The sequence below is a fragment of the Triturus cristatus genome, chromosome 9, assembly GCF_964204655.1.
Source record: "Triturus cristatus chromosome 9, aTriCri1.1, whole genome shotgun sequence".
Lineage (NCBI taxonomy): Eukaryota > Metazoa > Chordata > Amphibia > Caudata > Salamandridae > Triturus > Triturus cristatus.
The window spans coordinates 1,283,385,115-1,283,529,293 of NC_140592.1; the positions used below are offsets into that span (position 1 = coordinate 1,283,385,115).

The 144,179-nt window shown below is 50.3% G+C and overlaps 1 protein-coding gene across 1 annotated transcript; it reads right to left on the reverse strand.

Annotated features, from left to right (window-relative positions):
* Positions 1 to 16,856: 16,856 nt before the first annotated feature.
* On the reverse strand, positions 16,857 to 100,913 carry FOXA1 (forkhead box A1). Its single transcript, XM_085627464.1, has 2 exons — positions 100,364 to 100,913; positions 16,857 to 22,369 (listed from the first exon to the last, which is right to left on the reverse strand). The coding sequence occupies exons 1-2, from the start codon at positions 100,436 to 100,438 to the stop codon at positions 21,128 to 21,130; spliced, it is 1,317 nt and encodes a 438-aa protein (XP_085483590.1). The 5' UTR covers positions 100,439 to 100,913; the 3' UTR covers positions 16,857 to 21,127.
* Between the last annotated feature and the right edge of the window lie 43,266 nt (positions 100,914 to 144,179).

The following is a 144,179-nucleotide window of genomic DNA, read 5'->3' on the forward strand; positions in this document are numbered from 1 at the left end:
GCATTCCAGATACCCGCATTCTACTCACTCCCTCATTCATTGTCACTACACCAGACACCAGCATTCTACTCACTCCTTCATTCACTGTCAGCATTCCACACACCAGCATTCTATTCACTCGCTCGCTCACTCACTGTCAGCATTCCAGACACCAGCATTCTTCTCATTCCCTCAATCACTGTCAGTACTCCATACACCAGCATTCTACTAACTCACTCATTTACTCTTTGCACGCCAGGCACCAGCATTCTACTCACTCACTCACTCATTCACGGTCAGCACTCCAGACACCAATCTACATATTGGCCCAGAGGCTCTAAAATAGACCCACAACCTGAGACAATAGGGCAGCCAGGATGGTCTATCCAGATTTTTGTACACTTTGGGCAAGGTGTAAATCACTGTGGTCCGTGCTGATTTGATATTGAGATAACAATGTTCGTGTTTGCTAAGGAAGCCCTGCTCTGGGCCAACATTGGTAACCTGCAGAGTCAAAGTTTGGAGCTCTTTAGTGGGGTTGGTAGGTAATTTGCAATAATGGTCTGTATTAGCCAATTGGTGGTTGATTTCCTCCCTATATGTGGTAATCTCTTGGAGTACTATGCCGCCACCCTTGTCGGCCGGTTTAATCACAAGGGGGCATATCATCAAGGACCGGCGATAATTATCGCTAAGCGCACTTACCGCTAGGGTAATTATTGCCGGCTAATGTGGATTTTTATCGCTGAGATAGCGTGCTATTAGCAACGCTTATCTCAAAAGCGATAAAAATCCTAGCGCTAACTTGCAAACATGAGATTATCGCTGGAAACCCAGCGATAATCTCAAGAAGTTTGGCGTTAGCTTGATGATAGGGCAAGGCAAACTTAGCTATGATATCCACCTTCCATAGGATATCATGGCTAAGTCAGTCCTGAAGCAGACTTAAGGAAAGTAGCGATAACAGGAGTTATCGCTACTTTTCTTGCCGCTATGCTTCATAGCGTGGGGCTTGATGATAGGAGAAATGTCGCTAAGCGACATATCTCCAGTCATGTCAGGGCAGGAACGCCCACTTTGCATCTCATTAGAGATGCAAAGCTGGGCGTTCAGAATTCAGGTGCTAATGCAAGGTTTCACGCGATAGCGTGACCTTGCTGATTAGGCGATAAAATTATCGTCCCTTTTCGCCCGAAAACAGACGCAAAAGCGGCGATAATCTTTTATCGCCTCGTTGCAGATATGCCCCAAGGTTTTCATTCTGGCATAGGGTAGTGATGGCAGTCTTTTCTGCTCTAGTGAGGTTGTAGGGAATGTGTTGGTATGTATTTTCAAGCTCCCCAACCTTTTTAAGGACCAGTTTCTCAAAAGTGATGATCTCACTGGGGATCATATTAGAGGAAGGTGAGAAGGTGGATGGACGGCGTAATGGTGTGTTAGAGGTATTAGTGGGGCAAGGGTTCTGTAAAAAATAACTGTGTAATCTTATCTTGCGGAAGAAGCGTAGTAGTTCCGTTTGTAAATCAAGAAAATTGGGGTAGGAAGTGGGGACAAAAGAGAGTCCTTTACTCAATATTGACAATTCATGTTCGGATAGTAGGTGTGTGGAGAGATTGAAAATGGGAAAGGTAAGGTTGTTGTTAGGGTTGTTGGTTTCCATTATTGATGTTACAACTGGTAGAATTTCTTGCGTGTCTGGCATTCCCCCAGGGGGTTCTGCCATCGCGGTTGTAGTTTGACACGCCCTCGCTTTGGTGGTTCTGATTGGCCTCGCCCTAAAAAATGGGTGTTGGGGTTTCTTAAGTTGGTACTGGTGCCCTCTCTTACGTCAGAGCTGTCTGAGGACGGAAGTGACACAATAGCGGCGTAAAGTCGGTGCAAGTGCTTGTAAATCTGCCCCAAAGAGTGGGGATTTGATCAGGGTGAACAGCCTCCTAATCCCCCATAAGTGGAATTATCCACAGACTTCTGCACTAGAGAGATCAGCGCTCACTATCATTGGTTTTCTATGGCTATATATCTTAATTAAGGCAGTATTTACAAATACGAATTTACAATACAAAGCTATTTATTCAAAGTAGTTCATGTCCACATCAAACCTTCAACTCGAGAGATGGTGCACCGATGCCAGCATACTGACAGGTTCGGCTGCCAAAATGGGCCAGAATTTACCGTTGGTGAACACGACTGCTCTTTAGGAACAGCAACCATCAGCCAAATAACTAAGGTCAATACTCATCTCGGGAATCTGTATACATACAAGTGACATGAGAATATAAGTACACAAGGACTAAGCCCTGAAGAAGTCTTGAGAAAGGGACGAAACACGCTGACTTCATTGGCATGAGCATTTTGTACTAATATGAATAAAGAATTTTGCAACCGACAACGCGCCTCTATACATTTGATTGGAAACTGTGTGATGTTGAATAAATAGCTTTGTATTGTAAATTGGGATTTGTAAATGCTGCTTAATTAAGTTACCTAGCCAGAGATAACCAATGATAGTGAGTGCTGATGTCTCTAGTGCAGGTGTCCAGTTGACTCTAGGGACTGGAGGGCTAGTCTGAAATCAAGACTGAAGGTCATATCTGGTGGTCTCTGCAGATAGGGTGTTCTGCATTAACAGTCATCCAATGCCCCTGTCTGTGTTTTGAGTCTGAACGCATTTTTAGAGCACTCTGTATGCCTAGGAACTGGTTTCAGGATGTGTCTTAATACTGTGACTCTGTTACATAAACTACAACTTTGGCTTAGCTCTACAAGGTTTGCTTTCCCACCCATTGACACAGGTGAACTTGGTTCAATGCACCAATGCTGAATGTGAGAGACAAGTTATTGTAGCCCTGCAGAACCCCACCCAATACATTGTTGAAGTGGATTCATTGCCTTTAGGTTACTAACAATCCTTAAACAGGGACTCGGTGCCCCGTGGTGCTGGAAACAAACCTATTTCGCTCTTCATAATATCACACACCCAAAAATGGGACTAAAAAGGATAGACAATTTTAACTAAAAAAAATTATTACAACAGGGTAAACCTGTTTCTCAGCTCATCTAAAATAACCACACTGAAGACCGTAAATTCAGTAATTAGGCATGTTGTGAACAAGAATAAAATGAACATTTCTATCATAGTTAAAATGTCCTTTAAAACCTAACACCTTAAAACCTACTTCTATGCGCTCCACTAAAAGAGCAGGCAAAGTACAACTTCCAATCTAGAGCTTCGTAGGGAAAAGCAATGTACTGCATGCCTTGTTGACAGCCAAAGCTATGGTTATCATAGAGGCGTGAAGGCAGTGTTCCCTGCTAAAGGAAAACACATGCCTTAGCAGCGTCCTTTCTCCTGGACGCGGCTCATTATCTGCATCAGGTGCGATGTAGCATCTTCTTGGTGTGCTGGCAGCAGACAGGACCGTCTCCGGCTGTATCTTGTGCGATAAACTGGACTAAGGACCAATCCTGACGAGTGGCCAAGTGGGAGCCCTTTTATGCTATCTCTAATCAAGGATTGGAATTTCTGATGTCAATTCAGGAATTTCTGACATAGAATATTTGCATTAAGGTGTGTGTCCCAGACATATCCTGATGATCATATAAGGTAAATGGATGGCAATTCAGGCAACACTGCTTTGACTATTTGTCTGTATTTGCTCTTATTTGAGCTTGACATTGTGATAATAAGAAACTTGTCCCAGACTGATGTTGCATCAGGTGTTTTATCCATGTCATTGTCTGAATAACTTGACAGTTTCACAGTTCTTGGAAAGATACAGTCAGGAAACATCGGCGACAAAGCACACATGACAATCATTCTGCAGAAATAGAGAAGAAGTAGACTTGGTTTGTCTAAAATGGGGTCACTCCTATCCAAGATGGAGTCGGGCCTATCCAAGATGGATTCAAGCCTATCCAAGATGGATTCAAGCCTATCCAAGATGGATTCAGGCCTATTCAAGATGGAGTCAGGCCTATTCAAGATGGATTCGGGCCTATCCAAGATGGATTCAGGCCTCTCCAAGATGGATTCAGGCCTATCCAAGATGGAGTCCGGCCTATCCAAGATGGTTTAGAGCCTATCCAAGATGGATTCAGGCCTTACCGACTTTATGTGAACTCCACCTGGTGCAGTTCATGGCTCAGTTAATGCAAGGCTTCATTCAACAAGCTATGCAAGCACTGGAGCTGAGCACAAAGGAGTCAGTGAAAGCCACTTCTTGCATGCAAAGCCTGTTGGGCACAGTGAATGGCCGTACCCTGTAGGTCTGTCAGTACGGAGGTCTCATGAGGTAGGGATGTGAATGACACTCAAAGTGTAGAGTAGGTGGACTCTATGAAAGAGGATGCTAGGTGTGAGACCCTGGACCCTAGCAGATGAGTGGGTGAGGAAAGAGGTGTGCAGGTCTAGCCGCCCCAGAACCTCTGCGGGCTTCACAGCAGTGACCGGAGAGTTCAATCACACAGGGGTTGAGTGTGTGTGAGGGGAAGATGTCTTCACACAGGGGGGAGTGTGTGTGTGACTGGAAAACATCTTCACATGGGGGTCAGTGTGTGTGAGTGGAAAATATCTTCACCCAGGGGTCAGTGTGCGCAAGTGCAGGATATCTTCACACAGGGGTAAGTATGTGTGAGTGGAAAATATCTTCTACCTGCCTGTAGGTAACACACAGGCATCAGTGTGTGAGAGGAAGATATATTCACACAGGGATCAGTTTGTGTGAGTGGAACATATATTCCTACTTGCCTGTAAAGAACACACAGCCATCAGTGTGTGTGAGTGGAAGATGTCTTCACACAGGGGTCTGTGTGTGTGAGCGGAAGATATCTTCACACAGGGGTCAGTGTGTGTGAGTGGAAGATATCTTCACACAGGGGTCAGTGTGTGTGAGCGGAAGATATCTTCACACGGGTCAGTGTGTGTGAGTGGAAGATATCTTCACACATGGGGTCAGTGTGTAAGTGGAAGATATCTCTACATAGGGGTCAGTGTGTGTAAGTGGAAGATATCTTCACACAGGGGTCAGTGTGTGTGAGTGGAAGATATCTTCACAGATGGGGTCAGTGTGTGTGAACAGAAGATATCTTCACACGGGTCAGTGTGTGTGAGTGGAAGATATCTTCACACATGGGGTCAGTGTGTAAGTGGAAGATATCTCTACATAGGGGTCAGTGTGTGTAAGTGGAAGATATCTTCACACAGGGGTCAGTGTGTGTGAGTGGAAGATATCTTCACAGATGGGGTCAGTGTGTGTGAACAGAAGATATCTTCACACGGGTCAGTGTGTGTGAGTGGAAGATATCTTCACACATGGGGTCAGTGTGTAAGTGGAAGATATCTCTACATAGGGGTCAGTGTGTGTAAGTGGAAGATATCTTCACACAGGGGTCAGTGTGTGTGAGTGGAAGATATCTTCACAGATGGGGTCAGTGTGTGTGAACAGAAGATATCTTTACACAGGGGTCAGTGTGTGTGAGCGGAAGATATCTCCACATATGGGGTCAGTGTGTTTAAGTGGAACTTTCACAAAGTTGCTCTTGATAAGACTACGTCCCATCAGATGAAGTGTCCAAAGGAGAGTCATTTGCTGATGCCGAGCGTCTCTGTGCCTTGAAGTCACTATTTATTGTTATGTTATTGTAATCGTATGGATGTTCTTCGGGTGGCCAAGGCTTACCCTCACACCTGAGCCAACACTATTACTGTGGATAAATTATCACTTAGAGACGTCATTCTGAGATCTGGGATACTACTAAAGTTGTCTAGTGATCAAGGAACTCACTTTTTCTCTCCCGAAGTGCAGGAAGTGCGTAAAACCCTAAGCATGAAGCAGTATTTCCATTTTACTTATCACTCCGACTCATCTGGGACAGTCGAGCATTACAATAGGATGTGCAAGAACAAACTGCCCAAATCTGCCCTGAGACTCACCTTAAGTGGCCTGGCGAACTGCCCGTAGCACGCTGATCCATCCAGCTCCACCTTCCAAGAAGACTGGAAGCCTGATTTAGAGTTTGGTGGACATATCTTTACTCTGTCAGGGTAATGGAGTGAGTACTTCGTCCCCCTCAGGGACTACCCACCCATCCAAGTTTGAGATGTCCGCCAGCCCAGCGGACAACTCTTGCAGCTAGATAAACCCTCTGCTCCTGTAAGTGCATTGAAAGTTCGAAAGACATCTCCATCACGATGGAGCCGTGTGGAAAAGTTTTATGTGATTTCATAGAAAAACGATTTAATGGAATACCATTGGTGAGAGACCATTTAATCTAAACAGTTTAATGGAATTTTCCTGAATGAATGGTATTTACTTTCATAGAAACCAATTCGTCGAATGTCTTTTGGGCCAAAACTGGCTTTTGAAAGCTTATATTGTAATTTTGCGATGGTTGCAGCTCTTACTTTCAACACCAGTTTTATCAGAGGTATTTATTTCAGTGCTTTACTCCAGGGGATATTATTTCATATTTATATCTTTACATTGTCAAAAAATTACTTTGAGTGCTTTTAATTAACCACCTGTAAACACCATCCATCGCTGGCCCCTCACAACCCCTAAAACCCATCACTTCCTACACCCCTCAATGCCCTCACCACACCTCAACTACACCCATTGCTGAACCCTAAAACTCCCTTTCTACTTCCAAACCCCACTCAACCCACACCTAGGGGTGGGAGGAATTTGCGAAGTTGCCTTTCGCAAAATTTCGCGAAACGGCAAAAAATCTCTGCGAACACGCGAAATTTCGCGTGCTCACGAATGTTTTGTGCTGATTAATGCGTTACTGAATTTGAGCTTCAACTCGGGCACCTGCTTTATTTATATCTGTAAGTGCTTCCTGTTGAGGTTTAATTTTTGTGACAGGAGCATTGTGCCCGAATGAATCCTGCCCTGCATATTTCCGTTCCGCCGCGGATCGCGGAAGTTTGGACATTTTCGCGTTCCGCGCGGAACATGAAAATGCCGAAATTTCGCAAGTTCCGCGAGCGGAATGGAATTTGCCGCCCCCCCTTACCCACACCCCGTAATACACCTCGGCACAACAAAAACTCCACCCATCCCTGAACCCTAAAAAACACTCCCGCCCTTAAACACCAGCCATCCATGACCCATAAGATCTCATCAACCTAAACTACTCATCTCTGAACCCTAAAAACCTCTTTCTACATCTAAAATCCACTCATCCCCACTTCCTTAAGACCCCACACCACCCTAAACTCCACCCCATCCTTAACCCTGAAAGCTCTTTACCACCCCAGCTGCTACCCATTATTGGACCTTGAAAACCCTCAACTCAACCTATCCATGACCCTTAAAACCCCTCAACACTCTTACGCTCCACCCATCCCTGAAACCTAAACACCACTCATCATGAACCCTAAAAACCCTCACCACCCCTACACTCCACCCATCTCTGTACCCTAAACCCACTTTCTATGCCCAGTTATTCCTGACTCCTGAAAACCCATCATCACCCTAAACATTGCACATCCCTAAACCCAAAAAGTCCACAGTAGTCCTAAACTCCACCCAAATTTAATGTAATTTTGTGGTTTTCCTTAAAATTGTCTTTCCTTTAATTTTCGATTTTTCTATATTTCCTTTCAATAATCTTTTCATGATTTAGTTTCCTCAAATGAGGTTTCTCGGCTTTCATTTTCCATTAATTCACACACATCTATGTGGCAAACTTTCAATTTTTTTTTATTTTCAAAAAGAAATTCCAAAGCTGGATTTCTATTTTGAAAATAAAAATAACCGATGACCCCCTTGCCAATGGAGTTTTTTCCCATGGCGCGGGGGTCATTTTACATGTCTCACTGTCCCTTACTGCCAGTGACGGACAGTTAAAACAGGCCTTTTGATCATCTGCTCTAAATAAAGTAGGCAGACAAATGCGAAACCTCAGAAGGGCCTAACTCTGTCGGAGGTTTATATTGGCAGCGGAGACAGAGAAATCTCTGCCATAGACATACTAAAGGAACGCACGACTCAAAATGAGGTGGGCGGACCTTCAGCTTGGCAGGGAGGGTACTCCGTCGCAATTGTAACGAAGTACCCTCTCTGCCAATTTGTAGATGGGGCCCAAAGTTAAATTCCTATGAAGTATGACCCACACCTGCTGTGCCTCATACTGCTTCTCTGCCTCTGCTCTCAGCCAATCACCATCAACAAAACCCATCCCAAGGCTGCTGGAAGGGCTCCTGCGGCTGTGTGGGTGCAGCCCCATCGCCGCAGGACGCGGCTTCTCCTGCTCGCTATTACCAGCTCTGCACAAAGTAGTGGGTCGGCCTACCGCTATCCAAATTCAATGAAGGTCTGGCCGCTCTGTTTGCCGTGAGCTTTGTTGTTTGGGCCAGAATGTGGTAGTTCATTGACACAAAAGGTGATGGGCACCACAAAACCAAGTGCACCCTACCCACTGCCCTTGTTGTGTAGTGAAACCACTTTTTAGAACCTCTTGGGAACACTCTGCCGGGATATCAACCTTTCCTCCTGCTTTTAGACCTGTTTTCCCAAAAGCCCAAGAGGGTCTGTCCTTTGCGTCTCTCTCCCCTTTGACGATGAAGCTACTCGCCTGATGTGTTCTTCCATGGGCACTGCCCAAATGAATGCAAGAACATCCTTGTCGCACTGCCTCTGGATCATGTTGGCTTCTGTTTGCCCAATCAGAGTGCCCTGCCTGGTGCCTTCCATCTTGATGACACTGCTCGTGGCAGACTCGCTAGTCCTGAAATGGCAGCGTCTTTGTGGGCACAGCGAATGTGACATCGTTCTCCCTGCTGTACCCGGCTCTGAAGAATGCTACTCGTTCTGGATCCCCTCTGGAGTCCAGTACTACTGCAGCCAACCCGATGAGAAGCAAAGAACTGTGCGAACAGGGCCTATGTCTGGCGGCCCAGAGACGGGCCAGGATCCAGTTACTACACATGTGTTGTCCCTGTCATGCCACACACTTCTGACAAACCTCTGCATCAAAGAGAACTATCTCAAAGAATTCCCACTTCTGTTCTGCCCTGTTTCCCATGTACTGAAGTGGACCTTCTGTAAAGTTCTAACTGCTGCTAAGAACTTTGGGACTCCTGTCACCACAGTTAGAAGCTCTCAGGAATGTTATATTGCAAAATAGGATGGTTTTGGATTTTGCCCTTGATGCTAAGGGTTTGATATGTGCGATCATGAGAGCAGAGTGTGTTGCTTGTAGTCCCTACTGAACAGATAGATCTCATTCGAAGTAGTGTTGAAGAAATACATAAAGTACCCCATGGGTTTGCTTAAGATGGAGTATCTTTGTTGAAGGGTATCCTTGTGGTCTGGGGAATGAAGATTCTTGAAATTGTGCTGGCCCTTTATATGTGCATACTCATACGGGGCTGCATGTTTGTTATTCATCGTCTGCCCACTAAGAAAGGCTCGGAGTACCCCTAAAGACGGTGTCAGCGATAAGAGTAGCTTTGATTCTGACAGTGAAAAGTGCCATGATGACTTTTTGAACGATGCAGTAAAGAGAATAATGTCGCTCATTGCAGTACAAATGGGAGCGACTGAGTGATTGACCAAAAGTATTCTTCTAATCACTGTTCCAAAAATATGCAAAAAAGTGATGGACAGAATGCTTGAATTAATCTCAGCAATTATTAATTAGTAATTACTCGGGCTGCCTGTCAGTCCATTGTTCTTTTGTTCACCATGCCACCTCAGTTTGGACCAGCCACGTGGCAATCAGCCTTGTCCCTGCTCCAATGGGGGTGGTCCAGCCGAACTGCCAGGCCAGGTGCTCCCCGAACCGGAACACAAGAACTCTAGGATCGTTTTTACCCCAGTAAGGGTTCGTCAACCGGGTACAGCCTGGTTCCACTGACAGTGTGCCTGGGACTCACATCGGGGCATACCCTTCCCTCTGAGGGCAGCACACTGAAATATACAAATGTCATGGACATGGTCACTGGTAATTACTCGGGCCACATCCCGGCCCATAGTTACTTTGCACACCATGCCACCCCTGCTTACACCCAAGTATGCACAGATCAGTCTTGACCCTGCTCCAATGGGAACAGTCCAGCCCGAGCTGCCACTGTTGCAGCCGATGCCTTATTGACGTAGTCACTGCAGTTTGCCTTTCTTATATGTGCCCGTCATACAGCGTGTAGTGCACGCTTGCTTCTGTCATGTTCAGCCGCAGTTTCATGCTTCGCACTATGAAGCATGGATCCAACAGTGAGTAGCTGAGTCTCTGGGACTTTACATTCTTGTCTCTTTTTCAAGGTCCTTGTGCGCTCTTCTCATGAGTAAACTGCGCACGTTCTTTTCGGAGCTTCAGTTTCTGCCACATGTATGTTCATTTGAAGCAATGTATGTGGAAAACCTCTAACAAGTCATGCAAATTGAGTAAGGGTTAGCATTAGACGCTCAATACCTGTGGGGGGCGTGCTCCGAATAGTAACCCTGCACCTTGCATGTTTTGTTAAATAAACCTCTGCTGATTTCCAAAAGTGGTTAGAGTGGTGTGTGATATCTCTGACTAAATGGGAAAAGGGGGTTGAGGGGAGGAACTCGTAGACGCGATGTAAGAGCTGTGCAGGGAGGAGGGGGTCAGTCGAAAGACGGGACATGGTGCAGGAAAGCTGCCAGGCGGGGCCTGGGTTCCCTGGTCTCCCCCGCATGGTCTCCGCTGGTTCCAACCATACGTCGATGGTTGCTGGTACCTAGAAGCCCCGGGAACAGTGATGTGCGATTCATTTTATTTGCACAAAGCTCTGAGGGAATGAATATGTTTTTTTCTGACCCGGGTTCATCACCTGGGTCATGACAATGAGCCGCAGAAAGGCTCAAAGCTGTTCGTAGTCACCAAGACCCGCCCCCATCTCACAGGGACGCACAGGGGTGGGCAGTGCCTTCCTGCAGACAGAGCCCATGGTTCACGTCTTGGAAATGAACACACTGTGCTCTAGGCACGTCGTACGGGGTTGATGAAAATATAAGATTGCCACAAGCAGGGCTTTGAGTGGGATGAAAAAACTGGGGGGGGCGAGAGTCTCTCAAAGGTGCGAGACCAATGTATTAAGGGCGTGGCTTAAAACACATAAGCTAAAAGTGCGTTTAGCAGAGGGTGCCACCCGATTTGTATTTTGCTGTTTCTGTCACTGCATCCAGATATATGATACAAGTAACATCATACCTACAACAAGTCAGGGCTATTGGCTTTGTCAGTGGTTGTTAGTTGCATAAGATAAATAAGCAGCAACCATGGCTTGTATTATTATTGAAAACACTTCCACTTACAGCCCTGGTGACACCAGACAATGCTGCTCCTCCTGAGTTTCAAAAAGAGAAGGGAAATCCAGAGAGAGAAGGTCTCTTTAAAGGATTTCCCTTTCCCTACAACGCTCCCTGGCATGACGTCATGCCGTAACTTCTCCACTAGTGAGAAGTGAGCAGTGTGAGCAGCGCACATCGATGTGCATGTTGTCACTGCAGTCCAACTGTGCCAGGGCACAAAACAGAGCCCGATAGAGACCCGTTTTGAGGCCCCCTTAAAAAACTGCCGCTGCTCAGACCCGGTGAGACCCGGCCCACTTAAAGCCCTGGCCACAAGTGCACTGGATACAGGTTGCAGAACTGATGATGTCCACAGGAATAGCTGGCCGCCTCCCTTAGAAGAAACAGAGATCTAATTAGTTTCAGAAAGGACCTAAAAACTTGGCTCTTTCCTGAAAAAATCTATGGCGGAGTCTGCATTATTCAAAAGAGCAAAACTGTTACCCCTCGCCTTGATCTTACTGATAGCGCCAAGACGCCTGCCAGGTGGACATTGCGCTTTACAAATGATATGAATAATAATAATGGCAGAGGCTTGCACGTTAACCTTACAAACACTTGTAACAATATTTGCTCCTGAAAAAGATGTCTTTTGAGCGGCAAACGGATTCGGATCGCTCTTAATGCAACGTCGTTTCCTAACCTCTCTGCGAACACCTTTTTAAAATGGGATTCATGCGAAAAGATTGCTTGATGCTGTGAGAAGGTGGCCTGATATATGCTATCCCTTAACACACAACTCTAAGTTCAGTAGAACGTACTGTAGCTAAACTTGATATTATATGTACCTCAGGTACCTTTAGTGGTTTTCAGTTGATCAATTCAATTTAGATTATCTGGTAAAACAATAGCAAGCTGGAATCCCACACGCAGCACACCAATGTGAGAAGTTGGCCTGGTATATGCTGTCCACTAGTTCTAGTGGGCACCTTGTATCAGTCCAAACAACCCCTTATGGTGATTAGGTTAAAGACAACCTTTATTGAAAGCTATCCTAGTGGTAGCTATGGAGAGCAGCCTTCAGGCTAAGTCTTGAAGGAATGTAAAGCAGCTTGTTTTACCAGTCTATAATCTCTTGAATGATCAAATGAAAAGACAACCACACCAGGTATATATTCAAAATATATGTATTTATTTCTAAACACTCTCTACTAACCTCTTTATGAAGTTCGAGAGCAAGGCACACAATAATACAGTTCTAAAACGACAGTAAATAGCACAATAATAAATGGGCCCTAGGGGCGGACCAAACCATATATTAAGAAAGTGGTATTAGAACCACGACTTGACTATACACTGTGCCTAGAGCACGTAGAATAGCTGGGACCCCAAGGTACTGACACAGGAGACCCACGGGGGACGTGTGCAGTGTGAGAACACAGGCGCGAGCCCCGTACTATTCTATGGGAAAGTCGCAGTTAGAATTTTAGAAGTGAAGGACACTTAGGAGAGGACTTTGAGCAAACCCCTTTAGACTTAGGGGGTTCTAGGACCATCACCCACGGGAGCACCTGAGTACTCAAGTTACCTCACCCAGGGATGCCGGGTGCATAGGTGTCAAATGGTGTCGGGAATTGTCGTTGATTTCAAAGGCGATCTGCTGCATAGTGCTGCTGCCGGGAAGAAGAAAAGTGTCCGTTGTGATCCCAGCCTGGATCGAAGATCAGAAGAACCTGAAAGCAGAGGGGACAGAGTCGGGGTCACTTGCCAGTGACCAGGAGCACGATAGACGAATGCCCACCGATGTCGGGTGTTTCACGTGGGAAGAGGTGAAGCTAGACTCTAAAGCCATGAGGACCAGGATGCATTGACGATGACCAGGAGCTGGACTCGAGCTGTCCCACGAAGGACGTCGAGTACTGCAGTGTAGGGGCTTGGATTAAACCCAACAAGCCTTGGCAACAGCAACCCACGCAGGAAGAGAAAAGATGCTTCAGTGCGGACCAGCAAGGTCCTGGGGACTCCCTAAGCAATGGAGAGTCAGGGAACATCTGGAGCAACCAGGTAAGCCCAATTAAAGTTAAAGTTGCCTTCACAGGGACCCACCAGTCCACGGACCAGGGATCGCGAAGGGACCTCGAGAGGAATCACACAATACCAGCCCACGGAACACTTGGTGAGTGTCGGCCAGTAATCTTTGGTGGAGACACTGCTCGGGGTGTGGACTACAAGTAGCCCAAAGCACAGCCTTAAGGATCGACGAGAAGCATATGCACTTGCAAATGTGCACGGTGTTCAGGGGTTCCAGTTCCACACTCCCCGAGGGCTATGGGTCTCAGCTTTGCTGGGAGCTCGGGTCGGCCTATGGGAAGTCTGAGAACCCACCTCCTGTGTTGCAAATTCTTCGGAGTCTTACGGGAGCTTTGGAGATGCAAACCGGTCAGATCCGTCTTAGGTGCCTGCCTTGCAGGGTAGTAACTTCTTTACTCCGAGGGAGATTCTTCAGTCATCTAGCACCTTGTAGATCATTGAAGTTCCATGATTATGTATCAGAGTTTCGTCCAGGTAAATCTAAAGTCCTGTATCCAGGGGTTCCTATCTTATACCCAAGGAAGGGGTGGGGCAACCTCTAGGGACCCACCTATGGGAGGGTCAGGAAAGAGGGGTGGCTACACCCATTTCCTTTGTCCAGTTTTGCACCAGAGCAGGGGCTGGTAGCTCCTGCAACCAAATGTGCCCCAGTGCAGACTTCAAAGCCCTCTTGGTGTGCACCCACCCAGCCCCAATACACTAAAGCCTGTCTAGGAGGTGGTGCCACCTCCCTGTGACAGGAAACCTATTGTCCAGGCCTCCCCTGCTGGAGTTTCGTCCAGCAGCAGGAGAGCAGACTCGTTTCTGTGGCTGGCAGCATCCATTGTGTGATGCCAGGGCTCTGTTAGCTGGTACCAGGTATACCGGCGCTGTCATGTCTCTTCCTCTAGAAGGATGGGATCATACTCCCACACCAGTTACTAGTGTGGGGGTATGATTCCAAGGTGTTTGACACCAAACACGCCATGTTTCCATGCAGCCATTCCAAAGTTAGCATTTACCACGAGGTTATAATGCACTTAAGAGTATATGGTTTGGCTGCATCACAAACAACCCCGGAATAAAGGTTCCGAAAGCTGCAGAGGGGCTCTGCTCATGCATGGGCACCCTCTCACATAAAACCCAGCACCCTGCCTTCAGGATTGTTAAGACCTGCCATAGGGGTGACTGAGAGGTTTACATGTGCAGTGATATGGAGAGATATAGGTAACCTATAATTCTGTAAGGGGTGCATACACCACCTTACGCAGGCTGCAGTAGCAGACCTGTGGTGTCATTATGAAAGGCTTCCCAGTGGTGGCACAATACATGCTGCAACCCCTGGTAGGTCTCTGGGGTACCTATGACCTGGGTACATAGTACACCATATACTAGGGACTTATAAGGGTACCCCAGAATCCAATCTGGAGTGCATCTAAAGTACTGGTAATCCATTTAGAGAGGACAGTAGATAGGCTGGCGGCCTGAATAGCAGGATCCCAGCCAAACTAAGTCAAAAACCAGCAAAACACCAGGAAAAACTGGGGGCAACCATGCAGTCAGATTCCACCTTCCTACAGATGCACTTATGTTACCTTTGAAAAGTGTGACCTGCTCTTGTGAAATGTATCACAAAACAGTTGAAGAATTGAAAGGAAATACAGCTTTGACTGTAACATCGACTACGACAAGGTCCATGTCCCAAACTGACGTATCATCCGTACCAATGTTCAAATATTTGTCTCTATTCAAGAATTGCACCTCAGAGGTCAAGAAACAGGCAAGGATGAAACAAAACTGTAAAAAGGGCCCATATGGGGGGCGGGGAACCGCTCCGGGAGGGGGATCACCCCAAAAATTCTCCTTTCCAGTTTAGCATGAATCTCCCATGGGCGTGCGCATGCTGGCAGAGAGCAGATGCTGCGACGCTTTAAGAGCACTGGCCTGCCCATGTTCCCCTTCAAGAGCCCAGCAGTATTGCTCTACCTGGTCCATTTGTCAAGCTCACAATATTGGAAAAGGTATTGAGACTACACCCGCTGCACCCCCCACTCCCATGCGGACCTTTTGTCCACCCTCAGATGACCTTCATCTAAATGCCTAATTGCTGTAAGTTTATGTATAGCGTAGAATGGGCATATTATCAACGGCCAGCGATAATTATCGCTGGCCGTGCTTAGTGATAATTTTGTTATCGCAGGCTATCTCTGGAATTTATCTCCCTAGTAGTGCGTTATTAACAACGCGTTTCTCCAGGGCGATAACAATTCCAGAGATAGCGAGGTTATCGCCGTTTTGCAGGGAACATCGCTGGTTTTCCAGCGATGTTCCCTGCAAAACGGCAATAACCTTGCTGATACGACCCACAGGGTCATAATAGCATTATCCACCCCAATGTTAGGGATAGGTAAGTCTGCATTTTAGCAGACGTTAGTTTTTGGAGAAAACCGCGGTTTTCTCCAAAAACTAACATCTGCTAAAATTCTGGAGCAGGTTTGTCTATATATTGCGATGTGAACATCAGCGATATTTACAAGGTTGTCCTGCCCAGTGACGCTCACTTTGCATCTCATTAGAGATGCAAAGGGAGGCGTTGGGTAAAAGGGTGCTAACATGCGCTAATGCATGTTAGCACCCTCTTGTTAATAGGGCGATAGTTTTATCTCCGCTTTTTTGGCTTTAAAAGCCAAAAAAGCGGAGATAAAGCCCTTGAAAATATGCCCCGAAATTATTTTAATTCTGGACATGGAGAAGATGTTGGCTGTACTAAAGCAGATGCTGTCCCAGTACCGAGGACAGTGGTTTCAGATTTTGTTAACAATTTGGAATTCGGTAATGGATTTCGTGTCATAAGCAGCACATGCAGTGCACCAAGCATTAGGAATCAAGTAGCATTTTCATTGTGCATACCACCCTGAATAAGAAAGGACGGTAGAGCGGGAGAAGAACACACGAAAGAACAAGGTCCTGATTTAGAGTTCAGCGGACAGGTTACTCCATCACAAACATGCTCTTTCAGTCCCCTGGCTCTATTCTGCATTGGGCGACCCACGGGCTCTGCCATCGCAGAACCTACTCCGATAGCCCAATGGAGGAGGGGCACTGTCTTTTTATAGCGAGCATAACATATTACGCCCCTCCATTTAGTGTAAATGTTCTGATGTCTTTCTTTTCCGCCCGTCACTGCCAAGAAAGTCTTCTAGTGTGCGAGGGATATTCGTGTTTTGTTTTTCAGAAACAACCCCCATTTTGGGAGACCACGGAGGAGACAAACCCCAAGTGTTTTATGCAAGTAATCTTGTTATTTGGCAAGCAGTAGTCCAGACGGTGGGGTGGACATCAGCATGACATCGCCAGGGTCAAAAGCAAGCCCTAATTTAGCTTAAATCCGCTACATTTGGTTTGGCACAGCGCCATGTTTTTTGGAAACCCCTCTTTGCTGCCTTGGTATAATCGCGCATGCGCAATGTTTCAAAAGTAGCCTCTAGACAGGCGTCCATGGCTCCCGGAACACCTTACCCTTCGTAAATCACTGAGAGGCAGCCATTGAAGTCTTTCTTTTATTTCACCTTTGAAATTAATGTTTCTTTCTCAATCACATTTACTTTTATAAAATTAACACATTTCAGCATGTGAGCCCCATTTATTTATTCGAACATCATTTAAAGCAATTTCATCAGAAAAGTAACAAAATAAGGTGTAAACCATGCAATAAGTTAAGGGTCTTCCAAAATAAAACAGCAATAAAATCTGAAAGCACTAAGACAAGGGAAATAAAAAAACTCCCCCCTATCAAATGTCTGGATAATGTGAACCCTAAGGACACTGTAGGGGTGGAGAAGAGAATGCACCCTGCTTCCTCACAGAGAGGGACCGGAGGCGGGAAGGCCCACGCCTCCCTGTACAAAGAGCAGTGCTTGATTTGTAAAAATATAAGTGCCAGGGCCCACGGAACTTCTTACGAGGCCACCGTGGTTGGTCCTACCCACTGTCCCCCCAAATACAAATGTGTAACATTTTGCAGAATTCCAGGTCCTCTCAAGCTGTTAGGATGATCAGCTAGTTTCATCTTTCTGAGTATATTGAACACCTTGTTGATGAGCTCTTCTCGATAATAGCGCCACCATGTGGTGGAGGGTCATAAATAAGTGTCAGTGTTTAGAATAAGTGTCAGGGCCAAGCTTGGCAAACACCAGCACAAATTAAGCACTGTTGAGAGGGCAGGAAAAGGAAAAGACCAAAACCACTGACATCAAGGGGCAGGATAAGGGAGCGACCCGCGCCTCCTTGTATGTGAGTACAAGGAATAAGGAAGTCACTGCCCCAATATAAGGGGCAGGGAAAGGGAAACCTTCTTCATTCAAAGGGAAGGAGGTGCTCTCGGCCACTCACATCGGAGAGGAGAATAGAGCGAACCACGTCACTTGTGCCTTGGGAAGAAAAGAAACTCACTGTCCCATAATAGGAACAAAAGAGGAAAGTCCTTCACTCTCTAAAACCATGGAGAAGGTGAGAGGACAATAGCCACACCCCCTACCACTAGGACAGGAAAAGGAGAAGCTCCACACACAATGATGAAGATGAAGAAAGCTACTGCCCCCTCATACCCTGTGGCAGGAAAAGAGAAAGACTGGTGCACCTGATGTGGAGGGGCAGGAGCAGGGAACACCCAGCACACCAAGGAGCAGGAGATTGGAAAGATCCCCTCACCCCCATTCAGGGGGCAGGAGCAGGGACATACATACACCCTCACATCAAGGGGCATGAGAAGAGAAAGTCTCACACACCTCACATCAAAAGGCAGAAGAGAGAGGCCCACACCCCTCCCATCAAGGGGCAGAAGAAGAGAAAGCCCAACAGCCCTCAAACAAGGGGCAGGAGAAGAGGAAGCCCACAGCCCTCACATCAAGGGGCAGGACAGGAGGAAGCCCGCAGCCCTCACATCAAGGGGCAGGAGGGGAGGAAGGCCCACAGCCCTCCCATCAAGGGGCAGGAGAAGAGGGCGCACCACAGCCCCTCACATCACGGGGCAGGAATAGAGAACTCCCCACACCTCCTCACATGAAGGAACAGGAGAAGAGAAAGCCCCACAGCCCCTCACATCAAAGGGCAGGAGGGGAGGAAGCCCCGCAGACCCTCACAACAAGGAGCAGGAGAAGAGGAAGCCCACAGCCCTCCCATCAAGGGACAGAAGAAGAGAAAGCCCCACAGCCCCTCACATCAAAGGGCAGGAGAAGAGAAAGCCCCACAGCCCCTCACATCAAAGGGCAGGAGAAGAGAAAGCCCCACAGCCCCTCCCATCAAAGGGCAGGAGGAGAAGGTGTTCCACAGCCTCTAATACCATTGTGAATGGGAAGCTCCCTGGCCCCCTCATTTAAAGGCACAAGAAAAATCCCCTCTTTTTAGGGGGAAAGGAACCATGCCCTGATTCTACTTGTCATGGGGCAGGAGAAGGGATAATCCCTTCACCTCCTACCACAGCACAGGAGAAGTTCTTTGTCGCATCATATCATAGTGCAGCAAGCTGGAGGGCCAGCCCCTCTACTCCCCCCCTCCCCCAAACCATGAGGAAAGGTTTGCACCCCTCATAGGATGAGAAGGGGGTGAAGGTCCCTGCCACCTCAGACCTTCTGGAAGGACAAGAGACGCTTCCGCATATGGAAGTAGAAGAGGGATCACGACCCCATCATAGTAAAGGAAATAGAAGCTACCTACCCCCTTGTAACTTGAGGACAGAGGGAAAGATGCCCTAAGCTCCCTCGGGTTCTTCCCTCTTCCTCCGAATAAGTGTAGGCCAACTTCCCTTGCCTCTACAGTGGCCAGTAGAGAAGCTCTGTATCCTGTTACAACCTCACAAACTCCCCCTCCCCTAAAACCTTACAGTACCAAAAGAAGGCTCTCCCAGGTCTCACCCCATAGCCCAGGAAAGGTTCTGAGGCCTCCTCACCCCATAATGGAAGAGACCCTCCCATGCCTCCTCAGGGGAGATACTCCCAGACCTTCTCACACCATGAAGGAGACACTCCAAGACCTCCCCAAACCATAGAGGAGAAGACACTCCAAGACCTCCCCAAACCATAGAGGAGGAGACACTCCCAGACCTCCTCACGCCATAGGGGAGGAGACACTCCAAGACCTCCCCAAACCATAGAGGAGGAGACACTCCCAGACCTCCTCACACCATAGAGGAGGAGACACACCAAGACCTCCCCAAACCATAGAGGAGGAGACACTCCAAGACCTCGTCACACCATAGAGGAGGAGACACTCCCAGACCTCCTCATACCATAGAGAAGGAGACACTCGCAAACTTGTTCACACCATAGAGGAAGAGACACTCCAAGACCGCCCCCCAACTATAGAGGAGGATACACTCCCAGAACTCCTCAAACTTTAGGGGAGGAGACACTTCCAGACTTCCTCACACCATAGGGGAGGAGACACTTCCAGACTTCCTCACACCATAGAGGAGGAGACACTCCCAGACGTCCTCAAACTATGGAGGAGGAGACACTCCCAGACCCCCTCAAACTATAGAGGAGACACTCCCAGACCTCCTCAAACTATAAAGGAGGAGACACTCCCAGACGTCCTCAAGGGAGACACTTCCAGGCCTCATCACACCATAGAGAAGGAGACATTCCCAGGCTTCCTGACATCATAGAGAAGCAGGCGCTGCCAGGCCTCATGGCCCTGGAGAAAGAAGCTCTGTGCCCTCACAGAAAGCTGAAGGATGCCCCCTAGGTTCTCTTGCACCATGGAACAAAGACATTCTCCATGGCCTTCACACTAAGAAGAAAAGGAGATGGTCCCCAGCCTCCTCGCACCATGAGTCAGGGACAAGGTCTTGGCCACGCAGACCATGGGTATCACATCAGCATTGACCTGGGTACATGAGTTTGAGACCCATCCCAGGCCTGTGACTCTACCATCACAGGCTGATCTCTGCATTTTGACCTATTTGTAGTTGGGTAACTGCGCAACTTTGGTACTTTAGTAAATAGCAAAGGAAAGAAATATGTCCGTCCTCCTGGGACCGGATCGGCCGCCTGCTACTTCAACATAGAATACTAAAAAAGGGCGCAATGTAAACCGGAGGGTGGGTCGATGGTCAGAGACCTAAGTTACTATCCAGCGACAAAAGGTAACATTTAGAGAGGAGCGTTTGTACATATATAATATATAACACATTCTGCGGACACAATGTACATTTCTGAATAGATGGGGCTGCACCTGCCGGCGCCCCACATCCAAGCAGTGTCTGTCAAAGGTTCCCCCTCAGAGAGGTTCCGGGGGGCGCCGCTTCTTCGGTGGTTTTGTGGGTGTGAATATGCAGAGGTGGGCAAATGTCCTGCCAGTAATATAAATAGCTGTGAACTCACTGGGGTCACACCGGGGAAGAGGAGGGGACGGAGAAGCACCTCCAACCCACTTTAGTGGTTTCGACAAGCCTTCAGGACCTGCTGCCCTCTGTCCAATAGACGGACAGCCGGACCTCCATTATGACTGCTCAGAGCCACCAGAGGAGAGACATCTTGTTTCATTCTTACCCCAGCCTGACCAGGTAGGGCAAAATCCAGACAAGTCAATGCCTCTGAAAGGCCTGTAGGGCTGGGCTATTGTCACTCATAAGTCAGGTAGTGTCTGAAATGTGATGGACTCTGTCCTAGCTCTACTAAACTTTCAGAACCAGCAGCCTCTCACTTAGCGCAACGCTGTGATGTAAGAGACCTCCTCTGGGTGAAGGCGAGCAGTGACGTACTGGGGCTAGCCCCCCTGGACAGGATGGGCTACACCAGGGTGGGAACGGGCAGGGCTTAAGACGTGTTGAGGAGTTGCCTAGAGTACAAGCCCTGGTAGTAGGAAGGCTCCAGGGCGGATGGCTCGATAGCCCCCCTTGCGGACATGGTGGTGCTGCCCAGGGGGATGGAGGGCAGGGCGGCCCCGTAGGATGAGTACTGCTGCAGAGCCTGCTCGTAGGCTTTGAAGTCTAGCTTGTGTTGCTGCTCCGAGGAGGACATGAGGTTGGTGATGGAGAATGGGTGGTTGAAGGAATAGTGTGGGTCTCCCTTCAGGTGGAGCTGGGACTCGTGTGCTAAGAGGTGGTGAGGATGAGAAGAGTGAGCGGGGTGAGATGCGTGAGGTATGGAGGACGACCCCCCAGAAGATCCAGACGCAGACTTCATCTCGTGGCTTGAGTTGTTATGGTCCTGGGTCCTGGGGCTGCTGGAAGCATTGGACACTGGAGACACAGAGTCCATCTGGTTGAGCCGACTGTGTCCCTGGTGCAGGGGTGACCCAGAGCTGGAGTTTGAGTTTCCCGAGGGGTCTTTCCTGCCCTCTGGGGCACCCTTGCAGCCCCCTGGCTGCCTGTCACACTTGAATCGTTTCTGCCTGCGAAGGTAGCAGCCATTTTCAAACATATTGCCCGAGTCGGGGTGCAGGGTCCAGTAGGAGCCTTTGCCAGGCTTGTCGGGGGAGCGGGCCACCTTGACGAAGCAGTCGTTGAAGGAGAGCGAGTGTCGGATGGAGTTCTGCCAGCGCTGCTGGTTCTGGCGGTAATACGGGAAGAGGTCCATGATCCACTGGTAGATCTCACTGAGCGTCAGCATCTTGCTGGGGGCCTGCTGGATGGCCATGGTGATGAGCGAGATGTACGAGTACGGGGGCTTGGCGTGGGGGTAGCTCCTCCGGAAGGTCTTGGTGTCTCGGCTCCGGTTCAGGTTGGACGGGGCGTAGCCAATGGGGCTGAGACTGGAGTAGGGGCTCAGCCCATTCATGGAGGCCTGCTGGCCAGACAGGGTGTTCATGCTGCTTGGGCTGACAGCGGTGCCCATGGTGGGCACTCCAGCAGACATGCCATTCATGGGCCCGGTGGATCCTGGGTGCAGTCCAGACATCCCGCCGGGGCTCAGGCCAGGATTGGCGTAGGACATGTTGAAGGAGTTGGAGGCCATGTTGCCGCTGGGGTTCATGGACGTCATCGTCATGTAGGTGTTCATGGTGTTCATGGGCCCCAGGCCGGGGTTCATGCTGTTCACTGGGACCGAGGAGTAAACCTAAAGGAGAAGACGAGGAGACATTGGTGAGCTCAGAGACCCAAAAGAAACTTCGCACACAGTGTTTGGATGACAACAAGTTCAATGACAAGGATTCAACAGAGCTCCAGAAACCAAAGCAACAGCATATCCAATGACTGGAGCATAAGTGTGTATGTAACTCAGAGGTGACACAAACCATGGATGGATCCAAGCTCCCAGAGACCCCGGGGGACGCCACAGCCACTGACTATGGGGTCAACGTGATTGATACCGGGGGGGGGGGCGGGGGGCTTCACAGACTCAGGGGGTGGGGGGGCTGTAGTGAGCACAGATGATACATTCAGGGAATGTGTGATAACATGTTCATATAACCCAGAGGTGACACAAACCATGGATGGATCCAAGCTCCCAGAGACCCCGGGGGACGCCACTGACTATGGGGTCAACGTGATTGATACCTGGGGGGGGGGGGCGGGGGGCTTCACAGACTCAGGGGGTGGGGGGGCTGTAGTAAGCAGACATGATACATTCAGGGAATGTGTGATAACATCTTCATATAACCCAGAGGTGACACAAACCATGGATGGATTCAAGGTCCCAGAGACACCTGGGGACACCACAGCCACTGACTATGAGGTCAACGTGATTGATACCTGGAGGGGGGGCGGGGGGCTTCACAGACTCAGCGAGTGGGGGTGGGGAGGCTGAAGTGAGCAGAGATGATACATGATACATTCAGGGAATGTGTGATAACATGTTCATATAACCCAGATTTGACACAGACCCATGGATGGATTCAAGGTCCCAGAGACCCCGGGGGACGTCATATTCACTTACCAAGAGGCCAACATGTTTAATTCCGGAGGGGGGTTCAACCCTCAGATATTGGGGCGCTCAGGGCTGAAGCAGAGATGATAATACATCTATGTATTGGAGGATAACAAGTTTATAAACATGAGAGGTGATACATATGCAGAGATCCAAGGATGCCTAGCCCGGGGGATACCACATCCACTGACTATGGGGTCCCCATGCTTGATACCTGGGGGGGGGGGCACACACTCAGAGTCTGGGAGTGGGCGAGCTAAAGTAATCTGAGATGAAAATACATCCAGGGATTGCGTGATAACATGCTCACATAACTGGGAGGTGATACACACCCCGGGATCCAAGGACCTAGAATAACAGTGAGCTGACCAATAGATGAAGAGGGGTGACCCAAAAAGGCCTCTGTATATGAATATATGGTTCGTTTTTATTTAAGGATTTTTATGACACAAGGCTGCCGAGACCTAAAAATAGCATCGAAGGAAGAAACAGGTTCCAAGAACAGGAGGCTGCACAGAACCAGAGACCGAAAGATACACAGAACCAGAGACCAGGGGATGCACAGAACCAGAGACCAGAGGGTACACAGCACCAGACACCAGAAAATACACAGAACCAGAGGCTAGAGGATACACAGAGAGCAGAGACTAGAGTATACACAGAACCTAAGACCAGAGAATACACAGAACCAGCGACCAGAGGATACACAGAACCAGAGACCGAAAGATACACAGAACCTGAGACCAGGGGATGCACAGAACCAGAGACCAGAGGGTACACAGCACCAGACACCAGAAAATACAGAGAACCAGATACCAGAGGACACACAGAACCAGAGGCTAGAGGATACACAGAGAGCATAGACTAGAGTATACACAGACACAAGAGAATACACAGAACCTAAGACCAGAGAATACACAGAACCAGAGACCAGAGGATACACATAACCAGCGACCAGAGGATATACAGAATCAGAGACCAGAGGATACACATAACCAGCGACCAGAGGATACACAGAACCAGAGACCAGAGAATACACAGAACCCGCGACCAGAGGATACACAGAACCAGCGACTAGAGGATACACAGAGACCAGAGAATACACAGAACCAGGGACCAGAGGATACACAGAACTAGAGACCAGAGGATACACAGAACCAGCGACCAGAGGATACACAGAACCAGAGACCAGAGAGTACACAGAACCTGAGACCAGAGGATACACAGAACCAGAGACCAGAGGATACACAGAACCAGCGACCAGAGAATACACAGAACCAGAGACCAGAGGATACACATAACCAGCGACCAGAGGATACACAGAACCAGAGACCAGAGAATACACAGAACCCGCGACCAGAGGATACACAGAACCAGCGACTAGAGGATACACAGAGACCAGAGAATACACAGAACCAGGGACCAGAGGATACACAGAACTAGAGACCAGAGGATATACAGAACCAACAAAAGAGGATACACAGAACCAGAGACCAGAGAGTACACAGAACCTGAGACCAGAGGATACACAGAACCTGAGACCAGAGAATACACAGAACCAGAGACCAGAGGATACACAGAACCAGAGACCAGAGGATACACAGAACCAGCGACCAGAGAATACACAGAACCAGAGACCAGAGGATACACAGAACCAGAGACCAGAGGATACACAGAACCAGCGACCAGAGAATACACAGAACCAGAGACCAGAGGATACACATAACCAGCGACCAGAGGATACACAGAACCAGAGACCAGAGAATACACAGAACCCGCGACCAGAGGATACACAGAACCAGCGACTAGAGGATACACAGAGACCAGAGAATACACAGAACCAGGGACCAGAGGATACACAGAACTAGAGACCAGAGGATATACAGAACCAACAAAAGAGGATACACAGAACCAGAGACCAGAGAGTACACAGAACCTGAGACCAGAGGATACACAGAACCTGAGACCAGAGAATACACAGAACCAGAGACCAGAGGATACACAGAACCAGAGACCAGAGGATACACAGAACCAGCGACCAGAGAATACACAGAACCAGAGACCAGAGGATACACAGAACCAGAGACCAGAGGATACACAGAACCAGCGACCAGAGAATACACAGAACCAGAGACCAGAGGATACACAGAACCAGCGACCAGAGAATACACAGAACCAGAGACCAGAGGATACACAGAACCAGAGACCAGAGGATACACAGAACCAGCGACCAGAGAATACACAGAACCAGAGACCAGAGGATACATTCATTTCTTTTCAGCCATCTGTATTTACTCATTCAAGCCTCTCTTTTGCATCTCCATCTCACTAGTAGGTGAAGTACACAGTTCTCCCCGGCACATGTTCCACCTGCCCCATTTTGTATCCCATTTCTTGGGACATCCTCTGGATTCTAATACCTCTTTTTCCGCAATCATGCATTTATCTAGTTCTCTTGCCCAGCTCCCGGGAGATGGCACCCCAGTTGCACCCCAGTTCATTGCTATTGTGCGTTTCACCAGTGTGTAGCCCAATGTGACCCATTGTTGTTCCACCCCCGTAAGGTCTGTTGCCTCGTATATGTTAAGGAGCCCCAGTTGTGATGTCATTTTAATCTCGGTACCTACGGCTCTTTGCATGTGGCGTGTGGCTGTTTCCCATAAGGTCCGTATACCTGCCGCTGACCGCGGCCCCCGCAGGGGGCCACTCGGCGGTCGGCGCCTTAGTGGCCCCGGGGCCCCGGTCACCCCTCCCCACTCCCTCCTTCGGGGGGGGGCGGGGGCAGGGATCCTGATTGTGCCCCCCTCCGTGTCGGGGGCCGGAAGTGACGCGCAAGGCGCGTCACTTCCGGGCCCAGGTGTGAGGGGAAGGCTATTTAGCCTTCCCCCACCCTCACTGGCGACCTCTTTGTCCGCTTGCGTCTAACACTCCCATTACCTTGGGGTTATCTCGACGCTACATAGGAGGTGCCTTTGCGGCGGGGGCAGCATGATAGAGGTGGGCACCGCTGCATCTGGCCGGTGGGGCGATGGCTAAATGGGCAACCTAAACTTCAGTGGTGTGGCGCAGGTGCGCACCGGTTGCCGTGGTTGGGGTGGGGGTCGGGGCGAGCGAGGTGGGCATTGTAAGAAGTGATATGTATGACCACCCGTTGGGCTCTCGCTCTGTGCTCCAGATCCCCCCCCCCCCCCAAGGGGAGGGCTGCGAGCCGCGGGTCGCATCGCAGTCCTGGACAAAGCATTTATTCCCCGTGTGTATGCAATATGTAATGTAAAGTGTGCCAATAATTGTGTAGGCACGCTACGATAAAGGCAATGAACGCAGATTTGGTCGTGTTCGTTCACGCGAGACTGTGATTTTGGGGCAAATCGGCGCCAGGAAGGTAGTATGGGGGGAGGGCGCAAGCGAGCACCATGCTGCTTGCCAGGTTCAGGGTGGGGATGAGGGCAGACGCGAACAGGGTGTGCATGGTTAACGTGATGTATGAGCACCTGTGTCCTCTCTCCCCCCCCCCCCACTCTCCCCCCCCCTTTTTTCTTGCGGTACAGCCACGCCTTTTCGTGTATGCATATTTCTTGCGCTTATGCTGGTTTCTTTTGCAGTACATTCGTCCGCTTTCACTGACTGGAGGATTATTAATTGGCGACAGAGAGACGCGAGACAAACACCATCCGTATTCGGGGCTCAGACGGGAGTAAGTACGGGAAGTTGGGGGATGGGGGTACCTCTCGGAGTAGCATGTGGCACTCAGGAGCGAAGAACTAACCTCAAAGGGGGTGAACAGGCGGTTAACTTTCTCTCTTTCCCAATTGCAGATAAGAGAGAACAACCGATAAGTGATGGACAGCCAAGGATTATCCCCCCCCCTTTTCACACCAGGGACACAGGTTGAGGAGTCTGTGCCGGACACTTCGGAGGAAGCACGGATTGCCGCTTTCCTGGAGCTGACGAGGGCCAAGGGTTTAGCTTGGGCGACGGAACTATTGAAAGCCAGTACCCCCCCAGACTCTGGGATAGCGATGGACGGTCCGGCTACGGATAAGGATGTAGGGGAGGTTGCGGGCCCGTCACGGTCGAAAAGAATCCGCCGCCCGACGAGCAAAGACTTTCCGGTAGAACAGCCACCGGCTCGGAATAGAGCGGCCCCTCCTCACAGGCCCCCAGCGCCCCCCCAGGCGGCGGTTAGCTTGGGGACGGGGGCGCACAACGGTCTGCCTGGCCCGCCCCAGGCGACATTTGCCTCAGCAGAGGATTTGGGTAAGCTTGCAGACACTTTAAAAGACTTCATGGCTGAGGTCAGATCCGGTCTGCTGCTTGCCAGGTCACCCCTAGGGGTTGGTCCGGCCGCCCCACCGCCGCCGACTGTTATCCCGGCGCCGGGGGGCTTCACGCAGGTGTGGTGTCAGCCGCCGGCTGCGTTGGAACCCCCTCCGCGGCCCACACCCCCAGCTGCTGCTGTGGCCGAGAGCGCGGCAAGTGCGGTTGATACTGCAGTAGTGGTTCCCCCAGTGGTACCGACGCCGGCACCAACGCTAGCCGTAGCACCTAAGCCTCTAGTTACCACGGCCCCGCTAGTATCGGGCCGCTGTTCACTCGCTTGGATGGTCCCTCTAGTGGCCAAAGAAGGGATTTGGCGCAGGGAATTTATTGATATCTTCACCCTTCTCATGCATGGGGCGGAGGGGGTAGATACCAGAAGGATGGGCAACAAGGAAGAGGACAAGCGGGTGCGGTATCATGTATATCCCACCAAAAATATTGTGACTTGGGGTCAGGCCTTTGCCATTTTTGCGGCAGTGATAGTGGAGAAATTCCCAGATGAAGGGCCTGGTCTCTTCCACTATGCAAGCGTGATTACTGAAGAGGCTGCTAAGGGTGGGGGCATGGGATGGTACCACTACGACTGTGACTTCCGCAGACAGAGAGCAATCTGCCCAGATCTTGAATGGGACCAGTTGGAGGTCCGTTTATGGGTAAAACACATGGGCAAGCATACTGAGGGGTCTACGACGAAGTCAGGTACAGAGAGCGGTGTAAAGAGCAAAGAGAAAGAGGATAAAAAGGAGAGGAAATGGGAGAGCAGGAAGTCCTTTCGGGGCGGGCGTGGGGGGGGTCGCAGGCCTGGCTTTCGGGCACGGTCTTCTGGAACTTGCAGGCTCTTCAATGCAGGGTTCTGCTCCTGGGACAAATCATGCCGTTTCTCCCACAACTGCAGCGTGTGCGGGGCCCCCCATGCCGCTACCGCATGCTCCAAGCGCGACACCCCCGACAAGCCTTCATCCAGCAAGTAGCCCGGGGGGCTCCCCCCCTCCTGCGCTTTGGCCCCCTGCGTACACAGCTGCCAGCGCGCATGACCTAGCCCCACACGACCATGTGAAAGGGCCCTCTCCCATCTGCGTAAAGAACCTCCTCAGCGCACTCCGCGGTTACACTGGCAAGGAAGGGTCCCTCATTTCTGAGGGTTTCTTAGACGGTTTCCGCATTCCTTATCAAGGCCCCTTAGTGAGCAGGGATGCGGAGAATCAGAAGTCAGCTAGGGAACACCCGGAGGTAGTGCGGGATAAAATAGCGAAGGAGGTGTCTTTGGGCAGGGTGGCGGGCCCATTTTCATCACCCCCTATGCCCCACTTTGTGATTTCTCCCCTGGGGGTGGTACCAAAAAAGGAGCCAGGGGCTTTCCGACTTATCCACAACCTATCACACCCAGAAGGGGACTCCGTGAATTCCTGGCTGGACGAAGGTAAATGCTCAGTGTCTTACTGCTCCCTAGACCTGGCAGTCGACATGATCAGGAGGGCAGGGAAGGGAGCCTGGTTGGCCAAGTCTGATATCGAATCGGCCTTCCGGCTCCTGCCAGTACACCCGGACAGCCAACACCTTCTGGGCTTCAAGTGGGGGGACCAGGTCTTTTATGATAGGTGTATGCCCATGGGATGCTCGGTGTCTTGTGCGTACTTTGAGGCGTTCAGCTCCTTCCTACAGTGGGCCTTAACAAACAGGTATGGCATTGAGGGAGTGACCCACTACCTGGATGATTTCCTGTTCATCGGGGGAGCTGACTCGCAAGATTGTGCACGGGCGCTGCAATGTTTCAAGGAATTGGCAGGACACTTGGGCGTACCTTTAGCTCCTGGTAAGACCGAGGGTCCGGCGCAGGTTTTGGTATTCTTGGGCATCGAGTTGGACACGGTAAAGGGCGTGTCCCGACTCCCTGCGGATAAGGTACAGGCCCTGCGTCAGGAGATCTGCGAACTACTGGGTAGGGACAAGGCTACTCTAGGTGAAATCCAATGCCTGCTAGGGACCCTGAATTTTGCGCTAAAGGTCATACCCATGGGGAGGGTCTTTGCACGCAGGCTAGCTAGGGCGACTGCTGGTATAAAGAAGAAACATCACTGGGTCAAGTTGGGGACAGGGCTGAAGCAGGATCTGGCGGTATGGAGCGAATTCCTCGCCTGCTTTAACGGGACGGTTATTTGGAAGCAGCCCTGGATTGATAGTCAGGAACTCTGTCTTTTCACAGATGCCTCAGGCAGGGAAGGTTTTGGGGCTATCCTGGGCGAAGAATGGTGCGCGCAGGGATGGCCCAATGTTTGGCGCAGGCGTAGGATCACCAAAAATGTTACTGTGTTGGAGCTCTTCCCGATTGTTGTTGCATTACACCTATGGCCGGCGGCATTGTCAGACAGAAAGGTGGTTTTCTGGTCTGACAACATGGCGGTCGTTCAGGCAATTAACAACCAGTCCGCCAGGTGCCGGCTGGTGCTGTGCCTACTAAGGGAGTTGGTCCGGGCTTGCCTGCGTATCAATGTGGAGTTTAAAGCCAGGCACATTGAGGGTATTCAAAATGTGGCAGCTGACGCTCTTTCTCGTTTTCAGTGGCTCCGATTCAGGGAGGCCTGGCCGCGGGCGAGAGCGCAGATGACCCCATTCCCGGACCATCTATGGAGGATCCTGCAGTGGGACTGAGCCTGAAAGCGATGGGAGAAAGAGCTCTGGCCCCAGGTACCAGAAAGCGTTACAGCGCCCACATGGCAACATTCAGAGCAACTTCTGGGGCACTGGGTACTTCAGGTGCTGCGTTGGTGTCCCAGGTCCGAGCATTCCTGGTGTGGGCTAGGGGACAAGGGAAGAGCCGCTCATGGGTGGGCAGTCACTTGGCAGCCGTAAGCCACGACACTAGGTTGTCTGGCGGGGCGGATCCCACTAACTCCTATCCCATCCGGGCCGCCTTGAAGGGTTGGGCTAGGGAGGAGCCCAGGGCCCCTGATAATCGAGCGCCCATTGATTTCGAAATCCTGAAAGGCATGCTAGGGGCTCTCGAGTTAGTCACCTACTCTCATTACGAGGCCACGCTGTTTTCAGCCACATTCTGCTTAGCATTCTTCGGGGCTTTCAGAGTCAGTGAGTTAGTGGCTAGGTCCAAGGTCGACTGTTCAGGGGATGCGCTGGCAATTTCAGACGTGTCCATTTCCGGGTCACTGACCATTCTTTTACGCAAGTCCAAGACTGATCAGTCGGGGCGGGGGATCAGGGTGGTTCTCCAGCCCCTAGGTGACCCCAGGTTCTGCCCAGTACAATGGGTAAAGGCGTTTTTGGAACACAGACCGCCTGGCCCTGGTTATCTCCTGTTGCATTCAAATGGTACCCCTGTAACTAGATACCAGTTCGAGCAGGTAATCAGGGCCAGTTTAGCCAGGGCGGGGCTCGCCCGGCCGGACAGAAGGTATTCCAGCCACTCCTTCCGCATTGGCGCTGCCACCGCCGCTCACCTGGCGGGTTTAGAGGCCGCTCAGGTGAAGAAACTGGGGCGTTGGGAATCTGATTGCTATAAGATATACGTTCGCCCGTGAGGCAGCGGTCAGTAATGTGTTTGTGATTTATGGTGTGTATCGTTGAAATCACCCTTTCTGATTAAATAACTTGTGTGTACACCATGTCTCCTCTTTATTAGGATGAGTGGTGTGGGTGATCGGGCATTCATTTGTCGCCCGGGCGGCCCAATGGGCATTGCACCGTAATTGGATGCGACACTTCCCGCAGACCGAAGTGGAATGGATGGGGGTGCCGGGGATGAGATGGTTCGAACTCAGGAATAAGATCGAGCAGAGACTAAGAGCACACGGGTCCACCTTGCCCCACCTGTTGGTGATACACCTGTGCGGTAACGACCTTGTTACCCTAGGGAGACGATTGCTGTTATTAGCCATGAAAAGAGACTTAGGGGAAATCTGCAAACGTCTGGGCGAGTGTGAGATCGTGTGGTCTGAGATTATTTCCCGCAGGTCTTGGCGGGGAGCTAAATCCTTGGAAGCGGTGGAGCACTCCAGGAGGCGCATTAATGGAGCAATGCGTAAGTTCACAGCCCAAAGGGGTTTGGGCTTTATTCGCCATGAGATGATTCGGGGGAATGTGAAGGGGTACTTCGACTTGGATGGAGTACACCTCTCCCAAATAGGCATGGACCTGTTTTTATTGGATTTAAGCGAAGCATTGGTGAATAGAGGGTGCAGGTAAAGAGCTAGGTTGGTGGGGGGCCCTGGCTGCGACGGTTAGCCGCCTCCAGGGCTGTGGCGGAGTTACAGGGCGATCTGGAAGCAGGCCGGTACAAAGGGTACCTCTGCGCGGCACCACGTGGTGCCTGAGCCAAAACGAGGAGCCTCCAGAGAGGTCCCGGAAGCCGGTCGGCGCCCCGCTAGGCCTGCGGGCGGTTGTGGGCCTGAACAACCGGGGGCTTGCTATGCGACGCTCCGCCCCGAGAGGGGGGGTGTGAGTAGAATTTCAACGGCACGTGATCGGAAAAAAAGAATCACTTGGGGGGCAGCACTTGCGGGTCGTTCCCGTGCTGCCCGGCTCATCAGGCGGGGCAGGTGAAGTAGATGGCCGCCTGCCCTTGGATCGCCCGTAAGATAACCCACCTATTACATATCCTGGAATTATGTAATAAATCCTGCAGCATTTGTTACCCATTTACAACTGTTTCTTGTGTCTTCTTTGGGTAACCTAAATTTGGGGGAAGGGGGTGAGCGGGGTGCCCCTGGGGGTACTATGCCGCTGACCGCGGCCCCCGCAGGGGGCCACTCGGCGGTCGGCGCCTTAGTGGCCCCGGGGCCCCGGTCACCCCTCCCCACTCCCTCCTTCGGGGGGGGGGCGGGGGCAGGGATCCTGATTGTGCCCCCCTCCGTGTCGGGGGCCGGAAGTGACGCGCAAGGCGCGTCACTTCCGGGCCCAGGTGTGAGGGGAAGGCTATTTAGCCTTCCCCCACCCTCACTGGCGACCTCTTTGTCGCCCACCTCGCCTTTTTACCCTCCCTACCGCTTACCCGGCGTGGTGTGGTGGGGTGGGGTTTTTGGCTGAACGTTTTAATGTTTTATTTTTCGTTGCAGGCGGAGTTACAGGGCGATCTGGAAGCAGGCCGGTACAAAGGGTACCTCTGCGCGGCACCACGTGGTGCCTGAGCCAAAACGAGGAGCCTCCAGAGAGGTCCCGGAAGCCGGTCGGCGCCCCGCTAGGCCTGCGGGCGGTTGTGGGCCTGAACAACCGGGGGCTTGCTATGCGACGCTCCGCCCCGAGAGGGGGGGTGTGAGTAGAATTTCAACGGCACGTGATCGGAAAAAAAGAATCACTTGGGGGGCAGCACTTGCGGGTCGTTCCCGTGCTGCCCGGCTCATCAGGCGGGGCAGGTGAAGTAGATGGCCGCCTGCCCTTGGATCGCCCGTAAGATAACCCACCTATTACATATCCTGGAATTATGTAATAAATCCTGCAGCATTTGTTACCCACTTACAACTGTTTCTTGTGTCTTCTTTGGGTAACCTAAATTTGGGGGAAGGTGGTGAGCGGGGTGCCCCTGGGGGTACTATGTGTAAAAAATATATGTAGTGCCTTGGGATGGATATGGACTTAGTTACATGTAGAAATAGTTTAGTTATTTCTATCAAAATACTTCATTTTAATCGAAAGAATCTGTATATATTTTTTTTTTTTTTTTTTTTTTTTTTTTTTTTTTTTTTTTTTTTTAAAAATCAATCCAGAATCCAATGAGCCACCACCCCCAAAAAAAACAATTTATAAACAAATGTATAGCAAAATAAAATGTATTTGTATGGTTTTTGTAGTGAGTTTCTCTTCACATTCTTTCAAAACATATATACATCTTAGTCTCTTGATCTCTCTTGTTAACAATATGCAATGATCTCCTTGCCCTACTAATCACACAGGATGTGTTGCAATAGTTTAAATCACATTCCTTAAATGAAAATCACTCTATTAAAGCAACATAATGGAATATTTTTTCACAAATACATTATTAAATGTTCTTTTTATCTGTTTCATCACAGTTAAATTTCATTTGAGTGTCTCCAAAATAAATGTCCAGACATGTTCTTTCAATCTTAATTAGAAATGAGCGTCTCTAGGACCCGGCCGTTATTGACTCACGCCGTCAGGACAGACTGGTATAACAGCAAAATACGGTCTTCGTGTTTCTCTACATAGGACCCAAATGCTCCGTTCTCAACTAAACCGCTCGCGTTGCTGAACTCGCGCGTGAAATTAATTATCCAATCCTGGGGGTACTATGGGCATTCCCATATAATCTGATCGGAGGTTGCCTCCTCGCGACATTGGCAGAGGCACAGCGCATCTCCTCCGCGCCCTATCTTCGCAAGAGTGACCCCTGTAAATAGGCTCCCTGAATAAGGCGACATTGAAGAGGGAGGGCCGCCTCTTCTGGGGACATTAAAGTTATCTGCCAATCAGCCTCCTCCATTGGTCTGACATCATTCTGCCACTTCTCTCGGAGGGTTTGTAATGGATCGGATAGGTTATTGCATAACTTCCGATATGTTAGTGACACGGCCTTTTCAGCAAGGGTTCAGAAGGTGTCCTGTCCTCCGGGGGATGACTCCGGTATACCTTTGTTTGCCGGGAGGGCCGCTTTGAGAGCACGAGGGATCTGTAAATACCGGAAGACCTCTCCCTGAGCCCGATCATAATCTTTTCTTAATTCTGCAAATGTTAGTATTCCCCCCTTTTATCATAGATGGCCTGCCGTAGAGATACCTCTGGCGTCCCGTCTATCAAACCCAGGTTGGTTTCACCGCGCTCCCAATTTTTGAGCCGACCACAGCGCAGTGCTCGAGTCAGGACTTCCAGCCAGCCGAGTCTCCCCTTTGCCGGACGCCAGACGTCCACAGTATGAGCTGTCGGGGCGAAGGCCGGCAGCTCTTGACGGGGACCATTAAAGGCCGGCCCCTTCCGCGCTCGCCCCTCGATCCGCGGCCTCCACCGAGCCGCCACCGGTGCTCCGAGGCCACCGGTCCAGGACCTGTGGAAGCCGCTTTTGGGGCACAGGTGTAGGGGGGCCAGGCTTGAAGCTGGGATGTTATTCTGCGGCCTGAAGACACAGGACACCACATGCCCGAGAGCGGCCTGGCAGGCGGCATGAGTCCACCTTGGTAAGAACCCCTGAAGGGGGCACAACTGGCATGGAACATGCAATGGCCTTTGATCCGAGTCCCAATAATAATCTTATATGTTCAGGTTGACTCATGTATGTATTTACCCTTGCACGTAGTGGAAAATCCACCCTTTTTAAATTGTATTTAGAAGAGACCAGTGACGGCCATCACGAACCAAAAGTGGTGGGATGGGTAGAGGAGGCACAGGGGAAGGGGGTGTAGCAGGGAGAGGGGGGGAGTTTAATAGTAATTAAATAAAAGAAAGGAAAAGTTACGTCCAGTTGCCGCCCGCCTCCCGCGCCGCACCTTCGTCTTCCTGGTCCTAGCAGACACTGGGACTATGCCACAGACTCCCTGTGCAATCCCCGCCCTGCAGCCCGGGATAGGCCGGAGCGGCTGGGAAGACGCCCTGCGCAGGACAGGGAGGCGGCGCAGTTTCACCAGCACGGCTGTTCAATGCAGCCGGGTGGGAGAAACCTAAGTTTGCATGTGTGTTTGGCCGACCTGAGACAGCTGCTCAAACATACATGTGCACGTAGAGAGTGCACATAGCACTCACATGGCCCTGGCCCCACCCCCCGCGACTGCACGCAGGCTCAGCTAGCATCTGAAAAATGAAACCATGAAGTATATCGTTTTATGTTGCAGGCGCTGGCTGCGAAACAGTCAGGCGACGCTCCGCTGCCATTGCGGAAGAGCCACCTTTGCAGAAAGCCTGCGCCGCCGGAGTGGCACTTTTATTCACACAAATAACCAACAGGAGAGGAAGGGAACAACACGACTAATCCCCTCAAGGAATTGTTCAAAAACAACAAAGTCAGTGTAAAATAAACAAGGCACCACTAATCAGAAGGGCACAGATCCACAAGTTCAGAACAAGCCGGTATGTTGTTGAGAAGAATGCAGACCTCCATGAATATTACCCAGTTGGTATAAAAGCCCTCACTCGCCAACCTGGTTGGTGACATGCTTCATCATCGGGCTCCACTGGGATGACCGAATGTCATCCCAGTGTGCTACAACGCCAGGTTGCTGCGGAGCGGGGTTCATGTGAGGTGGTAGTGAATTTAAAATTTACAATTGAGTCAAAAAATAAAGTTTAAATAATTTTGCTAATTGGAAGAAAGTAAAAAGGAGTGAAGGTCAAAAAATAGAAGACCTGTTTCACTCCGCGGCGGTCAACATGTTTCTGCCTCAGTGAGTGTTCAACAGGCTTTCATCAGGACCAGAGTGGGAGTGCGGAGCCCCGGTGGTATGAACGCGCTAAGGTTCACCCTGCCGTGGACTGCTGTGTGAAAAATATCTACAGTGAAAAAATCCGCCAAGAAATGTAATGGGGGAGAGAAACGAGTTTATTAAAGAGGCATATCCGTTTGAAGCCTCAAGGATCCCGGACCCGGCGTAACGAGAAGAAATATTTTTATTTCTCCTCGTTTTTACAACTAACCATGTGTGCTGCATACTGCAGGACACATAGAAGGTGGAAAACATCTCTTAGGATTGTTTTTGTGCAGGAAGGTGACAATTCCTGCACAAAAACAATCCTGCCTGCATCGGAGGCTCCCTTGCACCATGGTCCCTATGTTGGCACTAGGCAGCAAATGGTGCACCAGCACAGGGCGAAAGGGCAGGACTGCACCCTATTTTATAAATACAGCGCATTCCTGCCTTTCACATGGATGCAGGGCAGGGCTGCAAGAAGACTTGTGGCGCTGCCCTACGCCAATTCCTCATACATGAGGCCCTTTGTTTTTTTGTTATTCAACATGTAGACTGAAGCCAGGGAGTGGAGCCATGCAAGAATGAAATTTCGAGTGTGAAGTTCCCACTAGTAACTGTTCACTGGCAGGCATAGATCTTCACATCTGGGACGAAAACTCCATAAAGTAGGAAAAAATTATATCACAAAAAAAATAATGCCAAATAAAAATGTAAATTAACCTCATTATTATTAACCTGCAACTGCTAAGAAAAAATGGTACAGCACATTATCTCATTAAAGTTCATGTTCATTAAATAACTTAATTGAAAGATTCATGTAATGTATTAATAATTATTAAACATCATTTTAAAATCCCACCTCACTAGCATTTTTATATTAATTAATGTTTAGTAAATGTATCTAAAATACTTTTTTTTAATGAATTTAAAATAATGGTCATAAGTGACACAAACCAGCGCAAAATATAAAATTGGGATTTAACTTCCAGTTCTAAACTTAATTGCCCTTTAAAGTAGCCCTGGACAAACACGAAGTAAAATTATGCACTGCTTTCCATTATGTTACTTTGTGTCAACGAGGCGCACCATGGGTGGTACATGGGTACTGGCACGAACATCCCATCGTTTTTGATGCAAAGGCCTCCTACTAACATTTGTTGACAGAGCTTTTCACCCAAAACACTATGGGGCATATTTACAAGGGCGTATCGCCACCAGAACGTCACTTTTTGTAACGTTCTGATAGCGATAACCCCTTGGCCTTATTTACAAGCCAGTGTTAACTCACTTAACGTGGATTAACGCTGCCTCTTAAATAATGCCCCTTGTACGTAGCACTTAGCATTAAAGGGGGGCAATGAGCGTTGCGGTGGACGTTCTGCCGTAACACCCAATGCTTTTTGATTCTGGCTCCTATTTACAAGGGTGGCGTAAATATGGGGCAGCGCCAAAAAAAGACCAGGGGAAACCTGGTCTTAACCTGGAGCAATGAGGAGAAACGGTTAATGTCTCCTTGTTTTTGCTGTTTCTATGTGAAGAGGCATAGCCTGGAGGTACGGGGGGGGGGGCAGTGGGCCCCAGGTGTCTCATTGTTGGGGCCACGGTGAACCGCGAGTCTAAGGTAAGTTTTGTTTTTTCTTTACTCTCCTTCATCGTCATCGGTAAACACCCCCGCTTATTGTAGTCTGTCGCTCGCTCCCCCACCGCTCCTTGTGGTCTTTCACCAGCACCCCCCCCTCCCCCCTTCCCCTCTTTGCGGCACTGGAAGACAAACGAAGGGACCGCCCCGGGCCTCAAAAGCTCTAGCTACGCCACTGTCTGTGTGTGCAGCATTCTGCAGCACACATAGCAAAAGCAAATCGCCAGCAGTCATTGTTCATGTGCAGGAAGGTGTCCGTTCCTGCACATAAATAATCATTAGAAAATGTTGAGTTGGAACTTCTACATGTTCTGCAGCACACACAGAAGTTACAAATCGCCATCATTGAATGTTTATGTGCAGGAGGGTGGACTGTCAGGCACATAAAAAATCATTTCCTGCAAAGCAGACACCCTTGCACTATGGTGGAAGCGTGTCTACGCTGGCGCTAGGCAGCTACATTTAGTGCCAGCTCTAGGGGAAACACAGGGGTGCACCACATTTTTATAAATCTGGCACATGCCTGCGTATTGAAACTGTTGGAGCGCAGTGTTAGCAATTTTGGCATAACCAGCGCACTCCGACAGTTTCCTTGTAAATAGGCCTGTATGTCTCATTGAGGCTGGTGTTAACATTGAGAAATACGTTCATTTCCCTAAACTTTGTATGTGTGCTGTGTGCTGCACTGTACAGCGCACATACAAGATCGGAAAAGTGTTAAACTATGCCATGGGCTAACATTTTGTTCTGAAAGTGTCCCCATATACTATAGTACAAAACCTATGCCTGACATCACGCACACACCCTTGGCGTGGGTGTGTTGGCTCAGGCGTTGCTGGTAGTGTTTGCTCAGGCTCATGGGCCAGTGCAGCAAGAGCCGAGAACAGCACTGCTGTACTCTCTCCCTCTCACACAACCTGGACTGCTGCGTTGCATGAAAACGTAGTAAATCTGCCCCCGAGTGAGCGCTGCAACTGCTCATTTAAGACTCGGGACCGGATTGAAAACCCTTTTGTCTGGCGCTCGTTCACGCTCTTGGTGGGGAGGTAAGGCACAGTGGCATAACGATAACTGAGGGGGCCCCCTGCAAGGTACGTGGAGGGGCCCCTTTCGGACTCTATCAGGAGCTCCCCGGCTGAAGTGAGTGCTGAGGGCCCCCCCCCCCCCACTGTGGGGGATGCGGGGGCCTGTGTTACAACCCTGGTAAGGCAGCCGTCGTTGCACACGCTTTTCACCACCGTATTATGAAAACAGGATTCTAGAGCCTTTCATCTGTGGCAGGAATGTTTCTGTCTGCTTCTTGGGTAGCAGTTTGTTGTGATGTTTTGTGTTGTGTTTGGCGCTGCCCTGGTTCTATTGTGCATGATTGTAATGTGACTTTATTGTATGTGCTGTTGTTATTGTGTTGCGTTCTGTTTTGATGCGATATGTCATTTTGTTTTAATTGCATAACGTTGCTTTGTGTATGTTACTGTGTTATGTACTAGTGTTAACATTAGATGTGTCAACAAATGTTGCTACGTTTCCAGCAAAAAGCAGCGCATGACTTGAAGGTTTGTGCTCCAAGCTGTCCAATGTGGTGAAATCACACTGCTCCTGCTCGCCAACTACTTGAGACCTCAGTCATCCCAAGACTGTGGCAGAGACAGTCTTAACTCAGATCTCCCAGTGCTCGCTGTACGCGATGCGGCCCGTGTCTTAACTCAGATTTCCCAGTGCTCGCTTTACGCGATGCGTCCCGTGTCTTAACTCGGAGATCCCAGTGCTCGCTTTACGCGATGCGGCCCATGTCTTAACTCAGATCTCCCAGTGCTCGCTTTACGCGATGCGGCCCGTGTCTTAACTCAGATCTCCCAGTGCTCGCTTTACGCGATGCGGCCCGTGTTTTAACTCAGATCTCCCAGTGCTCGCTTTACATTATGCAGCCCGTCTCTTAACTCAGATCTCCCAGTGCTCGCTTTACGCGATGCGGCCCGTGTCTTAACTCCGAGATCCCAGTGCTCGCTTTACATTATGCGGCCCGTGTCTTAACTCAGATCTCCCAGTGCTCGCTTTACGCGATGTGGCCCGTGTCTTAACTCAGATCTCCCAGTGCTCGCTTTACATTATGCGGCCCGTCTCTTAACTCAGATCTCCCAGTGCTCGCTTCACGCGATGCGGCCCGTCTCTTAACTCAGATCTCCCAGTGCTCGCTTTACGTGATGCGGCCCGTGTCTTAACTCAGAGATCCCAGTGCTCGCTTTACGCGATGCGGCCCATGTCTTAACTCAGATCTCCCAGTGCTCGCTTTACGCAATGCGGCCCGTCTCTTAACTCAGATCTCCCAGTGCTCGCTTTACGTGATGCGGCCCGTGTCTTAACTCAGATCTCCCAGTGCTCGCTTTACGCGATGCGGCCCGTGTCTTAACTCGGAGATCCCAGTGCTCGCTTTACGCGATGCGGCCCGTGTCTTAACTCAGATCTCCCAGTGCTCGCTTTACGCGATGCGGCCCGTGTCTTAACTCGGAGATCCCAGTGCTCGCTTTACGCGATGCGGCCCGTGTCTTAACTCAGAGATCCCAGTGCTCGCTTTACGCGATGCGGCCCGTGTCTTAACTCAGAGATCCCAGTGCTCGCTTTACGTGATGCGGCCCGTGTCTTAACTCAGATCTCCCAGTGCTCGCTTTACGCGATGCGGCCCGTGTCTTAACTCAGATCTCCCAGTGCTCGCTTTACGCGATGCGGCCCGTGTCTTAACTCAGAGATCCCAGTGCTCGCTTTACGCGATGCGGCCCGTGTCTTAACTCAGAGATCCCAGTGCTCGCTTTACGTGATGCGGCCCGTGTCTTAACTCAGATCTCCCAGTGCTCGCTTTACGCGATGCGGCCCGTGTCTTAACTCAGATTTCCCAGTGCTCGCTTTACGCGATGCGGCCCGTGTCTTATCTCAGATCTCCCAGTGCTCGCTTTACGCGATGTGGCCCGTGTCTTAACTCAGAGATCCCAGTGCTCGCTTTACGCGATGCGGCCCGTGTCTTAACTCATAGATCCCAGTGCTCGCTTTACGCGATGCGGCCCGTGTCTTAACTCAGATCTCCCAGTGCTCGCTTTACGCGATGTGGCCCGTGTCTTAACTCAGATTTTCCAGTGCTCGCTTTACATTATGCGGCCCGTGTCTTAACTCAGATTTTCCAGTGCTCGCTTTACATTATGCGGCCCGTATCTTAACTCAGATCTCCCAGTGCTCGCTTTACGTGATGCGGCCCGTGTCTTAACTCAGATCTCCCAGTGCTCGCTTTACGCGATGCGGCCCGTGTCTTAACTCAGATTTCCCAGTGCTCGCTTTACGCGATGCGGCCCGTGTCTTAACTCAGAACTCCCAGTGCTCGCTTTACGCGATGTGGCCCGTGTCTTAACTCAGAGATCCCAGTGCTCGCTTTACGCGATGTGGCCCGTGTCTTAACTCAGAGATCCCAGTGCTCGCTTTACGCGATGCGGCCCGTGTCTTAACTCAGATCTCCCAGTGCTCGCTTTACATTATGCGGCCCGTGTCTTAACTCAGATTTTCCAGTGCTCGCTTTACATTATGCGGCCCGTATCTTAACTCAGATCTCCCAGTGCTCGCTTTTCGTGATGCGGCCCGTGTCTTAACTCAGATCTGGTGCACAGGCATGCACACATGCATATGCATGCACCCACACATGCATGCACGCACACAAATGCACGCATGCACACCCACACACATGCACACACACGCATGCACATAGACACACATCTATTTTGGATGCTATCTATATAATTTGTCTTACTTGATTTTTTTAAGTTCAGGGACGTAACAATAGCTCTGAATTGGAGTGTTTGTTATCTCAACGATTACCTGTAGTGTGTCTGTATTTTATCCCCAGTGTCTACCACTCTAATTCACACTCACTCACTCATTCATTCCCACTCACATTCTCTAACACTCCCTTACTCTGATTCATATTCATTCGCACTCACTCCCTTGCAGTCACTTATCTTCACTCATTATGGTTCACTCAGACTTACTGGCACTGAGCCCCTTACTTTACAAGGGCTTACGCCGCCGTTGCGTCACTTTTTGTGTGATGCTGCAGTGGCATGAAAAATGCGCCACATTTGCAAAGTGCCGCATCCAGGCAGATGCGTCACTTTGTAAACCCCTGTGCCACGTTATACGGTATAATGTATGCAGGGTTTGTGTTCGCCCGTATAAAAGGCTTTTAGGAGTGGCGCAGTGAATTCTATGAGATTTCACTGCACCACTTCTATGAGTTCACTGCGTCAAATCCTTACGCAGGCGTAAGAACTGACGCAGGCCCTTTTACATGGGACTCACCCATGTGAAATGACAAATCAATCAAGTTGCGTCTGTTTTGCGACACACTCCAGCAATGCATCATTACAGCGCCACCAGATACGTCAAGACATACCTGGTCAATCCTTGCGACATGAAGCGCTGTACAGTAAATACAGCGCATCCATGGTGTTGCAAGGAGGGCACAGTGAAAAGTGTTGCATCGATGTTTTCAACCAGCAATGCAACACTTTTCATAAATGAGGCCCTTAGTCTCAGACATTTTCACTCACTACCTGTCACTAAATCTCTCACACATGCGTTTACACATACATTCATACCTATCACACCTAAACACACCTTCTCACATAAACACAATCTCACACTTAAGAACACACACAACAGATATTTAAAAGCATGTTTTTACTCACCTTAGCTGCCACCAAGATCCCATTTCAGCTAATTGTGCTCCATTCTTTATTACACCAACAGTGAATAATGCACTATTATTCACTATCAGTATAGCGAAAAAACAGACAGAAAATAAAGAGTGGGGATTCACCCCTGTGTTCTTGATATTGACTGTACCAGCGCTGAGGCCAGGGGTCGCAAAGACATGCCAGGGGTCGCAAGGGGCAGGCCAGAGGTCGCAAAGGGCAGGCCAGGGGTGTAAATATGACCCCTGGCGAACCCTGAATGATGTCCATAGTGCAACGCCACTCCGCCCATTCCAACCACAGTGCAGCGAGCCACTCCACCCATTCCAACCACAGTGCAGCGAGTCACTCCACCCTTTCCAACCACAGTGAAGCGAGTCACTCCACCCTTTCCAACCACAGTGCTGCGAGCCACTCCACTCATTCCAACCACAGTGCAGCGAGCCACTCCACCCATTCCAACCACAGTGCAGCGAGCCACTCCACCCTTTCCAACCACAGTGCTGCGAGCAACTCCGCCCATTCCAACCACAGTGCAGCGAGCCACTCCACTCATTCCAACCACAGTGCAGCGAGCCACTCCACCCTTTCCAACCACAGTGCAGCGAGCCACTCCGCCCATTCCAACCACAGTGCAGCGAGCCACTCCACCCTTTCCAACCACAGTGCAGCGAGTCACTCCACCCTTTCCAACCACAGTGCTGCGAGCCACTCCACTCATTCCAACCACAGTGCAGCGAGCCACTCCACCCATTCCAACCACAGTGCAGCGAGCCACTCCACCCTTTCCAACCACAGTGCTGCGAGCAACTCCGCCCATTCCAACCACAGTGCAGCGAGCCACTCCACCCATTCCAACCACAGTGCAGCGAGCCACTCCACTCATTCCAACCACAGTGCTGCGAGCCACTCCACCCTTTCCAACCACAGTGCAGCGAGCCACTCTGCCCATTCCAACCACAGTGCAGCGAGTCACTCCACCCTTTCCAACCACAGTGCTGCGAGCCACTCCACTCATTCCAACCACAGTGCTGTGAGCCACTCCACTCATTCCAACCACAGTGCAGCGAGCCACTTCACCCTTTCCAACCACAGTGCAGCGAGCCACTCCACCCTTTCCAACCACAGTGCAGCGAGCCACTCCACTCATTCCAACCACAGTGCAGCGAGCCACTCCACCCTTTCCAACCACAGTGCTGTGAGCCACTCCACTCATTCCAACCACAGTGCAGCGAGCCACTCCACCCTTTCCAACCACAGTGCAGCAAGCCACTCTGCCCATTCCAACCACAGTGCAGCGAGCCACTCCACCCTTTCCAACCACAGTGCAGCGAGCCACTCCACCCATTCCAACCACAGTGCAGCGAGCCACTCCACTCATTCCAACCACAGTGCAGCGAGCCACTCCACCCTTTCCAACCACAGTGCAGCGAGCCACTCCGCCCATTCCAACCACAGTGCAGCGAGCCACTCCACCCTTTCCAACCACAGTGCAGCGAGCCACTCCACCCTTTCCAACCACAGTGCAGCGAGCCACTCCACTCATTCCAACCACAGTGCAGCGAGCCACTTCACCCTTTCCAACCACAGTGCAGCGAGCCACTCCACCCTTTCCAACCACAGTGCAGCGAGCCACTCCACTCATTCCAACCACAGTGCAGCGAGCCACTCCACCCTTTCCAACCACAGTGCTGTGAGCCACTCCACTCATTCCAACCACAGTGCAGCGAGCCACTCCACCCTTTCCAACCACAGTGCAGCATGCCACTCCGCCCATTCCAACCACAGTGCAGCGAGCCACTCCACCCTTTCGAACCACAGTGCAGCGAGCCACTCCACCCATTCCAACCACAGTGCAGCGAGCCACTCCACTCATTCCAACCACAGTGCAGCGAGCCACTCCACCCTTTCCAACCACAGTGCAGCGAGCCACTCCACTCATTCCAACCACAGTGCAGCGAGCCACTCCACCCTTTCCAACCACAGTGCAGCGAGCCACTCCGCCCATTCCAACCACAGTGCAGCGAGCCACTCCACCCTTTCCAACCACAGTGCAGCGAGCCACTCCACCCTTTCCAACCACAGTGCAGCGAGCCACTCCGCCCATTCCAACCACAGTGCAGCGAGCCACTCCACCCATTCCAACCACAGTGCAGCGAGCCACTCCACCCTTTCCAACCACAGTGCAGCGAGCCACTCTGCCCATTCCAACCACAGTGCAGCGAGCCACTCCACCCATTCCAACCACAGTGCAGCGAGTCACTCCACCCTTTCCAACCACAGTGCTGCGAGCCACTCCACCCTTTCCAACCACAGTGCAGCGAGCCACTCCACTCATTCCAACCACAGTGCAGCGAGCCACTCCACCCTTTCCAACCACAGTGCTGTGAGCCACTCCACTCATTCCAACCACAGTGCAGCGAGCCACTCCACCCTTTCCAACCACAGTGCAGCAAGCCACTCTGCCCATTCCAACCACAGTGCAGCGAGCCACTCCACCCTTTCCAACCACAGTGCAGCGAGCCACTCCACCCATTCCAACCACAGTGCAGCGAGCCACTCCACTCATTCCAACCACAGTGCAGCGAGCCACTCCACCCTTTCCAACCACAGTGCAGCGAGCCACTCCGCCCATTCCAACCACAGTGCAGCGAGCCACTCCACCCTTTCCAACCACAGTGCAGCGAGCCACTCCACCCTTTCCAACCACAGTGCAGCGAGCCACTCCACTCATTCCAACCACAGTGCAGCGAGCCACTTCACCCTTTCCAACCACAGTGCAGCGAGCCACTCCACCCTTTCCAACCACAGTGCAGCGAGCCACTCCACTCATTCCAACCACAGTGCAGCGAGCCACTCCACCCTTTCCAACCACAGTGCTGTGAGCCACTCCACTCATTCCAACCACAGTGCAGCGAGCCACTCCACCCTTTCCAACCACAGTGCAGCATGCCACTCCGCCCATTCCAACCACAGTGCAGCGAGCCACTCCACCCTTTCGAACCACAGTGCAGCGAGCCACTCCACCCATTCAAACCACAGTGCAGCGAGCCACTCCACTCATTCCAACCACAGTGCAGCGAGCCACTCCACCCTTTCCAACCACAGTGCAGCGAGCCACTCCACTCATTCCAACCACAGTGCAGCGAGCCACTCCACCCTTTCCAACCACAGTGCAGCGAGCCACTCCGCCCATTCCAACCACAGTGCAGCGAGCCACTCCACCCTTTCCAACCACAGTGCAGCGAGCCACTCCACCCTTTCCAACCACAGTGCAGCGAGCCACTCCGCCCATTCCAACCACAGTGCAGCGAGCCACTCCACCCATTCCAACCACAGTGCAGCGAGCCACTCCACCCTTTCCAACCACAGTGCAGCGAGCCACTCTGCCCATTCCAACCACAGTGCAGCGAGCCACTCCACCCATTCCAACCACAGTGCAGCGAGTCACTCCACCCTTTCCAACCACAGTGCTGCGAGCCACTCCACTCATTCCAACCACAGTGCAGCGAGCCACTCCACCCTTTCCAACCACAGTGCTGCGAGCCTCTCCACCCATTCCAACCACAGTGCAGCGAGCCACTCCACCCATTCCAACCACAGTGCAGCGAGTCACTCCACCCTTTCCAACCACAGTGCTGCGAGCCACTCCACTCATTCCAACCACAGTGCAGCGAGCCACTCCACCCATTCCAACCACAGTGCAGCGAGCCACTCCACCCTTTCCAACCACAGTGCTGCGAGCAACTCCGCCCATTCCAACCACAGTGCAGCGAGCCACTCCGCCCATTCCAACCACAGTGCAACGAGCCACTCCACCCTTTCCAACCACAGTGCTGCGAGCCACTCCACTCATTCCAACTATAGTGTAACTCCACCTACTTATAAAACACTAAAGTGCCAACATCCACCCACTGACACGAAATGACTGTATGTTACACTAAACACTGATAGGATACTAGTGCAGCGTCACTCCGCCCAGATATAGAACACTACTGCATGTCACTCCGCATACCTATATAACACTACAGCAGTGTCACTCCACCCACTTATAGAACACTAATGTGTCAACACTCCACCTACTGATAGGAATCTACTGCACATCACACTACCAACTTATAGGACACTAGTGCAGCGTCACTCCACCCAGATATAGAACACTACTGCATGTCACTCCATGCACTTATATAACACTACTACAGTGTCACTACACCCACTTATAAAACACTAAAGTGTCAACACTTCACCCACTGATAGGAAACAACTGCAGCTGCACTCGACCCAGTTATAGAACACTAGTGCTGCATCACTACGCCCAGCTATAGAACACTAGTGCAGTGTCACTCCACACTGATATAGATCACTAGTGTTGTGTCACTATGCCCAGATACAGAACGCTAGTGCAGTGTCACTCCACACAGATATAGGACACTAGTGCAGTGTCACTATGCCCAGATATAGAACACTAGTGCAGCGTCACTCCACACAGATATAGGACACTAGTGCAGTGTCACTTCACACTGATATAGAACACTAGTGCAGTGTCACTACACACAGATATAGGACACTAGTGCAGTGTCACTTCACACTGATATAGAACACTAGTGCAGCGTCACTCCACCCAGTTTTAGAACGCTACTGCGTGTCACTCCATGCACTTATATAACACTACTACAGTGTCACTACACCCACTTATAAAACACTAAAGTGTCAACACTTCACCCACTGATAGGAAACAACTGCAGCTGCACTCGACCCAGTTATAGAACACTAGTGCTGCATCACTACGCCCAGATATAGAACACTAGTGCAGTGTCACTCCACACTGATATAGGACACTAGTGCAGTGTCACTATGCTCAGATATAGAACACTAGTGCAGTGTCACTCCACACAGATATAGGACACTAGTGCAGTGTCACTTCACACTGATATAGAACACTAGTGTAGTGTCACTACACACAGATATAGGACACTAGTGCAGTGTCACTTCACACTGATATAGAACACTAGTGCAGCGTCACTCCACCCAGTTTTAGAACGCTACTGCGTGTCACTCCATGCACTTATATAACACTACTACAGTGTCACTACACCCACTTATAAAACACTAAAGTGTCAACACTTCACCCACTGATAGGAAACAACCGCAGCAGCACTCAACCCAGTTATAGAACACTAGTGCTGCATCACTATGCCCAGATATAGAACACTAGTGCAGTGTCACTCCACACTGAAATAGAACACTAGTGCTGTGTCACTATGCCCAGATATAGAACACTAGTGCAGTGTCACTCCACACAGGTATAGGACACTAGTGCAGTGTCACTATGCCCAGATATAGAACACTAGTGCAGTGTCACTCCACACAGATATAGGACACTAGTGCAGTGTCACTTCACACTGATATAGAACACTAGTGCAGTGTCACTACACACAGATATAGGACACTAGTGCAGTGTCACTTCACACTGATATAGAACACTAGTGCAGCATCACTCCACACTGATATAGAACACTAGTGCTGCGTCACTACGCCCAGATATAGAACACTAGTGCAGCGTCACTACGCTCAGATATACAACACTAGTGCAGCGTCACTGCACACAGATATAGAGCACTAGCACTGCGCCACTACGCCCAGATATAGAACACTAGTGCAGCATCACTTCACACTGATATAGAACACTAGTGCAGCATCACTTCACACTGATATGGAACACTAGTGCAGCATCACTACGCCCAGATATAGAACACTAGTGTAGCGTCACGCCTCACATATATCGAACACTGGTGCAGTGTCACTCCATACAGATATAGGACACTAGTGCATAGTCACTACGCCCAGATATAGGACACTAGTGCAGCATCACTGCACACAGATATAGAGCACTAGTGCATAGTCACTACGCCCAGATATAGAACACTAGTGTAGCGTCACGCCTCACATATATCGAACACTGGTGCAGTGTCACTCCATACAGATATAGGACACTAGTGCATAGTCACTACACCCAGATATAGAACACTAGTGCAGCGTCACTACGCTCAGATATACAACACTAGTGTAGCGTCACTCCACACTGATATAGGACACTAGTGCAGTGTCACTATGCTCAGATATAGAACACTAGTGCAGTGTCACTCCACACAGATATAGGACACTAGTGCAGTGTCACTTCACACTGATATAGAACACTAGTGTAGTGTCACTACACACAGATATAGGACACTAGTGCAGTGTCACTTCACACTGATATAGAACACTAGTGCAGCGTCACTCCACCCAGTTTTAGAACGCTACTGCGTGTCACTCCATGCACTTATATAACACTACTACAGTGTCACTACACCCACTTATAAAACACTAAAGTGTCAACACTTCACCCACTGATAGGAAACAACCGCAGCAGCACTCAACCCAGTTATAGAACACTAGTGCTGCATCACTATGCCCAGATATAGAACACTAGTGCAGTGTCACTCCACACTGAAATAGAACACTAGTGCTGTGTCACTATGCCCAGATATAGAACACTAGTGCAGTGTCACTCCACACAGGTATAGGACACTAGTGCAGTGTCACTATGCCCAGATATAGAACACTAGTGCAGTGTCACTCCACACAGATATAGGACACTAGTGCAGTGTCACTTCACACTGATATAGAACACTAGTGCAGTGTCACTACACACAGATATAGGACACTAGTGCAGTGTCACTTCACACTGATATAGAACACTAGTGCAGCATCACTCCACACTGATATAGAACACTAGTGCTGCGTCACTACGCCCAGATATAGAACACTAGTGCAGCGTCACTACGCTCAGATATACAACACTAGTGCAGCGTCACTGCACACAGATATAGAGCACTAGCACTGCGCCACTACGCCCAGATATAGAACACTAGTGCAGCATCACTTCACACTGATATAGAACACTAGTGCAGCATCACTTCACACTGATATGGAACACTAGTGCAGCATCACTACGCCCAGATATAGAACACTAGTGTAGCGTCACGCCTCACATATATCGAACACTGGTGCAGTGTCACTCCATACAGATATAGGACACTAGTGCATAGTCACTACGCCCAGATATAGGACACTAGTGCAGCATCACTGCACACAGATATAGAGCACTAGTGCATAGTCACTACGCCCAGATATAGAACACTAGTGTAGCGTCACGCCTCACATATATCGAACACTGGTGCAGTGTCACTCCATACAGATATAGGACACTAGTGCATAGTCACTACACCCAGATATAGAACACTAGTGCAGCGTCACTACGCTCAGATATACAACACTAGTGTAGCGTCACTCCACACAGATATAGGACACTAGTGCAGCGTCACTGCACACAGATATAGAGCACTAGTGCTGCGCCACTACGCCCAGATATAGAACACTAGTGCAGCATCACTTCACACTGATATAGAACACTAGTGCTGCATCACTACGCCCAGATATAGAACACTAGTGCAGTGTCACTCCACACTGAAAAAGAACACTAGTGCTGTGTCACTATGCCCAGATATAGAACACTAGTGCAGTGTCACTCCACACAGGTATAGGACACTAGTGCAGTGTCACTATGCCCAGATATAGAACACTAGTGCAGTGTCACTCCACACAGATATAGGACACTAGTGCAGTGTCACTTCACACTGATATAGGACACTAGTGCAGTGTCACTCCACACTGATATAGAACACTAGTGCTGCGTCACTACGCCCAGATATAGAACACTAGTGCAGCGTCACTACGCTCAGATATACAACACTAGTGCAGCGTCACTGCACACAGATATAGAGCACTAGCACTGCGCCACTACGCCCAGATATAGAACACTAGTGCAGCATCACTTCACACTGATATAGAACACTAGTGCTGCATCACTACGCTCAGATATACAACACTAGTGTAGCGTCACTCCACACAGATGTAGGACACTAGTGCAGCATCATTTCACACTGATATAGAACACTAGTGCAGCATCACTTCACACTGATATAGAACACTAGTGCAGCATCACTTCACACTGATATAGAACACTAGTGCAGCATCACTTCACACTGATATAGAACACTAGTGCTGCGTCACTACGCCCAGATATAGAACACTAGTGTAGCGTCACGCCTCACATATATCGAACACTGGTGCAGTGTCACTCCATACAGATATAGGACACTAGTGCATAGTCACTACGCCCAGATATAGGACACTAGTGCAGCATCACTGCACACAGATATAGAGCACTAGTGCATAGTCACTACGCCCAGATATAGAACACTAGTGTAGCGTCACGCCTCACATATATCGAACACTGGTGCAGTGTCACTCCATACAGATATAGGACACTAGTGCATAGTCACTACGCCCAGATATAGGACACTAGTGCAGCATCACTGCACACAGATATAGAGCACTAGTGCATAGTCACTACGCCCAGATATAGAACACTAGTGTAGCGTCATGCCTCACATATATCGAACACTGGTGCAGTGTCACTCCATACAGATATAGGACACTAGTGCATAGTCACTACACCCAGATATAGAACACTAGTGCAGCGTCACTACGCTCAGATATACAACACTAGTGTAGCGTCACTCCACACAGATATAGGACACTAGTGCAGCGTCACTGCACACAGATATAGAGCACTAGTGCAGCATCACTTCACACTGATATAGAACACTAGTGCTGCATCACTACGCTCAGATATACAACACTAGTGTAGCGTCACTCCACACAGATATAGGACACTAGTGCAGCATCATTTCACACTGATATAGAACACTAGTGCAGCATCACTAAACACTGATATAGAACACTAGTGCAGCATCACTTCACACTGATATAGAACACTAGTGCAGCATCACTTCACACTGATATAGAACACTAGTGCTGCATCACTACGCCCAGATATAGAACACTAGTGTAGCGTCACGCCTCACATATATCGAACACTGGTGCAGTGTCACTCCGTACAGATATAGGACACTAGTGCAGCGTCACTTCACACAGATATAGGACACTAGTGCAGCGTCACTGCACACAGATATAGAGCACTAGTGCATAGTCACTACGCCCAGATATAGAACACTAGTGTAGCGTCACGCCTCACATATATCGAACACTGGTGCAGTGTCACTCCATACAGATATAGGACACTAGTGCATAGTCACTACGCCCAGATATAGGACACTAGTGCAGCATCACTGCACACAGATATAGAGCACTAGTGCATAGTCACTACGCCCAGATATAGAACACTAGTGTAGCGTCACGCCTCACATATATCGAACACTGGTGCAGTGTCACTCCATACAGATATAGGACACTAGTGCATAGTCACTACACCCAGATATAGAACACTAGTGCAGCGTCACTACGCTCAGATATACAACACTAGTGTAGCGTCACTCCACACAGATATAGGACACTAGTGCAGCATCACTTCACACTGATATAGAACACTAGTGCTGCATCACTACGCTCAGATATACAACACTAGTGTAGCGTCACTCCACACAGATATAGGACACTAGTGCAGCATCATTTCACACTGATATAGAACACTAGTGCAGCATCACTAAACACTGATATAGAACACTAGTGCAGCATCACTTCACACTGATATAGAACACTAGTGCAGCATCACTTCACACTGATATAGAACACTAGTGCTGCGTCACTACGCCCAGATATAGAACACTAGTGTAGCGTCACGCCTCACATATATCGAACACTGGTGCAGTGTCACGCCTCACATATATCGAACACTGGTGCAGTGTCACTTCGTACAGATATAGGACACTAGTGCAGCGTCACTGCACACAGATATAGAGCACTAGTGCATAGTCACTACGCCCAGATATAGAACACTAGTGTAGCGTCACGCCTCACATATATCGAACACTGGTGCAGTGTCACTCCGTACAGATATAGGACACGAGTGCAGCGTCACTGTACACAGATATAGAGCACTAGGCCCAACAGGCTGAGTCTCTGCAGGCGGGGGCGGGGGGAGGCGTCCTGGGACACCGGGGTGCCACGAGGCTCAGCTTCAGCTTGAGGCGCTGTGTGACTCATGTGAAGCACTAGTCAGGTGGCCGCTGACGCCGGATGTGGTTTGTTGTGTTGTTACATTGCATGCGCCTCAGGAGTGCACACATCCGGGAGGCAGTTCACCCCCCCCCCACTCAAAACAACAAGGTACACAGTGTCCCATGGCAGCAGGTGGTGGGCGTGGGAAGCTTAGTCTGGGCCCCCCCCCAGCACCAAGGAGGGTCACACCCCTCTCCTCAAACATGCTCCCAGCCCTCAACCGCAAGGAAAAAACAAGCACTAGCAAAGCCAATGGACCGGGGTTTTTAAGTCCTAATGAGCAGAACCTTGAAATTGTGATCTGATTTCAGAGCAGGCCCTGATGCACTTTACACTATTGTGTTCTTCTTATGCAAATGTGTGTTAAAGTGCATCATTCCATAGTTAAAAGAGAAGCACTTTACTCCGGCTGACCCTGCCTTGTTGCACTTATAAATGCTTTTAGATCAGCGTTCCTGCTTTTATTGGGATGGTTTGTTGCTGGCGGCCACATAGAGGAACTCGAAGGATTGTTATGATGGTCTGTAGATTTTATTTTTGTAGATTAGTAATGTTTTAAGGAAAATGATTGTTTTATTGGTGTTTTTATTGATACTTGTATTTTATTGTTATCAAATCATTGTATCTTTTATAGCTTAAATAAAAAGACGAATAAAGAAAGTCGATGATGGTGAAGCTATATTTACAACTTTTTATTAAAGAAGAACGCGGCGGTGTAGAAACAAGAGGGGCGCAATGCTGTCTGGATGAGAATATGCAATGTCTGTTGCCTCAGAGGACTTTTGGGGGTCAAATAGTCCCTCGTGCATTGCAGCGGAAGCACTCCATGGCAGGCGGAGTGATAGGGGCCCCAAACCACCAATAGAGTGAGCTGAGAGAAAGCGGCCAGTGTGCGAGCGCGGTCCAGTCTGTGTGCGCTCTGAAGAACCGGCACCCATGGGCCGAAGAAAGCAGCGGGGTGAAGCCCGACCGAAGATGGGCAGCGCTGCATTTCGGCGACTGACACGGTCCCGTGAGAAGGGTTCTGCCACGAAAAGGCTCATTGCTTTCTAGAGGAGAGTGTGTCCACAAAGACTTAGGACAATCAAGTAATACACAAAAGCACACTGCTGGCAGACATTAGACACTGCTTGAAAACATATAAAAATGACTGATATATTTAAAGTCATAGACCGTCTGTGCTAAAACATCAAGCAATATTGAGGGACCGAACTAAATACAGACTGTGAACAATGTTTGTGACATATATATAAATGTGTGAGTGTGCCTCACAAATAACACCGGTGCTCTCACAATAAACAATCGAAGACAGTCAACACAATGAACATATATACACAGGTGACTTCTACAGAGAGGTGGGACCGAACGACCGAGCCCTGCTGACGTCGCAGCGCGCCGGCGGTACCTGAGATGCTCCTGGATCTTGGAGGCCATCGCAGAGGAAGCGCACACTTGGCTCCCTCATGAAGTCGAAGCGGATTTGAAGTTCTCATCCGCACATTAAGGTTTTTTACCAATGAGAGAGGATAACGCGCTCTCCTTCTTTCCTGAGAAGTTGGCATAACAGGCTGTGCACCACTGTGTCTCTAGGCCTGATGAAGACCCCACTGTGATGTTGCCCAACCTCACTCGCTTTCTGGGGGTCGAAACGTGTACGTTATATGAACAAAGTGTACCATGCTCAAATAGAAATGTACAGCACAGGATGAAAAACACATGTCTTTTTTTAGGACATCATCTACATTTTGGGCGCAAGAGCGAATTTCTGTGTGTATATGTTAATTGTGTTGACTGCCTTCGATTGTTTATTGTGATAGCACTGGTGTTATTTAGGAGGTGCACTCCCACACATGTACATATATGTCACAAACATTGTTCACAGTCTGTATTTAGTCTTGTTCCTCAATATTTGTTCATGTATTAGCACAGACCATACTTGTCTTTAAATATAACAGTAATTTATACATGTTTGCAAGCAAACAGTGTCGTTGTCATTTCTAATATCTGTCAGTAGTGCGGCTTTATATATCATTAATTGATTGTCCTAAATCTTTGTGGACATGCTCTACTCATAGAAAGCAATGACCCTTTTCGTGGCAGAACCCCTGCTTTTATGCAGCTGTAATTCCCCAGGTTCTGCATGTCACTGCGACACCCTATTATAATTTATGACCAGTCCAGTGACAGGCACAGCAGCCCGGGGAGAGGGAGGTCTGACAGGCAGCCCCTGTCGTCTGACCCCTGAGAGAGCACCCAAGAGGATTCATCCCTCTTAATCAAATCAGCGGAGAACCAAGATATTCCGCTGCTGTGACAGCGTGGCTGAGGGGCCAAGATATACAGCTGCCATGACAGCGTGGCTGAGGGGCCAAGATATACCGCTGCCGTGACAGCGTGGCTGAGGGGCCAAGATATACCGCTGCCATGACAGCGTGGCTGAGGGGCCAAGAAATACCGCTGCCGTGACAGCATGGCTGAGGGGCCAAGATATACCGCTGCCGTGACAGCGTGGCTGAGGGGCCAAGAGATACGGCTGCCGTGACAGCGTGGCTGAGGGGCCAAGATATACCGCTGCCATGACAGCGTGGCTGAGGGGCCAAGATATACCGCTGCCGTGACAGCGTGGCTGAGGGGCCAAGATATACCGCTGCCGTGACAGCGTGGCTGAGGGGCCAAGATATACCACTGCTGTGGCAGCGAGGCTGAGGGGCCAAGATATACCGCTGCAGTGACAGCGTGGCTGAGGGGCCAAGATATACCGCTGCCGTGACAGCGTGGCTGAGGGGCCAAGAAATACCGCTGCCATGACAGCGTGGCTGAGAGGCCAAGATAAACCGCTGCCGTGACAGTGTGGATGAGGGGCCAAGATATACTGCTGCCATGACAGCGTGGCTGAGGGGCCAAGATATACCACTGCTGTGACAGCGAGGGTGAGGGACCAAGATATACCACTGCCGTGACAGCGTGGCTGAGGGGCCAAGATATACCACTGCTGTGACAGCGAGGGTGAGGGGCCAAGATATATCGCTGCCGTGACAGCGTGGCTGAGGGGCCAAGATATACCACTGCTGTGATAGCGAGGCTGAGGGGCCAAGATATACCGCTGCCGTGACAACGTGGCTGAGGGGCCAAGATATACCGCTGCCGTGACAGCGTGGCTGAGGGGCCAAGATATACCACTGCTGTGACAGCGTGGCTGAGGGGCCAAGATATACCACTGCCGTGACAGCGTGGCTGAGGGGCCAAGATATACCACTGCCATGACAGCGTGGCTGAGGGGCCAAGATATACCACTGCCGTGACAGCGTGGCTGAGGGGCCAAGAAAAACCACTGCTGTGGCAGCGAGGCTGAGGGGCCAAGATATACCGCTGCCGTGACAGCGTGGCTGAGGGGCCAAGATATACCGCTGCCGTGACAGCGTGGCTGAGGGGCCAAGAAATACCGCTGCCATGACAGCGTGGCTGAGAGGCCAAGATAAACCGCTGCCGTGACAGTGTGGATGAGGGGCCAAGATATACTGCTGCCATGACAGCGTGGCTGAGGGGCCAAGATATACCACTGCTGTGACAGCGAGGGTGAGGGACCAAGATATACCACTGCCGTGACAGCGTGGCTGAGGGGCCAAGATATACCACTGCTGTGACAGCGAGGGTGAGGGGCCAAGATATATCGCTGCCGTGACAGCGTGGCTGAGGGGCCAAGATATACCACTGCTGTGATAGCGAGGCTGAGGGGCCAAGATATACCGCTGCCGTGACAACGTGGCTGAGGGGCCAAGATATACCGCTGCCGTGACAGCGTGGCTGAGGGGCCAAGATATACCACTGCTGTGACAGCGTGGCTGAGGGGCCAAGATATACCACTGCCGTGACAGCGTGGCTGAGGGGCCAAGATATACCGCTGCCATGACAGCGTGGCTGAGGGGCCAAGATATACCACTGCCGTGACAGCGTGGCTGAGGGGCCAAGAAAAACCACTGCTGTGGCAGCGAGGCTGAGGGGCCAAGATATACCGCTGCCGTGACAGCGTGGCTGAGGGGCCAAGATATACCGCTGCCGTGACAGCGTGGCTGAGGGGCCAAGAAATACCGCTGCCATGACAGCGTGGCTGAGAGGCCAAGATAAACCGCTGCCGTGACAGTGTGGCTGAGGGGCCAAGATATACCGCTGCCGTGACAACGTGGCTGAGGGGCCAAGATATACCGCTGCCGTGACAGCGTGGCTGAGGGGCCAAGATATACCACTGCTGTGACAGCGTGGCTGAGGGGCCAAGATATACCACTGCCGTGACAGTGTGGCTGAGGGGCCAAGATATACCACTGCCATGACAGCGTGGCTGAGGGGCCAAGATATACCACTGCATTGACAGCGTGGCTGAGGGGCCAAGAAAAACCGCTGCCGTGACAGTGTGGATGAGGGGCCAAGATATACCGCTGCCGTGACAGCGTGGCTAAGGGGCCAAGATATACCGCTGCCGTGACAGCGTGGCTGAGAGGCCTCACCAACAAATTTACAAGAGACTTTGGAAAATGACCTCAGTGACTCATTCTTTTTGATTATTACCGTAATGGACACTACAATAATACCAGGGCATTATCAGTATTGGACACTACAATAATACCAGGGCATTATCAGTAATTGACACTACAATAATACCAGGGCATTATCAGTAATTGACACTACAATAATACCAGGGCATTATCAGTATTGGACACTACAATAATACCAGGTCATTATCAGTATTGGACACTACAATAATACCAGGACATTATCAGTAATAGACACTGCATCAACACCAGGGCATTATCAATAAAAGACACTGCATTAACACCAGGGCATTATCAGTATTGGACACTGCAATAATACCAGGGCGTTATCAGTATTAAACACTGCAACAATCCCAGGGCATTATCAGTAACAAACACTGCATCAACACTAGGGCATTATCAGTAATGGACACTGCAATAATACCAGGGCATTATCAGTAATAAACACTGCATCAACGCCAGGGCATTATCAGTAGTGGACGCTGCATTAATACCAGGGCATTATCTCTAACGACTGGAACTGGCTGCTATCAGCCCTGCCCCACAGATACTCTGACTGAATCAATCCTACGGGGTCCCCATGCCCTGAGTCCATATCTTTATCCCCCTGCTCCTGGAACATCAACAGCTTCCCGCATAAATGTATGACACTCGATCTAATAGCCTTCTTGAATGACTTTGATATCATCGCCTTGCAGGAAACATGATCTAAGTCGACTTGTCCTATAATGGGCTTCATCGAGCACAGAAAGTTGTCCCTCCGAGAGCACAAGTACGCCAGAGAAAATGTGGTCTGTCCTTATATATCTCAGTAAAACTGCAAGGGAGCACTGACCCATCAACATTCCAAGAGAGCTGGCTGCAGGGAGTTAAAGGCAGCCATTGAAGATTTCAAGAGAGCTGGCCGCAGGGAGTCAAAGGCAGCCATTGAAGATTCCAAGAGAGCTGGCCGCAGGGAGTCAAAGGCAGCCTTTGAAGACTCCAAGAGAGCCGGCCGCAGGGACTCAAAGGCAGCCATTGAAGATTCCAAGAGAGCTGGCCGCAGGGAGTCAAAGGCAGCCATTGAAGATTCCAAGAGAGCCGGACGCAGGGAGTCAAAGGCAGCCAGTGAAGATTCCAAGAGAGGCGGCCGCAGGAAGTCAAAGGCAGCCATTGAAGATTCCAAGAGAGCTGGCTGCAGGGAGTCAAAGGCAGCCATTGAAGATTCCAAGAGAGGCGGCCGCAGGAAGTCAAAGGCAGCCTTTGACGATTCCAAGAGAGCTGGCCGTAGGGAGTCAAAGGCAGCCATTGAAGATTCCAAGAGACCTGCCGGCCGCAGGGAGTCAAAGGCAGCCATTGAAGATTCCAAGAGAGCTGGCCGCAGGGAGTCAAAGGCAGCCATTGAAGATTCCAAGAGAGCTGGCCGCAGGGAGTCAAAAGCAGCCATTGAAGATTCCAAGAGAGGCGGCCGCAGGAAGTCAAAGGCAGCCATTTAAGATTCCAAGAGACCTGCCGGCCGCAGGGAGTCAAAGGCAGCCATTGAAGATTCCAAGAGAGCTGGCCGCAGGGAGTCAAAGGCAGCCATTGAAAATCCAAGACAGCTGGCCACAGGGAGTCAAAGGCAGCCATTGAAGATTCCAAGAGAGCTGCCGTTCGCAGGGAGTCAAAGGTAGCCATTGAAAATCCAAGACAGCTGGCCACAGGGAGTCAAAGGCAGCCATTGAAGATTCCAAGAGAGCTGCCGTTCGCAGGGAGTCAAAGGTAGCCATTGAAGATTCCAAGAGAGCCGGACGCAGGGAGTCAAAGGCAGCCATTGAAGATTCCAAGAGAGCTGGCCGCAGGGAGTCAAAGGCAGCCATTGAAAATCCAAGACAGCTGGCGGCAGGGAGTCAAAGGCAGCCTTTGAAGACTCCAAGAGAGCCGGCCGCAGGGAGTCAAAGGCAGCCAGTGAAGATTCCAAGAGAGGCGGCCGCAGGAAGTCAAAGGTAGCCATTAAAAATTCCAAGAGAGCCGGCCGCAGGGAGTCAAAGGCAGCCATTGAAGATTCCAAGAGATACGGCCGCAGGGAGATGGGCCTGAAGTTTTTGAGGTCCGTCAGGTCTGTGGAGGGTTACTTCAGGAGGGGGTTGACTTCGGTGTGTTTCCAGTCATCATGAAATGTGGCGCTATTGAGGGAGCAGTTGATTGTTCGACGTAGTTCGGGTGCGATGGCCGTAGCGGCTCTGTGGAAGATATGGAGTGGGCAGGGGTCTGATGGTGCTACAGAATGAATGCTCTTCACGGTCTCTAGGGTGTCTTCTGTCGAGAGCGGGGTCCAGGTGAGCAGGGTCTGTTGGGTGGGGTCATTGGGGGTGGGATCTGGATTGGTGCGGAGGTCTTGGTTGTCAAAGTTGTCATAGATCATCTTATTCTTGAGGGGAACAAAGGTGCTGAGTCTGTTTTAGCGATCTTGGGAGGGAGGGACATCTGTTGTTTTGCTGTTGGCTTGCTTTCTTGATGTGTCATCCTGTGGCTTTCTTGAGGGGGTGAGTGTGTCGGCACAGTTTGTGATCCCGCGGTGGAGGTTGCGTGCCGCGGTGTTAGCGTCTGGAGTCTTTGGTGGTGGGGTGCGTATGAGGGAGGAGTTGAGCTGGTCTTTGGTGACTTTATTCTAGCTTTTGCGGGGCAGGTAGTGGGCGTGCTTGTGTATGGTGGGTGTTCCGAAGGAGAAGTGGATGAAATGGTGGTCTGTGCAGAGGAGTTCCGTGGTGTGGCTGTAGGTGACACTGTTTCCTTCTGCGAAGAGGGGACCGAGAGTGTGTTCCGCTGTGTATGTGGGGGCGGTGACCAGAAGGAAACAGAAGGAAATCGAAGCAAAAGCCCTGGCTCTCCATGTGACCTTATCCAAACTATCAAACTCATTGTTGGGGCCAAGCCCATCCCCTCTCTTGGAAGTTATGAGGGCAAAACTTTTTCCATAATTAAACTATGGAAGTGAAGTATTATTGGGTAAAGATAGCCGCTTGCTGAAGAAGCTTGTCACTTGGATATACAAATGTGTCCCTTGGCTGTCAAAGTCGTTCCCCACGGAGCAGATATGACTAGAATTGGGCCTCTCAGATCGGCGGGCAGTCAGCGCTGGTGCCTATCTCAAGTTGTGTCGCAAACTACAGGCGGCCAGGGGTGGCAGCCTAGAGGCACTATTATGGGCCGAAATCAACTCCAGCGGCCCAGCTTTTCAAGGACTACCAGCGTAACACAGACGCAAATTAACTTTGGGCCACACACCTTATCTAACCTGCCTTTAAACTAGGTATAAAAAAAATGTGTCCACCTCTGGTCTACACTAGACAAACGTAAGCACGCCTGGGCGGACATCAACATTTATCAGCCAGCATCTACTTCATCCTAGCTTGCCTGTACCGAGTCCAACCATCTTAAGGAAAGGTTTAAGGCTCTCAAGCTTGGGTAATGGCGGCTCTTGAAACACCTTGCCAGTTGGTGTTGACCCATGGAAGGAACAACCTGCAGAGACGGTTGCCAGTGCGAGGAATCACTCGAACTTGTGGTCAGCCTCTTCTGGATGAGCGAAAAGCCAGACTAAGGCGAGAGTGGAACAACCTAGGAATCTGCTCTGTCTGCAGTTACTGCCTCCCTGAACCTGGACAACACCTTGGTGAACATTGCACTGCCCAAATGTGTCTCCCTCGCTACTAATAGGCATAGAAATCCAAGGGTGTCATTGGGGGGTCCTGCCTGCTCCTCCAAGGATGAGAAAGCAAAAGACACACTGTTGGACCCGGCCTCGTGGCATGGTCCTTACCCCCGTGGATTGTGCCCGTTCCCCGCCCCGGCCTTCACGGGCCACCCTTCTGAACTGCACCGAGGCCCTTCATCCTGAGCTGCACGAGGTCGCATACCCCTCGTGGCTCCGCCATCTTGTTGGCACCCACGTGACTCTGTGCACCAGCCAGCGCGACCCCGCTCAACCCGGCCTCGACCCCAGCGAAGCCCCGACATCGAGGCACCACGAACTGGCCAGGGGGTGCCGCAGGAACCATTCATCGCCCCCGGCGGAGGACAGTATCGATGGGACCCCCAACTGTCCTCCCCTCTCGAGGTGTGATCGCCCTGCAACTCCCTTGGGCCTGGCGCCTCTCCTGCTGGGCGTCTGGCCACCTCCACCCGGCCTCTCCGCCCCCACCGGGCGCCTGGGTCCGGACATCAAAGGGCTCCAGACCTATATCTGGGGCGACCCCGCCACAGATCGGCAGTTGTATCCCGGAGTCGAGAGCCCTGCTGATTGAATCGCGGCCGACCCTACGGAGAAGAACTCTTGTCGGAACCATCACGAGCCCTGCTGACTGCGTCGCGGCTCCCTCTTGTGAACACTTTGAAGCCACCTGGAACATCGGAGCCCTGCTGACACTGTCGCGGCCCAACCTCGCTGAAACCTCCCTCGGAGCCCTGCTGACGACGTCGCGGCTCGAGCTGAGCAGAAACAATCTTGAGAGCCCTGCTGATTGGATCGCGGCTCTCCACGAACTGTACGCCGGAGCCCTGCTGACGCCGTCGCGGCTCGACCCCTCCGAGATCCGGAGGTCCTCCAGCTTGAGGATAAGAACTGGGCCCCAGGTACCCTCGTACCGCACTCCTGCCAAAGACTGTCCCGCTACCCCTACCCTTCCAAAGAGACACTGAGACTTTTGGTGGATCCCTCGATCCCTTCGTGTAAATATTGACCTCGTAACCTTTTTATTGCTGATAAAGAATTGCTTGTCTTGAGACAACCTCCTTGAGTCCTGTGTGGTGGTGTTACTGTGCTAGTACGTGATAGGAGAAGGATCTCTCAGGAGACTTCTCGGCAGCGCTCGGCTACTTCGTACCAGTGTGAGGGCCCCCCTTGGTGGTCTCGCCGACTCCTCGGGGTCCGCCTTCCAACATTTGGTGGCCAGCGACGGGATCCGAGCCGAACGCAGTACGTACCAGCCAGTACCCACTAGCTACCCATCCAAACGAACAGTAATCATGAGCAGCCAGGAAAACAACGCGACAATGGAGTTCCAGCCCGAACGGCTGGAAGAATATACGCACAAAGAGTTAAAACAGTTCTGCAAAGACAAAGGCATTGCAACCACCGGCCTAGGTACCAAAGAGGAGATGCAGAAAGCTCTGAGGACATGGCTGGAGGCCGGGGCAGGCCCCTCCCAGGAAGAAGGTCCCTTGCCCCTGACTGAGACCACATCAACCGCACTGACTCCGGCAACCGGAGGAAGAAAGAGCCTAGAAACCGGCCTCTCCGAAGAAGAAATACGAGAGCGGGAGAAGGTCCGGAACCACGAGCTAGAGCTCGCACGACTGCGGCTGGACGGCGAACTCCAGCTGGCGGAAAAGAAACTGGCCCTAGAGCAGCTACGGCTTCAAGAGGAGATAGAGGAGAAGAGACGACACCGGGAGTTGGAGGAAAAGAAACTGACCCTTGAGCACGAGCGCAGTCTCAAGGAGCTCGAAATCAAGGCCAAGAACGGAGGGACCAACGCCCCCAGTACTAGAGACACTCTACCGCCTGCCGAGACCAAGGTACATATCCCGAAAGAGGTCGTCAAGGAGTACTACAAGAATTACGACATCCAACAATGGTTCAAGGCCTACGAGGTGGCCATGACCTCTCATCGGGTGCCCCGAAAAGACTGGGACGCGGGCCTGTGGGGGCGGTTCCTGAGTGTGGGTCGAGACACACTGCTCCAGCTGCCGGAGGAAGTGATGACCTCCTACGATCACATGAAGGAGGCTCTGCTCACCCGCTACGGGCTAACCGCAGAAATGTACCGCCAGCGGTTCAGAGACTGCAAGAAAATCCCGGGTACCACCTGGGTGGAATATGTGGACTTTTTCAGTCGGGCCCTAGAAGGGTGGATCAAAGGTAGCAAAGTAACCACCTACGGGCAGCTGGTCGACCTCATCGTGTGGGAACATCTCTCCAACAATTGCTTCGTGGAACTGAGACAGCACCTCCTCGACAGCAAAATGACCGACCCGCGAAAACTCGCCGTCGAGGCCGATCGATGGGTCAACTCCCGGGTCCCCCGGAACTCAATGGGGGAGTACCAGAGGAACCCCACCGGACCCCCCCGCCAACGCGGTGGAGGGGGAGGGCCGAACAGGAACCGAGACCCTCCCGCCGGGGCCCCCAGGAGCCCACCTCGAGGGCCACCGCAGCAACAACTCTCCCCGAGCCTAGCCCGAAGGGGGGCGCCCCCGGCCAGACCCGGACCACGGCCACCAGTAACGTGCTACGGCTGCCAACAAACCGGACACTATGCCAGCGATCCGGTCTGCCCCCTGAACCGAAGAAACGGGGCCGGCGGGCCCCCGCCCCGACAGCTGGCGGCTGCCGCCCTGGGAGAAGGAGAAGAGGAAGAGGAGACCCTCGACCGAGGGACCACTGAATGGGAGCCGGCAGCCATGTCCCTGGTCCGCCTGGGTAGCCGAGAAATGGTACCCTGCACCCCCATCCCAAGCAACACCCAGAAGTACTGGCAGCAGGTCACGGTCAATGGACAACGGGCCGAAGCCCTTCGTGACACCGACGCCAGTGTCACCGCTGTCCGCTGCCACCTGGTGACCCCCGAACAGATCCTACCGAATGTGCTGTGTCCCGTCCGGACGGCCGACAACAGCGAAAGCCTGTGCCAGATGGCCCTGGTCCCCTTCGAGTGGGGAGGGGTGACGGGCCTGCTGAAGGTGACGGTACGCGACGACGCCCCCGTCGACTGCCTCCTGGGGAACGACTTGGAGAGTTCCCCCTGGGCTCAAGTAGAGCGACGAGAGCACCTCCGAATGCTGGGACTATCTGACTGGGCCTGTGCCATCACCCGGTCCATGACCGCCCGGGCCCCCTGCTCATCCTCGGCCTCCGGGGCCGCCCAGCCCGAGGGGCTCGCACCACCTCCCGCCAGCAGCGAGGGGGAGGCGGACACCGACCCTGGACCTAGTGAATCCTCCCCCGAAGAGATGGATTCCCCGTGCGCCCTACCAGAGCTGACACAATGGCGACACGAAGGGGGCCCCACCCGGGAGCAGTTCCAACAAGAGCAGCAGTCCTGCCCCACTCTCGAAGGGGTCCGCCAACAAGCGTCCGCCCAAACCAACGGGGACCAGACCGGCACCCACTGGGTCTACTGGACCGAGGGCCTGCTATACAGTGAGCAGAAAGTGGCAGAACTCGGGGCCAGCCGAGTGTTGGTGGTCCCCCTCCGCTTCCGGGAGTTCCTGCTCAACCTGGCACATGATGTGCCCCTCGCCGGACACTTGGGGCAAGACAAAACGTACAGCCGTCTGGTGACCCACTTCTACTGGCCCCGGATGCGGAGAGACGTGGACAGCCACTGCCGGTCCTGCCAGACCTGCCAAGCCAGCGGGAAGACGGGGGGTCGGGTCAAGGCCCCCCTCCAACCCTTTCCAGCCGTCAGCACCCCATTCGAACGGGTCGGAATCGATATCGTGGGGCCCCTGGACCCCCAGACCGCCCTGGGCCACCGCTTCATCCTGGTCCTCGTGGACCACGCCACCAGGTACCCGGAGGCGGTCCCGCTAAGAACTATAATGGCCCCCGTGGTAGGCCGGGCCTTAATGGGGGATCTTCTCCCGAGTGGGATTTCCCCGCGAAGTGGTGAGCGACAGAGGCACGAACTTTATTTCCAGATACATGCGGTCCCTGTGGCAGCAGAGCAGTGCGGGGTCACATACAAGTTCACGACCCCCTATCACCCTCAGGGGAACGGACTGGTTGAGCGGTTCAACAGAACATTAAAGGGAATGATCCGGGGCCTAGAAGAGCCCCTCAGGCAGAGATGGGATGTCCTGCTGCCGTGCCTCCTGTTTGCCTATCGGGAGGTCCCGCAGAAGTCCCTGGGGTTCAGCCCGTTTGAACTATTGTACGGACACCCGGTCCGCGGACCGCTCAGCCTGGTCAAAGAGAGCTGGGAGACGAAGCCCCAAGGCGCCCCTCCTGACGTCTACCGATACCTCCTGACCCTCCGAAACCAGACCCGCAAGTTCCGAGCCATGGCCGAAGCCAACCTCGAGGCCAGCCAAGAGGACATGAAGCGGTGGTACGATCGGAACTCCTCTACCATAGAATTCGAGCCAGGTCAGAAAGTATGGGTCATGGCCCCGGTTGAACCCGGCGCCCTCCAGGACAAGTGGACCGGGCCCTTCAAGGTAGTGGAGAAGAAAAGTCCCGTCACCTATCTGGTCGACCTGGAGTCCCCCCGGAACCCCCTCCGGGTCCTACATGCTAACAGGCTAAAACCCCACTTTGCCCGGACCGAACTGAGCCTGCTACTGGCGACCGACGAGGGGGGCGAGGACGACTCCGAGCCCCTGCCCGACCTCTTGCAGTCCAACGTCCATGATGGAACAATCGAGGGTGTCCAACTCGCCTCTTCCCTGACTCCGGAACAGCGCAACGACTGCCAGCAACTGCTGCAGGACTACGCAGCCCTCTTCTCCCTCACCCCGGGGGTGACCCACTGGTGCGTCCACGACGTCGACACCGGGGAGAGCCCCCCCGTGCGACACAGAGCCTACCGGGTACCCGACCGAGTGCGGGCATGCATCCAGGCCGAAGTAACGAAGATGCTTGCCCTGGGGGTCATCGAACCCTCCGACAGCCCGTGGGCCAGCCCTGTCGTCCTGGTGCCAAAGGCCGCAGCTCCCGGCCACCCCCCGGAGTTGCGATTCTGCGTGGACTACCGAGCCCTGAATGCAGTGACCAAGACGGACGCCCACCCTATACCCCGGGCCGACGAACTCATCGACCGCTTAGGGGCCGCTCGCTACTTGAGCACGCTGGACCTCACCGCCGGGTACTGGCAGATCCAGCTCACCCCCGGCGCCCAAGAAAGATCCGCCTTTTCGACCCTGGATGGGCATTACCACTTTCGGGTGATGCCCTTCGGAATGAAGAACGCCCCGGCCACTTTTCAAAGACTGGTGAACAAGGTTTTGGCCGGGCTTGAGGCCTTCAGCGCGGCCTACCTAGATGACATTGCCGTGTACAGCAACCACTGGGCAGAGCACCTCCTTCACATTAAAGCCATCCTGGCCGCCCTCCAGCGGGCCGGGCTCACAATCAAGGCCAGCAAATGCCAGATCGGCCACGGATCCGTGACCTAACTGGGCCATCAAGTGGGGACTGGGCAGGTGGCCCCTTTCCAACCGAAAATAGATGCCATCCAGGCCTGGGAACCCCCCACTACCCAGACCGCTGTCCGGGCCTTCCTGGGTCTCACCGGATACTACCAGCGGTTTATCCGGGACTATGGGAGCATTGTTGGCCCCCTCACAGAGCTAACATCCAAAAAGCAGCCCAAGAAGGTGCACTGGACACCCCGCTGCCAAGCAGCCTTCGACACCCTAAAGACCGCAATGTGTACTGCCCCGGTGCTACAGGCCCCTGACTACAATAAGGAGTTTGTGGTGCAGACGGACGCCTCCGAGTATGGGATTGGGGCCGTCCTGTCCCAGGCCGATGAAAAGGGGCTCGACCGACCAGTGGCCTTCATCAGCCGACAGCTACTGCCCCGGGAGCAACGATGGAGCACCATCGAGCGTGAGGCCTTCGCTGTGGTGTGGGCCCTCAAGAAACTCCGGCCCTACCTCTTCGGTACCCACTTCCGGGTCCAGACCGACCACCGGCCCCTGCGGTGGTTAATGCAAATGCGGGGCGAGAACCCCAAGCTGCTGCGGTGGTCCATCTCGCTACAAGGGATGGACTTTGACGTTGAACACCGGCCCGGCAATGACCACGCCAACGCCGACGGCCTGTCCCGCTTCTTCCGCCTTGACAAGGAGAATCCCCAAGGAGATGGGTGACTCTCGATGCCTTCGGCTGGGGGGGACGCCTGTTGGACCCGGCCTCGTGGCATGGTCCTTACCCCCGTGGATTGTGCCCGTTCCCCGCCCCGGCCTTCACGGGCCACCCTTCTGAACTGCACCGAGGCCCTTCATCCTGAGCTGCACGAGGTCGCATACCCCTCGTGGCTCCGCCATCTTGTTGGCACCCACGTGACTCTGTGCACCAGCCAGCGCGACCCCGCTCAACCCGGCCTCGACCCCAGCGAAGCCCCGACATCGAGGCACCACGAACTGGCCAGGGGGTGCCGCAGGAACCATTCATCGCCCCCGGCGGAGGACAGTATCGATGGGACCCCCAACTGTCCTCCCCTCTCGAGGTGTGATCGCCCTGCAACTCCCTTGGGCCTGGTGCCTCTCCTGCTGGGCGTCTGGCCACCTCCACCCGGCCTCTCCGCCCCCACCGGGTGCCTGGGTCCGGACATCAAAGGGCTCCAGACCTATATCTGGGGCGACCCTGCCACAGATCGGCAGTTGTATCCCGGAGTCGAGAGCCCTGCTGATTGAATCGCGGCTGACCCTACGGAGAAGAACTCTTGTCGGAACCATCACGAGCCCTGCTGACTGCGTCGCGGCTCCTTCTTGTGAACACTTTGAAGCCACCTGGAACATCGGAGCCCTGCTGACGCTGTCGCGGCCCAACCTCGCTGAAACCTCCCTCGGAGCCCTGCTGACGACGTCGCGGCTCGAGCTGAGCAGAAACCATCTTGAGAGCCCTGCTGATTGGATCGCGGCTCTCCACGAACTGTACGCCGGAGCCCTGCTGACGCCGTCGCGGCTCGACCCCTCCGAGATCCGGAGGTCCTCCAGCTTGAGGATAAGAACTGGGCCCCAGGTACCCTCGTACCGCACTCCTGCCAAAGACTGTCCCGCTACCCCTACCCTTCCAAAGAGACACTGAGACTTTTGGTGGATCCCTCGATCCCTTCGTGTAAATATTGACCTCGTAACCTTTTTATTGCTGATAAAGAATTGCTTGTCTTGAGACAACCTCCTTGAGTCCTGTGTGGTGGTGTTACTGTGCTAGTACGTGATAGGAGAAGGATCTCTCAGGAGACTTCTCGGCAGCGCTCGGCTACTTCGTACCAGTGTGAGGGCCCCCCTTGGTGGTCTCGCCGACTCCTCGGGGTCCGCCTTCCAACACACACAATTAATGGACGGAATGCAGAACAAATCAAAACATTCACCCCCAGTCAAGAGATCTGGGTTAAATCCATCATTCTTTTGCTCACCATGCCACCCCAGTTTAGACCTGGTCCTAGGATGCTTTTTTCCAGTCCAGGGAGGACCTGGCTTGGCAGTTCGGGCTGGACTGTTCCCATGAGGCACAGGGTCAAGACTGATTTGCATATGGCTGGGTTCAAGCTGGAATGGCATGGTGAGCAAAAAAACGACGGATTTAGGCCCAGATCTCTTTACTGGGATGAATGTATGACATTGTTCTGCATTCTGTCCATCAACTGTTGTTTTTGCATTTGCCCCTCCAAGGGTGTCATTGGGGGGTCCTGCCTGCCCCTCCAAGGGTGTTATTGGGGGGCCCTGCCTGACCCTTCAAGAGTGACATTGGGGGGCCGTGCCTGCCCCTTCAAGGGTGTCATTGGGAGGCCCTGCCTGACCCTTCAAGAGTGACATTGGGGGGCAGTACCTGCCCCTCCAAGGGTGTCATTGGGAGGCCCTGCCTGACCCTCCAAGGGTGTCATGGGGGGCCATGCCTGTCCCTCCAAGGTTGTCATTCAGGGGCCATGCCAGCCCCTCCAAGGGTGTCATTGGGTGCCCTGTCTGCCCCTTCAAGGGTGGCATTGGGGGGCCCTGCCTGCCCCTTCAAGGGAGTCGTTGGGGGGCCTGCCTGCCCCTTCAAGAGTGACATTGGGGGCAGTGCCTGCCCTTCAAGGGTGTCATTGGGGGGCCCTGCCTGCCCCTCCAAGGGTGTCATGGGGGGCGTGCCTGCCCCTCCAAGGGTGTCATTGGGGGCCATGCCTGTCCCTCCAAGGGTGTCATTGGGGGCATGCCTGTCCCTCCAAGGGTGTCATTCAGGCGCCGTGCCAGCCCCTCCAAGGGTGTCATTGGGTGCCCTGTCTGCCCCTTCAAGGGTGGCATTGGGGGGCCCTGCCTGCCCCTTCAAGGGAGTCGTTGGGGGGCCTGCCTGCCCCTTCAATGGTGTCATTGGGGGGCCTTGCCTGCCCCTTCAAGGGTGTCATTGGGGGGTCCTGCCTGCCCCTCCAAGGGTGTCATTGGGGGGCCCTGCCTGCCCCTTCAAGGGTGTCATTGGGGGGCCCTGCCTGCCCCTTTAAGGGCGTCATTGGGGGGCCGTGCCTGCCCCTCCAAGGGTGTCATTAGGGGGCTGTGCCTGCCCCTCCAAGGGTGTCATTGGTGGGCCCTTCCTGCCCCTTCAAAGGAGTCATTGAGGGGCCCTGCCTGCCCCTTCAAATGTGTCATTGGGGGGCCCTGCCTGCCCCTCCAAGAGTGGCATTGGGGGGCCGTGCCTTCCCCTTCAAGGGAGTCATTGGGGGACCCTGCCTGCCCCTTCAAAGGTGCCATTGGGGGGCCCTGCCTGCCCCTTCAAGGGTGTCATTGGGGGCCGTGCTGCCCCTTCAAGGGTGTCATTGGGGGGCCCTGCCTGCCCCTTCAAGGGTGTCATGGGGGACAGTGCCTGCCCCTCCAAGGGTGTCATTGGGGGGGCGTGCCTGCCCCTCCAAGGGTGTCATTGGGTGCCCTGTCTGCCCCTTCAAGGGTGGCATTGGGGGGCCCTGCCTGCCCCTTCAAGGGAGTCGTTGGGGGGCCTGCCTGCCCCTTCAAGAGTGGCATTGGGGGGGCGTGCCTGCCCCTCCAAGGGTGTCATTGGGGGCCATGCCTGTCCCTCCAAGGGTGTCATTGGGGGCCATGCCTGTCCCTCCAAGGGTGTCATTCAGGGGCCGTGCCAGCCCCTCCAAGGGTGTCATTGGGTGCCCTGTCTGCCCCTTCAAGGGTGGCATTGGGAGGCCCTGCCTGCCCCTTCAAGGGAGTCGTTGGGGGGCCTGCCTGCCCCTTCAATAGTGTCACTGGGGGGCCTTGCCTGCCCCTTCAAGGGTATCATTGGGGGGTCCCGCCTGCCCCTCCAAGAGTATGATTGGGGGGCCCTGCCTGCCCCTTCAACGGTGTCATTGGGGGGCCCTTCCTGCCCCTTCAAAGGTGTAATTGGGTGGCTCTGCCTGCCCCTCCAAGGGTGTCATTGGGGGGCCGTGCCTTCCCCTTCAAGGGAGTCATTGGGGGGCCCTGCCTGCCCCTTCAAAGGTGCCATTGGGGGGCCCTGCCTGCCCCTTCAAGAGTGTCATTGGGGGGCCGTGCTGCCCCTTCAAGGGTGTCATTGGGGGGCCCAGCTTGCCCCTTCAAGGGTGTCATGGGGGGCCCTGCCTGTCCCTTCAAGGGTGTCATTGGGGCCCCTGCCTGCCCCTCCAAGGGTGTCATTGGGGGCCCTGCCTGCCCCTCTGGCACCCCCCCAGGATGGCATGCAGAGTCACCTGTCTGCTCCTGCTTGTCCGGAGTTTCAGGGTGTCTAAGTCTCAACATGTATTTCGACGGTATTTTCTTTGCTCATTCTCACACTGCGCCCCTCGCCGGGCGGACACGGGCCCTTTCTCTCAGTCTTGAGTGTATTCACCAACACGAGTCTACGCCCCTTGCGTCGACGCCTGTGAGAGCCCATCTCTCTGCCCTGCTGGCATCATCTGTCCCTTTCCATGAACACTAGGGTTGGACTCGTCCGTCATCCAATGCTGCGAGATGATTCTCTCACTGAAGACTTGTTATCCACTACTGGACTCTGTGCATTCCCCAGTGTGTCAATGACGTCTGTGCGGTGTAAACCTGTTAGAGGGCACTTTTTAACCTCACCAATGGCTGCTCTCACTGGGATTTGCTGTAGTAATTGGGTTCGAAACGCCATCGACCACCCCACAACATGAGTTCCTTATAACTTTTTAAAATCATTTACAGAGTTCAACTCCTTTATTGTTGTCAATGCGATGCCTTAAATCCACGATCACTGTTTCACGCCACGCTTTCTTATGTGAGCACTCTACAATTGAATTTGTTTTGAATAAATACCTGTCATCCTTTGACTTACGTGACCCTTTACGTACTTTGTCTCTTGCTCCCTATTGAATTGATTTCACTTTTTAGAAAAAGCAGTGCCTCTCTTTGGGTCACCCCTCTTGCTTTGGGACCTTTTGGGCCATACTTGAACCATTGTTCTTAACTATTCCTTATCACCCCAGGTTCACATATCGGGGTACCCTTGTCTCCTAAAACCTAGTCTTTTACCCTGGCATCTTTTTGTTTATTTTATTTATTTTTTGAAGTTTTTATATAGCGCGAACTTGACCTGAATCGGGTATCAGAGCGCTTTACACGAGCACCAGTTTCGTTACAGACGGACACGTTCATTTTTGTTAGGCACGGGGAGATTCAGTGATTTGCCCAGAATCACAGGGTGTTCGGCGTCATTGCCGAGACTCGAACCCGGGTCCCCAGCTTCTGAGGTCGACCGCTCTAGCCGTTAGGGTACATCCTCTCCCCTTCCTCTCTGTCATTTCTTCCCTTTCATCAGATGATCGTCTCACTCATCTGAGATGCGCCCACACTGCCACGGTTGTCTTATCACAGCGGGGTGCCCGCTTCTGCTGATTGGACACGGCTGCTGTGTGGTCCTTCTGTGGCTCCTGGATAGAGTACCACAGCCGTGGAGACAGGCAGGACTTGGCACCGCTTGTGGCATGCTGCACTCACTGGCACTGGCCTACGAGTCACATGCCCAAAGGGCACAGACTCGGCCTTCCATCAGAGATGTCTGTTTTTACATTGCCCCCCCCCCAGACAATACATTTGCCGCCCCCAACAAATGGCCGGTGGGGGCGAAGCCTTTTATTTCGACGCAGGGTGGCACAATAAAACACCTGCCCTCTTTCCCACTGGGCTTTAATGCCATCCTGGGTTCCACACCCTGGCCCTCTGATGGTGCGTCAGGACAATCAACAGGACATTTTACGTTTATTGTGCATTTTGTGAGAAGTATTCAAAGCATTGTTGGTCTCTCTTTTAAAGAGACGAGGAGTTCGAGCTCTGAAAGGTGCACACAGCTGTTCTTCCGTCTGGGGGGTGCGGGCGCATCTCACCCCCCGGGCACCTCCTGAAAGCAGCCGAAGAGCCCATAGGTGGCTGGACGAGCTCGTATTCTATGCATTGTAACGTTTGTATGTTTAATGTATTGAAACAGGTTCTGCGCACACGTTTTAGGATGTAAGTAAATGGTGTAAAACCATTGTTTTGGATGAGTTGAGTTAGGGTCAACACCAGAAATGTCTTTTCAGTGAAAATTTATAATGCGATTCTTCAAATAGATTGATAGGAAAACAACCAGCCGACACGTGTTTCGTCAAACGGGAAACATCCCGTGACTCTTCAGGGCTGGGAAGGACACAAGAAACATCATAAAATATAGAGACAATAGGTCAAACAGGGGTCAGAGTGAGGACGACGAAAGGCACCCACTCTGACCCCTGTTTGACCTATTGTTTGTATATTTTATCACCATTTACTTACATCCTAAAACGTGTGCGCAGAACCTGTTTCAATTTTCTGGTGGGGGTCTCCTACCCTCAATCTCGCAGGAGTTCTTTCAGCCAGGGTTTGTTTCCCCTGATCTTGCAGCACCGTATTTACTTTTCAACTCGACCTTTTGTGTGATATGTTTGAGCGCCATTCTTCCTTTTCAAACTAAACCCCTCACCGAACCCATTGTATGTTTAATGTATGTTCGTTTTTAGCACTTTTGAACATTATGGAAAAAATGTATTTTATTGCACTTTTATGGCTACAAAATGTATACGTCAAACAAAGGAATTGATTGAGTGATAGTTCATTGTTTACATTGAGATTGTGATTTTATGTTTCTCGAACTGAAAATTTTGAAATGTGTGTACTGTTTGCTAAATAATTGTAATGTTTTTAATTAACCGCACGTAAAAAATTATTATTATTATCTTCAATAATACACACTACAATAATACCAAGGCACTGTCAGTAACAAAAACTGCACTAACACCAGGGCATTATGAGAAATAGACACTGCAATAATACGAGGGCATTATCAGAAATAAACACTGCAATAATACCAGGGCATTATCAGAAATAGACACTGCAATAATACGAGGGCATTATCAGAAATAAACACTGCAATAATACCAGGGCATTATCAGAAATAGACACTGCAATAATACGAGGGCATTATCAGAAATAAACACTGCAATAATACCAGGGCATTATCAGAAATAGACACTGCAATAATACGAGGGCATTATCAGAAATAAACACTGCAATAATACCAGGGCATTATCAGAAATAAACACTGCAATAATACGAGGGCATTATCAGAAATAAACACTGCAATAACACCAGGGCATTATCAGAAATAAACACTGCCATAATACCAGGGCACTATCAGTAACTAAAACTGCAATAACACCAGGGCATTATCAGAAATAGACACTGCATCAACACCAGAGAATTATCGGTATTTGACACTGCAGTAATACTAGGACATTATCAGAAACAGACACTGCAATAATACCAGGGTATTATCAGAAATAGACACTGCAATAATACCAGGGCATTATCAGAAATAGACACTGCAATAATAAACTGCAGTAATACCAGGGCATTATCAGAAATAGACACTGCAATAATACCAGGGCACAGTCAGTAACAAAACTGCACTAATACCAGGGCATTATCAGAAATAGACATTGCAATAATACGAGGGCATTATCAGAAATAGACACTGCATCAACACCAGAGAATTATCGGTATTTGACACTGCAGTAATACTAGGACATTATCAGTAATAGACACTGCAATAATACCAGGGCACTATCAGTAACAAAAACTGCACTAACACCAGGGCATTATCAGAAACATACACTGCAATAATACCAGGGCATTATCAGAAATAAACACTGCAATAATACCAGGGCATTATCAGAAATAGACACTGCAATAATACCAGGGTATTATCAGAAATAGACACTGCAATAATACCAGGGCATTATCAGAAATAGACACTGAAATAATAAACTGCAGTAATACCAGGGCATTATCAAAAATAGACACTGCAATAATACCAAGGCAATGTCAGTAACAAAAACTGCACTAACGCCAGGGCATTATCAGAAATAGACACTGCAATAATACGAGGGCATTATCAGAAATAGACACTGCATCAACACCAGAGAATTATCGGTATTTGACACTGCAGTAATACTAGGACATTATCAGTAATAGACACTGCAATAATACCAGGGCACTATCAGTAACAAAAACTGCACTAACACCAGGGCATTATCAGAAACATACACTGCAATAATACCAGGGCATTATCAGAAATAAACACTGCAATAATACCAGGGCATTATCAGAAATAGACACTGCAATAATACCAGGGCATTATCAGTAATAGACACTGCAATAATACCAGGGCATTATCAGAAATAGACACTGCAATAATACCAGGGCATTATCAGAAATAGACACTGCAATAACACCACAGCAATATCAATAATAAACACTGCATCAACACCAGAGAATTATCGGTATTTGACACTGCAGTAATACTAGGACATTATCAGTAATAGACACTGCAATAATACCAGGCCATTATCAGTACAAGGCACTGCAAAACTGCAAGGGCATTATCAATATTAAACACCACAATAATACCAGGGCTTTATCAGTAATAGACACTACAATAATACCATGCCATTATCAGTAACAAACACTGCATGAACGCCAGGGCATTATCAGTAATAGCCACTGCATTAATACCAGGGCATTATCAGTACAAGACACTACAAAACTTCAATGGCATTATCAATAATAGACACTGCAAAACTTCAAGTGCATTATCAATAATAAACACTGCTATATTACCAGGGGATTATCAGTACTAACAACTTCAATAATACCATGGCATTATCAGTAATAAACACTGCTATATTACCAGGGATTTGTTGTTAATTAACAGAGTAAACATACTCACCTTTCTGTCTGTAAAAATCACTGAACTTATCCAGATTAATACCAGAGTATTGTCAGTAATAAAAACTGTCATAGTGCCAGGGCATTATCAGTAATAAACACTGTCATAGTGCCAGGGCATTATCAGTAATAACCAATGCAATAGTGTCAGGGCATTATCAGTAGTAAACGTAAAAGTAATTGTAGGGCATTATCAGTAGTAACACTGTAGCAATACCAGGGCATTATCAGTAATAAACAATGTAACAATGCCAGGGCATTATCAGTAGTAAACACAGAAGTAATCGCAGGGTATTATCAGTAATAAACACTGTTTTAATATCAGGGCATTATTGGCAGTTGATACTATAATAAAAACAGGGCATTATCTGAAAAAACAATCCAGTAATCCCAGAGCATTATCGGTAATGCTCAAAAAACAAGAACGGAGAGGTAGATGATATAGACAGAAGGACTCGTCCGCCTATTAGTCGTACTGTAAGCAAAGAGAGCCCGCCCATCTTTTGGGACTTCCTTTCCGCTTCAGGGGTTGTTTGGAAAACTGAAAGTTTTCTTTCGATATCCCTCACCCCCCAGGGTGTCCCCTTGGTGGCATGCTTCATCATTGGGCTCTTCCGGTCCGCTGTGAAACAAGGCGTGCTATGACCCACGTGGGAGCACTTTTTGGTGTCTATACCAGATGAAGAGAACAATAGGAGTGGGTGGTTGTGGAAGTCTAGGTGTTTCAAGCCCTACCCCAAGGCTATTCTTTGGGGCAAGGATTGCTACTCCCCGATACCAATCCTGTCAACATTTAGTTGAAATGCCACTGCATACTAGAAAATACATATACATACATCACCGATTTTATGTTATATCTGGAAGATCTGAAAAGATAGATGAATGGAAAGTTAGTCTATCATGGCTTTTGGACATGTTACATAATCTACCAAAATAATGCAACATTGAAAAGGCATTTCACTGTGTTTGCGCCTTTTCAATGTTGCATCGTTTTGGCAGCACTAGAAAGGTCACATCATTGTGAAAAAAATATATCACACTTTCCACCGTGGCGATGTGATTCATATAAGCATATTTATGTGGCATGGACTGTTTCCCAAACAACACCTCAAGTGGAATGGAAGTCCCAAAACACCCCAGTATTACTGGCAATAAGAACTGCAGAAAGGCCCACAAATGCCCTGGTATTATTAAGAATAAACACTGCAGGAATGCCCACAAATGCCCAGGTATTATTAAGAATAAACACTTAGGAATGCCCACAAATGCCCAGGTATTATTAAGAATAAACACTTAGGAATGCCCACAAATGCCCTGGTATTATTAAGAATAACCACTGGATGAATTCCCACAAATGCCCAGGTATTATTAAGAATAAACACTGCAGGAATGCCCACAATTGCCCAGGTATTATTAAGAATAAACACTGCAGGAATGCCCACAAATGCCCTGGTATTATTAAGAATAAACACTGCAGGAATGCCCACAAATGCCCTGGTATTATTAAGAATAAACACTGCAGGAATGCCCACAAATGCCCTGGTATTATTAAGAATAAACACTGCAGGAATGCCCACAAATGCCCAGGTATTATTAAACACTTAGGAATGCCCACAAATGCCCAGGTATTATTAAGAATAAACACTGCAGGAATGCCCACAAATGCCCTGGTATTATTAAGAATAAACACTGCAGGAATGCCCACAAATGCCCTGGTATTATTAAGAATAAACACTGCAGGAATGCCCACAAATGCCCTGGTATTATTAAGAATAAACACTGCAGGAATGCCCACAAATGCCCTGGTATTATTAAGAATAAACACTGCAGGAATGCCCACAAATGCCCAGGTAATATTAAGAATAAACACTGCAGGAATGCCCACAATTGCCCAGGTATTATTAAGAATAAACACTGCAGGAATGCCCACAAATGCCCAGGTATTATTAAACACTTAGGAATGCCCACAAATGCCCTGGTATTATTAAGAATAAACACTGCAGGAATGCCCACAAATGCCCTGGTATTATTAAGAATAAACACTGCAGGAATGCCCACAAATGCCCTGGTATTATTAAGAATAAACACTGCAGGAATGCCCACAAATGCCCAGGTATTATTAAGAATAAACACTGCAGGAATGCCCACAAATGCCCTGGTATTATTAAGAATAAACACTGCAGAAATACCCACAAATGCCCAGGTATTATTAAGAATAAACACTTAGGAATGCCCACAAATGCCCAGGTATTATTAAGAATAAACACTTAGGAATGCCCACAAATGCCCAGGTATTATTAAGAATAAACACTTAGGAATGCCCACAAATGCCCTGGTATTATTAATAATAAACACTGCAGGAATGCCCACAAATGCCCTGGTATTATTAAGAATAAACACTGCAGAAATACCCACAAATGCCCAGGTATTATTAAGAATAAACACTTAGGAATGCCCACAAATGCCCAGGTATTATTAAGAATAAACACTTAGGAATGCCCACAAATGCCCAGGTATTATTAAGAATAAACACTTAGGAATGCCCACAAATGCCCTGGTATTATTAATAATAAACACTGCAGGAATTCCCACATATACCCAGGTATTAATAATAAACACTGCTTGAATGCCAGCAACTACCCAGGTATTAATAGGGAACACTGCATGAATGCAACAAATACCCAGGTATTATTAATGATAAACACTGCAGGAATGCCCGCAAGTACCCAGGTATTATTAATGATAAACATTGCATGAATGCCTACGAATACCCAGGTATTATTAAGAATAAACACTTAGGAATGCCCACAAATACCCAGGTATTAATGATGATAAACACCGATGAATGTTGACAACTATTCAGATATTATTAACAATAAAAAATGAGGGGATAACTACAAATACCCAGGTATTATTCATAACAAACGATGACGGAATGCCCACAAGTACCCAGGTTATTAATGATAAACACCGCATGAATGCCCACATATATTCAGGTTTTATTAATAATTAAGCAACAGTGTAGGAAGGCGCACAAGTACCCTGGTATTATTAATGATAAACACTGCATGAACGTCAACGAATACTCAAACATTATTCACAATAAATGATGAAGGAATGCCCGCAGATACCCAGGTATAATAATACACTCACCCAGATATTATAAACAAAAGAAGAAAGTCCACAAATATCTAGGTATGAGTGATTTGTCACAAGTATTACCCTTGGAATATCCCTGGGTCTGTAAATCGCTTCTCCCATGGGGTTCTGGCAGTCTGTCCCCGGTGCCCTGCCCCTGTTCTCCCTGGTGGTCTGGCAGTCTGTCCCCGGTGCCCTGCCCCTGTTCTCCCATGGGGTTCTGGCAGTCTGTCCCCGGTGCCCTGCCCCTGTTCTCCCATGGGGTTCTGGCAGTCTGTCCCCGGTGCCCTGCCCCTGTTCTCCCATGGGGTTCTGGCAGTCTGTCCCCGGTGCCCTGCCCCTGTTCTCCCATGGGATTCTGGCAGTGTGTCCCCGGTGCCCTGCCCCTGTTCTCCCATGGGGTTCTGGCAGTCTGTCCCCGGTGCCCTGCCCCTGTTCTCCCTGGTGGTCTGGCAGTCTGTCCCCGGTGCCCTGCCCCTGTTCTCCCATGGGGTTCTGGCAGTCTGTCCCCGGTGTCCTGCCCCTGTTCTCCCATGGGGTTCTGGCAGTCTGTCCCCGGTGCCCTGCCCCTGTTCTCCCTGGTGGTCTGGCAGTCTGTCCCCGGTGCCCTGCCCCTGTTCTCCCATGGGGTTCTGGCAGTCTATCCCCGGTGCCCTGCCCCTGTTCTCCCATGGGGTTCTGGCAGTCTGTCCCCGGTGCCCTGCCCCTGTTCTCCCATGGGGTTCTGGCAGTCTGTCCCCGGTGCCCTGCCCCTGTTCACCCATGGGGTTCTGGCAGTCTGTCCCCGGTGCCCTGCCCCTGTTCTCCCATGGGGTTCTGGCAGTCTGTCCCCGGTGCCCTGCCCCTGTTCTCCCATGGGGTTCTGGCAGTCTGTCCCCGGTGTCCTGCCCCTGTCCTCCCATGGGGTTCTGGCAGTCTGTCCCCGGTGCCCTGCCCCTGTTCTCTCTGGTGGTCTGGCAGTCTGTCCCCGGTGCCCTGCCCCTGTTCTCCCATGGGGTTCTGGCAGTCTGTCCCCGGTGCCCTGCCCCTGTTCTCCCATGGGGTTCTGGCAGTCTGTCCCCGGTGCCCTGCCCCTGTTCTCCCATGGGGTTCTGGCAGTCTGTCCCCGGTGCCCTGCCCCTGTTCTCCCATGGGGTTCTGACAGTCTGTCCCCGGTGCCCTGCCCCTGCTCTCCCATGGGGTTCTGGCAGTCTGTCCCCGGTGCCCTGCCCCTGTTCTCCCATGGGGTTCTGGCAGTCTGTCCCCGGTGCCCTGCCCCTGTTCTCCCATGGGGTTCTGGCAGTCTGTCCCCGGTGCCCTGCCCCTGTTCTCCCTGGTGGTCTGGCAGTCTGTCCCCGGTGCCCTGCCCCTGTTCTCCCATGGGGTTCTGGCAGTCTATCCCCGGTGCCCTGCCCCTGTTCTCCCATGGGGTTCTGGCAGTCTGTCCCCGGTGCCCTGCCCCTGTTCTCCCATGGGGTTCTGGCAGTCTGTCCCCGGTGCCCTTCCCCTGTTCTCCCATGGGGTTCTGGCAGTCTGTCCCCGGTGCCCTGCCCCTGTTCGCCCATGGGGTTCTGGCAGTCTGTCCCCGGTGCCCTGCCCCTGTTCTCCCATGGGGTTCTGGCAGTCTGTCCCCGGTGTCCTGCCCCTGTCCTCCCATGGGGTTCTGGCAGTCTGTCCCCGGTGCCCTGCCCCTGTTCTCCCTGGTGGTCTGGCAGTCTGTCCCCGGTGCCCTGCCCCTGTTCTCCCATGGGGTTCTGGCAGTCTGTCCCCGGTGCCCTGCCCCTGTTCTCCCATGGGGTTCTGGCAGTCTGTCCCCGGTGCCCTGCCCCTGTTCTCCCATGGGGTTCTGGCAGTCTGTCCCCGGTGCCCTGCCCCTGCTCTCCCATGGGGTTCTGGCAGTCTGTCCCCGGTGCCCTGCCCCTGTTCTCCCATGGGGTTCTGGCAGTCTGTCCCCGGTGCCCTGCCCCTGTTCTCCCATGGGGTTCTGGCAGTCTGTCCCCGGTGCCCTGCCCCTGTTCTCCCTGGTGGTCTGGCAGTCTGTCCCCGGTGCCCTGCCCCTGTTCTCTCATGGGGTTCTGGCAGTCTGTCCCCGGTGCCCTGCCCCTGTTCTCCCATGGGGTTCTGACAGTCTGTCCCCGGTGCCCTGCCCCTGTTCTCCCATGGTGTTGTGGCAGTCTGTCCCCGGTGCCCTGCCCCTGTTCTCCCATGGGGTTCTGGCAGTCTGTCCCCGGTGCCCTGCCCCTGGCAGGGGGCTTCATCAAACTGCTCATCATGCCATATCACACCTGGCCAGCGGTGTCTGAAGGGTGAATCTCTAGGGTGGCACACAAGGGGACACGACACAGATAAAGGTAGTGGGGCACCCTACAATACCCAGAAGCGGGAATCTTGAGATTTTGTGCAGCTCTGGAATATATATATATATATATATATGTGTATATATATCAGCTGCACTTCACTTTACAACGCCAGTTCACCCAGGAGATGCGGCCCGGAGCGCAGTTTGTTGCAGATTTCAATTCCTTTATTCTTGCTCGTGGAGACCTATATATAGATATATATAAAGACGGGCGAGGAGAAAACTTAAGAAGCAACCTAAACAAGAGACCACAAAACAACAAGAAGGGCAGGAGAAAGTAAAGTAACTGACAGCAGTAAATCATTTACCGGATGTTGAATTAACAGGGGCGAGAGGCAGTTCCTATCTTTGGGCCGGACCTTTTGTCCAGAAAGCAGCTTTAATTACAATCAAACCAGCATCGACGCGTTGAAATGTATAAGAAAACTTCAGCTAACAACATCTTATGAGCTGGAGAGTGTTTCTAATCCGCCACCCAAAGGAACTCGGCGATTGGACCAGAACAAGAGTTTACAGGCTTCAGATGTGGAAACTTTAAGAACACTACAAGCACCAGAGGAGGAAGATGAGACCCTCGCACCAGCCATCAGGACCCAACAAGCACTGGCTGAAGCAGGTACAGACATCTCTTTCAAGGTTTGTGCCATCAGTGCCCGGGAGGCATCGGTAGCTTCACTGATCGTGTTGTTGATGAGTTGAAAAAGCGCAATTACAAAATCAAAACAAGCAATAAAAAACACAATCATTTGGAAATATGACATCACAGTCTAATGACGACATTGAGGACCAACATTGAACTCATGATGATCCAATCTGACACTAAGGGAATATGGTACGGTGGCCCGAGTGGAACGTCTTAGAGAGGCCACAGACATCTGGATAACACCGACTGCTGTTTGAGATCAACAGGGCAGCATTTCAGGACGGAAAACACAACATTGAAAGAAAAATGAGCCCAATGGAAGGGTGAGGGTTTGATTACAGGAGATTTTTTTAGATTTCTACTCAATGAAGAGATGAATTTGAATTTCTACTCAATGAAGAAATGAATTTAGATTTCTACTCAATGAAGAGATGAATTTGAATTTCTACTCAATGAAGAGATGAATTTGAATTTTTACTCAATGAAGAGATGAGTTTAGATTTCTACTCAATGAAGAGATGAATTTAGATTTCAACTCAATGAAGAGATGAATTTAGATTTCTACTCAATGAAGAGATAAATTTGAATTTCTACTCAATGAAGAGATGAGTTTAGATTTCTACTCAATGAAGAGATGAATTTAGATTTCAACTCAATGAAGAGATGAATTTAGATTTCTACTCAATGAAGAGATAAATTTAGATTTCTACTCAATGAAGAGATGAATTTGAATTTCTACTCAATGAAGAGATGAATTTAGATTTCTACTCAATGAAGAGATGAATTTGAATTTCTACTCAATGAAGAGATGAATTTGAATTTTTACTCACTGAAGAGATGAGTTTAGATTTCTACTCAATGAAGAGATGAATTTAGATTTCAACTCAATGAAGAGATGAATTTAGATTTCTACTCAATGAAGAGATGAATTTGAATTTCTACTCAATGAAGAGATGAATTTAGATTTCTACTCAATGAAGAGATAAATTTAGATTTCTACTCAATGAAGAGATGAATTTGAATTTCTACTCAATGAAGAGATGAATTTAGATTTCTACTCAATGAAGAGATGAATTTAGATTTCTACTCAATGAAGAGATGAATTTGAATTTCTACTCAATGAAGAGATGAATTTGAATTTTTACTCACTGAAGAGATGAGTTTAGATTTCTACTCAATGAAGAGATGAATTTAGATTTCAACTCAATGAAGAGATGAATTTAGATTTCTACTCAATGAAGAGATGAATTTGAATTTCTACTCAATGAAGAGATGAATTTAGATTTCTACTCAATGAAGAGATAAATTTAGATTTCTACTCAATGAAGAGATGAATTTGAATTTCTACTCAATGAAGAGATGAATTTAGATTTCTACTCAATGAAGAGATGAATTTAGATTTCTACTCAATGAAGAGATGAATTTGAATTTCTACTCAATGAATTCCCGACTGTGCCAGTAATAGACTTTACCCCTAAAGTGCGCAAGGGAATGACACTGATACCAGGACGACCTTTCATCTCTGCGAGGAAAGGCCTTTTCGACAAGATCTCCCAATACGTTGACTTCTTTTTGCGAGACTTTGTCACGAGTTTACTATCTTACATAAAGGATACAGGACATTTTCAAAGGAAAATACAAGAAGTGACTTGGTACAATGATTGCATCTTCATAACCATGGACGTGGCTTCGCTGTACACTGGGATAGCGCATGAGGAGGGTCTGAGAGCGGCTGAATATTATCGAAGTAAGTGACCAATCCGTTTTTACAATCACAATCGTAGGCTGCTAAATATTATCAAATTATGCCTAACAAATAACTATTTTTTATTTGGAAAATAAATGTTTCAGCAATTGAGGAGAGCCGCCATGGGAGCCTGCTTCTCCCCCAGCTATGCGTGTCGGCATGTAGGCTGGCGGGAGGAGCGGTTCTCATGGTGAACCACGGTCAGGACTGGAATAACCAAGTGGTAAATTGGTGGTGGTTTAGAGATGATGTTTTTATAGTCTGGAGGGGATCAGAGAATAGGGCTGCATTATTTGTGGACACCATTAATAAAACCACCTTGAACTTGGAGCTTACGAATCGGATCAGGAGCCAATGAGTAGATTTCCTGGATGTTCGAATATACGTTAGGGAAGGGAGTTTGTGAAGAAAGGAGACATCAGGAAATTCAATCCTACACGCTACCACTTTCCATCCAAAGCATGTAATTCCGAGCATCCCATTGGGGAATTTCTTAGAATGCACAGAATTTGTAGCAGAGAGGAAGATCTGAATGCGTGTCGAAGGGAAACAACAGAGAGATTTCTAGAGCGAGGATATAACTTGAAGTCTGTTAATGAGGCTAAAATAAAAGCTAGCGCCACAGCCAGGGAATCTATTCTTGGCAAGATCCCAACCAGTACTATTGAGGATAAGAATATTGACTCCGTGACTCTAGTTGAACCTCAACATCAGGCTGATCAGCACGTTTAGCAAACAGGAGTAACAAACGAGATCGATAGTTAACCAACAAGGGCCCTTGCACTCACTGATGTCACACTGGGGCGAGTTCTTCCTGATGAACCCACTCCGACACGGAGACGAGCCCCATCAATGAGAGACTCCCTGGTCAACAGCAGTCCTGAGATAAGTACGAGTTACAAATGGCTGTCCCTTAAAAAGGGATTTTACAAATGCAGCCCATGCAGAGCGTACAGATTTGGAGTAAATACGACCAGCTACAAGTCAGCTTTCAGTGCGAAACAAGTTGAAATGAAGGGTCATTGTACGTGTAGAACGGAATATGCAGTCTATGTTCTGGAGCGTGCATGTGGCCTTAAATATATTGGAAGCACAAAAGTGCAGGTACACAGTAGGATATGACAGTACCTCGCAGCGATTGTTAACTCTGACCCTTCTCACCCTGTTGCGCAGCATTTCAAACTGGTTCATAACAACTTAAGCCATCTTAGTTATTATGTAATGGGGGCCGCACCGATCTTAAGAAGAGGCGGCGACAGAGAGACTATTGAGGCAACGTGAATCTAAATTTATTTTGGAATTGGGCTCTGAGATCCCTAATGGGCTCCACGCTGGTCACGATCGCCACACTTTTTTTTGATAAAACAAACATTTTTTTATGGCATGTTGAAGCATCTGCCTGTGACCGTATTTATAGCGAGGCTGGAAATTATTTTCAGCATTAAGTCAAAATCATGATGTTGGCGGCACTGCACGTTTTAGGAATATTGAAAGGTTTTCTTAAGGTAATGTATGCACGAGTCACTTTGCGATGTGGAGTAACACGCAGAGCACTTAATACAACTATCAATACTACAATGAAGGCGTGAATATGGAAATAACAATCAATGGACGATTCAACCGTTGCCCTCACACATGGCATGAGAGAAGGAAAGGGCTCTTCAGGGATTACTGTATATATTATATTGGCATTCAAGAATTCGTTATAGGTTGCTCTATATTTAAAATGATAACAGTGTGTATCGAGGCGGTTAGATTGAAGGTACCTTAGAATAAAAAAGCATTTATGCTGTGATATGATGGGTATAGATCCAGTATAGAATAATATGGCACGATTTCCTATAGGCAAAGGGTGTGATAATTAAGATCCCGCCTTTTTTAATTCTTGCACCAGTCATTGTATTTACAATAACCTATTCAAACTAAAGGGAGTGATATATTCAGAGTGCTGTCAAACTTTGGGTAATAACATTATGATGTTGCTGAATGGCCCTCAGTTCGCCCTTTTGCACATATTTTGCACTCTGTTGAGCAGATTGCACTTTAAGGAGGACGGCAATATTAGATTCTGCAACAGCAAAAGCTTGAGGATTAAGGCACATTCATTACTTGCTTTGTACATACTTTTTAATCCCAAATTGATAATCACATACTTATTTATTGACTATTTAAGGTGTTTGGAAAACTGAAACGATATCATGGTTTGGTATAAGTATGTAAAGTTAACATAGAATATGGAAGTCTGTTGCCTATTTCCATGATTGAGTAGCACACGCGGCACAAGAGGTTAAAAGAATGTGAGTATCCGCTGCGCGATCGTGTGTTCAAGACAGTGTGGTTGCAGTCGAAACGCGTCATGGACAAAGCGTTTAGCTTGTTTATATGGATTAACTAAATAAAAGCCCTTTCGCACCTGGAAGGAATCCGTGCCAACTTCTTTGGTGAAGTATTTGGAATTGAGGATTGAGTCATATATATATATATATATGTGTGTGTGTGTGTTTGTGTGTGTGTGTGTGTGTACATAAATATATGTGTATATATATATATATTCACTGAAAAAACCATAGGTTTCACACATGTTATAGTTAGCGGAAATTTTACTGATAAAAAACCAATGAAATTCCCCCGTTATAGTTAGTGCAGGCAACTATAACTCACGCGACCGCAATCCTCTGCTGATGCTAATACTGTATTTAGACACTTATTTGCCCATGTCTTCTTCCATACATTTTTAGCTATACATATATTACAAATATTTTTTTTTCATAAAGACACATATGTCATCAGCAGAAGATTGCGGTCGCGTGAGTTATAGTTGCCTGCACTAACTATAACGGGGGAATTTCATTGGTTTTTTATCAGTAAAATTTCCGCTAACTATAACATGTGTGAAACCTATGGTTTTTTCAGTGAATTTGCAAGGTTTTTTAAATGCTAATTCCTAACTATAACGTGTGTGAAACCTATGGTTTTTTCAGTGAATTTGTACGGTTTTTTAAATGCTAAGTTACTTTACGCCATTCGTGGCGTGCGCGCCCACTTAACGCAGTTCGTTCCGTGCGCGCACGGTGCGCTTCGCGCACCGTGCGCGCACAGTGAGCACGCGGTGCGCTTCGCGCACCGCGCGCCCACTTTACGCAGTTAGTGCCGTGCACGCACGGTGGGCACGCGGTGCGATGACAAAGCAAGAAAGCACGTCAACAAATCTGTTTCTGCTTTCCTCCGTGACTATGGTATGGGTGCCATTTACCACAACAACTTGCGTTATGACATGCAAGACATTTATAGAGGAGATGGTGTGCACTTCAATGATGAAGGGAACAGAGTCTTCCTCTTGAACCTTAGACTCTGCATCGGTACTTACTTGTAGGTACCACTAAAAAATCATTTCATAAACACAACGGCTCTTTTTAGAGCCCCCTAATATCTAAACACTTAAATCTGATTTTCATTTTTTATTTTTTTTTTTTTCTACCGTACGCTTACCGTAAGCTTACCGTACGCGTACCCCGTGATTTTTTTTAAAATCAATAAATGTTTTTTTTGTACTTTTCTGTCCTTCTTTGACCCCCTTACAAATGTTAGGGGGTCTGTAACTCTCCTCATTGCCCCCTTTCCTTGTTTTCACTCTTTTTTTTCAGAGTGAAATACACAAAATGGCGGCCGCCGCTTCCTGGTTTCGGCCGATTCGAATGTTTACTAAGATCTAAGAGCCAATCAGAATCGCGCTCGCGCACGCCACCGTACGCTTACCGTAAGCGTACGGTAAGCGTACCGTAAGCGGGCTCAGATATATATATTGATTTAAAGGCTATTTTCTCAGAATCTACTGAACAGATTTACACCAAACCTACAAAAGGCACTTCCTTGACCTAGGGACTACCTCTCTGCCAAATTTTGAGTAATTCTGTTCAGCCGTTCGGGCTGTAGCTCGTTCTAAAGGTCCTATGGAAAAATGCATGGGAAAAACGCGTTTTGGGACCCCCCTTTTATCTCAGCCCCCGCTTGACGGATCCCCCCGAGACTTTCAGGGTAGGAGCGGAGCGTAGCGCCCCACCTATTTTGAGAAATTCGCGAGGATTCGTCGACCGGCGCCAAAGTTATTCAAAATAGAATGTTGAGGTTTTCCTATGGAAACGTGGTCCTAACTATAACTACCTACTGGCGACCGCCAGTAGGTAATATATATATATATATATATATATATATATGTATATGTGTATATGTATGTATGTGTATATATATATATATTTATATATATTCCGATACGGTGGTAGTCCTTTCCTGAGAAGCACACGAGAAAGTGGCGGAGGCTACCAGCCCCAATAACAGGTACAGATGCAGTATGTGTGGCTAGTTCATTAAAAAGCAGTCTGCGTGTTGCCTGACACGTTTCGTATATTTACTTCCTCAAAGGCTTTACACGGAAATAACGTGCTGCGGTGTGCATACCTCCTCCCTTTTATTATCCACGATGACACACCCCTGTACGAGGTGGCTCCAATGAGTCTGTGTATGAGGCATCATGGGGGCTGGAGTGCTTGTATGCACCTTGCATAGTAGCAGTGTACAATTCCTGCATGATAGAGCCCATATTGAGCTCCAGCCACTCGAAACCATCTTCATTCCTGCACCGCTCCTCCGATACGAGGTTCGTGCATCAAACATCGCGGCCCCCCTGGTTCCGGGGTGGTGCTTTACTCGACGGCTGGACCGCCGTCTATAGATGCCGATACGGTGGTTGTCCTTTCTTGAGAAGCACACGAGAAAGTGGCGGAGGCTACCAGCCTCAATAACAGGTACACGGAAATAGCGTGCTGCGGTGTGCATACCTCCTCCGTCATGTGTAAGGCATTTGAGGAAGTAAATATACGAAACGCGTCAGGCAGCGCGCAGACCGCTTTTGAATGAACTAGCCACACAAACTGCATCTGTACCTGTTGTCGGGGCTGGTAGCCTCCGCCACTTTGTCGTGTGATTCTCAGCAAAGGACTACCACCGTATCGGAACATATATATATATATATCGACAGAACTCCACCCACCACTTGAAGCAATCCCACAAGCACTGGAGCGCGGGCACCGATTTGGTGCTGGTAAAGAGTCTTTCTTTTCCGTTAACAAACAGCAGCCATAATATAGATCCATATCATGAGACACTGGAATTATGTGACAGGGAGTGGCCAATTATGTGGCAAGAGTGAATAATTTATGTGCCAAGAAAAGCCAAATTATGTGGTGCAATGCGGCACATTTTGAAATAGTATTACTTCATGTTTACACTGTTTTGCAGTGACAGGGCACTGCGCCACAACATGTCGTTGCATTTTAGTAACTTTTGAAACATTTGAGATAGAAACACGTTTATGTTAAAATGTGGTGAATATGTAGCAGATAGTGGATTATGCGGCCACTGTAGCAAATATATAATTATGTAAAACACGCCACTGCCGCATAATCGCATCATTCCAGTGTCCTTGATTTACAGCTATCTGTATATATATGTAGACACCCATTTACACACACACACCCTGTAATGTAAACATGTTAAGCAGTGGAAGTGGTAGTTAGGGGTCTTCGGGGTGTCTCAATCACTCCTGTCCCCCCCTTGAGACCACCTTCCTCCACAGTCTCTCTTAGACAATATGCCCTTTTTCTCCCCACCTCTTTCTGAAGCCCCCCGTCTGTGGATCCCCCACCTCCCCTCTTCCCTGTCCCGCTCTCTGAGACACGTGTGCCCCATCCTTCCCCACCTCTTTCTGAAGCCCACCGTCTGTGGATCCCCCGCCTCCCCTCTTCCCTGTCCCGCTCTCTGAGACACGTGTGCCCCATCCTTCCCCACCTCTTTCTGAAGCCCACCGTCTGTGAATCCCCCACCTCCCCTCTTCCCTGTCCGCACCCTCTCCCGCCCCCACACACTTCCTTGTGGCTCCCTTCCCCGCACCTCCCGCACACCACGCCCCGCTCACCTCTAAGCCCTGCATTGTCTTTACCTTTCGCTCTGTCAATATTTCGACAGCTCTGCGCCTCCATCACACACTTTTGAATAGAATCACAATTACAGTTGGCCCACGTGGCCACTGCTGTATGTGCCCTACAGAGAGGCCAAGGATTGGATGCGCAGGTGTTCCGAAAGGCCCCAGTCTGTGCCCCCCTGAGGGGCACTGAGAGGACCTCTCTCTGTCGCCAGCCTCTGCTGCAGAGTGGTCAATCCCGTCCCCAGTCTGACCTCACACAGATGCCTCGAGGTGACTCTCGCCACACTAGGCGCTATACACGAGTAAAGTGCTGCTCACACACCTCCTCTCGGGAATGCCAGGGTGCGTAAAAGGTGACCTGTGCGCTTGGATTCATGGCTGGGTCTGCCGTAGATGCCCGGCAGCAGCGGTTCCTGGGGTGCGGCAGAAGGTGGGGCAGGACATTCACAGTTGGGCGCGGACCCATCGGCCCACACCCCCAGCGACCCCCCAGAGCTGGCCTCAGCAGGGCACCCCTTAGGTGGATTTATGTCCCCTGGCATTAGCAACGACAGTGCCAGTGACGTAACACAGGCCCCGCGGTGCGGGGGGCCCAACCGCCAGAGGGCCCCCTCAGCACAATGCTCTGACCGGAGAGCTCCTGGTTGAGTTCGGAGGGGCCCCTCTATAAACCATGGGGGCAGATCTATGTCGGAGATGCGCCACTTTTACGCCACCGTTGCGTCACTTTTGTGACGCAGCGGCGGTGTAAACCCTGCGCCACGTTGCGCCATATTTACATCGTGACGCATCTATGGAGATGCGTCACGATGTAAAGCCCTGCGCAACGTAAAACCTGCGTCAGGTTTCACGTGGGCGTGTCGACAGAGGGGGGGGGGGCGTTCCGTCGCAGGAACGCCCCTGAAAAGTGACTCAGTCAAATCTATAAGATTTGACTGAGTCACTTTCCCAACGCTGATGCGCCAAAACCCTGCGCCTGCTTGAAGCAGGCGTAAGGCTTGACGCACCATGTTAGGGATAGGGTTGGTTGGAACAGTGCCATTGGATGCGTCACGCATCTGTTTATTCCTGCGCCATGATGCGGCGCATTATAAATGCGGCGCATCATGTGTGGCGCAAGGGTAAACTTGCGTGACGCATCATTCCTGGCGCATCCTTGCTGATTTGCAGGGATGCGCCAGGCATCATAAATCTGCCCCCATGTCTGGGGCCCCTCGAGTTTCATTAGGCCAGTGGACAGCGCCCCACCAGGCGCGAGAGGGCGGGGGCACCGGGCCCTTTGGACAACACGCGTCACATGTAACATGTTGAGCCTTTATCTGTCATTAACAAACACACGTGTGCTTGGAAGGAGTAAACCCGCTGTGCCCGCGGGCGCAGCTCCGGTGCGAAGAGACTTTACCAACCTGAGGGGTACTGCAGGTGCCCTGGGGGGAGAGGGCACGGGGGACAGACACGTGCCCGTGGGCAGACAGAGGCACACACACCTGAACAGAGAGGCAGGACGAGAAATAGATGCGCAGACACACCGACCAACAGACAGGCGAGCATACGCGCAGACAGACCAACAGACAGGCTAGGCGCAGACAGACCAACAGACAGGCGAGCATACGCGCAGACAGACCAACAGACAGGCGAGCATACGAGCATACGCGCAGACAGACCAACAGACAGGCGAGCATACGCGCAGACAGACCAACAGACAGGCGAGTTACGCGAGGACAGACCAACAGACAGGCGAGCATACGAGCATACGCGCAGACAGACCAACAGACAGGCGAGCATACGCGCAGACAAACCAACAGACAGGCGAGCATACGCGCAGACAGACCAACAGACAGGCGAGCATACGCGCAGACAGACCAACAGACAGGCGAGCATACGCGCAGACAGACCAACAGACAGGCGAGCATACGAGCATACGCGCAGACAGACCAACAGACAGGCGAGCATACGCGCAGACAGACCAACAGACAGGCGAGCATACGCGCAGACAGACCAACAGACAGGCGAGCATACGCGCAGACAGACCAACAGACAGGCGAGCATACGAGCATACGCGCAGACAGACCAACAGACAGGCGAGCATACGCGCAGACAGACCAACAGACAGGCGAGCATAGGCGCAGACAGACCAACAGACAGGCGAGCATACGAGCATACGCGCAGACAGACCAACAGACAGGCGAGCATACGCGCAGACAGACCAACAGACAGGCGAGCATAGGCGCCAGGGCCAGCTTTAGGGCAGTGCGACTGGCGCGGCCGCACCGGGCCCGGGCGCTGACCTGGAAGGAGCGCTGACCTCAGGTAGGGGGCGCTGTGTTTAGCAATAACTTAAGATTGGAGAGATGAGGGGCACTTTTGCCCAGTGGTAGTGAGGGAATTTAAGGGGTGTGGGGGCGCCAAAAATGATTTTGGCACCGGGCGCCACCAGCGCTAAAGCCGGCCCTGATAAGCGCAGACAGACCAACAGACAGGCGAGCATACGCGCAGACAGACCAACAGACAGGCGAGCATACGCGCAGACAGACCAACAGACAGGCGAGCATACGAGCATACGCGCAGACAGACCAACAGACAGGCGAGCATACGCGCAGACAGACCAACAGACAGGCGAGCATACGCGCAGACAGACCAACAGACAGGCGAGCATACGCGCAGACAGACCAACAGACAGGCGAGCATACGAGCATACGCGCAGACAGACCAACAGACAGGCGAGCATACGCGCAGACAGACCAACAGACAGGCGAGCATAGGCGCAGACAGACCAACAGACAGGCGAGCATACGAGCATACGCGCAGACAGACCAACAGACAGGCGAGCATACGCGCAGACAGACCAACAGACAGGCGAGCATAGGCGCAGACAGACCAACAGACAGGCGAGCATACGAGCATACGCGCAGACAGACCAACAGACAGGCGAGCATATGCGCAGACAGACCAACAGACAGGCGAGCATAGGCGCCAGGGCCAGCTTTAGGGCAGTGCGACTGGCGCGGCCGCACCGGGCCCGGGCGCTGACCTGGAAGGAGCGCTGACCTCAGGTAGGGGGCGCTGTGTTTAGCAATAACTTAAGATTGGAGAGATGAGGGGCACTTTTGCCCAGTGGTAGTGAGGGAATTTAAGGGGTGTGGGGGCGCCAAAAATGATTTTGGCACCGGGCGCCACCAGCGCTAAAGCCGGCCCTGATAAGCGCAGACAGACCAACAGACAGGCGAGCATACGCGCAGACAGACCAACAGAAAAATAGATAGATGCACATTCACTCAGATAGAATGAAAGACGGACGGACGGACGGGTGGGTAGGTGGCGCGCGCAGAGACAGCCAGACAGGGGCACACAAATGCGGAGATAGACAGATGCTCACGCACTGGATCAGGCAGCTGTGCAAACAGACAGACGTGCAGACAGAAAAAACAAGTACAATTTAAAAAGTATAGAACTATTAATATTAGCACCAGTCGCCCCGCAACCCTGCACCGCCCCCCCCCCCCCCTCCATCCCTGCATCCATACACCGCCCCCCCCCCCCCCATCCATGCACCGGGCACAGGGGCCAGGATGGACGCTCATTACTGTCGATGCGCTCATTGTAATGACCCGCTCCGGGGCCGGGACGCGGGGCTGAGGCAGAGGGTCACCCCGGGCCTCGCCGGGTCACGCCGGTCACACGCGGAGCAGGGAGATAGCTCGGTCGGTTCCGCGCCTGTAGCTGAGGCCAGCTAGGAAGCGCCCTGGGGTGCTGGCGGGGCTGGTTCGGCCTTTCAACCACCCGAGGCCGGAGGGGGTGGCTCTGGGTACTGGTAACATCTTTACAGCGCCTCGAGCCCGCGGTGGGTTTTACGCACTTGGACATTTCTGTATATTTCCACCATGTGGTTTTTTTTAGTTAAATATTGCAAACTCGCCCCGAAGGTGTCGGGGGCTTTACGTGAGCACCGGTTACATCACACAAGGACACATTCGTTTTTAGGCGCTAGGAGATCCAGGTGTTGGGCGTTTAGAGTGCGTAGGTCCCACGCCCTGTGCGTGACGTGTCTGTATAGTGTCAGTAGGGGGTGTTCACAGAGAGCAGGGCTTGTTTCTGGGGAGGGCATAGCATGCCGGGGGAGAAGGAGGGGCTGTTAAATGTACACAGTGATGTCTACAAGGTGTGCTTAGCGCGCTCAGAAGTGCCCCCGGGGCACGCCCTCCTGTGTATTATTTATAAGATGTACAGATGGGGCCTGTTAATGTGTGCACGGAGGAGCTATGAATCACCCATATGGTGCACATGAGGTGCTCGGCCGTATTTATGGAAGGCATCTATGGCGCCTAGAGCCGCAGGTCACGTATTTATCCACTCTATAGCAGCGCCTATGTAATGTATACAAAGTAGCGGAACTGTGGCCCCAAGCCCACGTCCCAGGTCATCGAGCGTGGGAAAGGGTCAAACACGTGGCTAAAAAAATAATATACTGCAAGTAAAGTTTGTCTTTCAGGTGAACGCCTAGAACAGATGAGCGCACCTTAAAAGAAACGGGGGAAAACGCGTCAAAGCAAGTCAAAGGGAAATGCTTTATGACAAAGAACCTTCAGTGGGTGAATGCGACCCCTGCAGATGTCTGCGTACGACAGAGGCACACCAGTGAATACCTCCCTGCACCGGGGAAGAGTGACCTGTGCACTTATAATGCTACGAGGTCGGAGGGGTGCGACCCCTGCAGATGTCTGCGTGCGACAGAGGCACACCAGTCAATACCTCCCTGCACCGGGGAAGAGTGACGTGCACTTATGATGCTACGAGGTCGGAGGGGTGCGACCCCTGCAGATGTCTGTGTGTGACCAGTCACACCAGTGAACACCTCCCTGCACCGGGGAAGAGTGACGTGTACGTATAGTTCCCCGAAGTCGCACCCTGGGAGCAATGCGACCCCTGCAGATGTCTGTGTGCGACAGAGGCACACCAGTCAATACCTCCCTGCACCGGGGAAGAGTGACCTGTGCACTTATAATGCTACGAGGTCGGAGGGTGCGACCCCTGCAGATGTCTGCGTGTGACAGAGGCACACCATTGAATACCTCCCTGCACCGGGGAAGAGTGACCTGTGCACTTATAATGCTACGAGGTCGGAGGGGTGCGACCCCTGCAGATGTCTGCGTGCGACAGAGGCACACCAGTCAATACCTCCCTGCACCGGGGAAGAGTGACGTGCACTTATGATGCTACGAGGTCGGAGGGGTGCGACCCCTGCAGATGTCTGTGTGTGACCAGTCACACCAGTGAACACCTCCCTGCACCGGGGAAGAGTGACGTGTACGTATAGTTCCCCGAAGTCGCACCCTGGGAGCAATGCGACCCCTGCAGATGTCTGTGTGCGACAGAGGCACACCAGTCAATACCTCCCTGCACCGGGGAAGAGTGACGTGTACTTATGATGCTACGAGGTCGGAGGGGTGCGACCCCTGCAGATGTCTGTGTGTGACCAGTCACACCAGTGAATACCTCCCGGGAAGAGTAACTTGTGTACATATAGTTCCCCGAAGTCGCACCCTGGGAGCAATGCGACCCCTGCAGATGTCTGTGTGCGACCAGAGTCACAGCGGTGAATCCTTCCCTACACTGGGGAAGAGTGACATGTACTTTACTTATAATGCTACGAGGTCGGAGGGGTGCGACCCCTGCAGATGTCTGTGTGTATTGTCCTGTAATGGGGGAGAGTGACCTGTGTCCTTATAGTGCTACGAGGCCGGACCCAGGGGCAGAACGCACTCTGTAAACGTAAAATAGTATTAAACGCTATATTGAGCTGTGCAAAATCTGTCAACACATTTCATGTTTGAAACACAAAAGTGTTTTCAAATATATATTTTGTTAATACGCAATCCGACTGTACCTGGTGCAAAAATGGGTGTAAATCTCCCTTTAAAGAGCGCCTGTTAACAGATTTGGGTTCTTCTAGGAATTTGCTGAGGGACCGATTCCTTCAAAATACATCTCTCGTCGGCACTGGGCGAGCAGGGTGCTTTCTGATTTGCCCCCGTACTCTCCCCTCCCCCCCTCGGCTTCACAGTATATGGACCCCCCCCCCTACTTTAGTAGAGCTTTTAAGAAACGAATATGGGAACTCGTTCGATAATTCAAAAGAGAAAGGACGGTCGCTTCCTATAAACGCAGCCAACTTCCACTAGTGCCTATAATATTGATGACCACCTAATTTATACAGCGCTTTATAGCATGCAGTTTCGTTTCGAGGCTCTGCGAGTTACATTTTTCTATTACCAAACGTGATGGGAGTCATGTACGGACCTGAGTGTGGCTGTCAGCATTCGAAGACATGACTTCAGGGCACCGCGAGTGTCAGCAGCGAGCGTGGGAGCGAGGGGTCCTCGAGGCGCCCCACGGACGCCCGCGGGCGTGCACAGCGCTTCGACTAAGGGTCACGCACATATAAAGTGCCGACTGGGTGCCGGGAGGGGTGATGGGCGAGAGTGACACCCCTGCCCTCTGGTTTCTGAGTCCGCACCCCTTGAAGTGAGGGTTCGCACCCGGCGGAGATGCCACATCACCTCACGCACCCCTCCCACCGTGAGGTGCGTGACCCCACTCTTTCAGGCCCCCGGCTCTCTCCTCGCACCTGACTGCGCCCTCCGCCTCACTTGCAAAGTAGGGGTTCGTTTTCTGTAAAGCGCCTGGTTTTGCGGGCGGAGAGGGAGGGGGGGGGGGCGCCATAGAAATAAAGATGAAACGCTTCATGCATCAATAAAGAGACATTCTTCGGCGGGGACCCGAGTGACCCTGTCCGGGCTCCGTCAGGGGGTTTGGGCTGTAGGGACACATCGGAGGAGCCCTATCCAGCCCCCCCCCCCCCCCCACACACACACACAAAGTGCGGGGGAATCCATCAGGACCCGGGTCGTCACCCAAGCATTAACAATAAATCAGAACACATCAAAATATTAAAACTTCGTTGCCTGCTCATAGCGCTTCCAGCCCGACAGCCGCTTCCAAGCACTGTAAGCGCGGGTGCTCGCCTCCTTCTTGGACACTGGCGTGATGTGAAAGATGAGCGGATTTTACCTTCAAACTGACAATAAATAAATACATTGTAGACAGTGAAGGAGCGCGGATGACAAACCGAGAAATATAAAAAGATCAGGGTTTAGATTAGAAAGGACGGCGACCGAGGGCGGCGAAGTAATAATTGTAAATAGGGGAATATTAGATGTCGTAATATACACATTATAAGCATATTAAAAATAAAACTGATCTCCATTCGTTGTAGGGGTATCCCGTTGATGATCCGGGTGCTGGGCGCAGAGCACCCGTTTAACACCGGTTCCTGCCGCACTCCCCCCCCCCCCCCCCCCCCCAGGTAATCGAGGTTCAGATATTACAATTTAAAGAAAAGACCCCACCGCACTCCCCCGTCCAGCCCCAGACCGGGAGGTTTAGTGGGTTTAAATAGCTGTTTCCAGCCCCCGTCAGTGGCGGTGAATGTTAGTGCGCGGCCCGTCCGTCCTCTTTCTGAAGCAAGAACCACTGAATGAGGTAATATCAACTAAACTAACAGCGCTTAGAAACAGCAGAAGCGTGACATGAAGCGCTATTCAAGAGTCACTGGAAGTATGTGGCGGGGAGCACCATATTATGTGGCAAGAAAAAGCAATTTATGCGAAATAATGAGGCACATTTTTACTTGATTAGTTTGTAATTTTTACGCATGGCAACATTGTCCTAGAAAAGATTTCACCTTTTAGCGCCACTTAAGCGGCCAAATCAGAAACGAGCCACTGAAGCTGCCATTAACCCTGGTGAAAAGTCTCCGCCGCCAGCGAAGCGTCGCCGCCGTTTTGTACCGTTTGAGCCGCTGCGACGAGCATTTATCTGTGTCAAAATCTACAGCTATGATGCAGACGATGAATTATGTGGCAAAGGTGGAAAACCCACAATAACACGGAAAAAAGGCGCGGTGGCAGGGTCGCATAACCCCCCCCCCCCTCCCAACTATATATTGTTAGTGTGGCGTCCCCCCACCCCCGACGGACCTCGCAGTCCAGGCACTATACCTCCCCCCACGCCATCGAACCCCCTATTTTTTAAATGCCCGTCGTTTCTTAGTCAACGAAAATTCGGAAACAGTGTGGGGGCCCAGGTAGGAGCCTCGCAGACTGTGGGGGTTCGGATAGGGGGGGGGGGGGGACGGTGTCAACGACAGGCTCGTCTTCGACTGAAACTCTTGCAGCGCTTTATGTATTGGGGGAGGGGGTGGAGCCAGGGGAGCCCGGAGAGGGGGTTAGGACACTGGGCACTGTGGGTTCGGAGGCAGAGAGAACATTGTGGGGGTGAGGGGTGGGACACTGGGGGGGGGGGGGGCTGAGGTCATCCCGCCCGTACTCCAGACAGGACACTCCGTCCGGTTTCTAGTTCAAGCGTGGAGGGGCTGCAGGAGTGGTGGGCGCAGCCTGACGTCACCAAAAACGAAGCCCCTCCCTGGCACCAATCCCACCCCACAAATACAAGAGCAGGGGTGCAACCACTCACCCCCCTTTCCTGGGGGGCGGAACCCCTCAAAGCTCTCATGTATGCGTAGAGCCCTTCTTTTTATCCCAGACTGTTGGGGTGGGGATGGGGGTGAGGGGTTGGATCACCCTAATACCCCTCCTTCCCCCACCCCGTGCAGAGAGCAGGTGAGTGAAGGGGGGCATAGACAGGCCGGCAGTGGGGACGCTTCTTTTCACTCTAACATGCCTCTGCCACCGCCTTCGCCTGGTAACTGCCCTCTGCCCCCAGGGCCGGACTGGGAACCAAAACCGGCCCCCTCAAAGTGCTCGGCCGCCCCCCCCCCCCCCCCTGGGGTTGGGGGTGAGGCCGAGCTCTTTGCCAGGGACGGTTTTCGTCCGATTTTATTACAGGGCCGATTTTGCAGCTAAACCGGCCCCCACCCGTGGGGCGCACCGGGGGATTGCCCAGTGCCCGCTACAGCCAGTCGGGCTCTGTCTGCCCCTGTGCCACTCCCCCTCCCCCCTCCATGGTACGATGCCACTCTGAGTCACACAGGAGTTTAAGGAAGTTTGGAAAGGTTTCACAGACTCTGAGAGGAGAGACTCGGGTCTGGGAGGGGTTAGTGTCGGTGCCCAGACCCCCCTCTGCTCTGGTGCCACCCTGGATGTGCAGCCCCACCCCCCCCCAGCTCTTGGCCCCCAGCACGGTGTTAGTACTCTGTGCCGACATCCTGCTCCGTGCCTGGCACCAGTGCCCCTCCCTCCTGCAGCTCCTAGCTGGCACAGCGCCCCCTGTTCTGCCCCTGCCCTGTCTGGCTCCTGCCTCTGCACCCCAGCCCCGCCTGGTTGTCCCCTCTGCCCCCCAGCACTCTCTGCCTCGTTCCTTGTCCCCAGTACCTTCCCCTGTACCCGGATCCCCTGAAGGCTGACGGCTGAGCCCGTGACTGGCAGTGCTGAGAGATGGCTGAACAGCGCCACCCGGCGGCTTCGGTGAACACCGGCAGGGCCAGACATGGGGACATGTGGCGAGACTGGCCCTGTCTGTGTCAGCAGGAGGGACCCGGACACACGAGGGACCCCAAGACCTGCTGTGCCTGCAGGAACCCCAGACTGGAACCCCAAGACCGGCTGCACCTGCAGGAACCCCATACTGGAACCCCAAGACCGGCTGCACCTGAAGGAACTCCAAACAGGAACCCCAAGACCCGCTGCACCTGAAGGAACCCCAAGACCACTGCAGCCCCAGCCCCCCATGTACCAGCCAAGGGAACATCTGGCGAGTTCGACCCTGTCTGTCAGCAGGAGGGAACAGCACACACGAGGGGCCTCAGAGCCCTACTGTGCCTGCAGGAACCCCAAGACCGGCTGCACCTGCAGGAACCCCAAGACTGCTGGAGCTACACCTCCCTATAACCCAGCAGTCGCAGGTTGGCAGGAGGCAGAGACTTCAAAGACCCCTCGAGGATGACAGGAATCTGTCCCACCCGCAAGAACCCCGGCCCGGCAAGCAAAGACTCGGAACCCCCAAATCAGCAGGAGCCAGAGACCACCAAGGACCTCCAGAGCAGGAGGAAGAGACCCGAAGGGACCTCAAGACCAGGAGGTACACGTGTGCCCCACACCCACAGGAACCCCCAAATCAGCAGGAGCCAGAGACCACCAAGGACCTCCAGAGCAGGAGGAAGAGACCCGAAGGGACCTCAAGACCAGGAGGTAGAGACCCGAAGGGACCTCAAGACCAGGAGGTACACGTGTGCCCCACGCCCGCAGCAACCTCTCACAGCAGGAGGTACACCTGCTCCACAACCGCAGGAACCCCTCACCGCAGGAGGTACACGCCTGCTCCACAACCGCAGGAACCCCTCACCGCAGGAGGTACACGCCTGCTCCACAACCGCAGGAACCCCTCACCGCAGGAGGTACACGTGTGCCCCACACCCGCAGGAACCCCGCAGAGTAGGAGGTACACGTGTGCCCCACACCCGCAGGAACCCCGCAGAGTAGGAGGTACACGTCTGCCCCACACCCGCAGGAACCCCTCACAGCAGGAGGTACACGTGTGCCCCACACCCGCAGGAACCCCTCACAGCAGGAGGTACACGTGTGCCCCACACCCGAAACAACCCCCAGAGCAGGGAGGTACACGTCTGCCCCACACCCACAGAAACCCCGCAGAGCAGGATGTACACGTGTGCCCCACGCCCGCAGGAACCCCTAACAGCAGGAAGTACACGTCTGCTCCACATCCACAGGAACCCCTCAAAGCAGGAGGTACACGTGTGCCCATCAGGAACCCCTCAGAGCAGGACACACATATCTGCCCCATACCCGCAGGAACCCCTCAGAGCAGGATGTAGAGTCCTGAATGAACATCAAGACCAGCCGCAGGGCGGAGTAGTTACCTACAGCACCTGCAGGAACCCCCATGGCAGGATTCAAAGACCAGGAGGTACAAACCTGCTGCACTAGCTAGAACCTGCGGGATCAGGAGGTACACACCAGCAAACCAGCAGGAACCCCCAAACAGGGTCACAGACCTACAGCAAACATAGGACCCCCCAAAGTTGGACGCACAGCCCCGCAACTTACAGCAGGAACCCAAGAACAGTAGGCGGGCGCTCCGAGGTCGGCCTCTGGGGGACCTCCTGGGGCACCCCAGAGGCCGAGCCGGGAGGCACCTGCCTCGGGCACCCCCAGAGGCCGAGATGCACGTACCTGCCACGGCCCCCCAGGGCAGCGGCCGAGCTGGCAGGCACCTGCCCCGGGCATCTCCAGGGGCTGACCCGAGAGGAACCTTCCCTGGCCCCCCCGGGGGCCGTAGTGGTAGGTACCTGCCCCTGGAACCCCAAGGGGCGAGCCGAGCGGCCGCTACCCCAGGCACCCCACAGAGGCCGTGGTGGCAGGTACCTGCCCCGGGCACCACCAGGGGCGTAGTGGCAGAAACCAGCCCCGGGCACCCCAGATGCCGTGGTGGCAGGCGCCTATCCCGGGCACCCCCAGAAGCCCGCGGGGACTCCACGGGAGCAGGAGTCCGACCCCTGGACGGAAGGGGTTTCTTTAAACCCCCACTGTGCACTAGATGGGTGGTTGCACCAGGTGGACGGGACATTCATTCTCCAGACTGTTCAACAGATAGTGACCCCCCCTGCACCCCCCTCTGAGCAGCCTCAAACACTCACCTCCTGGGGCTCAGAGTAGTAACTGCTCCAGTCGGGGGTCTCATGTCCTTCCATCTTCACCGCCCCTAACATCATGGCAGAGGGGGGCCAGCGGCAGACATTCAGCCTGGGAAGGACAAACTCGGAGAACCCCCCTCAGAGACTGTCCAGAACTGCAGGGGGTCCCTCCAGCCGGCGGTCCGCGGCGACTGTGCTCTCCTGGATGCCCTGAGTTCAGACAGCGCCCACCTGCTGTCCTCAGTTCATACAGCGCCCACCTGGTGCCCTCCGTTCAGACAGCGCTCACCTGGTACCCTCAGTTCAGACAGCGCCCACTCGGAGCCCTCAGCACAGACAGCGCTAGAGCCGCCCTCAGCAGACACAGCGCCCACCTTCTGTCCTCAGTTCAGACAGCGCCCACTCGGAGCACTCAGTACAGACAGCGCCCACCTGATGCCCTCAACACAGAAAGCGCTAGAGCCGCCCTCAGCAGGCACAGCGCCTACCTCTGCGCCTAGCTCTCAGCGCCCTGTGCACCTGAGCAGGGAGAGGTGCGGACTGAGGTGGGAGGCTGAAGGCTGCTGTGGAGTTCTTCCTCCTCCCCCTCCCTCCCAGCCCCCCTCCCTCCACATACTTTCACTTTCCTGCCCCTCCTCCCCCACCGATCCCTCTCTCTCTTCCCTAACTCCTTCCCTCTTTACCTCGTCTCTCCTTCACTTCTCCTCCCCTCCCCTCCACCCCTCCACCTGTCCCCTCGCTGCCTCTGGGAGGTGCCCCTGCCCCCCCCCCCGCCCCCTCCTGCCCTCCCCATTAACCGTTTCACGGTCGGGGCCCGAGAGACGTAAGAACACAAAATAACACAGCGCAACAATCAGACACAACCCGAGGTGCCTCACAAGGCAAGGGTCATTTGTGCTTCGAGCTGCGGGGGCCCCCTGAGCCCCCCCCCCCAGACGCCCCTAAAACACCTGTTTGTGCACAGAAAAGAGCACGTCACAGACGTCTTAATTCCTGTACCTGCGGCAGGTACGAGCAGGGCTGTGTCTGTGCTTCATGCGAGTTATGTCGGAGCTGACACAAGTGCGGGCGCTTTATGTCTGAGATTCGGGTGTGTTGTACGATCAAAGCCGCCACTACGTGTGTAGTGTGTCATACTACCAGAGGCATCACATATTGTGCAGGTTTATGTGTGTGCTTCAAGTGTGTCATACTACCAGAGGCATCACATATTGTGCAGTTTTATGTGTGTGCTTCAAGTGTGTCATACTACCAGAGGCATCACATATTGTGCAGGTTTATGTGTGTGCTTCAAGCGTGTCATACTACCAGAGGCATCACATATTGTGCAGGTTTATGTGTGTGCTTCAAGTGTGTCATACTACCAGAGGCATCACATATTGTGCAGTTTTATGTGTGTGCTTCAAGTGTGTCATACTACCAGAGGCATCAACTATTGTGCAGGTTTATGTGTGTGCTTCAAGTGTGTCATACTACCAGAGGCATCACATATTGTGCAGGTTTATGTGTGTGCTTCAAGTGTGTCATACTACCAGAGGCATCACATATTGTGCAGTTTTATGTTTGTGCTTCAAGTGTGTCATACTACCAGAGGCATCAACTATTGTGCAGGTTTATGTGTGTGCTTCAAGTGTGTCATACTACCAGAGGCATCACATATTGTGCAGTTTTATGTGTGTGCTTCCAGTGTGTCATACTACCAGAGGCATCAACTATTGTGCAGTTTTATGTGTGTGCTTCAAGTGTGTCATACTACCAGAGGCATCACATATTGTGCAGGTTTATGTGTGTGCTTCAAGTGTGTCATACTACCAGAGGCATCACATATTGTGCAGTTTTATGTGTGTGCTTCAAGTGTGTCATATTCCCAGAGGCATCACATATTGTGCAGGTTTATGTGTGTGCTTCAAGTGTGTCATACTACCAGAGGCATCACATATTGTGCAGGTTTATGTGTGTGCTTCCAGTGTGTCATACTACCAGAGGCATCACATATTGTGCAGTTTTATGTGTGTGCTTCAAGTGTGTCATACTACCAGAGGCATCACATATTGTGCAGTTTTATGTGTGTGCTTCAAGTGTGTCATACTACCAGAGGCATCACATATTGTGCAGTTTTATGTGTGTGCTTCAAGTGTGTCATACTACCAGAGGCATCACATATTGTGCAGTTTTATGTTTGTGCTTCAAGCGTGTCATACTACCAGAGGCATCACATATTGTGCAGTTTTATGTGTGTGCTTCAAGCGTGTCATACTACCAGAGGCATCACATATTGTGCAGTTTTATGTGTGTGCTTCAAGTGTGTCATACTACCAGAGGCATCAACTATTGTGCAGGTTTATGTGTGTGCTTCAAGTGTGTCATACTACCAGAGGCATCACATATTGTGCAGTTTTATGTGTGTGCTTCCAGTGTGTCATACTACCAGAGGCATCAACTATTGTGCAGTTTTATGTGTGTGCTTCAAGTGTGTCATACTACCAGAGGCATCACATATTGTGCAGGTTTATGTGTGTGATTCAAGTGTGTCATACTACCAGAGGCATCACATATTGTGCAGTTTTATGTGTGTGCTTCAAGTGTGTCATACGACCAGAGGCATCACATATTGTGCAGTTTTATGTGTGTTCTTCAAGTGTGTCATACTACCAGAGGCATCACATATTGTGCAGTTTTATGTGTGTGCTTCAAGTGTGTCATACTACCAGAGGCATCGCATATTGTGCAGTTTTATGTGTGTGCTTCAAGCGTGTCATACTACCAGAGGCATCAACTATTGTGCAGGTTTATGTGTGTGCTTCAAGTGTGTCATACTACCAGAGGCATCACATATTGTGCAGGTTTATGTGTGTGCTTCAAGTGTGTCATACTACCAGAGGCATCACATATTGTGCAGGTTTATGTGTGTGCTTCAAGTGTGTCATACTACCAGAGGCATCACATATTGTGCAGTTTTATGTGTGTGCTTCCAGTGTGTCATACTACCAGAGGAATCACATATTGTGCAGGTTTATGTGTGTGCTTCAAGTGTGTCATACTACCAGAGGCATCACATATTGTGCAGTTTTATGTGTGTGCTTCAAGTGTGTCATACTACCAGAGGCATCACATATTGTGCAGTTTTATGTTTGTGCTTCAAGTGTGTCATACTACCAGAGGCATCAACTATTGTGCAGGTTTATGTGTGTGCTTCAAGTGTGTTATACTGTCAGAGCTACTAAAGATTGTGTTGTTTTGTGTCTGTGCTTCTGGTGTGTTATACTATCAGAGCTCATACATGTTGTGTAGTTTTATGTCTGGGCTTCTTGTCTGTTATACCAACAGAGGCACCACATTTTGTGTAGTTTTCTTGTCTCTGCTTCAAGTGTATTGTTAAGAAAGGAGGGAGTGGACAGGTCGTGTCGGGACCGGGCACCGGGGGTGGCCGCGTCCTCCCCTTGTCATGTATCATAAACGCCAGGCTCCGCCCTCCAGCGGCTCGATAGAAGGTTTTTAATTCAAGGGTCATGTGCATCGCCTACAATGGTTGGAAGCACACAGTGTGTCTTAAATACCCCTCACACACCAAAAGGGCCCTTGGTGTCATGCTTCATCATGGGGGTCTTCGCACCCCACTACGGGACGCGGCGTGCTACGACCTACGGATACGCGGGAGCACTGGTGTCGAAATGAGTGAGTGGAAGGGTCAGAGGTGAGTGAAAGTGAGTTTAAAAAATACCTAGCTCCTGTGGAGAAGAAAACGTTAATATTCCGTGGGGCCGGTATTGTTAAAAAGGTGTGGGTCGCAGGTGTATTGTTTCAATGGACAAAGCCGCCTGTGTGTGTCAACATGTTTCGACGCGTACTGCTTCTTCTTCAGGACAGGATGACAGATCCCTTCCGTTCTCGCAAAGCTCTATTGCCAATGTCAGGTATTTTTAAGTGCTATAGACACAGGTAGTGAATGCTGCGTGTTAGAGACAGACTTGTCTCATTTTAGAATACCATACCAAAAGGGAATATCCTAAAAGGTGATCTGAAAGAGAAACACCGCATTTAAGAGGCGTCCGGCATTCGATGTCTTGCGTGTACAGAAAGTGGCGACCTGTAAACAAGTGATATTTCCTGTGCTTATTCACCATCGTTGGATAACATGTGATCTGTTTACACTGGAGCAGTGCCCTGTAAAAAGAGCGAGACGATACAAAACGTACAAACATTGAACAGAAAACACACACGCTACATGGAACATCCCATGAGTGATTTTGTAGGACTTGAAGAGTCGTTGTGACCAGACTTGGGATGCGGAAATAAGGGAAATAAAGGAATACATACTTGTCTGTTTTAAAGGCAACGCCTCGTGAGCCTTTGAAACGAGGGGCCAATGTGCCTTTTGCACTCTGTAGATAAGAGAAAGGGTTGATCAGATCTGAAGGGTCTCGAGTCCATTGTAGCTGAAACACGGGGTACTCGGATCTACCTGAGCATGAATCCATTATCTGACCTCCCTAAATCGGCTGTGCCATACTCACATGCACTTTGTACATTGAAACAATACACCTGCGACCCACACCTTTTTAACAATACCTGCCCCACGGAATATGAAAGTTTTCTACTCCACAGGAGCTAGGTATTTTTTAAACTCACTTTTACTCACCTCTGACCCTTCCACTCACTCATTTTTACACCAGACATAGTGAACAAAATTAGTGCTCCCGCGTATCCTTAGGTCGTAGCACGCCGCGTCCCGTAGAGGGGTGCGATGACCCCTATGATGAAGCATGACACCAAGGGCCCTTTTGGTGTGTGAAAAGTGGTCGAAGTGGGGGTAAAAAAGTAGGGGAACTGTGGGCGGAGAGTCAGAGGGCGGGAATAACCAATGAATTGTGTCAGTGGGCGGAGTCAGAGGTGTGGCAGAAAGAGCAACATATCCCAATTTTCTGTATTTGTTTCCCATTTCACTGACCGGTTATAGTTCATTACGTTATTTAATGTAACCAATGGATACACATGTCTATCTAAGGTTTAATATGAGTTATTGACATTAAAATACACTCACAAAGTGGGATACATTTCCAATCACAGAATGTCCCAAATATCCTTAAAAGTGGGATCCCAAGCCATTTGTCGCCGAGCCCTGGAGTTTCTGTCATCGGCACTTCTCCCTTTTTCCACAAGAGCAGTTCAAACATGAATGGCAAAATATCCTAGTTTGCAAATGTTTTCCACATAATTATGGCTCTGCCATATTTGCCACATAATACATCATCTGCTGCATAATCTGAGGAGTGCTGAGACACCAGGGCTTTTAAGGTCTCGCTGTGCTTACCAAGGTCTAGCATGGGAATGTGCTCTCTCAGGGGGGGGGGGGGGGGGGGCTGGGGGACTGGTCATTAAGGCTGAGCCTGGTTCCCCAGTTCTAAATCCAGCAGCTCTGACCATAGCGCCACATCCCCTGCCCCACTGAGAGAAACGCTTACTGCACTGACCTGCTGTAAACACCTGGATGGGACTCCATTCAAATTGCGCACTAGACAAGAGCAATACGCTGCCTGAAAAGATTAACAGCATCCTAGAAAAAGCAAACACTCCTAGGGAATACAAGATTAAGGAAAGCATGTGAAATGTAAGCAGGAACAAAATGGCTACTTTAACACTTTTACACTCAGCATTCAGAAATCAGTGAGTGCTTGAGCCTGAAAAGTTAAGGCCATGACTACAGGGCCTGGAAGGGACCCGTTTCGGTGCCCATTGCTCATATCCTTTCTAAACACAGGCAGTGTGGTTTAAAGAGACCACATTCGTGAACACATCTTGTTTTCCAATCCACCCATCAAGCAGGTATTTCAGAACCTCCAGGAAAGGTGCACTTCCCCACCCAGGGAAAGCAATGTTGTTCAAAGAGAGACAACAAAACAAAGGTAGCGCTTCACTGGCAAACACTGTAAAGAGGCGCTAATGTGTTTAGGTGTGAATAAATCAATCTGGCCGCCTTGCAACCCCTCTCTCTTGCTTTAGTTAGTTATTTAGGGGCATATTAACAAGCCAGGCGATAAAATTATCTCCGCTTTAGCGGCAGAAAAAACGGCGATAATGGGCTTGATAATATACTCTAAGGAATTCCAATTGAAACCCATGTTAGATGTGAAGGACGTCTAACCTGGGCTTCAATTGGAATTCCATAGAGCATATTATCAAGCCCATTATCGCCGTTTTAGCGGCAGTTTTCTGCCGCTAAAGCAGAGATAATTTTATCGCCTGGCTTGTTAATATGCCCCTTAGTTTTCATATTTGGAACGTTTTATTTCTCTCCACCCCGAGGCTGCACTTAGAATTTGAAAAATGTCAGAAAACAGGGTGGGGGGAGGGGGGGCAGCTGCCAGCGGCAGGAGGACTGGGCACTGCCCGTGTCTTCTCTGGGCACGAAGGAAAAGACGAGTCCTTTTCCTTCTCTGCCCCTTCCGCCCGCCCAAAATACCGGGGCTTAACTATCGGCTTTGGCAATTTCTGCCGTCCGGGGGGCTTGTTTAAAATAAAGTAGGGGAATGGAATCTAAGAAATTAGAGAAGTAGGGGCACCCCCACTTGGACCACGGTGTGTGAGGGGCATTGAAGACACACTGTGCGCTTCCAACCATTGTAGGCGATGCACATGAACCCCGAATTAAAAACCTTCGATCCAGCCGCTGGAGGGCGGAGCCTGGCGTTTATGACGTAGCTTCAACTGCGTCATATATCAGAGCCCACAAATGTTATGCACTTCTGTTGTCTATGCTTCAACATTGAGACAGCCAAAGTTGTAGGAACCAACTTAGATAGCAATAGGGGTACTAGGGAAGGGGCTATTCCTAAAAAGAAGCAGGGGCTTCAAAATAAAGAAGATCATAGGACCAAAACTCCGAAATCCAAGCAAGTCAGAGGCAAAAGGGAGAAAGGTGCTTCCTCTGACCCTATTGTGAATATATCAGGACCGCCATCTCCCCCTAGAATGATCAATTCAACCTCACTACCACAACTCAGCAGCAACGCACCATTAGACACTACCTCAGACGACATCACTTTAGAGGATATAGGCACACTAGTTAGGTCTCTGCTGAGCCCCCTTGAGGCAAGACTTATCAAGATCGAAGCTAGACTAGTTAGCATCGAAAAGGCAACCGTGCAACTTGCCGACTCAAGGAAAATTGTTAACAGTGGGACCAAAACAACAAGAGAGGGACCAGGACCAAAATCCACCAAAGGCAATGGTCCTCCCACAACAATAATTAATAAACCCCCACAAACTAATCCCAAACCCTCACAACCTGCACCAATCAACGCTCCGGCATCACCAGTCGCAAACAAGGCCCCTATCCCTACCCAACAAACGGCAACTGCTACCCCAAAATCAACCCTTCCACTGAAAGATAATATTCAGCCTCCGGCTAAAGCTAATAGAGATCCTCCTACTACTGGAGAGAAACCTAATACTACTCCCAAACCTAAATCCATAAACCTCCCCCCAGAAGCAGCACCCTACACTCTAGTTCTGGCGGGGGTTCCTGAACTAAATTCCACCACATTTGAATCCACCACTTCACTCAAAAACAAAGTAATCAACTGGCTCTCCGTAAACAGACCGCTACCGAGAGGAACTACTAGCGATATATCCATGGCTAGGAGGGCAACGTGGGTGGGCTACACTAAGAAATCCATTAGAGGTGACTGTATTCTGGTCACCTTCAGAGATCCGAATACAGCCGCATATATCTGTACCTGTGCTGCTGATGAGGATTTTGCGAGCATCATCCAACCATTACCCCTCTCATTTTGTTACCCCTCAAATCTGTATAACCTTGAGGACCACAGGTGGAGGTACCATCAGGAGTTGCTGGAGGGTTGGGAAAACTGTCACAGGGAGAACAACAACTATCCGTCACACAGGGAAAGACCAACAGAGCAGTTCCCTACATATGGGGATGAGGCCGGCTGGGAAACTGTCACAAGAAGGAGGGGGGGAGGTGGTGGACACAGGAGGGGAATTCCAGGGCCACATAGAATACACTACCCCGCCTATTTATCTACCCATAACCGATACAGCAGTCTTGATATGGTAGACTGACATGCGGTTGATGAGGGGAGCGCAACTCAAATATCTCCCACAAACGAGCCCAAATTCGCCACAGCTGCTGATACTTATTTTTTAGCACCTGGCACAGTTGATCCCAGACAGGTCCCAAGCGTTACGCCTTCCTCTCCTTCCCCTGATAACAGACCCAAGGGTACGTTCCTCGTCCCCACAAATCCACGGCCGCCCCACGAGTGTACTACTACCAACTCGGTTTTTATGGGCACGGCCTCCACCCAACCACTAGAAATAACAGTGATTTCTTGGAATGTGGCAGGCCTTGCTAGCAAAATAGATTGCACAGAATGGGGTACATACATCAGATCAAAAAATATAATTCTTCTACAAGAAACTTGGGCGCGCGAAGAAACAGCATTCCCGGGTTTTGCCTCCTTCTTTAAAGCAGCTAAATGGGGGGGAAGGGGTAGGCCATCTGGGGGACTAACTACATGGGTAGCCACGGACTTAGGTTGCCAAGCTACTTATTTAGAGACCGCTTCTGATGATCTATTGGCTGTCTCACTCGAGTGGCCGGACTCATCGAAGTTGCTAGTAATCAATATCTACTCGAGGCCGGTTCCAATGCACAAAGAATCTGGCACAGTGGATGAGCTAGCCAAGCTCTTAGAAGGAATCCCAAGCGAACTTGCTTGCCTGGTAGGAGGCGATTTCAATGCTCAATACGAACCACTGCCTGGGCTACGTGATGGTCCTTCCCTGGAGGAAGATTCATATTGGCTTATACCTGAGACGGTGGCACCACCCCCACGGGCCTGGACTCCTTTAGCCCTACAGATAACTGCCCTCACCCTCAACCTTGGTTTAAGGGCATGCAACGGTCGTACCAAATCAGACACACCAAGTACCCATACTTTTAACAAACCCGGCAGCGAATCCAGATTGGACTATATTATGGTCAAACTGTTTATGTGGCCAGCAATAGTCGACTTTAAAGTCACCCCAAGATTAGACAGTGACCACAATTCCCTGGAACTGACTTATTCCCTGCCTGGGAGAGAGGCAATAATCAATGGGTCGGACAAAGATAAAACGGGCCTCCTACTTGAAAATAATCGTAGGAAGGTCAAGTGGGAGAAACTGGCCAGCAACCAAGAACGAATATCCCGGCTATATGAAAGGATAATCCCATTACTGGAGGATGCCTTCCAGCTAGGAACTAGGGTCTTAGATGATGCTACTAGAGGAGAGCTTGCACAAATACATGCAGGCATCCTCACCACCCTAGAGCAGGATCTATTCTCATCTGCAAGGCAAAGGAATGGCCCTAAACCGAAGACATCTTGGTATAATGCCGCTTGCAGGGAAGCCAAGGCCCACTTGCTACTTGCTATAAAGGAACACTATAACAAAGATGAAATCCGCGCCAGGAGAAGATCATATAAAATCCTCCTGGAGAACGCAAGGGCAGAATGGGACCATGATTACTGGGAAAACCTCACTAATGCATTAACAGCTAGAGATTCCCGTAAATTTTGGCGCGTAGTGGCGAACGGCACGGAGGATTTATCCTCCGCAATAGAGCCCAATATAGCCCCTACGGTATGGCAGACCCACTTTGAGGCCCTGTACGCAGAGGGTGGGGGTGAACAGAACAGAGATGGTCCCACAATTTCATTCTGTCCCACTAGGGTTGTTTTCACCGAAAAAGAAGTGAGGGACGCCATTAAAGGGCTAGCTGCCGGAAAAGCCCCAGGACTTGATGGGGTGTGGTGACCTTTTTAAGCAGGAACCCGGGATATGGGCACCCTATCTTACACTAATATTCAATGCCATTGCGGGGGGACTGGAGGTGCCTGATACTTGGAGGGGAGCAGAGGTGGTCCCAATTTACAAAAAGGGATCCCCCTTGCTCCCTTCCAACTATCGTCCTATCAGTCTAATCGACATATCCCAAAAATTGTTTGGTAGACTGATTCTGAATCGACTGCAGGCCTGGACCGAAGAAATGGAAATTTTGTCCCCTTACCAGGCAGGATTCAGGGAGGGTGTATCAACCATAGACCAAATCTTCAGGTTAAATCTCCTCTACTGGAGAACAGCTGCAATCGAGGGCGGCAGTCTATATACCATCTTTGTAGACCTACGTGCCGCCTTTGATTTGGTTCCCAGAGCGAGGCTATGGAGAGTCATGGAAGAGTTGAATGTCCCTACTGACATCCTGACAATCCTGATGAGACTCCACCACAACAATTACGCTCGCGTAAGGTGTGGCAAAGGTGGCAAACTAACCGAAAGGTTCCCCGTTCGCAGAGGTGTGAGACAGGGTTGCGTGCTCGCACCGACCCTGTTCTGCATCTTTGTGAACGGGGTTGTTGCCCACCTAAACAGGATCCCCAACTCCGATGCCCCAAAATTGACCGGCAGCAGGGTGCCTGCAATCATGTTTGCAGACGACACCCTGCTGCTGTCTAAATCCCCCATGGGGATTCAGCGCATTTTGGACGGTTTTCTAGACTTTTGTAATGATCGGGGATTGGAAATCAACCCCCAAAAAACTAAGTTCATGATCCTGAACCCCAACCCCCAGAATCGAGCCCCACCCAGGCTAGGCACAACACAACTGGAACGTGTGCACAATATTGAATATTTGGGGATCACGTTAAACGAACATCTATCGTGGACGTCTCATCAGGCCAAAGTGACCATCAAACTGGCACAGTTGGCGGGTGGCACTATGCGCCTGGCGAACAAATCCTTTTATCGTCCACTAACCCCAATTATTCACATATATAAAACTCAAGCACGGGCGGGTGTCACATATGGGGGTGAGCTCTGGGGTCACACTCATCTCCCAAAGTTACAGTCCACCGAAAATAAATTCCTGAGACAGGTCACTGCCCTCCCCCAGAGCACTCCATTACTCCCCCTCAGATTAGATCTGGGAGTAAGACCAATAACAGAGGAGCTAGGTCTTAAACCCCTAACCTTTTGGAGGCGTTTGTGGTGCAGCCCCGATCTCTTAAATTACAGAGAGGAACTCCAGGAATTCTTGCAGCTGCGGAATGCCACGAGGATCCCGTGGCTGACCTATGTCAAGGGAAGGCTCGAGGATCTGGGCTACCCGGAACTATGGACGGATCCTTCCAACTCCTGTACAAAGATTTCAAAGAAGGTACTCGCGAGAGCATACTACGAACTGATGCTCACAAGAGCTATCAACGACAGCCGTGAAGGATCCCTGACACACTTATTCCTGAAAGCGAAAGACTCTTACTGTCTCGAAAGTACTCTTGATGCGATCTCCCCTCTGCTAACGAGGAAACTATTCTTTCAATGGAGATACGGATGCCTCCCTCTAGCATTTTTTACAGCGTCTTGGTCTCCTCGCTCCACCATAGCAACTTGCCCTGTTTGTGCTCATCCGAAGGAGGATGAAGTTCACGCTGTTTTCTTCTGCAAGGGCTACGAGAGGAGCAGGAAACGTTGGTTAGTCCCGTTACTCAGGAACTTGGGCTTCAGATCCTTCCAACCTGCCTATAGAGTCTTAAAGACAGATCTTTCTCCTATTGTTGTCTTTGCACTTTCAAAATTTTTAACCTCCCTGTGGTTTACTCGTAGTCGCGTGCTGAAAAGACTTGTATAACAGACCCCCTGATAGACTTTAGCACAGTACACTGTACCCTCTGTTCTCCTTTTAATGTATTTTAATGTCTTAACTATTGGATCACATCATGTTTAATACGTTTATAACTGTGTATATTTTGTTATGTATCTTTTATGATCTGTGATCGAAATAAAGATTTTTGAAACGAAACGAAACTATGCTTCAACTGTGTCATATTTCAGAGCCCACAAATGTTGTGCACTTCTGTTGTCTATGCTTCAACTGTGTCATACTATCAGAGCCCACAAATGTTGTGCACTTCTGTTGTCTATGCTTCAACTGTGTCATACTATCAGAGCCCACAAATGTTGTGCACTTCTGTTGTCTATGCTTCAACTGTGCCATATATCAGAGCCCACAAACTATGCTTCAACTGTGTCATATATCAGAGCCCACAAATGTTGTGCACTTCTGTTGTCTGTGCTTCAACTGTGTCATATTTCAGAGCCCACAAATGTTGTGCACTTCTGTTGTCTGTGCTTCAACTGTGTCATATATCAGAGCCCACAAATGTTGTGCACTTCTGTTGTCTGTGCTTCAACTGTGCCATATATCAGAGCCCACAAATGTTGTGCACTTCTGTTGTCTGTGCTTCAACTGTGTCATATATCAGAGCCCACAAATGTTGTGCACTTCTGTTGTCTGTGCTTCAACGGTGTCATATATCAGAGCCCACAAATGTTGTGCACTTCTGTTGTCTGTGCTTCAACTGTGCCATATATCAGAGCCCACAAATGTTGTGCACTTCTGTTGTCTGTGCTTCAACTGTGTCATATATCAGAGCCCACAAATGTTGTGCACTTCTGTTGTCTATGCTTCAACTGTGTCATATATCAGAGCCCACAAATGTTGTGCACTTCTGTTGTCTATGCTTCAACTGTGTCATATATCAGAGCCCACAAATGTTGTGCACTTCTGTTGTCTATGCTTCAACTGTGTCATACTATCAGAGCCCACAAATGTTGTGCACTTCTGTTGTCTATGCTTCAAGTGTGTTATAGTGTCATAGCTAACAAATGTTGTGTTGATTTATGTCTGTGTTTCAAGTGTGTTATATTATCAGAGCCAAAAACAATTGGTTAGTTTTATGTCTGCACTTCAAGTGTGTTATACTATTAGTGCCACCAAATATTGTGTAGTTTGATGACCGCGTTTCAATTGTGTACATAATCCGGGCTGACAAATATTGCCCAGTTTAATGTCTGTGCTTCAGTTATGTTATAATATCAGAGTGGACAAATATTGTGTCTTTTTATATCTGTGCTTCAGGTGTGTATACTGTCAGAGGCAAAAAATATTGTGAAGTTTTTTTATGGCTGTGATACCATCAGAGCTACCGAATATTGTGTAGTTTTGTTTCTTTGCTTCGGGTCTAATATACTCTCAGAGCTGCTAAAGATTTTGTAGTTTACTGTCTGTGCTTCCTGTATGTGATTCTATCACAATCAACAAATATTGCACATTTTTATGTCTGTGTTTCAAGTGTGTTATACTACCAGAGCTGACAAATATTGTATAGTTTGATGTCTTTGCTTCGGGTGTTTTATACCATCAGAGCCGATAATTATTGTGCAGTTTTTTGTCTGTGCTTCATGTGGGCTATAATATCAGAGCTGTAAAATAGTGTGTAGTTTTATGGCTGTGTTTCGGGTGTGTTACAGTATCACAGCTGACAAATATTGTGTAATTTTCTGTCTGTGCTTCAGGTATGTCATAATATAAGAAACATCAAATATTGTGTGTGAGAAAGTGGGTTTCTGTTGCAGTAACCCCCCCCCCCCTTTTTTCCCCCCGCCAGACTTCTGATGCACTTTGACTTGATGTGCCCTGGGGCCCTGCCAACCAGGACCCCAGGGCCTGTGTTCTTTCCTCAAAACAAAACCCTATTGGCAACTCTGGCCACAGGTAGGTCCCTGGCAAATGGTACCCCCTGTACCCAGGGCACTGTGACCAGAGAAGGCTCCTAAGGGCTGCAGCACCAATTGTGCCACCCTTAGGGGCCCTGTACCCTGGCACACACCCACTGCCTTTGCAGGCTGCGTGTCTGGGTGCAGAACAAAACAAAGAGACGACATGGCACACATGTGCCATGCCTACAAACCACTGCCCTGGCCTAGGTCAGTCACCCCTCTAGCTGGGTGCACTATGCCAGTGGTGAGGGCACAGAGGCATGAGCCCTGTGCCCCTACAGTGTCTGAGTCCATGCTCAGACATTGTGAGTGCAGTGCTGCCATCAAGAGTATATGGTACTGGGAGTTTGTCATTACGAACTCCACAGTACCATGATAGATACACTGAAGACTGAGAAGTTTGGTATCAAACTTCTCAGCACATTGTACCCACACTAATGCCAGTGTGGGTTTCAATGTAAAACGCACCACAGAGGGCATTTTAGAAATGCCCCCCTGAACTTGACCCACAACCAGTGTCCCGACTGAGTGGCTGCTTAGGCTGCCACCCACCAAACATGTCGCTGGACCCCTGGGTAGAGAGCCATCCGCTCTCCTTGGCCTACAACAATGCACATCCTGGGCGAGGTGCTAGGTCTCCTACCCTAGGATGGGCAGCCGCCTTTGTAAGCTTCTCCAGACCACTTATTGTACTCAGCACTGACCAGAGCAGCGTGAAAATTAGTGCTATATCGTCAACTGATACATATGGAGCTGAGGAGAGGGTTCCATTCTTAAAATACCCTTAATGTTACAATCACCACAGCGCTGAGACGCCTGGAGCCCCCGCTGTAGGTGCTACACCGGATGTACTCTCAGTACACTGGTCCACACAGCAATCCCCAGAACCCTAGTCCTGAAGAGACCCCGTATCTAGAGAGGGTCGAAACGCCGTCGACTACAGACAAACGAGAGGGCCTAAATTTAATTAATTATTACTGTATCAAGCTCATCCTTTTGTACTTCACCAATAACCTGTTCCCCCTTTTTTTGTTCACTATGTCACACAACAATCACCAAATAGGTTATGGTCACTTCACTGGGGTTCACAAGAATATTTTGAATGTGTAATGATATGTAAATATTTTATTGACTTATATATGAGGAATACGTCTGTGTTACAGACTAGAACTGCATAATAAAATTACCTACTTCAGCTGAAGTTAGGTAGTCATGATGAACAAAGTGTATGGGCTTTTCAATTAGTTTGTATGAAGAGACTATTAATGCAAATAAAAATTTGGACTCGATAGGGAGTCATGATTATATACAATAACTTCCAGCTATGATTTAATTTGAGCAACTACTTGAGTTGCAGATTCTGTACTGACCTAGGTAAATGAGTTCCTTGTGAACATTGTTTTTTATACTAAAGCCTTCACTTTCCAAGCTGTTTCTCCCGTTTATACCGGACGTGTTTGAACTGCAGCTTCTGGTGCCAGCCAGGACCCGCGAATCCAGCCCATTCTGCACCCGCCGCACCCGGCCCGAGTTCGAGTTGAAAAACACCACGAGGAGGTCCCAGTGATCCTGAACCGAGATCTGGTGACCCCTGACCTGCCTCAAGCCTCCTGACGACGCCTGCAGTCTCAATCCAGAGGACCCCCCCCTACCAGGACCAGAGGGGGTAAGAAAATCCGACATCCCAAATAGGTTATGGTCACTTCACTGGGGTTCACAAGAATATTTTGAATGTGTAATGATATGTAAATATTTTATTGACTTATATATGAGGAATACGTCTGTGTTACAGACTAGAACTGCATAATAAAATTACCTACTTCAGCTGAAGTTAGGTAGTCATGATGAACAAAGTGTATGGGCTTTTCAATTAGTTTGTATGAAGAGACTATTAATGCAAATAAAAATTTGGACTCGATAGGGAGTCATGATTATATACAATAACTTCCAGCTATGATTTAATTTGAGCAACTACTTGAGTTGCAGATTCTGTACTGACCTAGGTAAATGAGTTCCTTGTGAACATTGTTTTTTGTACTAAAGCCTTCACTTTCCAAGCTGTTTCTCCCGTTTATACCGGACGTGTTTGAACTGCAGCTTCTGGTGCCAGCCAGGACCCGCGAATCCAGCCCATTCTGCACCCGCCGCACCCGGCCCGAGTTCGAGTTGAAAAACACCACGAGGAGGTCCCAGTGATCCTGAACCGAGATCCGGTGACCCCTGACCTGCCTCAAGCCTCCTGACGACGCCTGCAGTCTCAATCCAGAGGACCCCCCCCTACCAGGACCAGAGGGGGTAAGAAAATCCGACATCCCAAGGCACCCCTGCACCCGACCCCCCACGGCTTTGTGTGCCCAACCCAGCGGTGCATAACCAACCCTCAACATCCCAACTTACCCCTCGAAGTGGTGGTCACTCCTGGAAGATCCTCGTCCCTGAGCCTGCAGTGTTTCTTTGTCTGGGAGAATCTCCATTGAATTCAACAGGGCACCCGACCTCAAAACTGCACCCTGCACCCGGCTGCCCTATGTTATGTTATGTTAAAATAAACTTATATAGCGCACAGCTACTCTAAAAGAGTGTCCCGGCGCTTTCCACAAGCGGCTCCGTGTGTAATAACATAACAAGAAAAGAGAACTAATACTGAAAAGAAGAAAAAGAAAGAACCCCGCAAAGAAAACAGTTAAACATTAAAAAGCCAAGTCTTCAGGCTCTTCCTGAATTGAAGCAGATTCGAGGTGCTGCGTAGCGCCAATGGCAGAGAGTTCCACAACTGGGGTGCCTTAAAGCTGAAGGAACGGCCCCCAGTCCGCGCCTTCAGCACACGTGGCACCACAGCAGTAAAAAGAGATTCGGACCGCAGTGAGCGGGCAGGACGATAGAAGTTCAGTCTACGCCGTAGGTACCCAGCCCCTAAGCCAAACAAGGCTTTATGCATCAACGTAAGGGATTTGAACATAATCCGCTTACGGATAGGCAGCCAATGAAGCCTCTGCAACAGCCCAGAGGCTCGTGACCGCCTATGCAGGCCAAAGATGGCACGGGCAGCAGAGTTTTGTGCCACCTGCAGGCGTTGGACCAGGTAGTCCGGGAGGCCAAGAAAGAGGGCATTGGCATAGTCGAGCCGGGACCCGATGAGCGCCTGCACTGTAATCCGCCTATGCTCCGCAGAAAGCAGTGGAAGAAACTTGCGGAGCATCTTCAGAATACCAAAGCAGGTTCCGGCCAGACCCAAGATGTGCGCTCTCAATGATAACTTATTATCAAGTTTGACGCCAAGATTTTTAGCGACCGCAGATGATTGTATCGGAGGGCTCATTTCAGATGGCCACCATTGCCGCCACTCAGGGTCGGTGACACAGCCGAAAAATAGGACCTCCGACTTACTGGAGTTGGCCTTCAGGTTGTTATGATGGAACCAATCGAATACCCTGCCCAAACAACCCCGAATACTCTCTCCATCAAATGGTTGGTCTTTACCACAAGTGAAGAGGAGTTGCGTGTCGTCGGCGTAGGACACGATCTGGGCCCCGAAAGCCTCCACCGCCGCCGCCAGGGGGGACATAAAGATGTTAAACAGTGATGGGCTCAACACAGAGCCCTGTGGAACCCCAACCCCCAGAGGCGGCATCTCGGCGGAGCTCTGGGAGACCCAGATCGTCTGGCGGCGGCCTTCCAGGAAAGACGTAAACCATTTGAGCACCGTCCCCCTAATGCCGATGTCGTGGAGCCTAGCGAGGAGCGCCGCATGGGGGACGGTATCAAAGGCCGCCGACAGGTCCAACATGACTAACATGGCCTTGCCACCAACATCCAAGGTCTCTCTGATAATCTCGGAGACCTCCAACAATGCCGTTTCCGTACTGAAGTTGGGACGGAAGCCGGATTGGGAAGGATGGAGCAGATGGTTAGACTCAAGAAAGCTCGACAAGACGCCATGAACATGTTTCTCGGTAATCTTGGCCAGAGCCGGGAGAAGTGAAATTGGCCTATAATTGGCCAAAACCTCGGCATCAAGGCCCGGCTTTTTCAAGAGGGGGATCACCATCGCCCTCTTCCAGGTGGCAGGCACCCTTCCCTCCCTCAGGGAGGCATTGAGGATGGGGTTAACCAGGGGATTCACCACCGCCGCCATCCCGGCCAGAAATTTGGCAGGGCATGGGTCAAGTGGCGAGCCAGATTTAAGGCTGGTAAGCAGCGCCCGTGATGCCTCGCAGGTGACTGCTGGAAAATCTGTCAACACTGCGGTAGGCAAGGGCGGTAGCTCACGTTCCGCTCCGGGGCCACATCCACCATCCTCAGCGCTTTCCGAGAAGGAGGCCTGAATTGCCTTGATCTTATTAGTGAAAAAGCTGGCGAGATTACACGCCCACGCCTCCGATGGCACTGGTGGAGCTGGGTAGGAACTGGGGGTCGTGAACTCCTTCACCACCGTGAAGATCTCCTTGCAGGAGTTCGCCGCCACCTCAATCCTCTTAGCAAGGTATTCTTTTTTGGCATGTAAGATGTCCCGATGATAGGCCTTAATAGCCGCCCTGTAGGCGAGTTTGTCCACCTCGTTGTACTGAAGGCGCCAGGCCCGCTCAGCAACCTTGCATTGGCTGCGGGCCAGCCGCAGCGCCTCAGTGAACCACGGCGCAGATTGCCGTACAGCCGTGGGCCGAGGGGCTGACAGTGGGGCAAGATCGTCAAGCCTTTCAGTCAGCCATGACTGCAAAGCCTCCGTGTCTCTTTCCAGATCACCCGAGAGCTCACAGGGATGTTCCGCGAGCGCCTGCTCCAGCATATCAGGTGTCACTCTATGGAGCGCTCTCGAGGCCGGTCTAGGTAGCATGGGGGCGATGTTATCCGGCCACCCATTCTCACACACAGAGAACCTGATCAGCCTATGATCCGTCCAGAGCACAGACAGAGTCTCTACATCGGCAAGCGGAACTGAAGAAAAGACTTGATCGAGGGTATGCCCTCTCTCATGCGTAGGACCTGACACGCACGGTAATAGACCCAGAGGAGATGTAATGTCCAGCAGCTTGATAGTGTCCGGGTCGCTTATGACATCTAGGTGGAAGTTGAAATCGCCCGCCACTACACAGTGCTGTGTCGTGAGCGCCAGTTCGGAAATTGCTATCTGCAAATCCTCCAAGAAGGAGCCCATCGGGCCTGGTGACCTATAGACCAACAGCCCCTTAAATGCTTGGATCGAGGACAGTCTGAGTGTAAAAGCAATGGACTCCGACCCCCCAATAAGATTAAGAGGGAGAACAGAGCAGGAAACATTCTTCCTCACCACCACAGCCACACCACCCCCCCTGCCTTTCTCTCTATCCTGCCGAAAGATGTTATAGGCTGGGGGAATAGCGGAAAAGATATCCGGATTCGACGCTTCACCCAGCCAGGTTTCGGTTAGGAGAAGACACAGGGGGTTTTCCCTCACGAGGTGATCATAAAGATGCAAGGCATGACATCCCAGCGACCTCGTATTCAGGAGCAGACATAGGTGCCTAACCCGAGCCTCTACGGGCCTGCCGACATTAACCACAGTCCACGTGGGCGTCCAGCCACAGGCTGGACAGCGGTGCTTACCCTTAATGCGCCCCGGAAAAACCGAGCGACAGGAGCAAGAATGAGTCTGCATGGCGCGCAGCACCGAAGAAGTATAGGTGATCATCCTCCCCCTCAACTGCCCGAGCCGCAGTCCACCGTCGCCCCGGCGCCTCCGGGACGCTGACGGGCGCAGACGGGCAGGACTCCGGCACGACTCAGGCTAAGCGAGGGCGTCCACCTGCGCGTCACGCTGCGCGTGGAGGAGCGACTTTAAGTAGACTCTCCAGTGAGTCCTTGGCGCGCGAGTCCGCTTAAAGATGGCGGCCGCCGCCGAATCCCGATCCCCAAACCAAGATGGCGCCCGCAGTGGATGCCCAGGACCCGGACCCACCTAAGTGGTGGTGCTTGAAGGCACAGAGGTGCCCTTTTTAAATGCAGTGAGGGGAGGGGGCGCAGGCTGGAGACAGCCAAGTCTAAAAACAGGGTAAGTACAACAAAAGCAGTAACATAAATGAAAAACGCTGGGGGGTTAAAAACACACAGCGCTAGTCCAGCGCGCTCGCAGCAATGTGGCCGATGTATGAGCGCCGCTGAGGGTGCCACTTTGGTGCTAACTTGGTCCCCAACTTGCCCTGAGCTTAACCCTAGGAGCTTTGCTCCCACAACTCCATGGCCTGCTTACCAGCAGCTACCAACCGGAGTCCCTCTATCCTCCATAGGATAACATTGGGCCTCAACACTCTGCACCCGGGCGCCCTAGTGCCACTGGCGGTGCAACAACAGTGCATCACTGACCCAGGGAGACCCCTGAGCCTAACCCCAGAACCCTAACTTCAAAAACCGAATACCTACCTCGAAACCGATAACCTGTTTTTCCTCATAGCAAAACATTGACATTTTTTCTCCCAAAAAGTTTCAAAGTGTCGACTTTTGAAAACTAAGAATATTCCTTAAAAATCGCTCAAATAACCTAACTAAATTTTCTCAACTGTTTGCTGGAAAGGTCCCAGTGCCGAACCCAGCTGTCCAGCCCTGAGTAAGAAAAGTAACTAAAAAGTAACTTACCTGTGAATTGAATTTGCTTCCATAGGATAACATTGGGGTTTCTTTGTGAAAAAGTTTGTCAACTTTTGAAATACAAGAATATTCTTTAAAAATCGTGCAAACTACAAAAACGTAATTACTTACCTGTTTCAAGTAAATGTCCCAGTGCTGAATCTATGAGTCCAGCACTGGATTACAAAAGTAACGAAAAAGTAATTTACCTGCAATTTACAGGAAAAGCCTATGTAATTGAATGTGCTGGTCCAAAAAGTTTCTAAGTGTGGACTTTTGAAATCTGAAAATATTCTTTAAAAATCGTACAAACTACGAATACTTAATTACTTACCTGTTTTAAGTAAATGTCCCAGTGCTGAACCTAGGAGTCCAGCATTGGATTACAAGAGGAACGCAAAAGTAATTTTACCTGCATTTACTTTAAAAAGCCATTCATATCAATGTCCTGCATTTACTAAGTATTGCAGCCTACTGCATCCCCTGTCAATCAAAACAAGTTCAATCTTCATTGCTTTTTAAAACTGTTGACAACAAGTAACTTATTACTGCAAAGAATTGAATGCTTACCTGTATCAGGCTTGCTTGGTTCTAATAAAATAACAGCATATTTTTTTTATTCAAAACAATTGGCCTGGAGTTCAGTTCTCGAGTGTGTGAATTCATTTGCTGACTGAGTGTGTACATCAAATGCTTTACACTGTCCTCTGATACCGCCTTACTGCTCGACCAAGCTACCACTTTAGAGAGTAAGGTTCTATCTAACTTTAACCTCTGCCTACCTCTGGGGTCACCTGGACTCTATACACACTGTACCTCACTTTGGTGCAGTATATATAGAGCCAGTTTCTTACATTGTGTACTTTTATATCTGTGCTTCAAGTATGTTATACTTTCAGAGCCAACAAACATTTTGTAGTTTTATGTCTGTGCTACGGGTGTGCTAAACTGTCACTGTCACCAAATATTGAGTAGTTGTATGTCTGAGCTTCAAGTGTGCTATACTATAACAGCCGACAAATATTGTGTAGATTTATATCTGTGCTTTGGGTGTGTTATACTGTCACAGCTATAAATATTGTGTTGTTTTATGTCTGCGCTCCAGGTGTGTTTTACTATCAGAGCAGGCAAAAGTTGTGTAGTTTTATGTCTGTGCTGCAGATGTGTTATACTTTCAGAGCTACCAAATATTGTGTAGATGTATGTCTGTCCTTCAAGTGTGTCATATTATCAGATCCATTAAATATTGCATAGTTTTAGGTCTGTGCTTTGGGTGTGTTATACTATTAGAGCTAACAGATATTGTGTAGATGTATGTCTATGCTTCTGGTGTGTTATACTATCAGAGCCGACAAATGGTGTGAGGTTTTATAACAGTGCTTTTGGTGTGTTATACTATAAGAGATACCAAATATTGTGTAGTTTTGTGTCTGTGCTTCAGGTGTGTTATCCTATCAGAGCCCACAAACGTTGTGTAGTTTTAGGTCTGTGCTTCTGGTGTGTTACACTTTCAGAGCTACCAAATATTGTTTAGTTTTTCATCTGTGCTTCAAGTGTGTTGTGCTACCTGAGCCAACAAATATTGTGTAGTTTAATGTCTGGTTTTAGTTGTGTTCTACTATCAAAGCCACCAAATATAGTGTTGATTTATATCTGTGTTTCAAATATTGTGTAGTTTTATATGTCTACCTTTGGTGTTTTATACTATCAGAGCTACCACATATTGTGTAGGTTTGTGTCTGTGCTTCGGGTGTGTTATACTATCAGAGCCCCCCAAAATTGTGTGGTTACATACCTGTGCTTTAAGTGTGTTATGCTATCAGAGCCATCCAAACTTCTGTAGTTTTGTGTCTCTGCTTCGGGTGTGTTATACTATCAGTGCCCACAAATGCAGAATCTGCCCATTTCTAGCCAGCAGAGTCAGTCAGTCATTTTATCAAACAGGACAAAGCGGTCAAGGAAGGGCAGCGCGATCGCCATCACACCCGTTGTTTCTCTAGCCCAAGCGGACCTCCACGAGGGATCAGGCGGGGACGGCGACTCGGACGCTCGCCTTGGCACTCCTACGGTGGAGAAGGCAAATTTATGTGAAGAGTCACTGCAAGGGGAAGATTTTACACTCCCGGACATTGACATCGAAGCTCAAAAAAGGGGCTGGGCTGACCATTTTGACTGTAGCCATAAGGACAATCAGTTAATGAATGGTTACCGGGGAGAAAATACTCCAGTCGTAAGCTCCTCTCCTAGGCGTCTCTCTTTGCCTCTCTTATACTTTAGTACAAGTCATCTGATTGGTACCTCTATGGAATCTGCACATGATGTATTCTTGCCTGATTTGCAACAGAAATAGGGAAATGAGAGCGAGGGTGCGCCTTCAGAATACCTTGTTTGTATTGAAAAAATCTTAAATTCCATTCTGTCCTTATTGGAAAAGTCTGTACTGAGTTCTGACCACATACTGGAAATGATTTCCGTAATGTTATTTGAAGTGCATAAGATAAATAAGTCGGTCATTACTAAACCTATCCCCACGATTCCCCCCCAGATGGGAGAATGGCAGAGCGATAGGCCTGCCCGACACCCCCCATCCGTTGAGGCGAGAGACGTCTCTGTACAGGCAGGAACCCCCCTTTTGCTGGTACCCCCCGTGGCTCCTGTATGTAGCCTCGATAAGGAAGAGTTATGTTTAAATATGTTATTGGAGGAGGTCGAACTGAGTCCCCCTGTGGAGAAGTCCAGTTTGAAAATCTTCCCTCTGTTTATGAAGGGTAGAAGGGGGGGGGGGGGCGCTGGAGAAATCGGGAAAATCAGGGGCCATGTCAAGCAAACTAAGCAGGTGGGGAGGGTGGAAGGGGAGGTGCAAATCTGTCCAACTACCTCCTGGGTGTACTCCCCTACTCCGCTAGGGAAGAGGGGACAGAAAGTAGGTGAGAGGGATTGCCTAGTAATAAAACATAAGGGGGAAAATATGAAAAAGAAACATAAAAAAATGAGACGATTTCCTAAACGGAAAGTGTCAAAATTGCACTTTTCCATAATTATCCATTTAATAACGGAGAAGGGAGGTCCTGAAACATCACTAGCAGATGGCAACTCGAGAGAACTCGTCAGAGCGCCCACGGCAGTCACTGGGAGTATGGGGGACTCTGGACCGGGAGCTCCTCCTCTAACTCAGTTGCCGCAGTCCCTCCAAGTAATCCATCCTCCCTCTAAGGAGTTTGCGGATCCATTGGGAGGGAAATACAGATGGGTTCTGGGGTCCCCTCATTGCAGACAAGGATTGGGGCCATAGACTTCGCTGATCCCAGGGCGGGCAGAGACACAGAGGGAGGGCCCCAAGCTCAAATTAGCCCGCAGTTTGGGCCGAATAGAACCCATACAGGGACATCACTTCCATCTGATAGAAACATTGAGGCCCAACTCTTAATATGGCTTCATATTCGAAAGCCCAACACCATGGTGGGACACAAGTTGCCAGATTCACGGATAGGGATCCTATATGGATCCCCTGGAGAGATGCCCCAAAGAAAACCAGTGGGGTACAGACCGGCTTATCTCCCATGGTGGATTTTACCTGGCTATTTGACAATGAATCCACTCCGGTAAACAGAGGTTATATTCTCAGTTTATTCTCAGAACTAGAGGCATTAAAGCTGATAGCAAGCAAGGATCTTTTAAATGTGATGATTAATGTACGTGGCCCTGTTCCGTATTCTAGGGTCACCTTCTGCTCCCTGATAGTGGCCAATGTGGTCTTGAAAAATTGTGAGCATTTTTCAAAACGAGGGCTCGATATAACACCTGTCAATGAATATGAGGAATACCAAACTGCGGGCCCAAAAACTCATTATTTGAAAGTTTCTGGGGCCACTAATTCAGGGGTGCTGGATGCATTGGGCCCGAAACCGAGTATCCTGTGGGCAATTCCAAAGATATAGTGGTTTCCGTGGGCTGGAGGGGGCGCTCAATAAGTGTTTTGCCCAATGTGCCAGTTGCCCCTCAGGACTTAGACATAGAAGACGAATCTGCCCAATGGAGTGGGGGTTGCAAGAGCCCCGAATAAAACTCATCAAGGAGCAGTAAGGACTGATTTGTCGAGGTAGCCTGGGTGGGCTACTTTGTCCTGGAATGTGGGCGGCTTGGGTCCCAATGAAACAAAATTTAATTATTTGAAAAATTATTAACCCTTTAATTATATGCTTACAAGAAACGTGGTCCTGTAAAGAATTTGAATGAGATGGCTATTTTTTTTATTCCTGCCATGCTAGGCGTTCGGATAGGGGTCATGCCAGTGGGGGGGTTTCGATTTTACTTAAAAATTCCATTAATTGGAACCAGACGTTTTTTTTATCACCCCTCAAATCTATGTATATGTGCAAAGTTAGCGTGTCTGCGAGAATCTGGCAGGTCCACTTTTTTCCTTGTGTCGAATATGTATATCCCCCCTCGGAAAAATTCCGATCACTTTTTGCGTGCGTTTTTCTCTTTTATTCATGACGTAGTTATCAGGGAAGAATGCCCTCCAGTGACATTAGTGGGGGATTTAAATGCCAACATTTTGAACTCTGCCTTGAGGATTTATGCAAATACAGACAAAGAGGAAATCTGGATCTTGTTATTTTAAATGGGAGAGCGCCCGCTGACAAAACAGCACATTTTACCTTTCACTCACAACACACTCAGAGCCTTTTAGATTACGTGATTGTGTCCTACCAAATGTTTGGGGCTTGTGATAACTTCTTTGTCTGCTCGTCGATATGGAGCGACCATAGCATAGTGGGCATGACAGCGGCTTTTGATCTACCCACATTGGATTCGGGAATGCTGGTCAGGGCAGGGCTACCTTTAACAAAGCAAATGGTTGGTCTTTTTGGACGCAAAAATGGAGAAGATTTGTAAATTAAGTTCTATATCTTCTGTATCTCGCTTGTATAAATAGGAAACATCTCATACGATTTCTTTAAAACAAGCAATTAACCATCTTGTCCGAAAACAGCATATACATTTTTTCACTGGCCGGCAGCGGGAAATCAATCGCCTTAAGCGAGTGAAAAGACGTATTATGCTCTGTGAAAAAAGAAGGGAGCTGGGTGACAAGTGGATTGGGCTAAGGGAAGCCGCAAGGGCCAAAGACTCAAGAAAGTATTGGCGCTTGATCGCGGAATACTGCGATTCAAGGCAGAGGGCACTACCCATACCAATTCCAGAAAAGGACCGGGTGGATTACATCTCCCTATTATATGGAAACAATAGCTCAGTTTCTTCCGTGATGACAGATGGGGTTAAACCCGCATCTATTACATTGACTGAATTTGGCCCCCCCGTCAGCAAAGGAAGTGGTAAGTTATATAAAGAATGCAAGAACCTCTGGCGCACAAGGGCCGGATGGAATCCCGGGTGCACTAATTAAAAAGGAACCAGGAGCGTGGGGTGACTTTTTAGAGCCTCTTTTTAAATATTGCTTTCTTATGAATAAAATCCCCCCCTCTTGGTAGGGGAGCATTATAGTCCCCCTGTACAAAAAAGGGCCGAAAACGTTGCCGACTAGTTTTAGACAGATTGCCCTTCTGGATGCCGTAGGCAAATTATTTGCAAAAAGCATATTAAGCCATCTTCAACAATGGGTTTATGATCAGAACATCCTTCCCCCGGAACAAGCTGGTTTTAGAAAGAACCGTGGCACCTTGGATAATATAGTGGTTGTTCAGACAATTGTAGAGAAATATGTTTTTGTCCGAAGAATGCAATATATACAGCTTTTATTGATTTCTCCACGGTGTTCGATAAAGTGGACCGCCAAACGCTGTGGAGAAAACTTGTCCTCCACGGCATACCATATCATCTCTTGAGTCTGATCATGGAATTGCATACAGACACGTGGTGCCGGGTTCTGATGGGAGGTTCGCAGGGGCTATCATGTAAAATTAGAACGCACAATGGGCTCAAACAGGGTTGCCTATTGGTACCACTTTTATTTTCTCTGTATATTGCTGATCTCCCCGGCACTCTGAACTCGGTAAGAGGGAATGCCCCAAAAATTGGTACAATGTCCGTTGGCGCTCTATTATATACAGACGATGTTGCAATATTCGTCGGCTAGATGCGTTAAGTAAATATGCAGAGGCTCGCTTCTTGAAAATCAATACCGCAAAAAGCAAGATTTTGGTATTTCGTAAGTAGGGGCTTAAAATAAGGAGATGTTTAAGATGAAATCTAGGTTACGAAAAACTGGAACTGGTTGACTCGTACCTATATTTGAGGAAGGTTTTTTCCAAAACTGGCCGAGATTTAGAGCATATTAAACATTGTGTCAGTAAAGCTGTCTCCCAGGCAAGTGCACTAAACTGATTCTACAAAACTTGCGGGAGACGTCACTTTGGCCATGTTTTATCTGTTTTTAAGGTCAAAATCTCTCCCTCGTTAATATATGCTGCTGAGGTGCTGGACATGAATTATTGGCTTTCTTTCGATAAGGCGGAAGGACGAATCCTGCGTCAAAGTTGCAATTTAAACTCCTTGGCAGCCCCACATGCACCACGCCTCGAATTTGGGTTAGTCTCGTCCTTTACCATTTCCCTGGTTGCAGTCCTTAGGTGGGGTACCTCCCTGCTTTTGGGGGAGGAGGGTACACTCAGGGCCGCCCTGAGAATAGAAAATTTTGACATGCAAAAAGAATGATCAATGTTTTTAGCTCCTTTATATGTGCAAATGATGCATTCGGCCTTAGTCTGAATTCCGCTTCTCCTATGTCCAAACCTGTATTGAAACAACTTCTAAAGAAGTTATATCCCCTATCAGCTTGGCGAGAGACGCTGCCTCCAGCCAGTCTAGGTCCAATAATGAGGCAGTCATTGGGAGTGCTTTGGGGAATAAACCACAGCCTTATCTAACTTGGAATATCCCCCACGGGATTAGAAGGCTGATACTCCTACTGAGACTTAACTTGCTGCCTCTAAGAGATGGCACTGGTATCTGAGATAAAACACCTGGAGAGAAGAGAATTTGTGAATTGTGCCAGCTGCAAATCCAAGATCTTAATTGTTAGAATCCGGGGTCTCTGGTTGGCGCAGGTATGCACTTGCGACAAGCAGGGACCCTTTCCTCTACGTCAGGGCGAAGGATTACTCTGCGAAAATAACCCCTGCTCACCCTCTAGGTAACGTGGCGCGAGCAGTCAGGCTAGATTCCAAAGGGCATTAGGTTAAGCATTCAAGATGTCCCACACAACAACCACCAACCCACCACACAGAGACACAAGGCTGTATTTTTGTAAAAATATACTCTTTATATAAAAGGTTTCTTTTAAGCAGGCTTTCAAAAATACAGTTCTTTTCTCAAAATGGGGTTCCAGTTACTTGCAATACTTTTCAAAGAGTCCACAGTTCTTAAAAGGAACTTTTCAGGTTAAAATAGGTTTCTTTTGGGGTCTGTGCTCTTCGTAACGCCTTCGGTACATTTTGTACGATGTTTCAGGCGCGTCGTGCCGTTTCTCACGCTTCCCGCATGAGCACGCGTACGCTGGACTGAAGCCGTGCGGACCGTACCCACATAGGTACGCGTCGTACAAGTCTGGTACGCCTCTTTCCGAACCTCACGCTTCCCGCGTGAGCAACGCTTATATATTTTCACCGGTACGAACCGTACCTTCGTGGGGACGCCTCGCACAGCTGGTACGAACCGTACCAACGCTCCCGCTTCACGCGTGAGTGATGTAGCGTGACGCTGGCACCACCTCAGTAGTCCCGTAAAGGGCGTCCCACGTCGCGTTGCAGTCCCGGCTCTTCAGCGGACGGCGATGCTTCGTGGGGCGCTCGGGGACATCACAGCACACAACGAAGGGGTCAGAAGCAGGAGGGGCAGCTCAGGGGCAATCCTCAGTGGCGCAGCACTGTCGGCTTCGGCCAGATGGCGAACAGGGTGCCTTTGGGTCCTTACAGTGGTCTCGGCGGCGCAGGGTCGCAGAGGCTTGGCGCTTTGACACCGGTCGTCTCTCCTCACGTTGCGAGCTCCGGCTCGAGGGGGCAGTTGCTTGCTTTGATCAGACCAGGCGGGCTGGTCGTCACGGTGCTCACAGCAGTCCGGGCAGCCATAAGTCGCGGTGCTCAGCGAGATGGGGGCACACAGGTTCTCTGGGGTCAGCGTTGCAGGGTCACCCACAGCAGCTTCCTCTTCTTCCAGGGGAAAGGTAGAGCCCACTGTTCCTGGGGCGCAGTTCAGGGGGCAAGTTCACAAGCAAGCCCTTGGAGATTGTTTTTAAGGCACAAGTTGAATTCAAAGTCTTTCTCAGTCTTTTCTTCCTCTCCTTCCAGCAGCAAGGCACCCACCACAGGCCAGTCTCTCAGGCTTAGAGACAGTACTCCTCCATGCAGCTTTCCCAGGTCCTTCTCTTCGGGCAGAGGTTCTTCTTGGCGCAAACAGGATCTGATTTCTTAGGAGCAGGGCTCCTTCTTTTATACACAGTTTCTTTTGTTCTTTGTCGCCAGGGGGCCCGGGCCTGGCTCAGTCCGGTTTTGGAGCACTTTGTTGTGGTGACTCTGCTCTTCCCTTTCAGCAGCAGGGCAGAGACATCAGCCGCTCCACAGGGGGCGGAGCCGGCTTTGTGGTGGCAGAGCACAGGTCTATTCAGAGTCAAGGTGTACTCCTCCCACCCATCCTGGTGTAATCTCTCTACCCACCACCTGGCAGCCAGCCTGCCTCCTGGAATTCCCCAGCCCTGCTCCTTCCCTGTTGCTAGGCAGAACACACACACACAGCAGAGGCGGACTGGAATGGCTAAGCAAGTAAATACTAACTTTCTAAAAGTAGTATTTACAAACACAGGATATTAAAATAAACTTTACTAAAAGAAGTATTTTATTATTCTGAGTTCAGGCATACTAAACTTGACTTTCTACCATGCTCTCTGAGTCCGCTGGGATTACAGCGTGTAGTAATTCCAGCAGCCCATTCTGGCCTTTGGAGAGCAGGTAGCCTTCAATAGTGAAAAACGAAAATGGCTGTAATTCACTATTAGGACATGCCACACACATCAGGGCATGTCCTACCTTATGCCTACAATGCACCCTGCCCTTGGGCCTACCAGAGGGGTGACTAACATGAAGTTAAGGGAAGGTTTAGGGACTGGCAAGTGGGTGCACTTGCGCAGTCAGCGCGACAGTACCAGACTGCACGCAGGGTCTGCAGTGGCAGACCTTAGACACATTTTACTAGGCCGCTTCTGTGGGTGGCGCAACCAGCGCTGCAAGCCCACCAGCAGCATTTGTATTTACAAGCCCTGGCACTCCTGGTGCACTTTACTAGGGGCTGATAGTAAACCAAATAAGCCAAACATGGACACCAATCAATGTATACATTTTACCATAGGGAGAGCATATACACCTTAGCACTGATCAGCAGTGGTAAAGTGCCCAGAGTCATAAAACAGCCAACAACAGGTCAGGAAAAATACAGGAGGAAGGCAAAAAGTTTAGGGATGACCCTGCAAAAAGGTCCAAGTCCAACACAACCCCCTTCCAGCCAAAACGCAGGGTAGACCAATCACCACCGTGATGGTCTTCCCTGCTTGGGGCGATAGAACAAGGACCTGGGCCGCAACTGCAGGGGCAGACTCCAGTTCTATGTCAATCTGAACCTATTGGAATCCCTCTGTCCATACTCTAAGGGCCCACCCAGCCAATCCACGGGGAACCCTTCTCCTCACCTGTGGACACCACCTGTGCAGCACCTAACCTTAACTGGCCCACAGGTGTGTCCCAACAGACAGACAGCAAAATGCTACAGTGGCCACTGACAGTAGTCAGGGATGAGACCCAGGCCGCATGCCTCTCAGGGCTCTCAAACCTCTGTGGCGCCAGGGAGCGGGGGGCAGTAGCCCCAGGTGCTTGGCAACCTTTGTCCATTCTCCCTCCTGTCAGGTCAGGTATGACATCCTGGTACTGACCCACCAGCCCCAGGCCTGTACCCGGCAGCTGGACCAAAGACTGGGGTGGCCTCTCCCACACTCGGTCCTCCTCCTTGGGGCTCTGTACCCTCCCACTTGGAGTGTGTGAGAAGTTGGCCTGGTATATGATGTTCACTAGTTAAAGTGACCACCTTGTACCATGCCAAGCAACCCTTATGGTGTGGTTGTAAGTCAACCTTTTCGGACTAGCTGCCCTAGTGGTAGCGTAGGCTAAGCAGTCTTTGAGGCTAAACTCGTTAAAGCGTGTTAAGCAGGCTGTTTTACCAAATGTAACCCCCCTTTATACCAATGAAAGGACACCACACAGATATATATTCAAAATATATATGTATTTATTTCTCAAAGTATCCCCTAGACTCTTTATGAGCACAGGAGCACAAATCGTTAAACAAGACAACGTTATAATATACAGAAGTTGCACTTTATATGGATGGGCCCTGGTGGCCACTCAAACCATATACTAAAATAGTGGTATAAGTACCACGAACAGGAAAGGGAAAAGGCCTAGGGCCTCTAGAATCGCTGGGCCTACAAGGAGCTAACTTCAGTTAGTGACCAGGAGGTCCACGGGTCGCGTGTGCAGTGAGGAAAGTTACACGCGGGCTCCCATAGGTTTTCAATGGGTGCGTAAAAGTTTAAAAGTTACTGCAGAAAGGGTCTTCTGGATGGACTACGAACTTAAGATTCAAAACACAGACACTAGAGATGTTTCTCTACACTTGGGCACCGGAGTGCCAGCTTTACCTCACCCACAGGAAGCGGGTGCATAGGTCTCGAAGTGCGTCGGGTTTCTTCTATCGATTCAATGGAGCCTGATGACAAAGATGCTCCAGGCGGTCGGTCCAGAAGAGCTGCGTTGGATCCAAGGGTGGATCGGAGGTGTAGAAGACCTGAAAGCAGAGAGGACAGTGTTCACAGTCACTAGCCAGTGACCGGCGTGGCACCAGGTAGGTACCAGGCGATGTCGGGTGCAAACAGGTGATAAGGTGTAGCTTGTCTCCGCAGCCACGTGGTCCCTGAAGGTCGACGACGTCCAGGAGTTGAGTCACGAGCTGTCCCATGCAGGCTCTTGCTGTCGACGGTGTCAGTGACTCAAAAGAAGCAAACAAGCCTTGGCAAAGGCAGGAGTCGTGGAAAGAGAGGAAAGCTGATTGTTCTGACCAGCAAGGTCAGAGGGGCTGCTCTTTTGGAGAGCAGCTAGGGCCAGTCTGGAGCAACCAGACCAGCATCGTTGATTTAAAAATAGGTCGCCAAAATGGCCACTAGCCAACGGGCCAGGGACCGGGCAGGCGCATCGAGATGCAAAGTGCAGAGGGGCCCCACGCAGATCGTGGAGATGCTGGAGGGCTCACCTTTGGTGCAGATGCTGCTCGGGTGTTGGGCTTCTCAGGACCCAAAGCCCAACTTGGAGGGAGCCTCTGTCGTTGCGCTTGCAGCTTGTCGTCGGTCTTCCAAGATGGCTGGCTCCACGTGTCTCGGTCCCTCCACGGGTTCCTTCTTTTCAGGGACTGTGGATCGGGCGGTGAGAGGTCTGGAGGTCCAGGTCTTGTCGGGCTCTGGGCTCGGGCTCCGGCGGGAGGCGGCGGCAAAGCAGACGTTGGATAGCTGGTTGGTGCTTGCGTTAGCAAGATGGTCACTCCCTGACCATAGGGGAGATTTCCTTCAGTCCTCTGTGCAGCAGAGCGTGGAAGTTCCCGTCTTCTTCTTGTGGTTAAGTTGCTTCCAGGATGTCTGAAGTCTTAGGACACAGCCTCTACCTTTAAGCAGATTCTAGGGGCCGGACTACCTGCTAGGTCCCTCCCTAAGGGTGGGACCAGGAAGGGGGGTGGTTACACCCCCAATCCTTTGTCCAGCTCGCCCCAGGTCCGGGGCTGGTGTGCCCCAGGACCGGTTTGAACTGGCATATGCACCGAGGCTCCTTGTGAGCCTCAGGCATGTCTGTTTCCTTTCAAGCCCTACCTGACCAATACACAAAATCCTGTCTGGGGTGGTGCACGCACCTCCCCTGGCAGGAAACCCTTTGTCCACGTCTCCCAAGCTGGAAGGACTCCCAGCAGCAGGAGAGCAGACTTGTGTCTGTGGTGGCAGCATCCATTTTGTGGAGCTGAGGCTATGTCTGATTTTACCCGGGTTTCAGGTACTGTACATGTCGTGTCCCTCTAGAAGGGTGGAATGCTAACCCCGTCGCCAGAATTGGCGAGGGGTTAGTATTCCAATTCGTATGACACCTTACTCGACATGTTTTGATAAAGCCAAACCAAAGATAGCATTTAACCGCGAGGTTCATAATGAACTTAAGAGTATATGGTATGACGATATCTGGAAACGGTAGAAGGAAGTTGTTCCGACCACTGCAGACAGGCTCAGCTCATGCCAGAGCACCATCTCACAGGTAACCAAGCACTCTGCCTTCAGGATTGTTAAGGCCTGCCATAGGAGTGACTTATAGGTTAACATGTGTCCCATTTAAGGTTAGGTATAGGTATACTACACCTAAGTAAGAGGTGGATACACCAACTTACCCCAGCTGAGTGATCAGCCAGTTGTGTCAAATTGTTAGGCCAGGCCAGGGGTGGCACAATACATGCTTCAGCCCCTGGTAGGCCTTAGATACACCAATGCCCTGGGTACCTAGTGTACACTGGTACAGGGGCTCACAGGGTGATCCACTTCCAATTGGTTATGCACCTGGAGTGCATAGTGTCAATTTAGCAGAGAGAGCAGCAGGCTGGGGGTCTGATTGGCAGGCCCACAGCCTCAATATGTCAAAAACCAGTGGAGCAAAAAGCAAAAATTTGGGGTGACCATAGGATAGCAGACCCTACTCTCCTACACAGCGGAAAAAGCGTGTCCCAGAAAATACAACCAAAACACCTTTTGGCGCACATTACAAGCCTGCCCTGAGGAGGGTCGTTTCGCCGTGGCCCCTCCTCTTTTTTTATTTTTATTTTTTTCATTCGAAAAGTTTGACATTGTTTTGATTTAAGGGCTTGGTGTGGAGTTTCACGATAGACTGGAAAATACTTGCAAAGTATCCCTTCTCCCCACCTTCCTGCTGGGCTCCGAGAAAGCCCTGACATTGAAGGATGGGTCTCCATCCCCCCCCACCCCCCTGCACACTCTTGTGGGAAGCGCGTTCTAGCGAGATCTGCTCCCCCATCGGTTTGTGTCTCCCCTATGTCAGAGGGGAGCTTATAAATACAGCTCTAACCTGTATGTTGCTGCCTGGCCGTATGTCTATGCCTCCCCTAAAGCGCTGCCGCTGTTTCCGCGAAGGGGTAGCACATTCCGATGGGGAGCTGGAAAAGACGGAACACCGACCCCCTCTCTCCATGCCGTGCACAGTTTGTTTCTGCCCGGCTGGCCCCCGTGCGTCACTCTGGTCTATAGGACGCGAGGACTGGTCTTTGTAGTTAGTTTTTGAGGAGGATTGGTGAGACGGACTGGGCACGATTAACATGAAGGTACCACAGTGCCAAGAGTGAGCCAGTGCCACAATTGAACCCATGAGAGACAGCTGGGGATAAGCAGCGTCAGTTGATGCCCGGTACGGGGTGGGTGGAGTGGTGAGGTGCCTCCATAATGTGTGGCCACCTTATGGGACTACAGGACAGCTACCGGGACCGGTGCCTTCACGGTTTCTCGTTTGCTGGATGAGTGGGTGAATAAGTACCGGAGTCTGCACTAAGCTACTGCTTCGGTCCTGCCACTGACTGCTGACGATAAAGCGCCTCGGGCAGCAGGAGAGGCCCTTAGCGCCTCCTGTGCGTCGGCTCCTCTCACTGAATAATATCCGGTTATGTTATGGAACACTTTGCTAGCTCTCCATCAAAGCGCGGCGAGGTGTTACTATGCGGCGAATCAGAGGCACTAATATCGACCTCGGTAAGATGAACAGCAGAGTGACAGACGTGTGACAAGCACGGGCGCATTGGCACTGCTGAACTGAGCGCAGCACTCCAGGTGCTCTCCAGTGAGTCACCACAGGGCTCTGCCCCCCCAACACACTCATTTAAATAAACATAAAAAAGGTACTTTTTTTTTTACTTTAAAAAGCACGATGCCGTCTTCACGGACATCGCGCTATGCAATGCAATAGGTGTTGCTTTTGGTATTGTAAATAACATTGCCTTTTAAGTTTTTTTAAAGGCATTGCCATTTACAATGTCAATAGCTCAAAATAATGTCATTGCGAGACCTATTGCATTGTAAATCCTTGTTTTGTCTGTGCTTCAGGTGTGTTACACTATCAGAGCCGACAAATGTTGTGTAGATTTTTGTCTGCGCTCCGGGTGTGTTTTACTAGCAGAGTAGGAAAATGTTGTGTAGTTTTATGTCTGTGCTTCCTGTATGTGATACTATCACACTCGACATATATTGCACAGTTTTATGACTGTGCTTCGGGTGTTCTGTGCTATCAGAGGCGACTAATATTGTGTAGTTTGAAAATATAAAACACTTGAAACACAGACATAAACCTACACAGCATTTGTAGGCTCTGATAGCATGACAGACGTGCAGTAAGACATGAAACTATCCAGACATAAAACTGGACAATCTGTGGTGGGGCTAATAGTATAACACAACGAAGCACAGATATAAACTACACAACATTTGTCGGCTCTGATAGCATGACACACCCAAAGCAAAGATAGAAAACTACACAATATTTGTCAGCTATGCTGCTATAAGATGGCGGAAGCAGAGACATTAGGCTACAAAATATTTGTTGCCTCGGGTGGTATAACATACTTGAAACACAGACATAAAACGACACAACATTTGTTGACTCTGGTAGTATAACACACTTGAAGCACAGCCATAACACTACTCAATATTTGGTGTCTCTGATAGTATAAAACATCCCAAGCACAGACAGAAACTACACAATGTCTGTCGGCCCTGACAGTATAACACTGTCCAAGCACAGACATAAAACTACACAATATTTGTTGGCTCTGATAGTATAACACACCTGAAGCACAGAAAAAAACGACACAATATTTGTTGGCTCTGATAGTATAACACACCTGAAGCACAGAAAAAAACGACACAATATTTGTTGGCTCTGCTGTATAACACACCTGAAGTACAGAAAAAAACGACACAATATTTGGTAGCTTTGGTAGTATAACACACCTAAGTACAGAAATAAAACCACACAACACTTGTCGGCTCTGATACTGTAACAAACCCAAGGCAAAGACATAAATATATAGAAAACTTGTCGGCTCTTATAGTAAAACACACCCGAAGCACAGACATTAAAATGCACAAGATTTGTCGGCTCTGATAGCATAACACAACTGAAGCACAGTGTAGAGTTCATGGAACTTTCTATACAGCATGGAAAGTAGAACCTAATGTGATCTGCTACCTACCGAAACTTGTTACAAATGTTTTGATAATTTCTCTGCTATGTTTTGGCAAAACGTTTTATAATTACTCTGCTTTGTTTTGTAAAGCGCTCTGATACTCTGAGTCTTGTTTGCGCTATAGAAAACTCTAAAAATAAATACATAAAATAAATATCTGGGGTGCAATATTTTCTCTTGGAAAACAAGGAGCTGGAGCTGGGCATCTGATGGTGTAAGCTGAAGGTGTTGGATTTGGAATAAACAACAGTTTTCTTACTAATCTCTGGAGGATTGCATTGTGAGCTTGGATGGGTGTGACGTCAAGATGTTAGTGGACTCTGGGAGTTTATACACATTGGTGTCTAAAGATACGTATTTTAAAAACTGGAAGGAGATGAATCCTGCATGGGATAAATCAGACCTTAAAGCGGTGGGGTCGGAAGGGAAGACCATAGAGACATTGGGACTGAAGTGGATGGTAATAAGCTTCAATGGTAAGAAAGTATTCGGTCGAGTGTACATGACAAAGCAGGGCTCTGATCTCCTGGGATCACGGCATCAGAAATACCTCAACATGAGCCTAAATCCCAATGATGTGAGACCAGTTATGGCCGTAGTTGTGCGCGTTTTTGAAAAAGAATTTGAGAATGTTTTGGAGGATTACAGTGTGGCGATAACAAAAAAATACCTTGATGTCTTTACTGGCAAGTTAGGAAGACACAAAGATTTTTCTCACCGTATCATTCTAAAAAATAATGCTGCCCCAGCTGTGCACAAGGTTAGGAATGCTCCTCATTTAATGAGAGAACTCTTGCGTAAGGTACCTGAGATGTTCGTGGAACAAAGTATAATCAAGCCTATTGAGGCTTCAGAGTGGTTGGCGCCCATTGTGTCCACCTCGACAATCTCAGTGACCCCAACTCCGCCACCCTCCTGGACAACCTCAGACTGATACGACTCGTCAACACACCCACCCACAAGGCAGGACACACTTTCGACCCCATCTTCGCAGGAGGTACCAACATCCACTTCAGCCACACTACGCATCCGCCCTGGAAGGATCACCACTGCGTACACTTCAACGTAGACAACCCACCACCCCCAAACCCGCACCCCTCCCGCCGTGAAGAAACTAGAGCAAGGTCACTGAGAAGCACCTCAACTCCACCCTCAACCGCGACACCCTCCCATCTCGACCGACGCCAACCACGGAGTCAAAGAATTTCACAGATGGATAACCATTAGCGCAAATGAGCTCATACCCCTCCGCAACCCCGATAGACAGCGCCCCAGAAAGGCCACCTGGTTCACCGCCGACCTCCAAGAATCCAGACACACCTGCAGACGTCTCGAGAAGATTTGGAGAAACAGCAAATCCCCGGAAGACTGCACCACATACAAGTACACCATGACAGAATACCACCAACTAATCAGATCCACCAAAAGGACTTTCATCCAGAACAAGATCATTACCAACTCCAGCAACTCCAAGGAACTCTTCAGCATCATCCAGGAATTCACCAAACCCACCAGCAGAACCACGGACATCACCCCCTCACAGGACTTCTGCAACATGCTCGGCCCCTACTTCCATCTGAAAATCAAGTCCCTCTACTACAACTTCAATAAACACCAGACGCCCAAACCACTCCCTCCTCCAGAAATGCCAGCCAGCCCACCATCTCCTCCTGGACCCCAGTCACCACCGAAGACACTGCATCAACTATGAAATGCATCCACTCAGGAGCCCCCACAGAACCCTGCCTCCTCACATATTCCACAGAGCCATTGACGCCATCGCACCGGAACTATGACGCACCATGACCACCACCTTCGAATCTGGCACTTCCCCCGACGACTGTTAAAATGCTGAAGTCAAGCCCCTACTCAAGAAACCCTCAGCAGACCCAACGGACCTCAAGAACTACCAACACATTTGCTCCTTCCATTCGCGGCCAAAGTGACAGAGAAGACTGTCAACGTCCAACTAACGAAATTCATTGAAGAGAACTCCATCCTCGACCCCTCCCAATCCGGATTCCTCAGCAACCACAGGACCGAGACTGCGCTCCTCACTGATACAGAAGACATCCGCACACTCCACGACCAAGGCCACACTGCGGCCCTGATCCTACTCGTCCTCTCTGCAGCCTTCGACACCGTCTCCCACCGCACACTCACCGCCAGACTCCACAACGCTGGCATACAGGGAACCGCCCTCAACTGGCTCTACTCTTTCCTCACTGGCATAACCCAAAGAAGTAGACTTCCACCCGTCCTCTCGGAACCCATAAAAATCAACTGTGGGGTACCCCAAGGGTCATCGCTCAGCCCTACACTCTTCAACATCTACATTGCCCCCCTCGCTGCCATTGTCAGACAGCACGGACTCAGCATTGTATCCTGCGCCGACGACACCCAGATCATCCTCTCCCTCACTAAGGACCCCATCACCACCAGACTCAGCTTTCAGGAAGGAATGCAGGATGCTGCATCCTGGATGATCAGCAGCTGCCTAAAGCTCAACTTGGAGAAGACAGAGGTCCTCATCCTTGGACCCTCCCCATCTGCGTGGGACAACACCTGGTGGCCCACTGCCCTCGGCAGCCGCCCCACCCCCACGGACCACACCCGGAACCATGGCATCATACTCGACTCCTCCCTCTCCATGACCCGACTGATCAATGCCATCGCCTCCACCTGTTTCACCACCCTCCGCATCCTTCAGAAGACCTTCAAAAGGATCCCCCGCAAATCAAGAAAAAACGTCACCCCTGCTCTCATAACCAGCAGACTGAACTACAGAAACTCCATCTACTCCGCAAACTCCAGACCATTTAGAACACAGCTGCCAGACATGTCCTCGGCATCCCTCGACATGAACACATCATGGGTGTCACCCATGCCTACAAATGTCTTCACAACACCGGACCCCAATATCTCAACGAAAGAATCTCCTTCCATGTACCCAAGAGAAACCTCAAATCCACCGACCTTGCCATCGCCGAAACCCCATGTATCCGCAGAGCATGAGCAGGTGGAAGAACTCTTTCCTAAATCGCGGCCAAAACCTGGAACGAGCTCCCGATCGACATCAGACGTGCCCCAACTCTGAACATCTTCAGGAAGACCCGAAAGACCTGGCTCTTCGACTGACTGGAGCTGCTCCCCTCCCCCAGCACCTTTAGACCCTCACTGGTGAGTAGCACGCTTCCAAATTCCCTGATTGATTGATTGATTGTGGTGGCACCCAAAGAAGGGGAAAACATTTGTCTATATGTGGACTTGTGAGACCTCAACAGAAACATATGGGTGGATAGGCAACCTTTGCTAAACATTTCTGAGAAGGTGACAGCAATGGGTGGTGGTGAGATTTTTAGTGTGATTGACATGTCTGCGGCTTACCACCAGATCACTTTGCATGACGAGCCCAAGCATCTTACCTCATTTGTAACACCGCTGGGAGTTTTCTGTAATTGCAGAATGCCATTTGGGTTGGCGTCTGCCTCAGCGGTGTTTCAGAGGATCATGCAGCAAATGTTTGGAGGGCTTAAGGAGGTTCTTTGTTTCCAGGATGATATGCTAATTGTGGGAAAGAATGGAGTGGAACATGATGAGTTAATGGATGAAGTGTTGAGACGTCTGGGGAGCCAAGATCTGACAATAAAAAAGGAAAAGTGCCAGCTGAGGAGGGAGCAGGTCACGTATTTAGGACATGAGATATCCAAAGAAGGGATTAGGCAGATGAGGAGTAGTGTTTCCGCAGTGGAACGGGCTCCCATTCCGCTTAGTAACGAGCAATTGAATTCTTTCCTCGGGCTGGCAAAATATTTCTCAAAATTAGTTTCGGGGTTCACTGAAATTGTGGAACCTTTAAGGCTGCTGATGAAGAAAGGTGCCATATTTGAGTGGAAGGAGCAATGTAGTGAGGCTTTTAACGAAGTGAAGGATGGGATTCTTAATGCTCCTACACCAGGTCATTTTGAAGTTACAGCTAAGACATAGATTCTATCTGATGCTAGCCGTGTGGGGCTTGGTGTTGTCCTGGCTCAGTTGAAGGACGGTCAAGGTAGGATTGTAGCATTTGCCTCTAGGCGGCTCCAAGGTGCGGAAGTTTCTTATTCTGTTATTGAAAGAGAGGCCTTAGCATGTTGCTGGGGGATAAAACATTTCAGATACTTTGTCTGGGGTTTGCCTTTCAAAATCCGCACTGATCACAAGCCCCTTATCCATTTGTTCAAAGGAGGAAGGAGTTTAGAGGGAAATGTGACACCTAGGATTTCCAGGTGGATGTTATCTGTCCTGGAATTTAATTTTGAAATGGTGTATGTTAAAGGATTAAGGAATGTGGTTGCTGATTGTCTATCAAGAATGCTGGATGAGTTAGATCTGGAGTTAGATGAAGAGATTGAAGTAGTGAAAGGTGGAGCGGAGGAAGTAGCTCTTGAGAGAATGGAATGGGAGGTGGCTATGCTGAAGGATGATGTATCGGAACAGGTAGTCAGGTGTGTGTCAGAAAGTTGGGAGAGGAATCAAGTAGAGGATACACGGTTCACAGGATATCTCAACGTGGAGGGAGAATTGAGTCTGCGTGATGGTAATTGTTGAGGAGGGATCAGTTCGTACCACCTGAGAAACTCAGAAAGAGGATAATCAACATTGCCCATCAGCGACATCCGGGTAGGAACATGACTAAGAGGCGTGTCTGCCAGTCATTTTGGTGGCCCGGTTGGATGAAGTGATAGAAAGTGTGGTGAAGGAATGCTATGAATGTGCAAACAGTGATAAAACTAGAATTGTGAGACAACCCCCCCCCCGCCCCCTCTGAGTTGTATGGTCCTACCCAAAAGGCCTTGGGAAAGCGTGGCTAACGATCGATTTTTTTGGGTCCGATATTTAAGCTTGGCTTGCAAAGTAAGTACATAATGGCCCTGGTGGACTAACATTCCAAATGGTTTGTTATTGAAACCACTGATTCTATTGACGCAGAGAAAGTCGTAGGATTTTTAAAGACATTGTTCATAAAAGAAGGCATTCCTAGAATCCTAGTATCAGACAATGGAGTGCGTCTGGTGTCTAGGAGAGTTTTTGTGCCGAATGGGAGTGAACCATGAAAGAGAGACTTTGTTCAGACCTCAAGCCAATGGATTGGTTGAGAGAGTTAATCACCTGATTATGGAAAACATAGAACTGTCTTTGCCGAACGTGTTGCCATGGAGCGAGGAGTTAAAGAAGTTTCATTGGTGTGAGAAGTTGGCCTGGTATATGATGCTCACTAGTTAAAGTGATCACCTTGTACCATGCCAAACAGCCCTCCTGGTGTGGTTGTAAGTCAACCTTTTCGGACTAGCTGCCCTAGTGGTAGCGTAGGCTAAGCAGTCTTTGAGGCTAAACTCGTGAAGCGTGTTAAGCCAGCTGTTTTACCAAATGCAACCCCCTTTTATACCAATGAAAGGACACCACACAGATATATATTCAAAATATATATTTATTTATTTCTCAAAGTAACCCCTAGTCTCTTTATGAGCACAGGAGCACAAATCGTCAAACAAGATTACAGTAGAATACACAGAAGTTGCACTTTATATGGATAGGCCCTGGTGGCCGCTCGAACCATATACTAAAATAGTGGTATAAGTATCACGAACAGAAAAGGGAAAAGGCCTAGGGCCTCTAGAATCGCTGGGCCTACAAGGAGCTAACTTCAGTTAGTGACCAGGAGGTCCACGGGTGGCGTGTGCAGAGCAAATAGTCACACGTGTGCTCCCATAGGTTTCAATGGGTGCGTAAAAAGTACAAAGTTACTGCAAAAAGGATCTTCCGGATGGACTAGGAACTCAAGATTTGGAACACAGGCACTAGAGATCTAATACTACACTTGGGCACAGGAGTGCCAGCTTTACCTCACCCACAGGAAGCGGGTGCATAGGCCTCGAAGTGCGTCGGGTTTCTTCTATCTGTTCCGTGAAGCCTGTGGACAAAGATGCTGCAGGCGGTCGGTCCGGGAGAGATGCGATGGATCCAAGAGTGGATCGGGGATGTTGAAGACCTGTAAGCAGAGGGGACAGTGTTCACAGTCACTAGCCAGTGACCAGCGTGGCACCAGGTGGGTACCAAGCAATGTCGGGTGCAAACAGGAAGAAAGGTGTAGCTTGTCTCTGCAGCCACGTGGTCCCTGGAGGTCGACGACGTCCAGGAGTCAGTTCACGAGCTGTCCCACGCAGGCTCTCGCTGTCGGCGGTGTCGGCGACTTGATCGAAGCAAACAAGCCTTGGCAAAAGCAATTGTTGTAGGAGATGAAATAAGCTGATAGTTCTGACCAGCAAGGTCAGAGGGACTGCTCCTTTGGAGGGGAGCAAGGGCCAGTCTGGAGCAACCAGACCAGCGGTGTATTTTGTAAAGTTCGTCGCCAAGATGGCTACTAGCCAGTGGCCAGCAACCGGTTAGGCACGTCGAGTGGCAAAATGCAGAAGGGCCCTGTGGATCGGGCAGTGAGAGGTCTGGAGGTCCAGGTCTTGTCAGTCTCTGGGCTCGGGCTCCGGCGGGAGGCGGTGGCAAAGCAGACGTTGATTCGCTGGATGGTGCTTGCGTTAGCAAGGTGGTCACTCCCTGACCACAGGGGAGATTTCCTTCAGTCTTCTGTGCAGCAGAATGTCGAAGTTCCCGTCTTCTTCTTAGTTTCAAGTTGATTCCAGGATGTCTGAAGTCTTAGGACACAGCTCCTACCTTTAAGCGGATTCTAGGGGCCGGACTACCTGCTAGGTCCCTCCCTATGGGTGGGACCAGGAAGGGGGGTGGTTACACCCCCAATCCTTTGTCCAGCTCGCCCCAGGCCCGGGACTGGTGTGCCCCAGGACCGGTTTGAACTGGCATATGCACCGAGGCTCCTTGTGAGCCACAGGCATGTCTGGTTTCTTTCAAGCCCTACCTGACCAATACACAAAATCCTGTCTGGGGTGGTGCATGCACCTCCCCTGGCAGGAAACCCTTTGTCCACACCTCCCAAGCTGGAAGGACTCCCAGCAGCAGGAGGGCAGACTTGTGTCTGTGGTGGCAGCATCCATTTTGTGGAGCTGAGGCTATGTCTGATTTTACCCGGGTTTCAGGTACTGTACATGTCGTGCCCCTCTAGAAGGGTGGAATGCTAACCCCGTCGCCAGAATTGGCGAGGGGTTAGTATTCCAATTCGTATGACACCTTACTCGACATGTTTTGATAAAGCCAAACCAAAGATAGCATTTAACCGCGAGGTTCATAATGCACTTAAGAGTATATGGTATGACGATATCTGGAAACAGTAGAAGGAAGTTGTTCCGACCACTGCAGACAGGCTCAGCTCATGCCAGAGCACCATCTCACATGGAACCAAGCACTCTGCCTTCAGGATTGTTAAGGCCTGCCATAGGAGTGACTTATAGGTTACCAGGTGTCCCATTTAAGGTTAGGTATAGGTATACTACACCTAAGTAAGAGGTGATTACACCAACTTACCCCAGCTGAGTGATCAGCCAGTTGTGTCAAATTGTTAGGCCAAGCCTGGGGTGGCATAATACATGCTTCAGCCCCTGGCAGGCCTTGGGTACACCAATGCCCTGGGTACCTAGTGTACACTGGTACAGGGGCTGACAGGGTGATCCACTTCCAATTGGTTATGCACCTAGGGTGCATAGTTTTAATTTAGTAGAGAGAACAGCAGGCTGGGGGTCTGATTGGCAGGCCCACAGCCTCAATATGTCAAAAACCAGTGAAGCAAAAAGCAAAAATTTGGGGTGACCATAGGATAGCAGACCCTACTCTCCTACACAACCCCCCCCCCCAAACGCTGGGACATTAAACTAGCCTTGACCAGTCTCGCCTTTATGTCCTAAGTGGAAGTACCTGGAGAGACCATCTGCATTCCCATGGTCAGTACCTGGCCGGTGCTCCACTGTAAAGTCCATCCCCTGTAGGGAAATGGACCACCTAAGCAGTTTGGGGTTTTCACCCTTCATCTGATTTAGCCACAAGAGGGGCTTATGGTCGGTCTGAATATTGAAGTGAGTGCCAAACAAGTATGGCCTCAGCTTCTTCAGGGCCCACACCACAGCAAAGGCCTCCCTCTCAATAGCTGACCAATTCTTCTCTCTGGGGGTCAACCTTCTGCTAATAAAAGCAATGGGTTGGTCTTGACCATCTACATTAAGTTGTGACAGCACAGCTCCCACACCCAACTCAGAAGCATCTGTTTGGACAATAAACTCTTTGGAGTAGTCAGGACTTTTCAGGATAGGTGCAGAGC

Excerpts from the sequence above, each read along its gene's own strand:
- FOXA1 (XM_085627464.1), bottom strand. The coding sequence starts at position 100,438 with ATGATGTTAGGGGCGGTGAAGATGGAAGGACATGAGACCCCCGACTGG. Across the intron at positions 22,370-100,363 it reads ACTACTCTGAGCCCCAGGAG|GTTTACTCCTCGGTCCCAGT; the intron begins GTGAGTGTTTGA and ends CTTCTCCTTTAG.